The sequence below is a fragment of the Amaranthus tricolor genome, chromosome 2, assembly GCF_026212465.1.
Source record: "Amaranthus tricolor cultivar Red isolate AtriRed21 chromosome 2, ASM2621246v1, whole genome shotgun sequence".
In the NCBI taxonomy this organism is placed as follows: Eukaryota; Viridiplantae; Streptophyta; class Magnoliopsida; order Caryophyllales; family Amaranthaceae; genus Amaranthus; species Amaranthus tricolor.
The window spans coordinates 10,313,695-10,457,873 of record NC_080048.1 but is presented as its reverse complement, the minus strand read 5'-3'; positions in this window follow the sequence as shown (position 1 = coordinate 10,457,873).

The following is a 144,179-nucleotide window of genomic DNA, read 5'->3' as shown; positions in this document are numbered from 1 at the left end:
TCGGGTCTAGACCCTTAGGGTCCAAGACCCATGCCCATCCCTAGTTTTAATGCAGTCAAGTGACTTTCTTGGGGATCATGCATGTGAAGACATATTTGCTGAACTGCATATGAAATATCAGGACGGGTAAATGTGAGATACTGAAGAGCTCCAGCAAGACTGCGAAAAAGAGAAGGATCGGCAACTGGTGGACTATGATGAGCACTCAATTTGCTAGTAGTATCAATAGGAGTGGATATGGATTTGCAGAATGACATACCAGCTCGTTCAATTATATCTCTGCCATAAGTATGCTGAGACAAAAATAAGCTTTCAGGTTTCCAAGTTATAGGCAACAATGCCCAAAAAAATAATGAAGTAAATCCAAATCCTTCATAGCAAATGTAGGAAAATAATAAGTAGAATAAAAAAAGATATTATTTCAAAATATTATGTTTTAGGAAATTAAGATATTTTTAATATATAGGGTATTAAGGTTATTTTGTTTCCTATTATTTAGGTTTAGGTTAATATTTTGTTTCCTTATACTTAGTCCGAATCTCATGTATAAATAGAGGTCTTCCTCTTATTGATGAATTAATACAAACCAAGTATTCAAACCCCAAACACAAATCTCTATTTTATTATTTCCGCATTTTGATTTTCTACATGGTATCAGCGCCATAAGGTTTTCCTGGAGGGAAAAACTCTATCGGTATTTTACCATTGATCATAATCGACCAAAATTGATCAAAACAAAAACCAAATCAAAACAAATACCGATCAAATCAAACCAAATCAAAAATAAAAACCAAACCAAAACTATGATTTCTGTGGCTCAAATGGAACAACACTTGTTCTAACTTATCCAAAAATACAACAAAAACATTCATACTTGGCCAGAAATTTTTGAAAAATTAAATTTCAAAAATTACACCAAGTGGTGTAAAGAAATTCAAACTGAAATTGATGATCGGGGGCGACTCAATCATATCATTGTTGCCCCTCCTACCACCAAAAATCAACAATGGATCCAATGTGATAAATTGGTGATCTCTTGGATCCTTACAAGTCTTGAACCCACCATTATTGATTGTGTTCTTTACTATACTACTACTGCCCATGAATTGTGGACTTAGCTTCACACCTTTCTCGGACCAATTTCACTATCGCCCGTGAATGACCCCCTCCAGCATGACGTCGCGAGGAGGAGAAATATTGGAGACACCGACGACAAGATAAACTTGAGAATTTCTGGAGCAGCTCCGACTACCACTGCTGTAGTGGCCACCGGAGCTTACAATGGCAGTCCATTTATAATAATGGAGGAAAGTGAGATAAAGGCAATATGTCATAAAGAAGTTGCGAAGGCACCAGGTAACAAAGAAATTAAAACAACCGAGAAAAAAGAGAAAAAGGAGGCAGGAAAGAAAATTGGTGCATATGAAAAATACTTTCAGTATACCCCTTTTTCCAATAATCTTACCCAAATTCCTATCCAGCCCATTTCATTAAATCCATACACGTATCAGTTTTCTAACCTTCACCATAATAATAAAATAAACCAACTCCATTTGTTTCTTTACCTTTTTTCTAAACCCAAAAAGTTAAAAATCTATAATAAAAATTTTGCGGAACAGATTATCAAAATTTTCTTTGTTAAATCAAAAGATCAACTAGCGGACTTTCTATTAAAGGTGATTGGATTCGAAGAGTGAAAACTTATTGTGCAAGTTCGGTTTCGGTGATCCCGAGACCTAACTTCAGGGGGAGTGTAGGAAAATAGTAAGTAGAATAAAACAAAGATATTATTTTAGAATATTATGTTTTAGGAAATTAAGATATTTTTAATATTTAGAATACCAAGGTATTTTGTTTCCTATTATTTAGGTTTTGTAACAACCCGACTGTTATAGGTTTAGGTAAATATTTTGTTTCCTTATATTTAGTCCTAATCTCATGTATAAATAGAGGTCTTCCTGTTATTGATGAATTAATACAAACCAAGTATTCAAAACCCCAAACACAAATCTCTACTTTATTATTTTCGCATTATGATTTTCTACAGCAAATTCAGAAGATAAGAGAGAAGTAATTTGTTGGCGCAAGGAATCTGATGAGGTTGTTAGAACAATATCAATCAAATACAATAGAAGAAAAGCAATATTATCCTGACCACGACGATAAATGAACAAAGAATGATCACAATGACTATGAACAAACCCAATAGATTGTGCAAATCATCAATTTGCTAATACCAAGCCCATGGAGCTTGTTTTAACCCATACAAAGATTTCTTTAGTCTACACACATATTCATTTTTGATTGAATCCCGAAAGCCCATAAGTATACATATAGACAATCTTATGCAAATGACCATGTAAAAAAGCATTTTTAACATCTAATTGATGAATGTACTAGGAACGAGACAAAGCAATACTTTAAACAACCCGAATAGTAGCCGGTTTAATTACAGTGTCGAGACAGTCAACCTATACCTGCTGAGAACTACAATCACCAAGCAAGCGAGCTTTATATCGCTCAAAAGAGACTACTGTTATAATTCTTAATTTTGAACTTATTTTTTTTATAAGATTATTACTTTCATTTTACTAGAAATACTAATAAAAAGACATTTCTTCATATACAACTTTATTTTCATTGATTTGCATCAAAGAGAAATTGAGTAATTTTTAAGAAAGTGGGTGATAAATGAAGAAAGAGATTGAATTCCGTGGATGAAATTAAAAGAGAGTTAAAATATATGAATGAGATTAAAATAAATTGAAGGGACATTATCCAAAAATAGAAATGATGCAAAATAAGTGGGACGACCAAAATGAAAAATGCTACAAATTAAATGAAACAGAGGGAGTAAAATTTTAATTATAGTAGTAAGCTTAAAAATTGCAGTATAGTTTTTTTTAAATATTTTTGAAAGTTAAAACAATTGTAAGGAAAAATCTTACAAATAGAACTTTGCCGGACTTTGTGCAGAATTTTAATTATATTTTAAATCATTTCAAGTGTTTTTTTATTTAATTCTTGTACATATTTTGAATTTTGTAAACTTTTATATTTAAAATTTTCTGATAGATGCTTAGTGGATAATATAGTTAGTTAATTAAGTGATTATATTATCAACGTGATAGCCTAATATAAGTATTAAACTTTCGCATTAGTTATAATTAATCGTGATTAAGCAAATGTTTTGTTTCGGGCTGTTACAACTAATTTGGGAAATACTTTTTCAATGAATACAAAAGTGGGCATTTTCTATCTTTTCTAGCCCTATCTTAACAAATCATTTTTAAATTGGAGATACTTGAAAAAAATAATATATTTTGTAGTATGCGTTTTCTACCTATCAATACATTAAAGGTTTGTAATCAGATTATTTTTCTTTATCATTTATACTATGATATACTTGTGATCTTTTAGGTGTAAATTACAATCTAAAATTTTGTCTATTGCATCCGATAAAATCCTACCAAGATTAGGAAGAAAGTATATATATATATATATATATATATATATATATATATTTATATATATATATATATATATATATATATATATATATATATATATATATATATATATATATGTATTTATATATATATATATATGTATGTATATATATATATATATATATAGACACACACACACATATATATACACACACACACACACACATATATATATATATATATGTATATATATAAACACACACACACACACACACACACACATATATATATATATATATATATATATATATATATATATATATATATATATATATATATATATATATATATATATATATATATATATATATATATATATATATATATATATATATATATATATATATATATATATATATATATATATATATATATATACTGATGTAATGTTGTCCTTAATTATATCAATCGTAAACTGTATGAATTTTATGTCCATTAATTGTTAATTTTCTTGATTAATTTAATCAAACAAAGTAATCTGTTAATGACACATGTAATAAAAACAGATAGCGATATGAAAAAGAAAAGTAACTCTCTCTGTTTCTTTTCAAACGTCTAATTTGGTTTTTTTGGACACTCACTACAAATAACCATCGAATAAGCGACAACGCATTTCCTCGCCATTTTTTCAGAAACAGAGGGCGACCACGTTGCGACCAGACCCTCGTCGCCACAATGGCGACCAACATTCTCCTAGCCGTTTGGTCGCCTACACGGCGACCAACATTTTGTAGCTGTTTCGTCGCCAAGCTGGCGAGCACGTTTTCCTAGCTATTTGGTCGCCTCTTTTTTTAATTTATTAATTAATATATATATATATATATATATATATATATATATATATATATATATATATATATATATATATATATATATATATATATATATATATATATATATATTATATTTGTTGTAATATTAAGATAAATATAAATATACACATAAAACAAGTAAATAAAAATAAAGAGCTGGAATTATATATAAAATTAAAATTTATGTACAAAGTCACAAAAAGTACAAATATTTAATCATTCATTTGGAGGAGGGGCTTGATACAAATTGAGATGGGATTGAATGAATTTCAAAAAAAGAGTTCTCGTTCTCTTTGAATTTGTTCAGTCAGTCTTTGCTAAGTCTCATAGGCAGTCTGAACTTTTCCCATTTGCACCGCTTTCGATAATTGATTATTGAACTCTATTTGTCGTGCTTCTTGTAAATATTTCGTAGGCTGTGGCTCTTTGACCTGTCGATTGTTCTTGAAATATTAAAAAAAAAAACGATTCAAGAGAAAAAACTGGAAAATATTAGCATTAAACATGTTTCAAAAATGCAATTATTCGAAAACATAAAAAAAACATAAAAATATATCGAAAATAACATAAAACAAAATCTAGGCAAAAAAAAAAAACATCATGAAACAAAAACTAGGCAAAAAAAAATAACATTAAACAAAATAATAACATTACATCAATAATAAATTATAATAAACACTAACCTTTTAGTAACAAGGTTAGAATTTTAGAGTTGGAAAGAAAGATAAGAAAATAAATAGAGAATGAGATTAATGGATGAAAATAAAATTTAGAGTTGGAAAGATAATGAGGCGTATAAGGGTTGAAGAAGTATAAGGTAAATAAAGATAGAGTTGTAGGAAATGAGAAATGAGGGCAAAGCATGGGTTTTATAATCAGCAACGGCGACCGACTCGTGGTCACTGGTTGGTCGCCATCTGCAACGACATGACAGGAGGTTTGACTTTCTGGAGTTCGCGACCGACAAATTGGTCGCTGGTTGGTCGCTGATCCTCGAAAATGAAAAAAGTTTGCGTGCTGCAGTAAGGAAAAAATTGGCTGCAGTATGGTTTACTTGGCGACTACATGGCGACCACCATCACCCGTCGCCAGGTATTAAAAAATAAAAAAAAGTACTGTCTTCCCTAGCGACCATCACACAATAACCCACCATTCTTTTTTCACAAAACTTCTCTCAAACCCATTGAAAAAACTCGACTACAACGTATCGTTCTACATCTTCAGTACACAGCAAAATTTGTGATATTTGTTAAAAATGTGGTTTAGTGTTGTTAAAGATATCATTATTTGAATATATGTGTATATATATATAGATATATTTGTTAATTAAAGATATAAATTTAATATATTTAGTGTTGTTACTTAAAATTTAGTGTCTAAAATTTCCATACTTTATTGTTATTTAACTTGCATTAGAAAAAAAATTCACTTTTTAAGAAAATGTACAAATTTTAGATTTTTATTAGAAGTGATACAAATTTAATATTTACAAACAATGTAACTTAATGGTAACAAACTAACAATCAAATTCCCAAAGATACAAAAATATTCCTTACACGCATATATTATTAATTTTAGATTTTTATTAGTGATGATACAAATTCACTTTATATTCCTTACACGCATATATTATTAATCAATGCAAATAAGATACAAATATTTATCATATAATGTCTGTATAAATTCAATAAAATAATGATAAAAAACTAATGACAAATTTGTAAGTTTGTTAAATATTTGTGATATTTGTTAAAAATGTGGTTTGTTGTTAATTGTTATACTTATTAGAATTAGAAATAAGTATATATGTTTAAAAGTTGTGTATTAATTTGTGATATCACACTAATTAGGATGTCAAACGATTGTTCTTGGATGTATGGAAGCATTGAATCGTCGGAATTTATTGATGGCGTATTAGAATTTTGTAGTATTGCGGTTGAACATCAAGTTAGGACGGGGGGAGTTGGTTTTTGTTGCCCATGTGTCAGTTGTGGCAATGTATCAAAGGTAGATAGTGTTGATATCCTTAGGGAGCACATACTTTGACGTGGGTTTAGGCCTCAATATCATGTTTGGGTTTGGCATGGTGAGGAGGGAGTTTACAAAGAGAAAAGTGTTGTTGAGGACGTCAATAATGTGGCCGATGTCAATGAGGATGTAGTAGATCATGTTGATGGGTATGAGACAGATGAAGAGAATGTCGATGAGGATGTGGATCGTGTTGATGAGATGATGGAGGGAGTCGAGGATGAGTTAGGAAAACTTCCTCGTGTTTTTGACTTGTTGACAAAGGCTTCTCAAAAGCCTTTGTACCCTGGATGTACAAAGTTCACCAAACTAACAGCAGTGTTGACAATTTTTAACATTAAGTCAAAGTTCAATTGGAGTGACGCTAGTTTCACAATGTTATTAGAAGCGTTAGGTGAGATGCTTCTTGAGGGAAATGAACTTCCAAAGTCGATATATTATGCCAAAAAACTCATGTGTCCTTTCGGCTTAGAGTACTAGAAGATTCATGCGTGTCCGAATGATTGTGTGTTGTATCGGAATGAAAACGAGAACTTAGAAGAGTGTCCTAGGTGTGGGTTATCGCGCTACAAGCGTAAAGGGGCTCGGGATGCTAAAGGGCCCCCGACTAAGGTATTGTGGTATCTTCCAATAATACCTAGATTCAAGCGCTTGTTTTCTATAAAGAAAGATGCGTTAAATTTGAGGTGGCATGCAGATAGGGTGAAGAAAGGTCACTTGCTCACACATCCATCTGATTCTCCGGAGTGGAAGAGTATTGATAGGTTGTATAAGACTTTTGGGGATGAGGTTCGTAATTTAAGGCTCGGACTGTGTACGGATTGAATGAACCCATTCGGCAATCTTAGTTCTCAACATAGTACTTGGCCGGTACTTTTAGTGATCTATAATTTGCCACCTTGGTTGTGTATGAAGCGTAAGTACATAATGATTTCGCTTCTTATCTCGGGTCCTAAACAACCTGGCAATGACATAATCCAATTATTAAATTAATCTAAGCACGTATCTAGGCATGTATTTAACCACGTATTTAACCTACGAGTTCAAATACAAACCATTTAAATACTTACGATAAAACGTGTAACAAAAATACTTAAACTTTATTTCAAATAATATCAAAGCTAATTTTAATGAACCTTGACCTATTAAAATATTTCAAATATAATTTCAAGGACCATTGATTTGTAAAAATATTACAAATATAATTACGAAATCAACTTTAATTAAAAACGTTATTTTCTTCAAGACTTTAAAACGACCTTTCAGGACTTAAAATAATTTTAAGATAAACTTAAGTTAATAAAGCATATTCCAATATCTTCGAATTTAAACATATATATCAAATATCAAATATATCAAATATGATTTTGGACTATCTTAAACAACTAAATGTAATTACTAAATTTATTTGTTTAATTAATATGCGTTTTGAATTATCATCATTAAAGAGAATTAAGAGTTGAGTCTTCAATCTCCCCCTTGATGAAAGTCAAAACCATATTTTCTTAAATCATATTTCTAAGTTAATATAGATTGAGAATATATAAAAAAGTTTTTAAGATTTTAATATCAAATAAAATGTTCAACGAGATTTTGAAAATAGTTTCAAAACAGAACAATATAAAAACAGAATAGTATAAATCAGTGAATACTAGACTTTCTATTTATCATAATAATTATTCAAGCATGCAAACAAATATCCAATCATGTTACATGCAAATATAATAATCATTACTATAGTGTAACATCATATCAAAACTTTTTAGAACACAGTTATGATTATCAAGCATTATGATCATGAACAATAATCAATAATCAACAGTTTTAATATCTGTATCTTTACAAATTTTTCTAACATGTTTATATCATCCTTAAACATAAACATCATATACAACCAATGATTCAGCAATATATGAAAAACATATTATATCAGAACATCTAAACATAAGCAAGCAATCAAATTATCAAAAATCAGAACATGCAAATGCAAATGTAAAACAAATACTACATATACACATATCTTCCTAAGCATAAGCATATTTCAGAGCAAAGCATTGGCATAAATCAGTAATAAGCAAATCAAACATACATATATCTCCCAATTATGAATGCATTTAGCAGTAACTTATATTATATGCAAGAATGAAACCATAGCCATTCAACATAATCAAATATGCAAATAAACAGAACATGCAAAATAATATAACAAAATATACATCTCTCCCCCTTTTTGACTTTCATCAAAAAGTAAACAAGGAGATTCTTAAAATGTTGGGATTGTTATCAAAAAAATTGTTTGCAGAAAAAGAAAATATTGTTCATCAACACATAAAAGATTACTTCCTGGACCTTCTCTTCCTTTTCTTGGAAGGAGCCGGTTTTCCAAGGGTAGCTTGTTCATCATCATTAGGAGGAATTGTTTGAATTGGAGTAGTGTCAGGAACATTAACAGAAATATCATCCTTCTTCTCTTCTCCTCCTTCTTCTCCCTGCTCCTTTGCCTCCTCTATAACCTCATCCTCTTTTGGCATAGCAGCATCATCATCAGCAACCTCTTCCTCCACCACCACATCTTCTACTACCATGCCCTTCATTTCTTTCATAAAGGTGTCTAACATAGAAGTCAGAGTAGACACTTTATCATGTAATGTAAGTAGGGAAGATTTCATTTCACCAACCTCCAAGTCTAAAGACTGAAGTCGAGAAAGAGTGGTGTGTACTTGGATATGAGGTTCAAGACGTGTTAGCCGCTTACCATGGATCTTTTGAAGATCCTCTTTATCAGCAGAAGACAAATTAGAGTATAACTCATATTTGTCATTTACTTTAAAAATACCAAGAGGTGGAAGGATTTCACTAGACAAGGAAATAGGACCAGAACAATCCACTTCCTCTATTTTAGAGAGCAGATTGAAATGATCAAAGATCAATGTCAAAAGATTGGCATAAGGAAGAGCACAATTGCGAGTTTGTGAGCAACAAAACCGCATTGTTGAGAAGATGATTGAAGAGAAATCAACATTTTTCATAGTAGAAATTTTCCACATTAAAATCAGATGAGAATCAGTGACCAACTCACATGAAGTGTTTCGAGAGAAAACAGTTCTAACAAGAATGTAATGCAACAGTTTTCCATTAAGATTCAAAGCATTGTGGGTTAGTTGTTTTGTAGAAGAGAAATCAGAATAAGATTCTAGAATGAACATATCCTTAGCATCTTGTAATGCTAAAAGATTAGGTGTTTGATCATCCATTTTATGTGAAAATTTAAAAATATCATTCATTAGGGTTTTAGAAATTAAAACCTCCTGACCCTTAACAAAACTTCGTAAAACTTGTTCTCCATCTACAAAAATCATGGATAAGTTTGAGTAGAAGATTTTTACCAAACATGGATAAGTTGTAGAACCAGGGCTTAAGAGCATACCCGGAGTAGATTGTATAAAAGCAGAAATAATTTCAAGATCTTCAAATAGAAAGAAATTATAATCTAGAATATCAACATACAAAAGTGATTTTTGCCGAAATACATCAACCCATCTTCCATAAGCAGTATGATTCTCAAACCATTGCTTAGGAGCATCAAAAGTGTTTAATGGCGAATGAGCAACTGGGGTAATAGGTTCAGCCATTAGGATTTTGGATGATTCACCCTTCTCAGATTTTGATGAGGATTTACTCAAACGTCTTGTAGGTGCCATGAAAATGATTTTGAAAACTTGAAGAGGAAAGCGAAAGAGACGGTTTTGAGAAGAAAATCAGAAAAAGATTCTGTGAGTGAATGAGGAAACAAAGCGTTGTACTCTCCTTTAAAGACGTATAGTACAATGCATTTGTACTCCCAATTGATTGATTTGACAACTCAAAGAATGCAAAGGATGTGTGAAGCTTGACCGGTTTGTTCAACAATTATGAACAAGTGTTTAATTTTTTGCTTTTTGACGTAAACAAGTGGAAATGCAATTATGAGATTAAATTGATTTTAACCAAAATCATGAACAAGATTTCAATGTATTGTTGACGTCCAAAATTAGTTTAAACAATTTTTGTTTTATAATAATTAAATATCCTTTATTAATTAAAGGTATTTAACTATAAATCCCATTTTATGTAACAAATAATTTTTAAGAAAATGAAATTGATTTTTCAATTCTTAAACACATGCATAAACACACACATATATTGTCAATCAAACATGTAAACATAATGCTCCCCCTTAATACATACTTAGTATTAAGTAACAATTAACGTCTCAATCCTTTTATTTATATTCCATTATTCTTTTGGCATTACTCCCCCTTAATTCATGCAATATCATTTAGCATGCCAAGTTCCATACGTATACATGCAAAACGATCAACACTTAAAGGTTTTGTAAATATATCTGCTAACTGATTTTCAGTAGGTATAAAAGATAAGGAAATGTTACATTTTTCAACATGATCCCTTATAAAATGATGACGTACCTCAATGTGTTTTGTACGAGAATGTTGCACAGGATTCTTTGTAATACAAATAGCACTTGTATTATCACACTTTATTGGTATGCCTTTGAAATCAATTCCAAGATCTCTAAATTGTTGAGCAATCCATAGAATTTGAGAGCAACATGCACCGGCAGCAATGTATTCAGCTTCAGCTGTAGATAAAGCAACTGAATTTTGCTTTTTAGAATACCATGAGATCAATGAATTTCCCAAAAATTGACATGATCCGGATGTGCTTATTCTATCAACTTTGTATCCAGCATAATCAGCATCTGAAAAACCAATTAAACCAAAATTTCCAAAACTTGGGTACCATAGACCAAAGTCTTTAGTCCCATATTGAAGGAATGCTAATAGATGATCGAATGCAACGAGAGGGGGGGGGGGGGGGGGGGGGGGGGGGGGTGAATTGTTGTGTATTAGGTTTAAGATTTTTGCCTCTAATTTTTGCGGAATTGTATCAATTAAAGAACAAAACTTAAACTCAAAAACGAAAAGAAAAATAATAAAAGGAGACAAAGATTTTACCTGGAAACCTTCTTGGCCTAATAAGAAGGAAAAACCACGACCCCCCGGGATTTCAAAATTCTCACTATGTTTTAGGCAATTAATTACAATTACATAAAACAAATTTGCTTCACTCGAAGCTTCTCTACTCTAGGCCTAATTCTCTTTCTCTACTTTCTCCTTCTCTTTCTCTTCTCACGTTTTTCTTCTCTATTCCCATAGACTACTCATGAGTCTAATTACAAAAAATCACTCATTAACCCTTACAAGGCCAATTCTCAAGAGATTAAAAATTAAAATAATTACTTAAGAAAAATATAATAAATTAATTGGCATTTAAAAACAGAAAATATTTTTCTTAAAATGATCTCCCTTTTAATGGACACTCTTGGATCCTCTTGGATGGATTTCGGTTTGAGTAAAGTTCCTCCTATTTATAGTGGGAACAGACAGCAGTTACCTCAGACACACCTCCCACTATCATCCATGTTCTCAAAATAAAAGGATAGTGGAATTGCCAAAAGAATAAATGACCGGCTATCATTTGCTTAAAGATAAAATCAGTTTCCTTAAGCTAAAAAAATAGCATAGGAGTTAAAAAGAACAAGATCCTAAAAAATAGGAGATCTTAATCTTAAGAAGAAAAAGTCTTGGGCTATTTTTAGAAAACCTAAAAATAGATTTGCCAACCAATTTATTAATTAATTAAGCAATTAAATTAATTCTAAACCATTACATCAACTTAAAAACAGAAAATAATTAATTCGCAATTTTCCAGTCGATGTTATTCTCCAGACCTGCTACGTAGGAACAACGTACTGTCTCCAGTTTCAACTTCTGTTAGATTGTTCATTTTAGGAACAGTAGACCGTCTGTCTACCCTTAACTTCCTAAGCACTTATCTAACTTCTTGAATATTTTAAGACACGTACAACTTCCACGAACCAAGTCATAGGCTTCATCAACGATTCAAACTAAATCGGATATATACCTACAAAACAATCTCTAAAAATATGTTTGTTTATTTAAAAGTGATGTCATCATCAAAACCTTAAGAGGCCAACAAATTCCCCCTTTTTGATGAGGACAAACTTTATAAACAAACTTAAGTAAAATAGAGTAAAACAAAATTCTTAGAGCATACTAGAGATTAAAGCAACTTTAAATAACTTAGCAAATCAACTCGTTAAAATATAATTTACCAAGCATTCACAATAAAACAATTTACTCCATAATATCAAATATGTTTAAAAAAAAATTTTCAAAATTAATTAATCTAAAACTTAAATGAAATAAACTGAAATTAATTAAACTGACATTATAAAACTAACATAATAAAACTAACACAAATTATTAAGTATTTTCAACCAAAAACAACTTGAAAACAATTTTACAAAAACAAGTAAATATCCATCAACTTGAAAACACAGATGATCATTAAGCTAGCATAAACTCAACACATTATCATCAATAAGAAACAATATAAATCAACCAAGATATGTTATTGTGTATTCACTGCTCTTCTTAAGTTTGTGCATAATCTTCCCCCTTTTGTCATCAATCAAAAAGAATTGGAAGTATCAAACCTCAGCACAAACCATATAGATTTGTCAGTGATGAAAGCAAGAAACAATAATAAGAGTAAGTGCCATGAATAAAAATCAAACCTGCATATAGTTAGTTGTCACAGACCATTAATAAAAGCAAAGAAAAGTAGCAAATGTTCAACGTAACAACAACAATGTACCCCAGATGGTACAAAGTAAAAAGTGAAATTGTTTGTGAAATGCAACAGCCATTCAAATCTTAAAAAAAAAATATATAGGGAGAGGGTTCAAGGGGCAGTCTCTTCTTCATCCACATATTCGGTCTGCACTTCTACTGTATCCAACTTTGCACCAAGACGATTTTCCATCATGGTAAGTTGATCAACAATTGAAGCGAGTGAGACACGAACTTCATCTTGAAAAGCACTGAATTGAGACTATAGGTCAATGAGCTTGGAGAGAACAGAATGTGAGGAAGCTGTAGAGATAGGATCAGCACAACCAATACCAGGAGATGATGGAAATGGTGGTGGTGTAAAGTGAATAGGTGATGGAGGTGGTGATGAAGTTTGATTTGGTGGTGGAGTGGTTGGCTTGGGTGAGAGAGGTTCATTTGAAGTAGGCTCAGGAATAGTTTCAGAAGTGGTATCATCAACCATTGCAGCCTTTCGTTTTGAAGCAAGCCTCCTACTCTTCCTTTGAATAGCTTTACCCTTTCTCCTTAAGGCAATCACAACCTCTTCATCACTGGAATCATGACAGAGATCATGAGGCACTTCTTCTCCTAAAGCTTCTTCCTCTCCTTGTTCCCCCTCAGTTCTTGTCCCCTCCTCCTGTTCCCCTTCTTCTCCTTTTTTAGTGGGAACAGGCCCTTGTTCTTCCTCCTCTACTTCCTTTTCCTTTTCTTTTTCATTTTCTTTTTCATCTTCATTTTCTTTTTCTATTTTTTCTTCTTTTTCTGTTTCTTCTCCTTTTTCCCTTTTTATTTTTACTTCTTTTTCAATTTCTCCTTCTTCTTCATCCATTTCCTCCTCATTAGAACCTACATCAATTATTTCTTCTGATTCATTTATTAACATCCCTTCATCATTTAATTTGAGATGCAAATTTTTCAGACACCGTGCACCAATTTTCATATTGGGACCCATTGGGAACTCCAGCCCATCCAATGGTACCACAAACTTGCGAAAAATCCATGTCAACAGCCCACCATAGCCCACAACATTCTTCTTCTCAATGCAGTCAGATAAATGTGATATCATCAAAGATGAAAAATTTATTTTTATTTGATTGTCCATGCAATAAATCAAAGTTGCATCACGTAGACTCACCTCACTCCTCTTAGAGTTTCGGGGCAAGATGAATCTTCGTGCTACATTATAGAGTAATTTATGCAATGGAGACAAGACATTGTGACTGATTTTACCCCTTTTTTGTTCAACCCCTAAAAACTTAAAAATCGTTTTTTCATTTATTCCAGAAAAAACTATCTTAGTACCAACACAGTATGTATCAAAACCAACATTCGGAATATTGAACCATTCTGCCAACAAGGCGCTGTTAAACTCTAATTTCATGTTCCTAACCATACTAGAACACATTCCACATTCATTGGAGAAGTTTGAAATAAACTCTCGCATAATGTTTGGGAAAATGGGATTACAACTATACTCAGTCATCAAAACCTCCCATTCTTGAAATTTTAAAATAGTATGAAGTTGAGGAAAGTGTGTAGAGTCATACCAGTACTTATCTACCCCAAATCCGACAGACATTTCCTTTGCGATCTCTTCAGCACTATTAGGATCAACTTGCTTCGAACGTTTGACCGCTTTGGAGGATGATTCACTTTTTGGTGAGAATATTTTGCGTTTTGTTCCAACATTTTCAGTGGTTTCTTGGGATGGTGATGGTGCAGCGTTCAGTAATGGGGGTGGATGAACAATTTTTAAGGGTTTGGGCTGGATGTTTTGGTGAGATTTAGAGGCTTTCTTTCCTGATTTAGACGTTTTCTTGCTTGATTTTGGAGTTTTCATGTTTGAATTTTGAAAGGTTGAAAGAAGAAGGGGGACGGTTTCTTGAGACGGTTTTTGAAGAAGGCGTGTGAAGTGTGAAGTACGGGAAAGGTTAATAAAGTGGCGAAGTGACGGTTACCTCAAGTCCAATCCCTTTAATGTTCTAATCATTGCGTTTGATATGGAAGGATTTTGAAGAGATGGGATTGAAAACCGTTTCCCATTATTTTTAATTTAAGTTGGCCGTACATTCTTTTTAAAAAAATGTGAAATATGAATAAATTATGAAAACAAAAATAGAAAAATGATGAATTATGATATATATGTAAAAAAATTATAAAGAAAATAACGAACATATTGCTGTGGTCTGATCAAACTAACAACATGCAAACAAGAAAATATTCATAGTACAAACTTCATTACGTGTTTACCTGATCCATGCAATAATTGATTTTCAATCAAAATTTTGAGGTTGATTCCTGATCCTCTTTTTTCATGATGCTTCATTGGAAATTTTATGCAACCAACTTTAGTGGAGCTTGATCATACCAAGTTCCAATCTCATCTTTTCATATTGTTCTCTTGGAAGTGGTTTGGTCAGAATGTCTGCAACTTGTTCATTAGTATTAACATGCTTTAATACAATATTTTTGTGTTCTACGTTATCCTTAAGAAAATGATGTCTAATATGTATATGTTTAGCTCGTGAATGATGCACTAGATCTTTAGATATACATATGGCACTGGTATTATCACAATAAATAGGGACACATTCAAATTTAATACCAAAATCTCTTAGCTGCTGTTTTATCCAAAGCATTTGGGAACAGCAAGCTGCTGCTGCCACGTATTCAGCTTCGGCTGTGGATAATGCAACCGTGTTTTGTTTCTTGGAACTCCATGAAACTAAACAAGAGCCAAGAAATTGTACCATACCTGACGTGCTTTTTCTATTAACTAGATCACCTGCATAATCTGCATCACTAAAACCTTTTAAATCATAAACATCACTTTTTGGATAAAATAAGGACAAGTCGTCTGTTCCCTTCAAATATCTTAAAATTCGTTTGACTGCTGTGAGATGTGATTCTTTAGGATTTGATTGAAATCTAGCACACAAACCAACACTAAATGAAATATCGGGTCTACTTGCAGTTAGATATAATAACGAACCTATCATTCCTCGATACATTGTTTGATCTACGTTAGTTCCTTTTAGGTCTTCATCTAATCTAACATTTGTAGCCATGGGTGTATGGTTGGTTTTAGCGTTGTTTAGCCCATACTTCTTAAGAAGTTCTTTTATGTATTTTTGTTGATGAATAAAAATACCATTTTTAGTTTGTTTAATTTGCAAACCAAGGAAGAAATTTAATTCTCCCATCATGCTCATTTCAAATTCTGTGCCCATAAGGTTAGCAAATTCTTTACATAACAAATCATTGGTCGCACCAAAAATAATATCATCAACATAAATTTGAACAACCAAAATTTGAGAACCTTTATTCTTAAAGAACAAGGTTTTGTCGATTTTTCCTCTAACAAAGTTATTTTGAATCACAAACTTTGATAGTCTTTCATACCATTGCCTAGGAGCTTGTTTCAAGCCATAAAGAGCTTTATCAAGCTTGTAGACATGATCAGGACAAGAGGTATTCTCAAAACCTGGAGGTTGTTCAACAAACACTTCTTCATCAAGAAATCCATTTAAGAAAGCACATTTCACATCCATTTGATATAGTTTAAAATTCATAAATGCAGCAAAAGAAATTAAAATTCTAATGGCCTCTAACCTTGCTACCGGAGCAAATGTCTCGGTATAATCAATACCTTCTTGTTGATTGTACCCTTTGACCACGAGTCTTGCTTTGTTTCTTACAATTATTCCATGCTCATCTAGCTTATTCCGAAATACCCATTTCAAACCAATTACCTTCTTGCCTTTTGGTTTGGGTTCTAAGTGCCACACTTTATTTCTTTCAAATTCATTTAATTAATCTTGCATGGCTACTATCCATTCGGAATCCTTTAGAGCTTCTTCGTGATTTTTGGGTTCAAGTGATGATAGGAACGCAAAGTGTGCACAAAAGTTTCTCAGTTGAGATCTAGTTTGTGTTCCCTTATTCATATCACTTATAATCAGATCAAGAGGATGATAACTTTGGTACTTCCAAGGTTTAGGCACAAATTCTCTGGAGGGAACAGTAGCATGTTCTGATTCAGCATCTTGATTTGCATTTTGTTCAGCTACTGGATCATCTTGGTCATCTGTGGGAACAGCTGGATTGGGAACAGTCCGCTGGTTTTGTTGTGCTGGCAGTTCCTGGATTTGGTCAGTTTCTCCCGCCTCTTCTTGTATTGGCTGTTCACCTGCTGTTCCTAGATCTTGCATTTTAACTCCTTCATCATCATCTTCTAAATTTGCAAGACCTATTTTAATATTATTTGTTTCCTGTTCACTTGTTGAAAAGTTAGTTTCATCAAAAATTATGTGAATAGATTCCTCTACGCACATTGTTCTCTTATTGTAAACTCTGTAAGCTTTGCTATGTGATGAATAACCAAGAAATACTGCTTCATCACTTCTTTCATCAAATTTACCTATATTTCGTTTTCCATTCACATGAACAAAACATTTGCATCCAAACACACGAAAATAAGAAATATTGGGTTTGACACCTTTGAGCAATTCATAGGGTGTCTTAGAAGTGATTGGTCTTATTAACACACGATTCAAAATATAGCATGCAGTATTAACGGCTTCGACCCAAAAATTTCTAGGTAGACCACTAGCAATCAACATAGTTCTAGCCATTTCTTCTAGGGTTCTATTTTTCCTTTCTACCACTCCATTTTGTTGTGGTGTTCTAGGAGCGGAAAAATTGTGATTTATACCTTGTTCATTGCAATAATTCATAAAGTTTGAACTTTCAAATTCTTTGCCATGATCTGATCTTATGTGAACAATTAGATTGTTGGTAGATTTTTGAGTTTTGTTAGCATAAGAAACAAACTCATCAAAAGCTTCATCTTTGCTTGCTAAAAATAAGGTCCAAGTAAATCTACTAAAATCATCAACTATGAAAAACACATATCTTTTGCTACTACGACTTTGTGTTCTCATAGGTCCACATAGATCCATATGAATTAATTCTAATGGTCTAGAGGTAGTCACCAGAAACTTTGATTTAAAGGATGACCGCACTTGTTTTCCTTTAGCACAAGGATCACAAATTTCATTTTTGAGGAATTTTATTGCTGGTAATCCTCTTACTAGGTCTTTTGATCTTAAGGTGTTAATCAATGAATAGCTAGCATGACTTAGACACTTGTGCCAAAGAAGTGGGTTTTCTTCTATAACGCTTAAACACGTTAGACTGCTTCTGGGAACAGTGTCCAGGTCCACCACATAGGTGTTCCCTTTTCCGATTCCCTCTAGTACAGGGTCTCCTGTGTTGTTCCTAGAAATTATACATCGTTCAGAAGTAAACTTAACAGAGTTACCTTTGTCACAAAATTTAGAAATACTTAAAAGATTGTGTTTTAGATTCTCGACTAAAAATACATTGTCAATGGCATGGGAGCTTGATCTTCCAACTTTTCCTTTGGCGATTATTTCACCCTTCATATTATCACCGAAGGTTACAGTTCCCCCATCATACGCTTCAAGTGAGAGAAATCTTGATTTATCACCCGTCATGTGCTTGGAACACCCACTGTCGAGATACCATGAATTGTTCCCCCTCACTTGAGCCTGTAAAGCAAACTAATGGTTAGTTTTAGGAACCCAGTCAGCCTTGGGTTCCCTGTCGAATAAATTTGAATCATGTTTCTCAATCCATATGCATTCGACATAAGTTTTATTTGCTTTAGTGTGTTGTTCCCTTTTTACACATTGATATTTCAGGTGTCCAGTTTTGCCACAAAAGGAACAGATCTTACTACTAGGGAGATCAACATAGACCTTTTTCTTTTTATCGTTTTTAACATAACCTAAACCTTCTTTACCTTTCGGTTTAGCATTTAGAATCCATTTGGGAACTTCATTGATTTTCCCTTTTCCTTTTAAATTAAGTTGATCTTGTAGATACTTATTTTCTCTTTTACATGATTCTAATTTTAATTTTATTTATTGAAATTCCGTGCTAAACATGTGAGTGGATATATCGTTTACGTCTCTTCTTAATCCTAGCAATTTATATTGATTTATTTCAACGTTAAGAATAATGAATTCCTGCTTTATTTTCTCCAATTGCTCTTTTAAAATGATGTTCTTATCTAACAGCTCAAAAAATCTACTTTGCACATCGATTCTAAAAGTATTTAAGTATGAGATGTGATCTTTACTTAACATAAGGTCTTTCTCAATTTGGAGACACTTAGCTGTTTTTCCCTCCAACTTCTCTTGTGTTTCCAAAACTAACTTAATTAATTTATCCTTACTTAAACTGAATAGATTTTTAGGAGAAGAAGTAGAAGACATTACCTCTCTTTCTTTAGTCTCTTCTAAGATGCCATGAGACACAGATTTGCAGTTTCTTCCTCTTCATATTCAGTGATTGGTTTTGGAATTGATTCATTGTTGGAGTTGATGGTTGTCACCTCAAAATCTCCAATTTCAATGACTCTCCATACCTGGTAATTTTTGGCCTTTATAAAAATTTCCATCCTATTTTTCTAGTAGGTATAGAATTTCCCATCGAACATAGGTTGCCTTTGCGTAGAGTACCCTTCTTCCATGCGTTCGTTCATCTTCAACATCTTGCCAGGGAACAGGATACTACTCACAGGGTTTCCTGATTAAATGAGGAACAGAGCTCTGATACCAATTGTAGAAATGCTAATAGATGATTGAATGCAACAAGAGGGGGGGGGGGTGAATTGTTGTGTATTAGGTTTAAGATTTTTGCCTCTAATTTTTGCGGAATTGTATCAATTAAAGAACAAAACTTAAACTCAAAAACGAAAAGAAAAATAATAAAAGCAGACAAAGATTTTACGTGGAAACCTTCTTGGCCTAATAAGAAGGAAAAACCACGACCCCTCGGGATTTCAAAATTCTCACTATGTTTTAGGCAATTAATTACAATTACATAAAACAAATTTGCTTGACTCGAAGCTTCTCTACTCTAGGCCTAATTCTCTTTCTCTACTTTCTCCTTCTCTTTCTCTTCTCACGTTTCTCTTCTCTATTCCCATAGACTACTCATGAGTCTAATTACAACAAATCACTCATTAACCCTTACAAGGCCAATTCTCAAGAGATTAAAAATTAAAATAATTACTTAAGAAAAATATAATAAATTAATTGGCATTTAAAAACAGAAAATATTTTTCTTAAAATGATCTCCCTTTTAATGGACACTCTTGGATCCTCTTGGATGAATTTCGGTTTGAGCAAAGTTCCTCCTATTTATAGTGGGAACAGACAGCAGTTACCTCAGACACACCTCCCACTATCATCCACGTTCTCAAAATAAAAGGATAGTGGAATTGCCAAAAGAATAAATGACCGGCTGTCATTTGCTCAAAGATAAAATCAGTTTCCTTAAGCTAAAAATAGCATAGGAGTTAAAAAGAACAAGATCCTAAAAAATAGGAGATCTTAATCTTAAGAAGAAAAAGTCTTGGGCTATTTTTAGAAAACCTAAAAATAGATTTGCCAACCAATTTATTAATTAATTAAGCAATTAAATTAATTCTAAACCATTACATCAACTTAAAAACAGAAAATAATTAATTCGCAATTTTCCAGTCGATGTTATTCTCCAGACCTGCTACGTAGGAACAACGTACTGTCTCCAGTTTCAACTTCTGTTAGATTGTTCATTTTAGGAACAGTAGACCGTCTGTCTACCCTTAACTTCCTAAGCACTTATCTAACTTCTTGAATATTTTAAGACACGTACAACTTCCACGAACCAAGTCATAGGCTTCATCAACGATTCAAACTAAATCGGATATATACCTACAAAACAATCTCTAAAAATATGTTTGTTTATTTAAAAGTGAAGTCATCATCAAAACCTTAAGAGGCCAACACATATAAATATCTAAAGATTCTCTTAACTGCTGTTAAGTGAGATTCTTTTGGGTTAGCTTGAAAACGAGCACATAAGCAAACACTAAACATTATATCTGGACGACTAGCAGTTAAATACAATAAAGAACCAATCATACCTCTATAAGTCTTTTGATCAACACTCTTACCATTTATATCTTGGTCTAGACTTAGTGTTGCACTCATAGGCGTATTAACTTGTTTACATTGATCCATATTGTACTTCTTTAATAAATCTTTAACATATTTACTTTGACAAATAAATATGCCATCTTTCTTTTGCTTTATTTGTAGTCCAAGAAAGAATGTTAAGTCTCCCATCATGCTCATTTCGAATTCCTTGCACATAATCTCAGAAAATTCCTTGCACAAAGAATCATTAGTAGCACCAAACAATATATCATCAACATATACTTGAACAATTAGAATATCTTTTCCTTTAGTTTTAATGAAAAAAGTTTTATCAATTTTACCTCGTTGAAATTCATTTTCAAGTAGATGTGAGCTAAATCTGTCATACCAAGCTCTTGGAGCTTGTTTCAAGCCATATAACGCTTTATTTAGTTTGAATACATGATTAGGTAGATCAGAATTTTCAAAACCTGGTGGTTGTTTAACATATACTTCTTCTTGCAAGTATCCATTTAAGAATGCACATTTAACATCCATTTGATATAGTTTAATATTCATGTATGAAGCAAAAGCAAGCATAATACGGATAGATTCTAACCTTGCAACTGGTGCGAAAGTCTCATCATAATCTATACCTTCTTCTTGATTATAGCCTTGAGCTACCAGCCTTGCTTTATTTCTCACAATATCTCCATCCTCATTAAGTTTATTACGAAAGACCCATTTAGTTCCAATGATAGTACGATCTTGAGGTCTTTCAACTAGATCCCAAACTTTGTTTCTTTCGAATTCATTTAACTCATTTCGCATAGCAATAATCCACTCTGGTTCTTGTAGTGCTTCTTTAACATCCTTTGGTTCTATAAGAGAAACAAAAGCAGAAAATGCACATAGATTCTTAAGAGAGGATCGAGTTTGCGTACCTTTATTTGGATCACTTATAATGTTTTCTGGAGGATGTTGATATGATTTTCTGATTCTTCTTCGTAGTATGGATGGTGTATTTTCATTCAAAGAACTTGTACCAACTTCATTTGAAGTTTTTCTAATTGGTGTATTTAACACAGTATGTTCAGGAGTTATCTCAAGTTCTTGAGGTTGGGTCTCTAGATCAGACAGTGAGTCTTCAATGTTAACAACCTGTTTTCCTTCATCATCAATATTTTGTATGGTATCCTGCATGTTATTCCTTTTAGCTGCATTAACATTTTTTAATATCCAGTTCATCATCACTTAAGTCATCAAAGTGTTTATTAAGGTTTAACTCTTTAAATCCTTCATTTAACATTTCATTTTCAGATTCATCAAAAACAACATGTATACTTTCTTCAACTATACCTGTACGCTTGTTTAGCACTCTATAAGCTTTACTATTTAATGAATATCTAAGAAATATTCCTTCATCACTTCTAGCATCAAATTTACCTAAATTATCTTTACCATTATTATGAATAAAACATTTGCAACCAAATGGTCTAAAGTATGCTATATTCGGTTTTCTTCCTTTGAATAACTCATAGGGGGTTTTCTTAAGTATGGGTCTTATAAGGCATCTATTTAAAACATAATTAGCTGTGTTAACAGCCACAGCCTAATAGTGTTTAGCTAATCCATTTTCAATAAGCATTGTCCTAGCCATTTCTTCTAAGGTTCGATTTTTCCTTTCAACTACACCATTTTGTTGAGGTGTCCTTGGAGCTGAAAAGTTATGGGTTATTCCATATTTTTCACAAAAAGAGTCAAAGCCTAGCTGATCAAACTCTCTCCCATGGTCACTTCTAATTGAGACTATTGGAAGGTTCAGTTGAGTTTGCATCTCTTTACAACGTCTTGAGAACGGTTTCAAGGCTTCACTTTTATCCTTTAAAAAATCAACCCACGTAAATCTTGAATAATCATCAACAATAACTAAGATGTAAGATTTACCTCTTATGCTCCGTACACGCATTGGTCCACATAAATCAATATGTAAGAGTTCACATGGTCTTGATGTACTTACCATTTTCTTCGGTTTGAATGAACTTCTTACTTGTTTACCTTCAATGCATGCGTCACAAATAGGACTTTGTTTATAGTCAAGAGCTGGAAGTCCCTTAACTAGATCTTTGTTTACCAACTTCTGCATGGTGTGTGTATTGATATGACCAAGACGTCTATGCCATAGTTTTGGATTATCTGTAATAGCTTTCAAGCATTTGAAATTCTGAGCTGCAATTTCGTTAGTATGCAAAGCATAAACATTATCATTCCTAAGAGCAGTTATTAGAGTATCTCCGATTTTAGGATTTTTAACAACACATTTTTCTTTATCGAATATTACTTCATTATCTTTATCACAAAGTTGAGCACACTTAGCAAATTAAATTTTAAACCGTCAACTAAATAAACATTGTCAATAGTTTTAGATGGATTCTTACCAATTTTACCAACGCCTAAAATTTTACATTTACCTTTATCTCCTAGGGTGATTGAGCCATTGCATTTTTCTTTAATTTCAGAAAATAAGGAGATTTTACCACTCATATGCCTCGAGCAGCCACTATCTAAAATCCATTTTTGTTTAACCTAAAAAACAAAAAAATAACCTTTCTCAACCTTACTTGGCTATCCAAGTGACAAATTTGGAACCATATTCAGGATAGACCATGTTGGGTGGTCTTGTCCCTTTAGGAACCCATATTTGCTTTATCTGTCCTCGCAATTCAAGAGGAAAGGAATTCTTGATAATATGATTTTCTTTACGTCTGTAAGGACATGCAAATCTTATATGTCCTCCTTTGCAACAAAAGGTGCAAGTAGGTGTACGTTTATGTTTATATGCACTTTTCACAAATGTGGTTTTACTCTTATAGTTATGTGTAACATTATTATAACCAATACCACATTTATCACTAGTTGGTTTTTGTCGTGTAAGCATTTTAGTGAATTTAGAATCAGATTCGTTTAGCTTGGTTAATGCTTGTAGATTTTTCTCAGACTCATTTTTCAAGGTTTTGAGCCTTGCTTCAAGATCATTGTTCTCATTCTTAAGATCAATAAGCTGTTTAGTCTGGCTGAAATTCTGTTCTTTCAAGACCTTGACAGTCTTTTCAAGTTTAATTTTTTCAGCCTTTAGCAATTCATTTTTATCTAAGATTTCTTCACAACCTTTAGCATAATGATGTATTCTATCCTCTAAGGTATCTTTCTCTTCTTTTAAGATTTTTTCAATTTGAAACATATTGACGAGAGTTGTAACTAGTTCATCTTTTGAGCAAGTATTAAGAAAGTCACGTACCTCTTTATGATTTTGATCTAAGTCATCATCATTATCATTATTAGCCATAAGACATACATGGGCTTGTCCATCTTCAGTTTCAGATTCGGATGATCCTTCAGAATCACTCCAAGTTGCTACCATTGCTTGTTTCTTTTTGTTCTTTTTGTAGGATTCTTTTTTCTTCTTTGGACAATCCTTTACAAGGTGTTCTGTAGAACCACACTCAAAGCAAGCAAGTTTTTTAGTCTTAAAGTTTGATTTAGAGTTAGAAGACTTACCTTTACTTCTGGATTTAAATTTCTTAAATCTTTTTCGCATCTTCATAATTCCTTCAAGACCTTTAGAGATCAATGCAAATGGATCTTCTTCATCATCGCTTTCTTCATTTTCACTCGAAGATTCATGATGATTCTTTGCCTTTAGAGCAAGATTTTTCATGGAAGGTATTACATCATTTTCTCCATCATCATGTAGGGTAAGTTCATGAGTTGTGAGTTTTCCAAGGAGATCATCAAGTGATAGAACTCTCAAGTCTTGAGCTTCCTCAATGGCGGTGACCTTTGGACCCCATTTAGATCTTGGAAGACCTCTTAAGATCTTCTGAACTTTTTCAGCATTAGTAAAAGTTTTCCCAAAAGAATTCAAACTGTTAGTAATCAATGTAAAACGAGTAAACATTTCATTTATGTTCTCATCCTTTTTCATCTTGAACATTTCGTATTGATGCATAAGGATGTTGATCTTTGTTTCCTTCACTTGACTTGTTCCTTCGTACGTCACAACCAACTTGTCCCATATTTCTTTAGCACTTGTACATGCAGAAACTCGATTAAACTCAGTACCATTCAAAGCACAACACAATTGATTCATTGCCCTATAATTTTTGGAAACCCATTCCAAATCAGTTTGTGAATATTCAGATTCAGACTTTATAACATCATTTCCATGAACATCTTTTTTCATGGGGATCTTAGGTCCTTTAGTTATGATTTCCCAAAGTTCCATATCTTGATCTATCACAAACATTTTCATCAAGGTTTTCCAATGTGAGAAATTTGTACCGCAAAACAAAGGTGGTCTTGAACACGAACGTCCTTGAGCAAACAACCCTTCTCCTATTGGATCCATCACAAGATATTACTCTTTTTATGTGAAACTCAGCTCTGATACCAATTGAAGGTTAATAGGAGGTCGAAAACTCTCTAAAGGGGGGGGTGAATAGAGAGTTTGGGCTTTTAAAATTTTGTCCAGCAGTTTTTCTCAAGAGTTTGAGGAGTCTGTCAAAACTGTTTTCTGGAACAGTTTTGAGCCAATTTCGTAAACAATAACGTATGTGCGGAAAAATAAACTTTAAAGAATATAACACACGATATGTTAACGAGGTTCGGTTCTAACTGACGTACTCTCCGCCTATGGGTTCTCTTTCAACCCGTAGGATTTCAACGCCTTTTATTAATCCGACTTTAATACAAAGAAGATCTCACTATCTCCTCTCACCAAGTTCTTCCCCTTGAAGAACTGTATTACAAGTCCCTTTAATAAAAGCAAAATCCCAAATTAATCAAGTTGAATACTTTAAAAAGTATTCTCAATTTGGCGTATTAAACTTAATCTAACTCTTTTGAACTCTAAAGCCTATTACAAATGTAAGAGTTAGATGAACTAAGAATGAACAATTATGAATTACAACGCTTTCAATACTTAGAATTTCTAAATCTTAAATCAAGAGAGAAAGTTGTAAGAATAGGTGCAAAAGGTGTATCTTAGTTCTGAAATGAAGCCTCATATATATAGTGTTACGCCTCCACATAATTTGAAAAACAAAAGGCTCTTATCCGTTATTTTCTGTTGACCTGGTCATTCAGCGCCTGACTTCAAGATCTTGAGGTTATCTTCAAACTGATGTGTACTGACAGCTTAGAATAATTTCGTCATTGTGTTTATGATTGTCCAATGCTATGCTGCCACGTTAGTACTCATACAAGATATTGAATAATAAGCATAAACCAGATTCAACAATGTTCAAATTCAAATCTATTATTAGAATATATTTAGCTAGTCATTTACTATTTTTAGGATTAATTCAAATATTATCCTATTAATAGAAAACTCTATATTTAGCGTATCATCAAATATAGTCGTTCATTATTATTAACTAAATACGTGTACCTTATACTAATCCAATTCTTAAATTAATCTAAGCACGTATCTAGGCATGTGGTATTGTGGTATCTTCCAATAATACCTAGATTCAAGCGCTTGTTTTCTATAAAGAAAGATGCGTTAAATTTGAGGTGGCATGCAGATAGGGTGAAGAAAGGTCACTTGCTCACACATCCATCTGATTCTCCGGAGTGGAAGAGTATTGATAGGTTGTATAAGACTTTTGGGGATGAGGTTCGTAATTTAAGGCTCGGACTGTGTACGGATTGAATGAACCCATTCGGCAATCTTAGTTCTCAACATAGTACTTGGCCGGTACTTTTAGTGATCTATAATTTGCCACCTTGGTTGTGTATGAAGCGTAAGTACATAATGATTTCGCTTCTTATCTCGGGTCCTAAACAACCTGGCAATGACATAATCCAATTATTAAATTAATCTAAGCACGTATCTAGGCATGTATTTAACCAAGTATTTAACCTACGAGTTCAAATACAAACCATTTAAATACTTACGATAAAACGTGTAACAAAAATACTTAAACTTTATTTCAAATAATATCAAAGCTAATTTTAATGAACCTTGACCTATTAAAATATTTCAAATATAATTTCAAGTACCATTGATTTGTAAAAATATTACAAATATAATTACGAAATCAACTTTAATTAAAAACGTTATTTTCTTCAAGACTTTAAAACGACCTTTCAGGACTTAAAATAATTTTAAGATAAACTTAAGTTAATAAAGCATATTCCAATATCTTCGAATTTAAACATATATATCAAATATCAAATATATCAAATATGATTTTGGACTATCTTAAACAACTAAATGTAATTACTAAATTTATTTGTTTAATTAATATGCGTTTTGAATTATCATCATTAAAGAGAATTAAGAGTTGAGTCTTCATTTGGTAAAACGGGGCAAGTGCAAGGGGGTGAAGACTGATTATGGAAAAAAGAATCAATCTTTTGGAAGCTTTCATATTTGAGAGATCTACAAGTTAGGCATTGCCTTGACGTTATGCATATAGAGAAAAATGTATGCGATGCCATACTCGGGACTCTCATGAACATTCCGGGTAAGAAAAAAGATGTTAGGGCCGTGCGAGATTGGTTTGAATGTAAGGGTCTTCGTCCGGAGTTGTGGGCTCATGTTAAGGTCAGTAAGAAAATAAATAGAGATGATAAAGTTGGTGGCAGTAAGAAGAAGATCAGTAATGACAAAGTTTATTTGCCTCCAGCTTGCTACACATTGTCCAAAGCAGAGAAGCGGACATTTTGTGAGTGTTTGTACGGCATTAAGGTTTCGTCAGGGTACTCATCCAACATGAAGAGATTTGTGAGCCTAAATGCTGAGCTGATGTTGGGAAGCATGAAATCTCACGATTGCCATGTAATGATGCAAGTGTTCTTACCAATTGCAATCTGTGGAATACTGCCAAAACATGTGAGATATGCTATTACCGAGCTATGTTCGTTCTTCAACACAATTTGTAATAAAGTTCTTGATCCCTTTAAACTTGATGCACTTCAACTCGACATGATTGTAACTTTATGCAAGTTTGAGATGTATTTGCCACCTTCTTTCTTTGACATAATGGTTCATTTTATTGTCCATCTCGTTCATGAGATCAAGCTTTTGGGTCCAGTTTTTTTAAGGTGGTGTTATCCTTTTGAAAGACACATGGGTGTTTTACAAAACAAGGTGAGGAATCCAGCACAACCTGAGGGGAGTATGATTCAAGGCATTGTGAGCGATGAGATTAGTAACTTTATAGCCAAGTATTTGGCCATGGCAAAGCCTATAGGACTTCCAACCTCTAGACATGAAGGAAGGCTTGAGGGAAAAGGAACAATTGGCTCCAAATCGGTTACACCTCCTCGAGAAAGCCTTCTACAGGCACACTTGTATATGTTGCATCATATTCCGGAAGTTCATCCTTTTTTGAGTGAGCATTTTGATATATTGCGCGCAAAACATCCTTCTAAAGGGGATAGGGCATTGATGCAGTTGCATAACAAGACGTTTATTAATTGGTTTCATTATCGAGTAATATGCGAAGAACTCAAGGGTGTATCCGAAATTGTTAAGTGGTTAACTTTTGGTCCTCGTGATGATATCAACAAATATGAGGGTTACGATGTCAATGGCTTCACATTTTGGACTGAGGGTCAAGACAAGAAGTCATCGTATCTACAGAATAGTGGGGTTTCTATTTTGGCGTCATCTACATTTTACGCGAGTGCGAAGGATCAAGCACCGGTTGATGCTAAATTGGTATACTACGGGCGGGTACATGAAATATGGGAGCTTGACTACTCTACTTTCAATATTGGTCTTTTTAAATGTAAGTGGGTAGATAATAATCGACGATGCATTAAAAATGACGACCCTTGTGGATTTACTCTTGTAGACTTAGCTCGTTTGCGTGATAGTGAAGAGCCATTCATACTAGCTACACAAGCCAAGCAAGTATTCTACATTGTCGACCCGTCTGATAAAAAATAGTCTATTGTTGTACCGGGAAAAAGAAGTATCCTTGGTATAGGTGATGTTGAGGATGAGGAAGAATATGATGCTTTTGAAGACTCCCCTCCCTTTATCTATCCAAAATCAGTGGATCAAGATGATGTAGATGTTGGTTATATCCGTGTAGATCACACGGAAGGAATACATTTGAATTAAGTGATTCACAAGGTTTGAATCTAAAAATTTTTAAAGTTTTTTTGGCACTTGGTTTGTTTTGCATGAAACATTGCACATAACACTATTTGTTATATATTATTGTGTTGAACGTATTAGAATTGTTTGTCATATTCTTAATATTACTTAGCTTATGTTCTAATATATTTCTATTCATCCTCTTTCAGGTACTGATATACAATGCATTTATTCAGAGACGAAATTGTCCCCGAGATTGAGACTTCAGATAATGAGCATCGTAGTAATGACAGCGAAGAAGACCAAATTGTGAGATACGAGCGTATGGCTGAAGACGCTCCACCGATTGACAATGATTTTGAAACTGAAGACGCCGCACCAATGATGCTCTCAACACTACCAGTAAGAAAAGAAAAGGGCGAGGTCCTACAAAAAACCTCAAAGTCACAGAACCCATGCATTTGGAATACAATGCATTGGTTCAACCCTGCGGAAAATGGCGTAGGCAATATGGAAAACAAGTGGGTCTATGTATTCGCAAGCTTTCCATATTGCACGCATAGAACGAGTTTCCAGAGGGATTGAAGAACTCTCTATGGCATGATACTGTGGTAAGCAACTTTACTATTTTTACTCATTTATTTTCATTTTCAAACTAATTTGATTGATAGTACTAAATATAAATTTTTTTTGTAGAATCTTTTCCACATCGAGAGCGATGAGGACAAGAAGAATTTGTTTCTTTCAGCTGTTGCTGAAAGATTCAGAGATTTCAAATCCAAGCTAGTAACTGGCTGGATTACGAAGAGCCGTGCCCATACGACCAAAAAGGTCCAAACGGGAAACAAAGGTGGATAGCAAGCACCTTCGAAGATGCCCTACGAAATTTGGGGTCACATATCGAAGAGGGATTGGGAGGCCTTTGTTGCCAAAAGAACAACTCCCATAGAAGTTGTAAGTATTTCATATTATATTATAGTTAACCAATTTGAATTTACTTCTTTTGATTCAGTCATTAAACTAATACATGACATTCGATTTCTATTGATTAATTAGTAAAAATGTGGAAAAGCTTCTGATTCTGCAAGCAAAAGGAAGTTTTACCATCGCTTAGGCCAGAAAACGTACGATGAGGTTCGAAAAGAGTGGGTGGATGCAGGTTTATACCCCAATCAAAGTTCATCCACGCTCTCATCTACGACTGCCTCCGCATCCGTGAATACTCTTGCTGGAGATCGGGTGCGTGATTGGTAATGCGGGCTTCATTCCCGAGATGCAAGTGGTAAATTTACCATTAATGATCCGGAAAGGAAGAAGGTTGCTGATGCTGTGGTGAGTTTTCAAATTATTAAGTATATTCTTCATTTGTTTTGTATTCTTTGGCTTTGATGTACTTATACTAATTGCTATATATGTCAATTTTATTTGAACAGATGGGCTGGAAGGAAAAAGAAGCTACGGGGGAGTTCACCCCAAGAGGCAATGTTGACGCATTGTATATGGTCTTAGGGAAAGACCACAGTGGGCGGGTAGTCGGAAAAGGAAGCGTCCGCATGGGGTTATAGAAGGCATTCGGCAAAGAGTGTGTTGCTACTCAATCCCGAACGGCACTGCGGGAAGAAGCAGCAACCCTCCGAGCGGAGATTACGAAGGACGTTCTCCCCAAGCTGGCCGCCGTGTTGCAGAAGATAGGAGCACCCATTGTGGACTTGGCAAACCTGATTGTCGAGGATCAGGAAAGTCAACATGGGGATCCTAACGCTTTGGTCGAGCAAACACCCGAGCCCATTACCCCCGTAGCACCCCAACTCATTACTAATAATACCCTTGAAGGGGAAAACACCACATCGGAGAACATAAACTTCGTTGCTCAAAATCCGGAGCCAACTCCGGAGCCAGTGCTACAGGTACATAGTTTTTAAATATATAAGCACTTATTAATTTAAATTGCAACGCGTAATTAATATTTTATTATGATGCTTATTATACTAAACGACACAATTTTCAGGAGGCGACTCCTTGTTCTCTTTTGCTGCCTCAGTTAGGTGTTGCTAGTGATGGCGACTTAACTGAGGTTGCATATGGTGTGGCCCAGCTAAATTAAGAGGGACAAACAGTGTATTCAATGCCTGTTACAAGTGGCCACATCAGTGTGGCCGTGGAGACTATTCTAAAGGGGTTTGATGATTTTTCACTCCCAATTCCAATGCCAGCATGGAGCCTTGAGAAACTATCAGACGCCCTAGGTAGTTTTATCACATGGCCATATGCTTGGGTCCGATTCACTAACATGGTAAGAATCATTTGTACCTTATTTATTTTTATTTTTTTAATTGCATGCTCACACTAATTTAATTGTATAAATTAAAATAGCAAAAGAGTCCAAAGAGATCTTGGATAGAGGTCGGTTCCTCAGCAAAGGTGTCGACTGGGTCAAAGTCGATGCCAAGCACTCCAATTTTGACTGATGAGGAGCTAAAAGATCTCTCTCAAGATTGCAAATGGCTGCATCATTGTGCATCTCGCATAAGTGGGGAGGACCCAATCATTTTGACCCTGCTGAAGGAGCAATGCTGCTTTTTAGAGAGCCCGTTTGTAATTATTGGTCCTAGTGACATCGGGCAATTTTTGAGAGGAAAGATGCTGAACGTAGCTCTTTTCCATGTCTACATGAGGTGATGTTCATTATCTTACAAATTAGGCATTGTTGTTTAATTGTTTTAATGACCGAATTACTAACAAAATTCTCTTATTTTTGAGTTTAGTGCGGCTTACGAGGAGCTAAATTCTTGTGAACCTCCAATAAAAATTGGATGGTTTTGCCGGAGTCGATTTCGGGTAGTAAATGTAGAAATGATCCAGATCAGGTCAGAGCATACATTGAGACTGCTTTGACTAATTCCCTTGCATCTAAACACACATTCATTCTGGCTCCATATTGGGAAGAGTAAGTTTTATTTTTGAAATTGAACTTATCTTTTGATTTTTAAAGTCACCTAATCTCTAATTTGTTGATTTTAAATTTGTGTTTGTAGTTTGCATTGGATACTTTTGATCATATGTCCTTTAACGAACACTGTGCACGTCTTCGACTCATTACAAAAACCTCAAAGCCCACCTCGCAACACAAGATTCAAAGCGTTGTTGAATGCCTACGCAATATTAATTATTTTATAAATTTGATTTAATTAAGTATTATATATATATAAATAGTATTACTTTTCCCATGCGTTTCAGCGCAATGAAAAGAGTGCGTGGACAAATGGGATCTACATCCAGAGCCACATTTCCGAAATGGATAGCAAGAAAGGTACACAAATTCGATTTTATGCGTTTTTAAGCGTTTTTGTCAATTTCGCGCGTAAAGTAGGTCAAAATTGGTTTGTTATGCACGAAACTTGGCACACAAAACTATTTGGCATATATTATTGTGTTGAAATGGTTAGAATATAAAATAATAGCCATATGCTAGAAATTAGGTGTTAAGTTGCGATTTTAAAGGTTTTTAAGCGTTTTTTTCAATTTCGCGCGTAAAGTAGGTCAAACATGGTTTGTTATGCACGAAACTTAGCACACAACACTATTTGGCATATATTATTGTGTTGAAATAAATAGAATTAAAAATAATAGTCATATGCTAGAAATTAGAAGTTAATTTGCGATTTTAAGGGTTTTTAAGCGTTTTTGTCAATTTCGCGCGTAAAGAAGGTCAAACATGGATTGTTATGCACGAAACTTGGCACACAACACTATTTGGCATATATTCTTGTGTTGAAATGGTTAGAATTGAAAAAATAGCCATATGCTAGAAATTAGGTGTTAAGTTGCGATTTTAAGGGTTTTTGAGCGTTTTTTTCAATTTCGCGCGTAAAGTACTCAAACTTGGTTTTGATGCGAAACCGGGGCTGATTAAGGCCTTGGTTATGCAAGGATTAATGTTGTGCTTAAGCTTTGATTAATGACACAGTAAAAAACTACAAATGATCATGAAAAGAACACGAAACAACCACAAACACGTGAACAAAATTCTAATCTAGCAAACTGTCGAGCAGCCCTCCTTCAGCTCAGCTTCTAGGAGTCCACGGGGATTGTTAGAATGGTTTTAGAACCTTGATAGTTAGATCCAAGTACCAAGATTCCGTTTCCACTTTAGCCTGGGTCCTGGATGCATATGTTTGGTCTCCACGTGTCGTGCAAGGTGGTCTGGTCACTAGTTTGCTGCTGTTTCAATTTCGCACGTAAAGTAGGTCAAACATGGTTTGTTATGCACGAAACATGGCACACAACACTATTTGGCATATATTATTGTGTTGAAATGGTTAGAATTGAAAATAATAGCCATATGCTTGAAATTAGGTGTTAAGTTTCGATTTTAAGGGTTTTTAAGCGTTTTTTTCAATTTCGCGCGTAAAGTAGGTCAAACATGGTTTGTTATGCACGAAACTTGGCACACTACACTATTTGGCATATATTATTTTGTGGAAATGGTTAGAATTGAAAATAATAGTCATATGCTAGAAATTAGAAGTTAAGTTGCGATTTTAAGGGTTTTTAAGCGTTTTTGTCAATTTCGATCGTAAAGTAGGTTAAACATGGTAATTTATGCACGAAACTTGGCACACAACACTATTTGGCATATATTATTGTGTTGAAATGGTTAGAATTGAAAATAATAGTCATATGCTAGAAATTAGGTGTTAAGTTGCGATTTTAAGGGTTTTTAAGCGTTTTTGTCAATTTCGCACGTAAAGTAGCTCAAACTTTGTTTGTTTTGCACGGAACTTGGCACACAACACTATTTGGTATATATTATTGTATAGAAGTTGTTAGAATTGAAAATCATAGTCTTATTCTTGAATTTACGTGTTAAGTTGTGATTTTATGCGTTTTTAACTGTTTTTGACACTAACATCTATTTTCTCTTAGTGCTTTCAACAACCTTCTTCTTCCGTTGACTGCGGCTACTACGCGTTGAAGTTTATTGACGATATTATAAATTCCGTGAAGGACATTGGAGTCGAAAATATAGATGCCGTAAATATTTGTTACGTTCTTAAATAAATATATATAATATTGGTAAAATCTTATGTTTCTATATTAATCTTTTATTTTAATATTATATATAGGTTTTAAACGACATTCCGAGAGAAACACGCCCTTTGAGAAGTGAAGAGACGCGCGAATTAAAGGACAAGATTGCCGCGTATCTTGCTAATATTTGTCCTTGGTAAATTGTAATTAGTATAGATTATTTTTTATACTTTAATGTATATTATATATATATATATATATATATATATATATATATATATATATATATATATATATATATATATATATATATATATATATATATATATATATATATATATATATATATATACATATATATATATATACATATATACATATATATATATATACATATATATATATATATATATATATATATATATATATACATATATATATATATATATACATATATATATATATATACATATATATATATATATATATATATATACATATATATATATATATATATATATATATATATATATATATATATATATATATATATATATATATATATATATATATATATATATATATATATTATATATATATATATGTACGTACATAATATTATATTATATATACGAGCGAGAGTTTATTATTACAAAGAGATTATTGTTGATTATCTGTGATAATCACTGTTATTACATTGTATTATTATTGGATTATTATAAGGATAAAACGGAAAAAAGAAAAAAAAAATAGGAGTATTTGCTGCGGTGTTTGCCCATAACCGCAGCAAATAAGGAGTGTTATTTGCTGCGGTTTTGGCCCATGACCGCAGCAAATAATGCCCTTATTTGCTGCGGTTTTTAACCGCAGCATTTAAAGTAGGACATTTGCTGCTATCACTATTGCTGGGGGGCCAAAACCGCAGCAAATAATGGCAAAATAACCGCAACAAATGAGGTTTTTTCCACTAGTGTACACAGCAAAATTACGTTTAATTAAGCATCAAGATTTGTGTTCGTTTCTTGTGTTCATCTTTATCTTCTCCATACTTCAAACTTCTACTGTTCTTGTTCATCATCTTCTCCATTGAAAAAACGCTTCACAAACGTAACGTGTAACAGTTTCTTCAAAGTCGTTCTTCATCTTCATTTGCAAACTATCGAAAAACGCTGTAGTGTTAACAATTCTTCATCTTCTTGGTTCATAAACCGACAAAATTTAATACTTGGGTCTTGTTCATCTTCAAAACCCACGACATTAAGGTATTTTTTCTCTTTTTAATTTGTTAAGCATTTAAGTTTTGCAAGATATTCATGAATAAACTCGAAAATTATGGCAACCGTTTGTATACTAATTTTGTTTCTTTGTTTTTCTTTGTAGATAACATAAGCCACGTGAAATCAAGGTAATTATATTTATTTTACTAATTTGCATGTTCATATCTTTATTGTTGAAATAGTTACAATTGGTCATTCAAGATAAAGTCTTTTAATTTCTCTAAAAACCAAAATTACATGGCGATCCTCGAAAATAAAAAAAGTTTGCGTGTTGCAGTAAGGAAAAAATTGGCTGCAGTATGGTTTACTTGGCGACTACATGGCGACCACCATCACCCGTCGCCAGGTATTAGAAAATAAAAAAAGTACTGTCTTTCCTGGCGACCAGTTAGCGACCACTAACCTGGTCGCTAAATATTTTCAAAAAAAATTAAAGAAAAAACTTTTAGCGACCATTTAGCGACCACCATCCTAGTCGCTAAATATTTTAAAAAAAAATTTAAAAAATAAAAGCTTTTAGCGACGGCTTGGCGACCAACATACCTCGTCGCTATTTTTCCAATTCTATTCCGATAGTTATTTGTAGTGACTATTCATCATTCTCTCTTAATTTATATTTTATTCTTAATTTATAAGTTAAAACATTGTCAAATGAGATATATATTAAAAAAAGAGAAAAATAAGATGGAATATTTGTCGTATATATTAAAAAAAATTAAAAGAATTTATGAGTTCTATGATTCAATCTCACATTAACAGAAAAGTAGCTGCTAAGAAGAAGAAAACTAAACATTTCCCGAACAATGTTTATGTCGTCGTACGAAAATTGCAAATATGGTGCCCTATTTTCATATTTATGCAAACATTTTTCACAATTATGTCCTCTTTCATATATTTATGCAAACATTTTTCACTATTTTCATAAAAGTACAAACACTTTCCCTTCTCGATATGATTTCCATTACCTTCCCTTTGATTTTATGTACATGCACTAGTGGAAAAAATTGTATTTGCTGCTCATCATTTGCTGCGGTTTTTTTATATTCGCAGCAATAAAGAGTTAAATGAATAAGAAAAAAAAAACCTTTAATTGCTGCGGTTAACCAATGGACCGCAGCAAATATCCTTCAAAACACAATAATTGCTGCGGTTAAGGCTAAACCGCAGCAAATAGCTCTTCATAATTTCCTTAATTGCTCCGGTTTTTCATGAACCGCAGCAAATAAACCTTCAAAATTAAATAATTGCTCCGGTTTCCTTTGAACCGCAGCAAATAACCTTTGGAATTTAAAGAAAACCCGCCATCATCATCAGTTTCTTTTATTTCACAATAAACCCTCACAAAACGCTTCATACAAAACGATTAAACTGCCTTTGTTCTCTCAAACGTACCCATTGAAAACCAGAAACCCAGAACGTTTGCTTCTGCTGTTCTACTGCTGCTTTGTTCTCTCAATCAAACGTCTGCTTGTTCTACTTCAAAACCCGTTCTTGTTTGAAGCCAGAAACCAGAAACCCGTTGTTTGAAACCAAAGGCATTTGCTTGTTCATCTTCAAAACTCACGAATCAAGGTATTATTTCTCTTTTTAATTTCAATAAAAACTCGCGATGCATTAAAAATGACGACCCTTGTGGATTTACTCTTGTAGACTTAGCTCGTTTGCGTGATAGTGAGGAGCCATTCATACTAGCTACACAAGCCAAGCAAGTATTCTACATTGTCGACCCGTCTGATAAAAAATGGTCTATTGTTGTACCGGGAAAAAGAAGTATCCTTGGTATAGGTGATGTTGAGGATGAGGAAGAATATAATGCTTTTGAAGACTCCTCTCCCTTTATCTATCCAAAATAAGTGGATCAAGATGATGTAGATGATGTAGATGTTGGTTATATGCGTGTAGATCACACGGAAGGAATACATTTGAATTAAGTGATTCCCAAGGTATGAAAATATTTAAAGCTTTTTAAAGTTTTTTTGGCACTTGGTTTGTTTTGCATGAAACATTGCACATAACACTATTTGTTATATATTATTGTGTTGAACGTATTAGAATTGTTTGTCATATTCTTAATATTACTTAGCTTATGTTCTAATATATTTCTATTCATACTCTTTCAGGTACTGATATACAATGCATTTATTCAGAGATGAAATTGTCCCCGAGATTCAGACCTCGGATAATGAGCATCGTAGTAGTGACAGCGAAGAAGACCAAATTGTGAGGTACGAGCGTTTGGCTGAAGACGCTCCACCGATTGACAATGATTTTGAAACTGAAGACGCCCCACCAATGGATGCTCTCACCACTACCAGCAGTAAGAAAAGAAAAGGGCGAGGTCCTACAAAAAACCTCAAAGTCACAGAACCCATGCATTTGGAATACAATGCATTGGGTCAACCCTGCGGAAAATGGTGTAGGCAATATGGAAAACAATTGGGTCTATGTATCCGCAATCTTTCCATATTGCACGCATGGAACGAGGTTCCAGAGGGTTTGAAGAACTCTCTATGGCATGATACTGTGGTAAGCAACTTTACTATGTTTACTCATTTATTTTCATTTTAAAATTAATTAGATTGATAGTAATAAATATAATTTTTTTTTTTAGAATCTTTTCCACATCGAGAGCGATGAGGACAAGAAGAATGTGTTTCTTTCAGCTGTTGCTGAAAGATTCAGAGATTTCAAATCCAAGCTAGTAACTGGCTGGATTACGAAGAGCCGTGCCCGTACGACCAAAATGGTCAAAACGGCAAACGAAGGTGGAGAGCAAGCACCTTCGAAGATGCCCTACGAAATATGGGGTCACATAACGAAGAGGGATTGGGAGGCCTTTGTTGCCAAAAGAACAACTCCCATAGAAGTTGTAAGTATTTCATATTATATTATAGTTTACCAATTTGAATTTACTTCTTTTGATTCAGTCATTAAACTAATACATGACATTCGATTTCTATTGATTAATTAGGAAAAGCGTGGTAAAGCTTCTGATTCTGCACGCAAGAGGAAGTTTTACCCTTACTTAGGCCAGAAAACGTACGATGAGGTCCGAAAAGAGTGGGTGGATGCGGGTTTATACCCCAATCAAAGTTCATCCACGCCCTCATCTACGACTACCTCCGCATCCGTGAATCTTGCTGGAGATCGGGTGCGTGATTGGTATTGCGGGCTTCATTCCCGAGATGCAAGTGGTAAATTTACCATTAATGATTCGGGAACGAAGAAGGTTGCTGATGCTGTGGTGAGTTTTGAAATTATTAAGTATATTCTTCATTTGTTTTGTATTCTTTGGCTTTAATGTACTTATACTAATTGCTATATATGTCACTTTTTATTTGAACAGATGGGCTGGAAGGAAAAGGAAGCTACGGGGGAGTTCACCCCAAGAGGCAATGCTGACGCATTGCATATGGTCTTAGGGAAAGACCACAGTGGGCGGGTAGTCGGAAAAGGAGGCATCCGCGTGGGGTTACAGAAGGCATTCGGCAAAGAGTGTGTTGCTACTCAATCCCGAGCGGAGATTACGAAGGACGTTCTCGCCAAGCTGGCCGCCGTGTTGCAGAAGATGGGAGCACCCATTGTGGACTTGGCAAACCTGATTGTCGAGGATCAGGAAAGTGAACATGGGGATTCTAACGCTTTGGTCGCGCCAACACCCGAGCCCATTACCCCCGTAGCACCCCAGCTCATTATTAATACCCCTGAAGGGGAAAACACCACACCGGAGAACATAAACTTTGTTTCTCAAAATCCGGAGCCAACTCCGGAGCCAGTGCTATAGGTACATAGTTTTTAAATATATAAGCACTTGTTAATTTAAATTGCAACGCATAATTAATATTTTATTATGATTCTTATTATACTAAACGACACACTTTTAAGGAGGCAACTCCTTGTTCTCTTTTGCTGCCTCAGTTAGGTGTTGCTAGTGATGGCATCTTAACTGAGGTTGCATATGGTGTGGCCCAGCCAAATAAAGAGGGCCAAACAGTGCATTCAATGCCTGTTACAAGTGGCCACATTAGTGTGGCCGTGGAGACTATTGTAAAGGGGTTTGAAGATTTGTCACTCCCAATTCCAATGCCAGCATGGAGCCTTGAGAAACTATCAGACGCCCTAGGTAGTTTCGTCACATGGCCATATGCTTGGGTCCGATTCACTAACATGGTAAGAATCATTTTGTACCTTATTTATTTTTATTTTTTTAATTGCATGCTCACACTAATTTAATTGTATAAATTGAAATAGCAAAAGAGTCCAAAGAGATCTTTGAGAGAGGTCGGTTCCTCAGCAATGGTGTCGATTGGGTCAAAGTCGATGCCAAGGACTCCAATTTTGACTGATGAGGATCTAAAAGATCTCTCTTAAGATTGCAAATGGCTGCATTATTGTGCATCTCGCATAAGTGAGGAGGACCCAATCATTTTGCCCCTGCTGAAGCAGCAATACTGCTTTATAGAGAGCCCGTTTGTAATTATTGGTCCTAGTGACATCGGGCAATTTTTGAGAGGAGAGATGCGGAACGTAGCTCTTTTCCATGTCTACATGAGGTGATGTTCATTATCTTACAAGTTAGGCATTGTTGTTCGTTTAATTGTTTTAATGACCGAATTACTAACAAAATTCTCTTATTTGTGAGTTTAGTGCGGCTTACGAGGAGCTAAATTCTTGCGAACCTCCAATAAAAATTGGATGGTTTTGTCCGGAGTCGATTTCGGGTAGTAAATGTAGAAATGATGCAGATCAGGTCAGAGCATACATTGAGCCTGCTTTGACTAACTCCCTTGCATCTAAACACACATTCATTCTGGCTCCATATTGGGAAGAGTAAGTTTTATTATTGAAATTGAACTTAGCTTTTGATTTTTAAAGTCACCTAATATCTAATTTTTTGTTCATTTTAAATTTGTGTTTGTAGTTTGCATTGGATACTTTTGATCATTTGTCCTTTAACGAACACTGTGCACGTCTTCGATTCAATACAAAAAACTCAAAGCCCACGTCGCAACACAAGATTCAAATCGTTGTTGAATGCGTACGTAATATTAATTATTTTACCAATTTGATTTAATTAAGTGTTATATATATATATATATATATATATATATATATATATATATATATATATATATATATATATATATATATATATATATATATAAATATATATATATATATATATATATATATATATATATATATATATATATATATATATATATATAAATATATATATATATATATATATATATATATAAATATATATATATATATATATATATATATATATATATATATATATATATATATATATATATATATATATATATATATATATATATAAATAGTATTACTTTTCCCATGCGTTTCAGCGCAATGAAAAGAGTGCGTGGACAAATGGGATCTACATCTAGAGCCACATTTCCAAAATGGATAGCAAGAAAGGTACACAAATTCGATTTTAAGTTGCGATTTTAAGGGTTTTTAAGCATTTTTATCAATTTCGCGCGTAACGTAGGTCAAACATGGTTTGTTATGCACGAAACTTGGCACACAACACTATTTGGCATATATTATTTTGTTGAAATGGTTAGAATTGAAAATAATAGTCATATGCTAGAAATTAGAAGTTAAGTTGCGATTTTAAGTGTTTTTAAGCGTCTTTGTCAATTTCGCCCGTAAAGTAGGTCAAACATGGTTTGTTATGCACGAAAAATGGCACACAACACTATTTGGCATATATTATGGTTTTGAAATGGTTAGAATTGAAAATAATAGTCATATGCTAGAAATTAAGTGGTAAGTTGCGATTTTAAGTATTTTTAAGCGTTTTTGTCAATTTCGCGCGTAAAGTAGGTCAAACATGGTTTGTTATGCACGAAACTTGGCACACAACACTATTTGGCATATGTTATTGTTTTGAAATGGTTAGAATTTAAAATAATAGTCATATGCTAGAAATTAGAAGTTAAGTTGCGATTTTAAGGGTTTTTAAGCGTTTTTGTCATTTTCGCGCGTAAAGTACTCAAACTTGGTTTTGATGCAAAACCGGGGCTGATTAAGGCCTTGGTTATGCAAGGATTAATGTTGTGCGTAACCTTTGATTAATGACACAGTCAAAAACTACAAATGATCATGAAAAGAACACGAAACAACCACAAACACTTAAACAAAATTCTGATCTACCTTACTGTCGAGCAGCCCTCCTTCAGCTCAGCTTCTAGGAGTCCACGGGGATTGTTAAAATTGTTTTTGGACCTTGATAGCTAGATCCAAGTACCAAGATTCCATTTCCACTTTAGCCTAAGTCCTGGATGCATAGGTTTGGTCTCCACGTGTCGTGCAAGGTGGTCTAGTCACTAGTTTGCTGCTGTGTAAATTTCGCGCGTAAAGTAGGTCAAATATGGTTTGTTATGCACGAAACTTGGCACACAACTCAATTTGGCATATATTATTGTGTTGAAATGGTTAGAATTTAAAATAATAGTCATATGCTAGAAATTAGAAGTTAAGTTGCGATTTTAAGGGTTTTTAAGAGTTTTTGTCAATTTCGCGCGTAAAGTAGGTCAAACATGGTTTGTTATGCACGAAACTTGGCACACAACACTATTTGGCATATATTATTGTTTTGAAATGGTTAGAATTGAAAATAATATTCGTATGCTAGAAATTAGGTGTTAAGTTGCGATTTGAAGTATTTTTAAGCGTTTTTGTCAATTTCGCGCGTAAAGTAGGTCAAACATGGTTTGTTATGCACGAAACTTGGCACACAACACTATTTGGCATATATTATTGTTTTGAAATGGTTAGAATTGAAAATAATAGCCATATGCTAGAAATTAGGTGTTAAGTTGCGATTTTAAGGGTTTTTAAGCGTTTGTCAATTTCGCGCGTAAAGTAGGTCAAACATGGTTTGTTATGCACGAAACTTGGCACACAACACTATTTGGCATATCATATTGTTTTTAAATGGTTAGAATTGAAAAAAATAGTCATATGCTAAAAATTAGGTGTTAAGTTGCGATTTTAAGTATTTTTAAGCGTTTTTGTCAATTTCGCGCGTAACATAGGTCAAACATGGTTTGTTATGCACGAAACTTGGCACACAACACTATTTGGCATATATTATGCTTTTGAAATGGTTAGAATTTAAAATAATAGTCATATGCTAGAAATTAGAAGTTAAGTTGCGTATTTAAGGGTTTTTAAGCGTTTTTGTCATTTTCGCGCGTAAAGTACTAAAACTTGGTTTTGATGCGAAACCGGGGCTGACTAAGGCCTTGGTTATGCAAGGATTAATGTTGTGCGTAAGCTTTGATTAATGACACAGTCAAAAACTACAAATGATCATGAAAAGAACACGAAACAACCACAAACACTTAAACAAAATTCTGATCTACCTTACTGTCGAGCAGCCCTCCTTCAGCTCAGCTTCTAGGAGTCCACGGGGATTGTTAGAATGGTTTTAGGACCTTGATAGCTAGATCCAAGTACCAAGATTCCATTTCCACTTTAGCCTAGGTCCTGGATGCATAGGTTTGGTCTCCACGTGTCGTGCAAGGTGGTCTGGTCACTAGTTTGCTGCTGTGTCAATTTCGCGCGTAAAGTAGGTGAAACATGGTTTGTTATGCACGAAACTTGGCACACAACAATATTTGGAATATATTATTGTGTTGAAATGGTTAGAATTGAAAATAATAGTCATATGCTAGAAATTAGAAGTTAAGTTGCGATTTTAAGGGTTTTTAAGCGTTTTTGTCAATTTCACGCGTAAAGTAGGTCAAATATGGTTTGTTATGCACGAAACATGGCACACAACACTATTTGGAATATATTATTGTGTTGAAATGGTTATAATTGAAAATAATAGTCATATGCTAGAAATTAGAAGTTAAGTTGCGATTTTAAGGGTTTTTTAGCGTTTTTGTCAATTTCGCGCGTAAAGTAGGTCAAACATGGTTTTTTATGCACGAAACGTGGCACACAACACTATTTGGTATATATTATTTTGTAGAAGTTGTTAGAATTTAAAATCATAGTCATATTCTAGAATTTACGTGTTAAGTTGCGATTTTATGCGTTTTTAACCGTTTTTGACACTAACATCTATTTTCTCTTAGTGCTTTCAACAACCATCTTCTTCCGTTGACTGCGGCTACTACGCGCTGAAGTTTATGGACGATATTATAAATTCCGTGAAGGACTTTGGAGTCGAAAATATAGATGTCGTAAGTATTTGTTACGTTCTTAATTAAATATATTATTGGTAATAAAATCTAATAATGTTAATATTAATCTTTTATTTTAATATTATATATAGGTTTTAAACGACATTCCGAGGGAAACACGCCCTTTGAAAAGTGAAGAGATGCGCGAATTAAAAGACAAAATTGCCGTGCATCTTTCTAATATTTGTCCTTGATAAATTGTAATTAGTAGATTATTTTTTATATATACTTTAATGTATATATATATATATATATATATATATATATATATATATATATATATATATATATATATATATATATATATATATATATATATATATATATATATATATATATATATATATATATATATATGTACGTACATAATATTATATTATACATACGAGCGAGAGTTTATTATTACTATTGCATTATTATAATATAGATTAATGTTATTACATTGTATTATTATTGCATTATTATAAAGATAAAACAGAAAAAAAAAAAAAGGTATTTGCTGCGGTTCTTGACATTGACCGCAGCAAATAAGGAGTGTTATTTGCTGCGGTTATTGCCCTTGACCGCAGCAAATAACACTCCTTATTTGCTGTGGTTTTGCCCCATGACCGCAGCAAATAATGCCTTTTAAATTAGGACATTTGCTGCTATCACAATATTGCTGGGGGCCAAAACCGCAGCAAATAATGGAAAAAAAAACCGCAGCAAATGATGTTTTTTCCACTAGTGATGTGACATTAAATAATTAATACTTCTATATTTTAATGAATATTTACAATTTAATAATATTGTTATTATAACTAGAAGAAAAAATTTTGAAGTAACTATTATAAATTATTATTATTATTGGTGGATCCAAGATTCAGAGTTTTCTGGGGCACTAATGAATTGACGAAATTTTGTCAGTAGTTCGTTTGTAAAGTTAACAACTAAAATAGTTTTTATTTCGGCAAAGTAACTTGTAGAAACCCAATAATATCAAAACTAAGCAAAAGTAATATAATAGGTAACGAACGAACAAATTACAATTGTTCTCGCCTACTTTCACTACAAAAAAAAAAAAAAGCAAACTTCCGACTAGGCAAAACAGTCGTCATACGAAAGCTGCAGATATGGTGCCCTATTTTCATCAAAGTTAAAGTCTTTTAATTTCTCTAAAAACAAAAATTACAAAAGTTGAGGGAAGAAAATATTATTAGTCTTGAATGAAAATGCAAGTTAATGTTTTCTCTTGATCGAAATACGAAAGTTGAGATTTAGTGATATATTAATCTTACCATGTTAATCAATCGAAATACGAAAGTTGAGATTGAGAGAACCTATTTGATTCGATTTAATTTGATTATCATCCCCAAAAGAAGTAATTGAGTTTCATTGGTAAATCAATTCAACAAAATAAATTGCAATTCTTGTTGAAATAATCATATGCTATTAGTGGGGAATTCCATTGTCCTAGACTTTTATTATATTGATAGTGATATTTATTTCAATTTCCTTTTGCATTTAGAATTAGAAAAAACCAAATCAAAATATCTTGTTTCTTGAGTAGTTAATTGAACAAAACTAAATATTCACTAGTGGAAAAAAACGTATTTGCTGCTTATCATTTGCTGCGGTTTTTGTATATTCACAGCAATAAATAGGAAAAAAAAAGTTGCAAAAAAAAAAATTATTTATTGCTGCGGTTTTTTTGGCTTGACCGCAGCAAATACATTGAACCAACATTAATTGGTGCGGTTAAGCTTTGGACCGCAGCAAATAATCCTAAAACTGACTGTTTCACGGCAAAATTTTTTTAAAAAAATAAGCTATAATTGCTACGATTGGCTAGGGCCCGTAGCAAATAACCGTTGTAATATGTATACAGCACGCTTCATGTACATAATAACCCACCATTCTTTTTTCACAAAACTTCTCTCAAACCCATTGAAAAAACTCGACTACAACGTATCGTTCTACATCTTCAGTACACAGCAAAATTACGTTTAATTAAGCATCAAGATTTGTGTTCATTTCTTGTGTTCATCTTCATCTTCTCCATACTTCAAACTTCTACTGTTCTTGTTCATCATCTTCTCCATTGAAAAAACGCTTCACAAACGTAACGTGTAACAGTTTCTTCAAAGTCGTTCTTCATCTTCATTTGAAAACTATCGAAAAACGCTGTAGTGTTAACAGTTCTTCATCTTCTTGGTTCATAAACCCACGAAATTTAATACTTGGGTCTTGTTCATCTTCAAAACCCACGACATTAAGGTATTTTTTGTCCTTTTAATTTGTTAAGCATTTAAGTTTTGCAAGATATTCATGAAAAAACTCCAAAATTATGGCAACCGTTTGCATACTAATTTTGTTTCTTTGTTTTTCTTTGTAGATAACATTACCCACGCGAAATCAAGGTAAGTATATTTATTTTACTAATTTGCAAGTTCATATGTTTATTGTTGAAATAGTTACAATTGGTCATTCAAGTTAAAGTATTTTAATTTCTCTAAAAACCTAAATTACATGGCGATCCTCAAAAATGAAAATAGTTTGCGTGCTACAGTAAGAAAAAAATTGGCTGCAGTATGGTTTACTTGGCGACTACATGGCGACCAACATCACCCATCGCCAGGTATTAAAAAATAAAAAAAGTATTGTCTTCCCTGGCGACCAGTTAGCGACCACTAACCTGGTCGCTAAATATTTTAAAAAAAAATTTTAAAAATAAAAGATTTTAGCGACGGCTTTTCCAATTCTATTCCGATAGTTATTTGTAGTGACTATTCATCATTCTCTCTTAATTTATATTTTATTCTTAATCTATAAGTTAAAACATTGTCAAATGAGATATATATTAAAAAAAGAGAAAAATAAGATGGAATATTCGTTGTGTATATTAAAAAAAATTAAAAGAATTTATGAGTTCTACGATTCAATCTCACAATAACAGAAAAGTAGCTGCTAAGAAGAAGAAAACTAAACATTTTCCGAACAATGTTTATGTCGTCGTACGAAAACTGCAAATATGGTGCCCTATTTTCATATTTATGCAAACATTTTTCACAATTATGTCCTCTTTCATATATTTATGCAAACATTTTTCACTATTTTCATAAAAGTACAAACACTTTCCCTACTCGATATGATTTCCTTTAGCTTCCCATTGATTTTATGTACATGTGACATTAAAAAATTAATACTTCTTCTATATTTTAATGAATATTTACAATTTCATAATAATGTTATTATAACTAGAAGATAAAATTTTGAAGTAACTATTATAAATTATTATTATTATTGGCGGATCCAAGATTCAGAGTTTCCTGGGGCACTAATGAGTTGACGAAATTTTGTCAGTAGTTCGTTTGTAAAGCTAACAACTAAAATATTTTTGATTTCGGCAAAGTAACTTGTAGAAGCCCAATAATATCAAAACTAAGCAAAAGTAATATAATAGGTAACGAACGAACAAATTACCATTGTTCTCGCCTACTTTCACTACAAAAAAAAGAAGCAAACTTCCGATTAGACAAAACAGTCGTCATACGTAAGCTGCAGATATGGTGCCCTATTTTCATGCAAGTTAAAGTCTTTTAATTTCTCTAAAAACCAAAATTACAAAAGTTGAGGGAAGAAAATATTATTAGTCTTGAATGAAAATGCAAGTTAATGTTTTCTCTTGATCGAAATACGAAAGTTGAGATTTAGTGATATATTAATCTTGCCATGTTAATCAATTGAAATACAAAAGTTGAGATTGAGAGAACCTATTTGATTCGATTTAATTTGATTATCATCCCGAAAAGGAGTAATTGAGTTTCATTGGTAAATCAATTCAACAAAATAAATTGCAATTCTTATTGAAATAATCATATTATGCTATTAGTGGGGAATTCCATTGTCCTAGACTTTTATTATATTGATAGTGATATTTATTTCAATTTCCTTTTGCATTTAGAATTAGAAAAAACCAAATCAAAATATCTTGTTTCTTGAGTAGTTAATTGAACAAAACTAAATATTCACTAGTGAAAAAAAACGTATTTACTGCTTATCATTTGCTGCGGTTTTTGTATATTCGCAACAATAAATAAGAAAAAAATGTTGCAAAAAAAAAATATTAATTGCTGTGGCTTGACCGCAGCAAATACATTGCACAAACATTAATTGGTGCGGTTAAGCTTTGGACCGCAGCAAATAATCCTAAAAATGACCGTTTCACAGCAGATTTTTTTAAAAAAAAAAGCTATAATTGCTACGGTTGGCTAGGGTCCGCAGCAAATAACTGTTGTAATATGTATACAGCACGCTTCATGTACACAATAACCCACCATTCTTTTTTCCCAAAACTTCTCTTAAACCCATTGAAAAAACTCGACTACCACGTATCGTTCTACATCTTCAGTACACAGAAAAATTACGTTTAATTAAGCATCAAGATTTGTGTTCGTTTCTTGTGTTCATCTTCAACTTCTCCATACTTCAAACTTCTACTGTTCTTGTTCATCATCTTCTCCATTGAAAAAACGCTTCACAAACGTAACGTGTAACAGTTTCTTCAAAGTCGTTCTTCATCTTCATTTGCAATCTATCGAAAAACGCTGTAGTGTTAACAGTTCTTCATCTTCTTGGTTCATAAACCAAAGAAATTTAATACTTGGGGTCTTGTTCATCTTCAAAACCCATGTCATTAAGATACTTTTTCTCCTTTTAATTTGTTAAGCATTTAAGTTTTGCAAGATATTCATGAAAAAACTCGAAAATTATGGCAACCGTTTGTATAATAATTTTGTTTCTTTGTTTTTCTTTATTGATAACATAACCCACGCGAAATCAAGGTAATTATATTTATTTTACTAATTTGCAAGTTCATATCTTTATTGTTGAAATAGTTACAATTGGTCATTCAAGTTAAAGTCTTTTAATTTCTCTAAAAACCAAAATTACATGGCCATCCTCGAAAATGAAAAAAGTTTGCGTGCTGCAGTAAGGAAAAAATTGGCTGTAGTATGGTTTACTTGGCGGCTACATGGCGACCACCATCACCAGTCTCCAGGTATTAAAAAATAAAAAAAAAAGTATTGTCTTCCCTGGCGACCAGTTAGCGACCACTAACCTGGTCGCTAAATATTTTCAAAAAAAATTTAAAAACAAAAAACTTTTAGCGACCACAACTCCCCGTCACTAATTTGCTTTTTCATTTGGATGCTGATCGTCGCCAGATATTAAAAAATTAAAAAAAGTATTGTCTTCCATGGCGACCATTTAGCGCCACCATCCTGGTCGCTAAATATTTTTAAAAAAATTTAAAAAATAAAAGCTTTTAGCGACGGCTTGGCAACCAACATACCCCGTCGCTATTTTTCCAATTCTATTCCGATAGTTATTTGTAGTGACTATTCATCATTCTCTCTTAATTTATATTTTATTCTTAATCTATAAGTTAAAATATTGTCAAATGAGATATATATTAAAAAAAGAGAAAAATAAGATGGAATATTTGTCGTATATATTAAAAAAAATTAAAAGAATTTATGAGTTCTATGATTCAATCTCACATTAACAGAAAAGTAGCTGCTAAGAAGAAGAAAACAAAACATTTCCCGAACAATGTTTATGTCGTCGTACGAAAACTGCAAATATGGTGCCCTATTTTCATATTTATGTAAACATTTTTCACAATTATGTCCTCTTTCATATATTTATGCAAATATTTTTCACTATTTTCATAAAAGTGCAAACACTTTCCCTTCTCGATATGATTTCCTTTACCTTCCCTTTGATTTTATGTACATGTGACATTAAATAATTAATACTTCTTCTATATTTTAATGAATAATTACAATTTAATAGTAATGTTATTATAACTAGAAGATAAAATTTTGAAGTAACTATTATAAATTATTATTATTATTGGTGGATCCAAGATTCAGAGTTTTCTGGGGCACTAATGAATTGACGAGATTTTGTCTGTAGTTCGTTTGTAAAGTTAACAACTAAAATATTTTTGATTTCGGCAAAGTAACTTGTAGAAGCCCAATAATATCAAAACTAAGCAAAAGTAATATAATAGGTAACGAACGAACAAATTACCATTGTTCTCACCTACTTTCACTACAAAAAAAAAAGCAAACATCCGATTAGGCAAAACAGTCGTCATACGAAAGCTGCAGATATGGTGCCCTATTTTCATCCAAGTTAAAGTCTTTTAATTTCTCTAAAAACCAAAATTACTAAAGTTGAGGGAAAAAAAATATTATTAGTCTTGAATGAAAATGCAAGTTAATGTTTACTCTTGATCGAAATACGAAAGTTGAGATTTAGTGATATATTAATCTTGCCATGTTAATCAATCGAAATACAAAAGTTGAGATTGAGAGAACCTATTTGATTCGATTTAATTTGATTATCATCCCGAAAAGGAGTAATTGAGTTTCATTGGTAAATCAATTCAACAAAATAAATTGCATTTCTTATTGAAATAATCATATTATGCTATTAGTGGGGAATTCCATTGTCCTAGACTTTTGTTATATTGATAGTGATATTTATTTCAATTTCCTTTTGCATTTAGAATTAGAAAAAACCAAATCAAAATATCTTATTTCTTGAGTAGTTAATTGAACAAAACTAAATAATCACTAGTGGAAAAAAACGTATTTACTGCTTATCATTTGCTGCGGTTTTTGTATATTCGCAGCAATAAATAAGAAAAAAATGTTGCAAAAAAAAAATTACTAATTGCTGCGGTTTTTTTGGCTTGACCGCAGCAAATACATTGCACAAACATTAATTGGTGCGGTTAAGCTTTCGTCCGCAGCAAATAATCCTAAAAATGACCGTTTCACAGCAGAATTTTTTTTAAAAAAAGCTATAATTTCTACGGTTGGCTAGGGTCCGCAGCAAATAACTGTTGTAATATGTATACAGCACGCTTCATGTACACAATAACCCACCATTCTTTTTTCCCAAAACTTCTCTTAAACCCATTGAAAAAACTCGACTACCACGTATCGTTCTACATCTTCAGTACACAGAAAAATTACGTTTAATTAAGCATCAAGATTTGTGTTCGTTTCTTGTGTTCATCTTCATCTTCTCCATACTTCAAACTTCTACTGTTCTTGTTCATCATCTTCTCCATTGAAAAAACGCTTCACAAACGTAATGTGTAACAGTTTCTTCAAAGTCGTTCTTCATCTTCATTTGCAATCTATCGAAAAACGCTATAGTGTTAATAGTTCTTCATCTTCTTGGTGCATAAACCAAAGAAATTTAATACTTGGGTCTTGTTCATCTTTAAAACCCACGACATTAAGGTATTTTTTCTCCTTTTAATTTGTTAAGCATTTAAGTTTTGCAAGATATTCATGAAAAAACTCGAAAATTATGGCAACCGTTTGTATACTAATTTCGTTTCTTTATTTTTCTTTGTAGATAACATAACCCACGCGAAATCAAGGTAATTATATTTATTTTACTAATTTGCAAGTTCATATCTTTATTGTTGAAATAGTTACAATTTGTCATTTAAGTTAAAGTCTTTTAATTTCTCTAAAAACCAAAATTACATGGCCATCCTCGAAAATGAAAAAAGTTTGCGTGCTGCAGTAAGGAAAAAATTGGCTGCAGTATGGTTTACTTGGTGACTACATGGCGACCACCATCACCCGTCTCCAGGTATTAAAAAATCAAAAAAACTTACTGTCTTCCCTGGCGACCAATTAGCGACCACTAACCTGGTCGCTAAATATTTTCAAAAAAAATTTTAAAAAAAAAAAAATTTTAGCGACCACAACTCCCCGTTGCTAATTTGCTTTTTCATTTGGATGCTGATCGTCGCCAGGTATTAAAAAAATAAAAAAAAGTATTGTCTTCCATGGCGACCATTTAGCGACCACCATCTTGGTCGCTAAATATTATAAAAAAAAATTTAAAAAATAAAAGCTTTTAGCGACGACTTGGCGACCAACATACCCCGTCGCTATTTTTCCAATTCTATTCCGATAGTTATTTCTAGTGACTATTCATCATTCTCTCTTAATTTATATTTTATTCTTAATCTATAAGTTAAACTATTGTCAAATGAGATATATATTAAAAAAAGAGAAAAATACGATGGAATATTTTTCGTATATATTAAAAAAAAATTAAAAGAATTTATGAGTTCTATGATTCAATCTCACATTAACAGAAAAACAGCCGCTAAGAAGAAGAAAACTAAACATTTCCCGAACAATGTTTATGTCGTCGTACGAAAACTGCAAATATGGTGCCCTATTTTCATATTTATGCAAACATTTTTCACAATTATGTCCTCTTTCATATATTTATGCAAACATTTTTCACTATTTTCATAAAAGTGCAAACACTTTCCCTTCTCGATATGATTTCCTTTGCCTTCCCTTTGATTTGCAGTATGGTTTACTTGGCGACTATATGGCGATCACCATCACCCGTCGCCAGGTATTAACAAATAAAAAAAAAGTACTGTCTTCCCTGGCGACCCGTTAGCGACCACTAACCTGGTCGCTAAATATTTTCAAAAAAAAATTAAAAAAAAAACTTTTAGCGACCGCAACTCCCCGTCGCTAATTTGCTTTTTCATTTGGATGCTGATCGTCGCCAGGTATTAAAAAATTAAAAAAAGTATTGTCTTCCATGGCGACCATTTAGCGACCACCATCCTGGTCGCTAAATATTATAAAAAAAAAATTAAAAAATAAAAGCTTTTAGCGACGGCTTGGCGACCAACATACCCCGTCGCTATTTTTCCAATTCTATTCCGATAGTTATTTGTAGTGACTATTCATCATTCTCTCTTAATTTATATTTTATTCTTAATCTATAAGTTAAAATATTGTCAAATGAGATATATATTAAAAAAAGAGAAGAATAAGATGGAATATTTGTCGTATATATTAAAAAAAATTAAAAAAATTTATGAGTTCTATGATTCAATCTCAAATTAACAGAAAAGTAGCTGCTAAGAAGAAGAAAACTAAACATTTCTCGAACAATGTTTGTTGATTCAATTAGGAACGGGAACAACAACAAGAGGGGGGGGGGGGTGAATTGTTGTTGTTGCAAGTTTAAGCGATTGTGCCCTGTTTTTGCGGAATTATTCAAAATAAATAAAGCTTAAACTAAGAGCAAAATAATAAGAGAGACACACGATTTTACGTGGAAACCTTTTGGGCCTAAACAAAAGGAAAAACCACGACCACTTGGGATTTCTAACAACTTCACTATGTTTAAGGCAATTAGTTACAATTACAATAAACACCTTACTTCACTCGAAGCGTAACAACTAGGCCAACTCTTCACTCTCTAATTGCTTTACTCAAAGCAACAAACTTAGCTTTACAACAAGCTAATCCTCTCTAGCTTCACTAAAAGCTATCTAACTTCCCCCTTAGACTCACCCGAGTCTAATTACATAAACTCTCAAAATCCCTTACAAAAAGGATAGAAATTCTCTAAAATAAATCAAAGAGTTGCACAAGTAAATATTATGAATTAATTGGCAATTTAAAAACACAAAATATTACTTGTAGAATTTCAAAAATAAACGCTCAAGAATTATTTTTCTCTTAAAGCATGCGTTATATTCCCTCAATGAAAAACCGAGCTAGTTAGCTTATTTATAATAAAATAAATTTCTAAAAATAGAAAAATATTCCAACCCATTATCCTTAGTCATGGATCAATGAATGATGCTGAATGAATCACAAAACGGTTAATACTTCAGCCTTTGAATAAATCAAACAAACGGTTAAGGCAATCAGTAACCGCTATTCACTGATAACCGCTGTTCCCTGATAACCGCTGTTCCTTAATAACTGCTGTTCCTTAATAACCGCTGTTCCCCAAATTAATGGCTGGAACTTCATGCTATATTTAGAAAACGGTTGGGTAAAACGGTTATCTTTTGACTAATTCTAAAAACGGTTATCTTTTGACTAATTCTTAGAAAATGGTTATTTTTACTATTTTTAGGAAAATATTATTTTTTATTATTTTTCAGAAAATCTAAAAATAATTAAGACCTAACTGCTATTCCTACTTTTTAGTAGATCAAAGTTTATCTCCTAAAAATAAGGAATTAATCTTGAAACCAACACGTGAGGCATTTTTAGAAATTCTTTTTGCCAATTAACTTTAATAAACTAATGCAACTAATTAATTTAAATACATTAACTAAAAAATAAAAGATAGAATTTATTAGCTAACGTAAATTGACTTCAGTTTGGGAACACTGCGCTGTCTCCAAATTCCAACTTGCTAGAACATCAAACCTGGGAACAGTAGACTTCCTGTCTCCATTTTACATCCCACGTGATATACTCTTCTAACATCTCTTGAAACCTTTTGACATGTGTATTCCCATGAACTAAGCCATAGGTACTTATCAACGATCACAATTAATCGGATATCGACCTGCACAAAATCTCTAAACACATATTTGCTAAAGTGTAGACATCATCAAAACTCAAGAGGTCCAACAAATTCCCCCTTTTTGATGATGACAAACTTTCAAACAAACTTAAAAAAAAAATAGAGTAAACCAATGTTGAAGAGTATGTTAGAGATCAAAACAACTCTTCTTAACTAAATATCATGATACAAGTTACTCTAGAAATAATCAAAACAACAACTTTATATTATTTCAGCATAAAATCAAACAATGAAAAAATGTAGATTTAATCCATAATTATCCATAATCAGAGCTAAAAGAAATCAGCATAAACAAAAAAATAAAAAATTTCAGAAACAACTAAACAAAACCAGAAATCAGTATCTTAAACCTTAATGAAATGAGAAACCTAGTTTCAGTGTCAATGAGTAACAACAAACAACTAGCAACACAAACATCAGAAACAAAACCAGCACCTTAATCCATAAGCCCAACATAATAGATTTAACTATATCTCAAACATGCTCAAGCAGTATTTAAGTTTGTGCCAAATATTCCCCCTTTTGACATCATTCAAAAAGAAGATAAGCAATCAAACCACAGCACTAAACATATAGTTATAGTCAAGAAGAGAATAAGGATGCACAGATTAAAAGAACACAATGAATGCAAGCATGATAAGCAATGACTAATCAAACTTAACAGTTAGTAGCATATGTAAAAAGGTTCAACAAAGGTAACAATGTTTAGGATGTGTACCCCAGCTGGTACCAAAATGAAAAACATAAAGAGATTGTTTAAGAGTGATAGATGCAACAAATAAGAAGGAATGAAATAGGAGAAATTAAGTTGCAGGAGCTTCATCATCAACATATTCTGTCTCCACCTCTACTGTGTCCAGTTTGGCCCCCAAACGTGCTTCCATTTGGTCCATTTGAGCAGATAGTGAGGCTATAGAGACACGAATTTCATCTTTAAACACAAAGAAGCTTGACTGCAAATCATTGAGTTTCAGGAGAATGGAGGTTAGAGGATCAGTGGGAACAGTAGTATTACCTAAACCTTGATGTGGTGAAGAAGGTACAGGTGATGGTGATGGTAAAGGTGACTTTGGTGGTGAAGATGGTTGTATTGGTGATTGTGGTGGTGATGGTATATGAAATGATGGTGTGGCAGGTTTAGGAGAGGAAGGTTGGCTTGGTTGTGCTGTTGTGTAAGAGGTAGAGTCATCATCAATAACAACAACAGGTTTCTTTCCTTTAGAAGCGAGCCTACTACTCTTCCTAGGAGTTAAACCCGGTGAAGAACCCTCCTCAATTTTCTTTTCCTTTTCCTCCACAGCAACCTTCACCAGTTCCTTCACTACTTCCCCCTTACAAGAGTCTTCCTCCTGTTCCTCCTCCTCAGAATGCCCCTCTGCCTTCTTAGTGGCAGAGGGAACAGGCTCTTCCTGTTCCTCCTTGTTTACTTCCTCCTCCTCAACATTTTCTTCAACTTCTTCTTCTTCATTGGTGTCCTCTGATTGTTCAAAAATGTTCTCAAGGGTCCCATTTTCAGTTAATCTTAGGTGTAAAATTTTCAAACATTTTACACCCACTTTGTTGTTTGGACCCATGGGATAGTTTGGACCATCAAGAGGAACACCCAATTTCTTAAAGATCCAGGTCAACAGTCCACCGTACCCTAACACATTCTTTTTAAAAATACAATCATTTAAATGACAAATCATCAAAGAAGGAAAATTAATCTTGATGTGGTTCGCCAAACAATAAATCAGTGTAGCATCCCTCAAACTAACCTCACTTCTTTTGGATGTGCGAGGCAAAATGAATCTTCTTGCTATGTTGTACAACAGTTTGTGCATTGGTGATAGCACATTATGGCTAACTTTTCCCTTTTTCTCCTTCAACCCTAAAAACTTCCATACTAACTTCTCATTTATACCGGAAAAATTAATTTTTGACCCTACAACATATCTATCAAAACCAGTCGAGGGAACACCCAACCATCCTCCTAAAATCAGGTTATTAAATTCAATTTTGATCTCCTTTACTTCACTAGTGCAAACTCCATGATCAAAAGAAAAATTTAAAGCAAACTCACGCATTAAGTTGGGATACATTGGGTTACAGCAATAGTTTCCCATTAAAGATTCCCAAGCTTGATTTTGCAATATAGCGTGAAATTGAGGGAAGAAATTTGATTCATACCATTGTTTGTCCAATCCAAAGCCAACAATCATTTCTTTTGATATCTCTTCAGCAGATACCTTAACATTAACCTTTGCCCTCTTTGAGGATGATTTCCTCACTGTAGCATCTCTTTTGCGCTTCAAACTTTCATGCACTTCAGAAGGATTAGGTGTTTCCTGTTGCTTTCTTGATGAAGACTCAGTTTTAGGAGTGAGTGGTGTTGGATAGATGACTTGAAGCGGTGTGGGTTGTTTCATTTTTGGTGTTTGGTTCTTGGTTTTCATGGCGATTTTGAAGAATCAAGAGAAAGAAAAGCAAAGATGAAATGCAAATGAAAATTGTTTTGAAATGCAGTGAGTAAGGGACGGTTTGATGAGTGAAGATGAAGTGATGGATTTGACGTGAGAGAGTGGGTCTATTTATGTGAGAGGTGACGGTTACTTCTATAGGTTTTAAATGTTCCATTTTCCTTATTTATGCACTTTGACACAGAAACACGAAATGGAGACAGATGAATTTGATGATTCAACTCCTACTTAAAAAGAAATTGCTGGGAAAAAAAAATTTATTATTATTATTATTTTTTTTTTTTTTAATTTTTATTATTTATTTATAATAAGAAAATGATAATATTATGCTACTACTGTTTGATCAAAATAATCATGCAATCATAAGAACATCCAAAGTATATACCTTATAAAAAAATGCGTACCTGATCCTTTCGATAATTGATTTTTCAATCAAGTTTATTGTGGTTGATTGATCATTTTCAATTTTTATTTTGTCTCTAAGAATCATATATGACACTTCCTTTAATGCAGCTTGATCATGCCAAGTTCCAATCTCATTTTCTCATGCTGTTCCCTTGGAAGCGGTTTGGTCATGATATCTGCTATTTGCTCGTTAGTGTTTACATGCTTAACAATAATATTTTTATTTTCTACATTATCCTTAAGAAAATGATGCCTAATATGGATGTGCTTTACTCGTGAGTGATGCACTGGATCTTTGGATATGCATATGGCACTGGTATTATCGCAATAAATAGGAACACATGCATACTTAATACCAAAGTCTCTTAGCTGCTGCTTTATCCATATCATTTGGGAACAGCAAGCTGCTGCTGCTACGTACTCAGCTTCAGCAGTTGATAATGCAACAGTGTTTTGTTTCTTGGAACTCCACGAAACTAAACATGAGCCAAGAAATTGTACCATACCTGACGTGCTTTTTCTATTAACAAGATCTCCTGCATAATCTGCATCACTAAAGCCTTTCAAATCAAAGACATCACTTTTAGGATAAAATAATGATAAATCATCTGTTCCCTTTAGATATCTCAAAATACGTTTCACTGCAGTTAGATGTGATTCTTTAGGGTTAGATTGAAATCTCGCACATAAACCAACACTAAATGAAATATCGGGTCTACTAGCAGTTAGATATAATAAAGATCCAATCATGCCTCTATACATAGTTTGGTCAATATTTGTTCCATTTGTATCTTCATCTAATCTTACATTAGTAGCCATGGGTGTATGGTTGGTTTTAGCGTTATTCAATCCATATTTCTTAAGAAGTTCTTTTATATACTTTTGTTGATGAATAAAGATACCATTAGCAGTTTGTTTAATTTGCAAACCAAGAAAGAAATTTAATTCTCCCATCATGCTCATTTCAAATTCAGTGCTCATAAGGTTAGCAAATTCTTTACATAGCAATTCATTTGTGGCACCAAAAATAATATCATCAACATATATTTGAACAACTAATATATTGGAACCTTTATTCTTAAAGAATAAGGTTTTATCAATTTTACCTCTAACAAAGTCATTTTGAATCAAAAATTTTGATAGTCTTTCATACCATTGCCTAGGAGCTTGTTTCAACCCATAAAGAGCTTTATCAAGCTTATAGACATGGTCAAGACACGAGGTATTCTCAAAGCCAGGCGGTTGTTCAACAAAAACTTCTTCATCAAGAAAACCATTCAAGAAAGCACATTTCACATCCATTTGATATAATTTAAAGTTCATAAATGCAGCAAAAGAAATTAAAATTCTAATAGCTTCTAACCTTGCTACTGGAGCAAATGTCTCAGTATAATCAATACCTTCTTGTTGATTGTACCCTTTGACCACGAGCCTTGCTTTGTTTCTTACAATTATTCCATGCTCATCTAATTTGTTTCGAAATACCCATTTCAAACCAATTACCTTCTTGTGTTTCGGTTTGGGTTCTAAATGCCATACTTTGTTCCTTTCAAATTCGTTTAATTCATCTTGCATGGTTACGACCCATTCCGAATCCTTTAGAGCTTCTTCGTGATTTTTGGGTTCAAGTGATGATAGGAACGCAAAATGTGCACAAAAATTTCTCATTTGAGATCGAGTTTGTGTTCCTTTATCCAAATCACTTATAATCAAATCAAGAGGATGGTATTTTTGATATCTCCAAGGTTTTGGCACAAAATCTCTTGTGGGAACAGTAGCATGTTCTGGTTCATCAGCTTGATTAACATTCTGTTCAGCTACTGGATTGTTCTGCTCATCTGTGGGAACAGCTGGATTGGGAACAGTCTGCTGTTCCTGATGTTCTGGCAGTTCCTGAACTTGATCAGTACTTTCTGCTTCTGCTGGAACCGGCTGTTCACCAGCTGTTCCTTGATCTTGCACTTTCAATTCTTCATCCTCGTCCTCTAGATTTGCAAGACCTATCTTAAAATTATTTGTATCCTGTTCACTTGACAAAAAGTTAGTTTCATCGAAAATTATGTGAACGGATTCTTCCACACTCATTGTTCTTTTGTTATAGACTCTATATGCCTTACTTTGAGATGAGTAGCCAAGAAATACTGCTTCATCACTTCTTTCATCAAATTTACCTATATTCCGTTTTCCATTAACATGTACAAAACATTTGCATCCAAACACACGAAAATAGGAAATATTTGGTTTAACACCTTTAAGCAATTCATAAGGTGTCTTAGAAGTGATTGGTCTTATCAATACTCTATTTAAAATATAACATGCAGTATTAACAGCCTCGGCCCAAAAATTTCTAGGTAAACCACTAGCAATTAACATAGTTCTAGCCATTTCTTCTAAAGTTCTATTTTTCCTTTCTACTACACCATTTTGTTGTGGTGTTCTAGGAGCGGAAAAATTGTGATGTATACCATGTTCATTGCAATAACTCATAAAACTTGAATTTTCAAATTCTTTACCATGATCTGACCTTATGTGAATAATTTGATTATTAGTAGATTTTTGTAATTTGTTAGCGAAAGAAACAAACTCATTAAAAGCTTCATCTTTACTAACTAAAAATAAAGTCCATGTAAATCTACTTTAATCATCAACAATAACAAACACATATCTCTTGCCACTACGGCTTTGTATTCTCATAGGTCCACACAAATCCATATGTAATAATTCAAGCGTTTTTGAGGTGGTCACAACATTCTTTGGTTTAAAAGATGACCTTACTTGTTTTCCTTTGGCACAAGGATCACATATTTCATCCTTAAGGAATTTTATAGATGGTAGTCCTCTAACTAGGTCTTTAGATCTTAATGTATTAATCAATGAATAACTAGAATGACCTAGACGCTTATGCCAAAGAAGTGGGTCGTCTTCTATAACACTTAGACACGTTAGACTGTTTCTGGGAACAGTGTCCAGGTCCACCACATAGGTGTTCCCTTTTCTGATTCCCTCAAGAATGGTGTCTCCTGTGTCATTCCTAGAAATAATGCACTTTTCAGAAGTAAAGTTTACAGAGTTACCCTTATCACAAAATTGAGAAATGCTGAGTAAGTTGTGTTTCAAATTCTCGACTAAAAATACATTATCAATGGCGTGGGAACATGACCTTCCAACCTTTCCTTTGGCGATTATCTCACCCTTCATATTGTCACCGAAGGTTACTGTTCCCCCATCATAGGCTTCAAGTGAGAGAAATTTAGATTTGTCACCCGTCATATGCTTGGAACACCCACTGTCGAGATACCATGAGCTGTTCCCCCTCACTTGGACCTGTAAGATAATTAATTGTTAATTATAGGAACCCAGACTTTCTTGGGTTCCTTGTCTAACTTACATGAATCATATTTATCAATTTGAATATTATTGACATAATTTCTGTTAGAGACAGTATACTGTTCCCTTTTGGTGCACTGTTCCTTCAGATGGCCAGCTTTTCCACAGAAGGTACAGTACCTGTCTCTAGGAAGATCAACGTAAGCTTTCTTACTTTTGTTATTCTTAAAATATTTTAGGCCTTGTGATTTCTTACTTTTAGCATCTAGAATCCATTTAGGAGTTATTTTGATTTTCCCTTTTTCTCTTGAATTTAATTCAAGATTGTTATTGTTGTTGCGGTTGGATTCCGAATTCATTTTTAAATATTGAAAATCATTGCATAAATCTTTAGTAGATGCATCTATCAATTCCTCATTTAAGCCTAATAATTTGTATTGCGATAGCTCAATGTTAAGAATAACATTTTCCTTCTTAAGTCTCTCCATATTTTCCTTTAGGATTATATTTTGGTCCAACAAACCGAAAAATCTGTTTTGGACATCATGTCTAAAGGTGTTTATGTATGAGACATGGTCTTTGCTTACCTTAAGTTCCTTTTCTAACTTGAGACACTTATCATTGCAATTTTCAAGTTTAACATGTGTCTCTTTTAACAACTCTTTTAATTCATTTTTACTTAGATTGATGAATGGTCAGAAAATGAATTAGAAATATTTACCTGCTTCTCCTTGCCTTTATGCGTAGCCATGAGACATAGGTTAGCTGTCTCCTCTTCTTCGGGAACAATAGTTTCATTCTCACTTTCAGTTTCTCCCCATGCAGCAATCATGGCCTTACGAAAGTCAGTCTTGTTAAAATTCTCTTTGTTCAACGGTCTTCTTGAATCTCTTGTCTTTCCCTTGCCCTTTTCATTCTTCCATGTTGGGCAATCCTTGATGAAGTGTTCGGTACTTCCACATTTGTGGCATTCAAGATTCTTTGTTCTTCTTTCTTTGTTGTTTCTTTGATTTGCATACCTGCTGTTCCTGAAGAACTTCTTGAATTTTCGTACCAATAAAGCAGCCTCTTCTTCATCACATTCTGATTCGTCCTGTTCCCCCGCTGCCAGAGCCAGTCCCTTGTTCCTGGAACTGTCTGCTGTTCCCAAATGCAATTCATGTGTCATTAGGGAACCAGCCAGCTCCTCTAGATTAAACTTTGTAAAATCTTTGGACTCTTGTATAGCAGTAACCTTGGCCCTCCAGCGCTCATCTTGAGGAAGGCTCCTTAGAATCTTCCTTACTTGTTCATCAGTGGGAATTATTCTTCCAAGAGAAACAAGCTCATTTGTTATGTTAGTGAACCTAGTGAACATCTCTTGGATACTTTCTCTTGGCTCCATAACAAATCTCTCGTATTTAGACATTAACAAATCAATTTTGGACCGTTTGACTTCACTTGTTCCCTCATGGGTAACAGCAAGCAGGTCCCAAATTTGCTTAGCGGATTTGCACCCCATTATTCTATTATGCTCGTTTGGTCCAAGACCACAATGAAGTAATTTTATAGCAAGAGCATTTAATTCCATTTTCTGAAAATCTTCTTTTTCATATTCCGTTATTGGTTTGGGAACTACTTCATTGTTGGAGTTAGTAATGGTTACCTCAAAATCTCCGATTTCGATGACTCTCCACACTTGATAGTTCTCAGCCTTGATGAAGATTTCCATTCTATTTTTCCAGTATGTATAGAATTTTCCATCGAACATTGGCGGTCTTTGAGTTGAATATCCCTCTTCCATTCGCTCGTTCATAATTGACATTTTTCGGGAACACCAGAATCTGCCCTCAGGGTTTCCTGATCTTCTGGGAACAGGGCTCTGATACCAATTGTTGATTCAATTAGGAACGGGAACAGCAACAAGAGGGGGGGTGAATTGTTGTTGTTGCAAGTTTAAGCGATTGTGCCCTGTTTTTGCGGAATTATTCAAAATAAATAAAGCTTAAACTAAGAGCAAAATAATAAGAGAGACACACGATTTTACGTGGAAACCTTTTGGGCCTAAACAAAAGGAAAAACCACGACCACTTTGGATTTCTAACAACTTCACTATGTTTAAGGCAATTAGTTACAATTACAATAAACACCTTACTTCACTCGAAGCGTAACAACTAGGCCAACTCTTCACTCTCTAATTGCTTTACTCAAAGCAACAAACTTAGCTTTACAACAAGCTAATCCTCTCTAGCTTCACTAAAAGCTATCTAACTTCCCCCTTAGACTCACCCGAGTCTAATTACATAAACTCTCAAAATCCCTTACAAAAAGGATAGAAATTCTCTAAAATAAATCAAAGAGTTGCACAAGTAAATATTATGAATTAATTGGCAATTTAAAAACACAAAATATTACTTGTAGAATTTCAAAAATAAACGCTCAAGAATTATTTTTCTCTTAAAGCATGCGTTATATTCCCTCAATGAAAAACCGAGCTAGTTAGCTTATTTATAATAAAATAAATTTCTAAAAATAGAAAAATATTCCAACCCATTATCCTTAGTCATGGATCAATGAATGATGCTGAATGAATCACAAAACGGTTAATACTTCAGCCTTTGAATAAATCAAACAAACGGTTAAGGCAATCAGTAACCGCTATTCACTTATAACCGCTGTTCCCTGATAACCGCTGTTCCTTAATAACTGCTGTTCCTTAATAACCGCTGTTCCCCAAATTAATGGCTGGAACTTCATGCTATATTTAGAAAACGGTTGGGTAAAACGGTTATCTTTTGACTAATTCTAAAAACGGTTATCTTTTGACTAATTCTTAGAAAATGGTTATTTTTACTATTTTTAGGAAAATATTATTTTTTATTATTTTTCAGAAAATCTAAAAATAATTAAGACCTAACTGCTGTTCCTACTTTTTAGTAGATCAAAGTTCATCTCCTAAAAATAAGGAATTAATCTTGAAACCAACACGTGAGGAATTTTTAGAAATTCTTTTTGCCAATTAACTTTAATAAACTAATGCAACTAATTAATTTAAATACATTAACTAAAAAATAAAAGATAGAATTTATTAGCTAACGTAAATTGACTTCAGTTTGGGAACACTGCGCTGTCTCCAAATTCCAACTAGCTAGAACATCAAACCTGGGAACAGTAGACTTCCTGTCTCCATTTTACATCCCACGTGATATACTCTTCTAACATCTCTTGAAACATTTTGACATGTGTATTCCCATGAACTAAGCCATAGGTACTTCTCAACGATCACAATTAATCGGATATCGACCTGCACAAAATCTCTAAACACATATTTGCTAAAGTGTAGTCATCATCAAAACTCAAGAGGTCCAACAATGTTTATGTCGTCGTACGAAAACTGCAAATATGGTGCCCTATTTTCATATTTATGCAAACATTTTTCACAATTATGTCCTCTTTCATATATTTATGCAAACATTTTTCACTATTTTCATAAAAGTGCAAACACTTTCCCTTCTCGATATGATTTCCTTTACCTTCCCTTTGATTTGCAGTATGGTTACTTGGCGACTACATGGCGACCACCATCACTCGTCGCCAGGTATTAAAAAATAAAAAAAAGTACTGTCTTCCCTGGCGACCAGTTAGCGACCACTAACCTGGTCGCTAAATATTTTCAAAAGAAAATTTTAAAAACAACTCCCCGTCGCTAATTTGCTTTTTCATTTGGATGCTGATCGTCGCCAGGTATTAAAAAATTAAAAAAATTATTGTCTTCCATCGCGACCATTTAGCGACCACCATCCAGATCGCTAAATATTTTAAAAAAAAATTTAAAAAATAAAAGCTTTTAGCGACGGCTTGGCGACCAACATACCCCGTGGCTATTTTTCCGATTCTATTCCGATAGTTATTTGTAGTGGCTATTCATCATTCTCTCTTAATTTATATTTTATTCTTAATCTATAAGTTAAAATATTGTCAAATGAGATATATATTAAAAAAAGAGAAAAATAAGATGGAATATTTGTCGTATATATTAAAAAAAATTAAAAGAATTTATGAGTTCTATGATTCAATCTCACATTAACAGAAAAGTAGCTGCTAAGAAGAAGAAAACTAAACATTTCCCGAACAATGGTTATGTCGTCGTACGAAAACTGCAAATATGTTGCCCTATTTTAGTATTTATGCAAACATTTTTCACAATTATGTCCTCTTTCATAAATTTATGCAAACATTTTTCACTATTTTCATAAAAGTGCAAACACTTTCCCTTCTCGATATGATTTCCTTTGCCTTCCCTTTGATTTGCAGTATGGTTTACTTGGCGACTATATGGCGACCACCATCACCCGTCGCCAGGTATTAACAAATAAAAAAAAGTACTGTCTTCCCTGGCGACCCGTTAGCGACCACTAACCTGGTCGCTAAATATTTTCAAAAAAAAATTTTAAAAAAAAACTTTTAGCGACCGCAACTCCCCGTCGCTAATTTGCTTTTTCATTTGGATGCTGATCGTCGCCAGGTATTAAAAAATTAAAAAAAGTATTGTCTTCCATGGCGACCATTTAGCGACCACCATCCTGGTCGCTAAATATTATAAAAAAAAATTTAAAAAATAAAAGCTTTTAGCGACGGCTTGGCGACCAACATACCCCGTCGCTATTTTTCCAATTCTATTCCGATAGTTATTTGTAGTGACTATTCATCATTCTCTCTTAATTTATATTTTATTCTTAATCTATAAATTAAAATATTGTCAAATGAGATATATATTAAAAAAAGAGAAGAATAAGATGGAATATTTGTCGTATATATTAAAAAAAATTAAAAAAATTTATGAGTTCTATGATTCAATCTCAAATTAACAGAAAAGTAGCTGCTAAGAAGAAGAAAACTAAACATTTCCCGAACAATGTTTATGTCGTCGTACGAAAACTGCAAATATGGTGCCCTATTTTCATATTTATGCAAACATTTTTCACAATTATGTCCTCTTTCATATATTTATGCAAACATTTTTCACTATTTTCATAAAAGTGCAAACACTTTCCCTTCTCGATATGATTTCCTTTACCTTCCCTTTGATTTGCAGTATGGTTACTTGGCGACTACATGGCGACCACCATCACTCGTCGCCAGGTATTAAAAAATAAAAAAAAGTACTGTCTTCCCTGGCGACCAGTTAGCGACCACTAACCTGGTCGTTAAATATTTTCAAAAAAAATTTAAAAAAAAAAACTTTTAGCGACCACAACTCCCCGTCGCTAATTTGCTTTTTCATTTGGATGCTGATCGTCGCCAGGAATTAAAAAATTAAAAAAAGTATTGTCTTCCATGGCGACGATTTAGCGACCACCAACCTGGTTGCTAAATATTTAAAAAAAAATTAAAAAAATAAAAGCTTTTAGCGACGGCTTGGCGACCAACATACCCCGTCGCTATTTTTCCAATTCTATTTCGATAGTTATTTGTAGTGACTATTCATCATTCTCTCTTAATTTATATTTTATTCTTAATCTATAAGTTAAAATATTGTCAAATGAGATATATATTAAAAAAAGAGAAAAATAAGATGGAATATTTGTCGTATATATTAAAAAAAATTAAAAGAATTTATGAGTTCTATGATTCAATCTCACATTAACAGAAAAGTAGCTGCTAAGAAGAAGAAAACTAAACATTTCCCGAACAATGGTTATGTCGTCGTACGAAAACTGCAAATATGTTGCCCTATTTTAGTATTTATGCAAACATTTTTCACAATTATGTCCTCTTTCATAAATTTATGCAAACATTTTTCACTATTTTCATAAAAGTGCAAACACTTTCCCTTCTCGATATGATTTCCTTTGCCTTCCCTTTGATTTGCAGTATGGTTTACTTGGCGACTATATGGCGACCACCATCACCCGTCGCCAGGTATTAACAAATAAAAAAAAGTACTGTCTTCCCTGGCGACCCGTTAGCGACCACTAACCTGGTCGCTAAATATTTTCAAAAAAAAATTTAAAAAAAAAACTTTTAGCGACCGCAACTCCCCGTCGCTAATTTGCTTTTTCATTTGGATGCTGATCGTCGCCAGGTATTAAAAAATTAAAAAAAGTATTGTCTTCCATGGCGACCATTTAGCGACCACCATCCTGGTCGCTAAATATTATAAAAAAAAATTTAAAAAATAAAAGCTTTTAGCGACGGCTTGGCGACCAACATACCCCGTCGCTATTTTTCCAATTCTATTCCGATAGTTATTTGTAGTGACTATTCATCATTCTCTCTTAATTTATATTTTATTCTTAATCTATAAATTAAAATATTGTCAAATGAGATATATATTAAAAAAAGAGAAGAATAAGATGGAATATTTGTCGTATATATTAAAAAAAATTAAAAAAATTTATGAGTTCTATGATTCAATCTCAAATTAACAGAAAAGTAGCTGCTAAGAAGAAGAAAACTAAACATTTCCCGAACAATGTTTATGTCGTCGTACGAAAACTGCAAATATGGTGCCCTATTTTCATATTTATGCAAACATTTTTCACAATTATGTCCTCTTTCATATATTTATGCAAACATTTTTCACTATTTTCATAAAAGTGCAAACACTTTCCCTTCTCGATATGATTTCCTTTACCTTCCCTTTGATTTGCAGTATGGTTACTTGGCGACTACATGGCGACCACCATCACTCGTCGCCAGGTATTAAAAAATAAAAAAAAGTACTGTCTTCCCTGGCGACCAGTTAGCGACCACTAACCTGGTCGTTAAATATTTTCAAAAAAAATTTAAAAAAAAAAACTTTTAGCGACCACAACTCCCCGTCGCTAATTTGCTTTTTCATTTGGATGCTGATCGTCGCCAGGAATTAAAAAATTAAAAAAAGTATTGTCTTCCATGGCGACGATTTAGCGACCACCAACCTGGTTGCTAAATATTTAAAAAAAAATTAAAAAAATAAAAGCTTTTAGCGACGGCTTGGCGACCAACATACCCCGTCGCTATTTTTCCAATTCTATTTCGATAGTTATTTGTAGTGACTATTCATCATTCTCTCTTAATTTATATTTTATTCTTAATCTATAAGTTAAAATATTGTCAAATGAGATATATATTAAAAAAAGAGAAAAATAAGATGGAATATTTGTCGTATATATTAAAAAAAATTAAAAGAATTTATGAGTTTTATGATTCAATCTCACATTAACAGAAAAGTAGCTGCTAAGAAGAAGAAAACTAAACATTTCCCGAACAATGTTTATATCGTCGTACGAAAACTGCAAATATGTTGCCCTATTTTAATATTTATGCAAACATTTTTCACAATTATGTCCTCTTTCATATATTTATGCAAACATTTTTCACTATTTTCATAAAAGTGCAAACACTTTCCCTTCTCGATATGATTTCCTTTGCCTTCCCTTTGATTTGCAGTATGGTTTACTTGGCGACTATATGGCGACCACCATCACCCGTCGCCAGGTATTAACAAATAAAAAAAAAGTACTGTCTTCCCTGGCGACCCGTGAGCGACCACTAACCTGGTCGCTAAATATTTTCAAAAAAAATTTTAAAAAAAAAACTTTTAGCGACTACAACTCCCCGTCGCTAATTTGCTTTTTCATTTAGATGCTGATCGTCGCCAGGTATTAAAAAATTAAAAAAAGTATTGTCTTCCATGGCGACCATTTAGCGACCACCATCCTGGTCGCTACATATTATAAAAAAAAATTTAAAAAATAAAAGCTTTTAGCGACGGCTTAGCGACCAACATACCCCGTCGCTATTTTTTCAATTCTATTCCGATAGTTATTTGTAGTGACTATTCATCATTCTCTCTTAATTTATATTTTATTCTTAATCTATAAGTTAAAATATTGTCAAATGAGATATATATTAAAAAAAGAGAAGAATAAGATGGAATATTTGTCGTATATATTAAAAAAAATTAAAAAAATTTATGAGTTCTATGATTCAATCTCAAATTAACAGAAAAGTAGCTGCTAAGAAGAAGAAAACTAAACATTTCCCGAACAATGTTTATGTCGTCGTACGAAAACTGCAAATATGGTGCCCTATTTTCATATTTATGCAAACATTTTTCACAATTATGTCCTCTTTCATATATTTATGCAAACATTTTTCACTATTTTCAAAAAAGTGCAAACACTTTCCCTTCTCGATATGATTTCCTTTACCTTCCCTTTGATTTGCAGTATGGTTACTTGGCGACTACATGGCGACCACCATCACTCGTCGCCAGGTATTAAAAAATAAAAAAAAGTACTGTCTTCCCTGGCGACCAGTTAGCGACCACTAACCTGGTCGTTAAATATTTTCAAAAAAAATTTTAAAAAAAAAACTTTTAGCGACCACAACTCCCCGTCGCTAATTTGCTTTTTCATTTGGATGCTGATCGTCGCCAGGAATTAAAAAATTAAAAAAATATTGTCTTCCATGGCGACCATTTAGCGACCACCATCCTGGTTGCTAAATATTTTAAAAAAAAATTAAAAAAATAAAAGCTTTTAGCGACGGCTTGGCGACCAACATACCCCGTCGCTATTTTTCCAATTCTATTCCGATAGTTATTTGTAGTGACTATTCATCATTCTCTCTTAATTTATATTTTATTCTTAATCTATAAGTTAAAATATTGTCAAATGAGATATATATTAAAAAACGAGAAAAATAAGATGGAATATTTGTCGTATATATTAAAAAAAATTAAAAGAATTTATGAGTTCTATGATTCAATCTCACATTAACAGAAAAGTAGCTGCTAAGAAGAAGAAAACTAAACATTTCCCGAACAATGTTTATGTCGTCGTACGAAAATTGCAAATATTTTGCCCTATTTTAATACTTATGCAAACATTTTTCACAATTATGTCCTCTTTCATATATTTATGCAAACATTTTTCACTATTTTCATAAAAGTGCAAACACTTTCCCTTCTCGATATGATTTCCTTTGCATTCCCTTTGATTTGCAGTATGGTTTACTTGGCGACTATATGGCGACCACCATCACCCGTCGCCAGGTATTAACAAATAAAAAAAAAGTACTGTCTTCCCTTGCGACCCGTTAGCGACCACTAGCCTGGTCGCTAAATATTTTCAAAAAAAATTTTAAAAAAAAAACTTTTAGCGACCACAACTCCCCGTCGCTAATTTGCTTTTTCATTTGGATGCTGATCGTCGCCAGGTATTAAAAAATTAAAAAAGTATTGTCTTCCATGGCGACCATTTAGCGACCACCATCCTGGTTGCTAAATATTTTAAAAAAAAATTAAAAAAATAAAAGCTTTTAGCGACGGCTTGGCGACCAACATACCCCGTCGCTATTTTTCCAATTCTATTCCGATAGTTATTTGTAGTGACTATTCATCATTCTCTCTTAATTTATATTTTATTCTTAATCTATAAGTTAAAATATTGTCAAATGAGATATATATTAAAAAAAGTGAAAAATAAGATGGAATATTTGTCGTTTATATTAAAAAAATTAAAAGAATTTATGAGTTCTATGATTCAATCTTACATTAATAGAAAAGTAGCTGCTAAGAAGAAGAAAACTAAACATTTCGCGAACAATGTTTATGTCGTCGTACGAAAACTGCAAAATATGTTGCCCTATTTCAATTTTTATGCAAACATTTTTCACAATTATGTCCTCTTTCATATATTTATGCAAACATTTTTCACTATTTTCATAAAAGTGCAAACACTTTCCCTTCTCGATATGATTTCCTTTACCTTCCCTTTGATTTGCAGTATGGTTTACTTGGCGACTATATGGCGACCAACATCACCCGTCGCCAGGTATTAACAAATAAAAAAAAAGTACTGTCTTCCCTGGCGACCAGTTGGCGACCACTAAGCTGGTCGCTAAATATTTTCAAATAAAATTAAAAAAAAAAACTTTTAGCGACCACAACTCCCCGTCGCTAATTTACTTTTTCATTTGGATGCTGATCATCGCCAGGTTTTAAAAAATTAAAACAAGTATTGTCTTCCATGGCGACCATTTAGCGACCACCATGCTGGTCGCTAAATATTATAAAAAAAAAAATTTTAAAAATAAAAGCTTTTAGCGACGGCTTGGCGACCAACATAACCCGTTTCTATTTTTCCAATTCTATTCCGATAGTTATTTGTAGTGACTATTCATCATTCTCTCTTAATTTATATTTTATTCTTAATCTATAAGTTAAAATATTGTCAAATGAGATATATATTAAAAAAAGAGAAGAATAAGATGGAATATTTGTCGTATATATTAAAAAAAATTAAAAAAATTTATGAGTTCTATGATTCAATCTCAAATTAACAGAAAAGTAGCTGCTAAGAAGAAGAAAACTAAACATTTCCCGAACAATGTTTATGTCGTCGTACGAAAACTGCAAATATGGTGCCCTATTTTCATATTTATGCAAACATTTTTCACAATTATGTCCTCTTTCATATATTTATGCAAACATTTTTCACTATTTTCATAAAAGTGCAAACACTTTCCCTTCTCGATATGATTTCCTTTACCTTCCCTTTGATTTGCAGTATGGTTACTTGGCGACTACATGGCGACCACCATCACTCGTCGCCAGGTATTAAAAAATAAAAAAAAGTACTGTCTTCCCTGGCGACCAGTTAGCGACCACTAACCTGGTCGTTAAATATTTTCAAAAAAAATTAAAAAAAAAAAACTTTTAGCGACCACAACTCCCCGTCGCTAATTTGCTTTTTCATTTGGATGCTGATCGTCGCCAGGAATTAAAAAATTAAAAAAAGTATTGTCTTCCATGGCGACGATTTAGCGACCACCAACCTGGTTGCTAAATATTTAAAAAAAAAATTAAAAAAATAAAAGCTTTTAGCGACGGCTTGGCGACCAACATACCCCGTCGCTATTTTTCCAATTCTATTTCGATAGTTATTTGTAGTGACTATTCATCATTCTCTCTTAATTTATATTTTATTCTTAATCTATAAGTTAAAATATTGTCAAATGAGATATATATTAAAAAAAGAGAAAAATAAGATGGAATATTTGTCGTATATATTAAAAAAAATTAAAAGAATTTATGAGTTTTATGATTCAATCTCACATTAACAGAAAAGTAGCTGCTAAGAAGAAGAAAACTAAACATTTCCCGAACAATGTTTATGTCGTCGTACGAAAACTGCAAATATGTTGCCCTATTTTAATATTTATGCAAACATTTTTCACAATTATGTCCTCTTTCATATATTTATGCAAACATTTTTCACTATTTTCATAAAAGTGCAAACACTTTCCCTTCTCGATATGATTTCCTTTGCCTTCCCTTTGATTTGCAGTATGGTTTACTTGGCGACTATATGGCGACCACCATCACCCGTCGCCAGGTATTAACAAATAAAAAAAAAGTACTGTCTTCCCTGGCGACCCGTTAGCGACCACTAACCTGGTCGCTAAATATTTTCAAAAAAAATTTTAAAAAAAAAACTTTTAGCGACCACAACTCCCCGTCGCTAATTTACTTTTTCATTTGGATGCTGATCATCGCCAGGTTTTAAAAAATTAAAACAAGTATTGTCTTCCATGGCGACCATTTAGCGACCACCATGCTGGTCGCTAAATATTATAAAAAAAAAATTTAAAAAATAAAAGCTTTTAGCGACGGCTTGGCGACCAACATAACCCGTTTCTATTTTTCCAATTCTATTCCGATAGTTATTTGTAGTGACTATTCATCATTCTCTCTTAATTTATATTTTATTCTTAATCTATAAGTTAAAATATTGTCAAATGAGATATATATTAAAAAAAGAGAAGAATAAGATGGAATATTTGTCGTATATATTAAAAAAAATTAAAAAAATTTATGAGTTCTATGATTCAATCTCAAATTAACAGAAAAGTAGCTGCTAAGAAGAAGAAAACTAAACATTTCTCGAACAATGTTTATGTCGTCGTACGAAAACTGCAAATATGGTGCCCTATTTTCATATTTATGCAAACATTTTTCACAATTATGTCCTCTTTCATATATTTATGCAAACATTTTTCACTATTTTCATAAAAGTGCAAACACTTTCCCTTCTCGATATGATTTCCTTTACCTTCCCTTTGATTTGCAGTATGGTTACTTGGCGACTACATGGCGACCACCATCACTCGTCGCCAGGTATTAAAAAATAAAAAAAAGTATTGTCTTCCCTGGCGACCAGTTAGCGACCACTAACCTGGTCGCTAAATATTTTCAAAAAAAAATTAAAAAAAAAAACTTTTAGCGACCGCAACTCCCCGTCGCTAATTTGCTTTTTCATTTGGATGCTGATCGTCGCCAGGTATTAAAAAATTAAAAAAAGTATTGTCTTCCATGGCGACCATTTAGCGACCACCATCCAGATCGCTAAATATTTTTAAAAAAAATTTAAAAAATAAAAGCTTTTAGCGACGGCTTGGCGACCAACATACCCCGTGGCTATTTTTCCGATTCTATTCCGATAGTTATTTGTAGTGGCTATTCATCATTCTCTCTTAATTTATATTTTATTCTTAATCTATAAGTTAAAATATTGTCAAATGAGATATATATTAAAAAAAGAGAAAAATAAGATGGAATATTTGTCGTATATATTAAAAAAAATTAAAAGAATTTATGAGTTCTATGATTCAATCTCACATTAACAGAAAAGTAGCTGCTAAGAAGAAGAAAACTAAACATTTCCCGAACAATGTTTATGTCGTCGTACGAAAACTGCAAATATGTTGCCCTATTTTAGTATTTATGCAAACATTTTTCACAATTATGTCCTCTTTCATAAATTTATGCAAACATTTTTCACTATTTTCATAAAAGTGCAAACACTTTCCCTTCTCGATATGATTTCCTTTGCCTTCCCTTTGATTTGCAGTATGGTTTACTTGGCGACTATATGGCGACCACCATCACCCGTCGCCAGGTATTAACAAATAAAAAAAAAGTACTGTCTTCCCTGGCGACCCGTTAGCGACCACTAACCTGGTCGCTAAATATTTTCAAAAAAAAATTTAAAAAAAAAACTTTTAGCGACCGCAACTCCCCGTCGCTAATTTGCTTTTTCATTTGGATGCTGATCGTCGCCAGGTATTAAAAAATTAAAAATAGTATTGTCTTCCATGGCGACCATTTAGCGACCACCATCCTGGTCGCTAAATATTATAAAAAAAAATTAAAAAAATAAAAGCTTTTAGCGACGGCTTGGCGACCAACATACCCTGTCGCTATTTTTCCAATTCTATTCCGATAGTTATTTGTAGTGACTATTCATCATTCTCTCTTAATTTATATTTTATTCTTAATCTATAAGTTAAAATATTGTCAAATGAGATATATATTAAAAAAAGAGAAGAATAAGATGGAATATTTGTCGTATATATTAAAAAAAATTAAAAAAATTTATGAGTTATATGATTCAATCTCAAATTAACAGAAAAGTAGCTGCTAAGAAGAAGAAAACTAAACATTTCCCGAACAATGTTTATGTCGTCGTACGAAAACTGCAAATATGGTGCCCTATTTTCATATTTATGCAAACATTTTTCACAATTATTTCCTCTTTCATATATTTATGCAAACATTTTTCACTATTTTCATAAAAGTGCAAACACTTTCCCTTCTCGATATGATTTCCTTTACCTTCCCTTTGATTTGCAGTATGGTTACTTGGCGACTACATGGCGACCACCATCACTCGTCGCCAGGTATTAAAAAATAAAAAAAAGTACTGTCTTCCCTGGCGACCAGTTAGCGACCACTAACCTGGTCGCTAAATATTTTCAAAAAAAATTTTAAAAAAAAAACTTTTAGCGACCACAGCTCCCCGTCGCTAATTTGCTTTTTCATTTGGATGCTGATCGTCGCCAGGAATTAAAAAATTAAAAAAAGCATTGTCTTCCATGGCAACAATTTAGCGACCACCATCCTGGTTGCTAAATATTTTAAAAAAAATTAAAAAAATAAAATCTTTTAGCGACGGCTTGGCGACCAACATACCCCGTCGCTATGTTTCCAATTCTATTCCGATAGTTATTTGTAGTGACTATTCATCATTCTCTCTTAATTTATATTTTATTCTTAATCTATAAGTTAAAATATTGTCAAATGAGATATATATTAAAAAAAGAGAAGAATAAGATGGAATATTTGTCGTATATATTAAAAAAAATTAAAAGAATTTATGAGTTCTATGATTCAATCTCACATTAACAGAAAAGTAGCTGCTAAGAAGAAGAAAACTAAACATTTCCCAAACAATGTTTATGTCGTCGTACGAAAATTGCAAATATGTTGCCCTATTTTAATATTTATGCAAACATTTTTCACAATTATGTCCTCTTTCATATATTTATGCAAACATTTTTCACTATTTTCATAAAAGTGCAAACATTTTCCCTTCTCGATATGATTTCCTTTACCTTCCCTTTGATTTGCAGTATGGTTTACTTGGCGACTATATGGCGACCACCATCACCCGTCGCCAGGTATTAACAAATAAAAAAAAAGTACTGTCTTCCCTGGCGACCCGTTAGCGACCACTAACCTGGTCGCTAAATATTTTCAAAAAAAATTTTAAAAAAAAAACTTTTAGCGACCACAACTCCCCGTCGCTAATTTGCTTTTTCATTTAGATGCTGATCGTCGCCAGGTATTAAAAAATTAAAAAAAGTATTGTCTTCCATGGCGACCATTTAGCGACCACCATCCTGGTCGCTAAATATTATAAAAAAAATTTAAAAAATAAAAGCTTTTAGCGACGGCTTAGCGACCAACATACCCCGTCGCTATTTTTTCAATTCTATTCCGATAGTTATTTGTAGTGACTATTCATCATTCTCTCTTAATTTATATTTTATTCTTAATCTATAAGTTAAAATATTGTCAAATGAGATATATATTAAAAAAAGAGAAGAATAAGATGGAATATTTGTCGTATATATTAAAAAAAATTAAAAAAATTTATGAGTTCTATGATTCAATCTCAAATTAACAGAAAAGTAGCTGCTAAGAAGAAGAAAACTAAACATTTCCCGAACAATGTTTATGTCGTCGTACGAAAACTGCAAATATGGTGCCCTATTTTCATATTTATGCAAACATTTTTCACAATTATGTCCTCTATCATATATTTATGCAAACATTTTTCACTATTTTCATAAAAGTGCAAACACTTTCCCTTCTCGATATGATTTCCTTTACCTTCCCTTTGATTTGCAGTATGGTTACTTGGCGACTACATGGCGACCACCATCACTCGTCGCCAGGTATTAAAAAATAAAAAAAAGTACTGTCTTCCCTGGCGACCAGTTAGCGACCACTAACCTGGTCGCTAAATATTTTCAAAAAAAATTTTAAAAAAAAAAATTTTAGTGACCACAACTCCCCGTCGCTAATTTGCTTTTTCATTTGGATGCTGATCGTCGCCAGGAATTAAAAAATTAAAAAAAGTATTTTCTCCCATGGCGACAATTTAGCGACCACCATCCTGGTTGCTAAATATTTTTAAAAAAAATTAAAAAAATAAAATCTTTTAGCGACGGCTTGGCGACCAACATACCCCGTCGCTATTTTTCCAATTCTATTCCGATAGTTATTTGTAGTGACTATTCATCATTCTCTCTTAATTTATATTTTATTCTTAATCTATAAGTTAAAATATTGTCAAATGAGATATATATTAAAAAAAGAGAAAAATAAGATGGAATATTTGTCGTATATATTAAAAAAAATTAAAAGAATTTATGAGTTCTATGATTCAATCTCACATTAACAGAAAAGTAGCTGCTAAGAAGAAGAAAACTAAACATTTCCCGAACAATGTTTATGTCGTCGTACGAAAACTGCAAATATGTTGCCCTATTTTAATATTTATGCAAACATTTTTCACAATTATGTCCTCTTTCATATATTTATGCAAACATTTTTCACTATTTTCATAAAAGTGCAAACACTTTCCCTTCTCGATATGATTTCCTTTACCTTCGCTTTGAATTGCAGTATGGTTACTTGGCGACTACATGGCGACCACCATCACTCGTCGCCAGGTATAAAAAAATAAAAAAAAGTACTGTCTTCCCTGGCGACCAGTTAGCGACCACTAACCTGGTCGCTAAATATTTTTAAAAAAAATTAAAAAAAAAAACTTTTAGCGACCACAACTCCCCGTCGCTAATTTGCTTTTTCATTTGGATGCTGATCGTCGCCAGGAATTAAAAAATTAAAAAAAGTATTGTCTTCCATGGCGACAATTTAGCGACCACCATCCTGGTTGCTAAATATTTTAAAAAAAAATTAAAAAAATAAAATCTTTTAGCGACGGCTTGGCGACCAACATACCCCGTCGCTATTTTTTCAATTCTATTCCGATAGTTATTTGTAGTGACTATTCATCATTCTCTCTTAATTTATATTTTATTCTTAATCTATAAGTTAAAATATTGTCAAATGAGATATATATTAAAAAAAGAGAAGAATAAGATGGAATATTTGTCGTATATATTAAAAAAAATTAAAAAAATTTATGAGTTCTATGATTCAATCTCAAATTAACAGAAAAGTAGCTGCTAAGAAGAAGAAAACTAAACATTTCCCGAACAATGTTTATGTCGTCGTACGAAAACTGCAAATATGGTGCCCTATTTTCATATTTATGCAAACATTTTTCACAATTATGTCCTCTATCATATATTTATGCAAACATTTTTCACTATTTTCATAAAAGTGCAAACACTTTCCCTTCTCGATATGATTTCCTTTACCTTCCCTTTGATTTGCAGTATGGTTACTTGGCGACTACATGGCGACCACCATCACTCGTCGCCAGGTATTAAAAAATAAAAAAAAGTACTGTCTTCCCTGGCGACCAGTTAGCGACCACTAACCTGGTCGCTAAATATTTTCAAAAAAAATTTAAAAAAAAAAACTTTTAGCGACCACAACTCCCCGTCGCTAATTTGCTTTTTCATTTGGATGCTGATCGTCGCCAGGAATTAAAAAATTAAAAAAAGTATTGTCTTCCATGGCGACAATTTAGCGACCACCATCCTGGTTGCTAAATATTTTAAAAAAAAATTAAAAAAATAAAATCTTTTAGCGACGGCTTGGCGACCAACATACCCCGTCGCTATTTTTCCAATTCTATTCCGATAGTTATTTGTAGTGACTATTCATCATTCTCTCTTAATTTATATTTTATTCTTAATCTATAAGTTAAAATATTGTCAAATGAGATATATATTAAAAAAAGAGAAAAATAAGATGGAATATTTGTCGTATATATTAAAAAAAATTAAAAGAATTTATGAGTTCTATGATTCAATCTCACATTAACAGAAAAGTAGCTGCTAAGAAGAAGAAAACTAAACATTTCCCGAACAATGTTTATGTCGTCGTACGAAAACTGCAAATATGTTGCCCTATTTTAATATTTATGCAAACATTTTTCACAATTATGTCCTCTTTCATATATTTATGCAAACATTTTTCACTATTTTCATAAAAGTGCAAACACTTTCCCTTCTCGATATGATTTCCTTTACCTTCCCTTTGAATTGCAGTATGGTTACTTGGCGACTACATGGCGACCACCATCACTCGTCGCCAGGTATAAAAAAATAAAAAAAAGTACTGTCTTCCCTGGCGACCAGTTAGCGACCACTAACCTGGTCGCTAAATATTTTTAAAAAAAATTAAAAAAAAAAACTTTTAGCGACCACAACTCCCCGTCGCTAATTTGCTTTTTCATTTGGATGCTGATCGTCGCCAGGAATTAAAAAATTAAAAAAAGTATTGTCTTCCATGGCGACAATTTAGCGACCACCATCCTGGTTGCTAAATATTTTAAAAAAAAATTAAAAAAATAAAATCTTTTAGCGACGGCTTGGCGACCAACATACCCCGTCGCTATTTTTCCAATTCTATTCCGATAGTTATTTGTAGTGACTATTCATCATTCTCTCTTAATTTATATTTTATTCTTAATCTATAAGTTAAAATATTCTCAAATGAGATATACATTAAAAAAAGAGAAAAATAAGATGGAATATTTGTCGTATATATTAAAAAAAATTAAAAGAATTTATGAGTTCTATGATTCAATCTCACATTAACAGAAAAGTAGCTGCTAAGAAGAAGAAAACTAAACATTTCCCGAACAATGTTTATGTCGTCGTACGAAAACTGCAAATATGTTGCCCTATTTTAATATTTATGCAAACATTTTTCACAATTATGTCCTCTTTCATATAATTATGCAAACATTTTTCACTATTTTCATAAAAGTGCAAACACTTTCCCTTCTCGATATGATTTCCTTTACCTTCCCTTTGATTTGCAGTATGGTTTACTTGGCGACTATATGGCGACCACCATCACCCGTCGCCAGGTATTAACAAATAAAAAAAAAGTACTGTCTTCCCTGGCGACCCGTTAGCGACCACTAACCTGGTCGCTAAATATTTTCAAAAAAAATTTTTAAAAAAAAACTTTTAGCGACCACAACTCCCCGTCGCTAATTTGCTTTTTCATTTAGATGCTGATCATCGCCAGGTATTAAAAAATTAAAAAAAGTATTGTCTTCCATGGCGACCATTTAGCGACCACCATCCTGGTCGCTAAATATTATAAAAAAAATTTAAAAAATAAAAGCTTTTAGCGACGGCTTAGCGACCAACATACCCCGTCGCTATTTTTTCAATTCTATTCCGATAGTTATTTGTAGTGACTATTCATCATTCTCTCTTAATTTATATTTTATTCTTAATCTATAAGTTAAAATATTGTCAAATGAGATATATATTAAAAAAAGAGAAGAATAAGATGGAATATTTGTCGTATATATTAAAAAAAATTAAAAAAATTTATGAGTTCTATGATTCAATCTCAAATTAACAGAAAAGTAGCTGCTAAGAAGAAGAAAACTAAACATTTCCCGAACAATGTTTATGTCGTCGTACGAAAACTGCAAATATGGTGCCCTATTTTCATATTTATGCAAACATTTTTCACAATTATTTCTTCTTTCATATATTTATGCAAACATTTTTCACTATTTTCATAAAAGTGCAAACACTTTCCCTTCTCAATATGATTTTCTTTACCTTCCCTTTGATTTGCAGTATGGTTACTTGGCGACTACATGGCGACCACCATCACTCGTCGCCAGGTATTAAAAAATAAAAAAAAGTAATGTCTTCCCTGGCGACCAGTTAGCGACCACTAACCTGGTCGCTAAATATTTTCAAAAAAAATTTTAAAAAAAAAAACTTTTTGCGACCACAACTCCCCGTCGCTAATTTGCTTTTTCATTTGGATGCTTATCGTCGCCAGGAATTAAAAAATTAAAAAAAGTATTGTCTTCCATGGCGACCATTTAGCGACCACCATCCTGGTTGCTAAATATTTTTAAAAAAATTAAAAAAATAAAAGCTTTTAGCGACGGCTTGGCGACCAACATACCCCGTCGCTATTTTTCCAATTCTATTCCGATAGTTATTTGTAGTGACTATTCATCATTCTCTCTTAATTTATATTTTATTCTTAATCTATAAGTTAAAATATTGTCAAATGAGATATATATTAAAAAAAGAGAAAAATAAGATGGAATATTTGTCGTATATATTAAAAAAAATTAAAAGAATTTATGAGTTCTATGATTCAATCTCACATTAACAGAAAAGTAGCTGCAAAGAAGAAGAAAACTAAACATTTCCCGAACAATGTTTATGTCGTCGTACGAAAATTGCAAATATGTTGCCCTATTTTAATATTTATGCAAACATTTTTCACAATTATGTCCTCTTTCATATATTTATGCAAACATTTTTCACTATTTTCATAAAAGTGCAAACACTTTCCCTTCTCGATATGATTTCCTTTGCCTTCCCTTTGATTTGCAGTATGGTTTACTTAGCGACTATATGGCGACTACCATCACCCGTCGCCAGGTATTAACAAATAAAAAAAAAGTACTGTCTTCCCTGGCGACCCGTTAGCGACCACTAACCTGGTCGCTAAATATTTTCAAAAAAAAATTTAAAAAAAAAACTTTTAGCGACCACAATTCCCCGTCGCTAATTTGCTTTTTCATTTGGATGCTGATCGTCGCCAGGTATTAAAAAATTAAAAAAAGTATTGTCTTCCATGGCGACCATTTAGCGACCACCATCCTGGTTGCTAAATATTTTATAAAATAATTAAAAAAATAAAAGCTTTTAGTGACGGCTTGGCGACCAACATAACCCGTCGCTATTTTTCCAATTCTATTCCGATAGTTATTTGTAGTGACTATTCATCATTCTCTCTTAATTTATATTTTATTCTTAATCTATAAGTTAAAATATTTTTAAATGAGATATATATTAAAAAAAGAGAAAAATAAGATGGAATATTTGTCGTTTATATTAAAAAAAATTAAAAGAATTTATGAGTTCTATGATTCAATCTTACATTAACAGAAAAGTAGCTGCTAAGAAGAAGAAAACTAAACATTTCGCGAACAATGTTTATGTCGTCGTACGAAAACTGCAAATATGTTGCCCTATTTCAATATTTATGCAAACATTTTTCACAATTATGTCCTCTTTCATATATTTATGCAAACATTTTTCACTATTTTCATAAAAGTGCAAACACTTTCCCTTCTCGATATGATTTCCTTTACCTTCCCTTTGATTTGCAGTATGGTTTACTTGGCGACTATATGGCGACCACCATCACCCGTCGCCAGGTATTAACAAATAAAAAAAAAGTACTGTCTTCCCTGGCGACCAGTTAGCGACCACTAACCTGGTCGCTAAATATTTTCAAAAAAAATTAAAAAAAAAAACTTTTAGCGACCACAACTCCCCGTCGCTAATTTACTTTTTCATTTGGATGCTGATCATCGCCAGGTTTTAAAAAATTAAAAAAAGTATTGTCTTCCATGGCGACCATTTAGCGACCACCATCCTGGTCGCTAAATATTATAAAAAAAAAATTTAAAAAATAAAAGCTTTTAGCGACAGCTTGGCGACCAACATAACCCGTTTCTATTTTTCCAATTCTATTCCGATAGTTATTTGTAGTGACTCTTCATCATTCTCTCTTAATTTATATTTTATTCTTAATCTATAAGTTAAAATATTGTCAAATGAGATATATATTAAAAAAAGAGAAGAATAAGATGGAATATTTGTCGTATATATTAAAAAAAATTAAAAGAATTTATGAGTTCTATGATTCAATCTCACATTAACAGAAAAGTAGCTGCTAAGAAGAAGAAAACTAAACATTTCCCGAACAATGTTTATGTCGTCGTACGAAAACTGCATATATGGTGCCCTATTTTCATATTTTTGCAAACATTTTTCACATTTATGTCCTCTTTCATATATTTATGCAAACATTTTTCACTATTTTCATAAAAGTGCAAACACTTTCCCTTCTCGATATGATTTCCTTTACCTTCCCTTTGATTTGCAGTATGGTTTACTTGGCGACTACATGGCGACCACCATCACCCGTCGCCAGGTATTAAAAAATAAAAAAAAGTACTGTCTTTCATGGCGACCAGTTAGCGACCACTAACATGGTCGCTAAATATTTTCAAAAAAAAAATTTTTGAAAAAACTTTTAGCGACCACAACTCCCCGTCGCTAATGAGCTTTTTAATTTGGATGCTGATCGTCGCCAGGTATTAAAAATTAAAAAAAGTATTGTCTTCCATGGCGACCATTTAGCGACCACCATCCTGGTCGCTAAATATTTTAAAAAAAAATTAAAAAAATAAAAGCTTTTAGCGACGGCTTGGCGACCAAATTACCCCGTCGCTATTTTTCCAATTCTATTCCGATAGTTATTTGTAGTGACTATTCATCAATCTCTCTTAATTTATATTTTATTCTTAATCTATAAGTTAAAATATTGTCAAATGAGATATATATTAAAAAAAGAGAAAAATAAGATGGAATATTTGTCATATATATTAAAAAAAATTAAAAGAATTTATGAGTTCTATGATTCAATCTCACATTAACAGAAAAGTAGCTGCTAAGAAGAAGAAAACTAAACATTTCCTGAACAATGTTTATGTCGTCGTACGAAAACTGCAAATATGTTGCCCTATTTTAATATTTATGCAAACATTTTTCACAATTATGTCCTCTATCATATATTTATGCAAACATTTTTCACTATTTTCATAAAAGTGCAAACACTTTCCCTTCTCGATATGATTTCCTTTACCTTCCCTTTGATTTGCAATATGGTTTACTTGGCGAGTATATGGCGACCACCATCACCCGTCGCCAGGTATTAACAAATAAAAAAAAAGTACTGTCTTCCCTGGCGACCAGTTAGCGACCACTAACGTGGTCGCTAAATATTTGCAAAAAGAATTTAAAAAAAAAAACTTTTAGCGAACACAACTCCCCGTCGCTAATTTGCTTTTTCATTTTGATGCTGATCGTCGCCAGGTATTAAAAAATTAAAAAAAGTATTGTCTTCCATGGCGACCATTTAGCGACCACCATCCTGGTCGCTAAATATTTTAAAAAAAAATTTAAAAATTAAAAGCTTTTAGCGACGGCTTGGCGACCAACATACCCCGTCGCTATTTTTCCAATTCTATTCCGATAGTTATTTGTAGTGACTATTCATCGTTCTCTTTTAATTTATGTTTTATTCTTAATCTATAAGTTAAAATATTGTCCAATGAGATATATATTAAAAAAAGATAAAAATAAGATGGAATATTTGTCGTATATATTGAAAAAAATTAAAAGAATTTATGAGTTCTATGATTCAATCTCACATTAACAGAAAAGTAGTTGCTAAGAAGAAGAAAACTAAACAATTCCCGAACAATGTTTATGTCGTCGTACGAAAACTGCAAATATGTTGCCCTATTTTAATATTTATGCAAACATTTTTCACAATTATGTCCTCTTTCATATATTTATGCAAACATTTTTCACTATTTTCATAAAAGTGCAAACACTTTCCCTTCTCGATATGATTTCCTTTACCTTTCCTTTGATTTGCAGTATGGTTTACTTGGCGACTATATGGCGACCACCATCACCCTTCGCCAGGTATTAACAAATAAAAAAAAAAGTACTGTCTTCCCTGGCGACCAGTTAGCGACCACTAACCTGGTCGCTAAATATTTTCAAAAAAAAGTTTTAAAAAAAAACTTTTAGCGACCACAACTCCCCGTCGCTAATTTGCTTTTTCATTTGGATGCTGATCGTCGCCAGGTATTAAAAAATTAAAAAAAGTATTGTCTTCCATGGCGACCATTTAGCGACCACCATCCTGGTCGCTAAATATTTTAAAAAAAAATTTAAAAAATAAAAGCTTTTAGCGACGGCTTGGCGACCAACATACCCCGTCGCTATTTTTCCAATTCTATTCCGATAGTTATTTGTAATGACTATTCACCGTTCTCTCTTTATTTATGTTTTATTATTAATCTATAAGTTAAAATATGGTCAAATGAGATATATATTAAAAAAATAGAAAAATAAGATGGAATATTTGTCGTATATATTAAAAAAAATTAAAAGAATTTATGAGTTCTATGATTCAATCTCACATTAACAGAAAAGTAGCTGCTAAGAAGAAGAAAACTAAACAATTCTCGAAAATTGTTTATGTCGTCGTACGAAAACTGCAAATATGTTGCCCTATTTTAATATTTATGCAAACATTTTTCACAATTATGTCCTCTATCATATATTTATGCAAACATTTTTCACTATTTTCATAAAAGTGCAAACACTTTCCCTTCTCGATATGATTTCCTTTACCTTCCCTTTGATTTGCAGTATGGTTTACTTGGCGAGTATATGGCGACCACCATCACCCGTCGCCAGGTATTAACAAATAAAAAAAAAGTACTGTCTTCCCTGGCGACCAGTTAGCGACCACTAACGTGGTCGCTAAATATTTGCAAAAAAAATTTAAAAAAAAAAAACTTTTAGCGAACACAACTCCCCGTCGCTAATTTGCTTTTTCATTTTGATGCTGATCGTCGCCAGGTATTAAAAAATTAAAAAAAGTATTGTCTTCCATGGCGACCATTTAGCGACCACCATCCTGGTCGCTAAATATTTTAAAAAAAAATTTAAAAATTAAAAGCTTTTAGCGACGGCTTGGCGACCAACATACCCCGTCGCTATTTTTCCAATTCTATTCCGATAGTTATTTGTAGTGACTATTAATCGTTCTCTCTTAATTTATGTTTTATTCTTAATCTATAAGTTAAAATATTGTCCAATGAGATTTATATTAAAAAAAGATAAAAATAAGATGGAATATTTGTCGTATATATTGAAAAAAATTAAAAGAATTTATGAGTTCTATGATTCAATCTCACATTAACAGAAAAGTAGTTGCTAAGAAGAAGAAAACTAAACAATTCCCGAACAATGTTTATGTCGTCGTACGAAAACTGCAAATTTGTTGCCCTATTTTAATATTTATGGAAACATTTTTCACAATTATGTCCTCTTTCATATATTTATGCAAACATTTTTCACTATTTTCATAAAAGTGCAAACACTTTCCCTTCTCGATATGATTTCCTTTACCTTTCCTTTGATTTGCAGTATGGTTTACTTGGCGACTATATGGCGACCACCATCACCCTTCGCCAGGAATTAACAAATAAAAAAAAAGTACTGTCTTCCCTGGCGACCAGTTAGCGACCACTAACCTGGTCGCTAAATATTTTCAAAAAAAAGTTTTAAAAAAAAACTTTTAGCGACCACAACTCCCCGTCGCTAATTTGCTTTTTCATTTGGATGCTGATCGTCGCCAGGTATTAAAAAATTAAAAAAAGTATTGTCTTCCATGGCGACCATTTAGCGACCACCATCTTGGTCGCTAAATATTATAAAAAAAAATTTAAAAAATAAAAGCTTTTAGCGACGACTTGGCGACCAACATACCCCGTCGCTATTTTTCCAATTCTATTCGGATAGTTATTTCTTGTGACTATTCATCATTCTCTCTTAATTTATATTTTATTCTTAATCTATAAGTTAAAATATTGTCAAATGAGATATATATTAAAAAAATAGAAAAATAAGATGGAATATTTGTCGTATATATTAAAAAAAATTAAAAGAATTTATGAGTTCTATGATTCAATCTCACATTAACAGAAAAGTAGCTGCTAAGAAGAAGAAAACTAAACATTTCCCGAACAATGTTTATGTCGTCGTACGAAAACTGCAAATATGTTGCCCTATTTTAATATTTATGCAAACATTTTTCACAATTATGTCCTCTATCATATATTTATGCAAACATTTTTCACTATTTTCATAAAAGTGCAAACACTTTCCCTTCTTCATATGTTTTCCTTTATACCTTCCCTTTGATTTGCAGTATGGTTTACTTGGCGACTATATGGCGACCACCATCACCCGTCGCCAGTTATTAAAAAATAAAAAAAAAGTATTGTCTTCCCTGGCGACCAGTTAGCGACCACTAACCTGGTCGCTAAATATTTTCAAAAAAAATTTCTAAAAAAGAACTTTTAGCGACCACAACTCCCCATCGCTAATTTGCTTTTTAATTTGGATGCTGATCGTCGCTAGGTATTAAAAAATTAAAAAAAGTATTGTCTTCCATGGCGACCATTTAGCGACCACCATCCAGGTCTCTAAATATTTTCAAAAAAAATTTAAAAAAAAAAGCTTTTAGCGACCGCTTGGCGACCAACATGCCCCGTCGCTATTTTTCCAATTCTATTCCGATAGTTATTTGTAGTGACTATTCATCATTCTATCTTAATTTATTTTTTATTCTTAATCTATAAGTTAAAATATTGTGAAATGAGATATATATTAAAAAAAGAGAAAAATAAGATGGAATATTTGTCGTATATTTTAAAAAAAATTAAAAGAATTTATGAGTTCTATGATTCAATCTCACATTAACAGAAAAGTAGCTGCTGAGAAGAAGAAAACTAAACATTTCCCGAACAGTGTTTATGTCGTCGTACGAAAACTGCAAATATGGTGCCCTATTTTCATATTTATGCAAACATTTTTCACAATTATGTCCTCTTTCATATATTTATGCAAACATTTTTCACTATTTTCATAAAAGTGCAAACACTTTCCCTTCTCGATATGATTTCCTTTACCTTCCCTTTGATTTGCAGTATGGTTTACTTGGCGACTACATGGCGCCCACCATCACCCGTCGCCCGGTATTAAAAAATAAAAATAAAAAGTACTGTCTTCCCTAGCGACCAGTTAGCGACCACTAACCTTGTCGCTAAATATTTTCAAAAAAAATTTCTAAAAAAAAACTTTTAGCGACAACAACTCCCCGTCGCTAATTTGCTTTTTCATTTGGATGCTGATCATCGCCAGTTATTAAAAAATTAAAAAAAGTATTGTCTTCCATGGCGACCATTTAGAGACCACCATCCTGGACGCTAAATATTTTCAAAAAAAATTTAATAAATAACAGCTTTTAGCGACGGCTTGGCGACCAACATGCCCCGTCGCTATTTTTCCAATTCTATTCCGATAGTTATTTGTAGTGACTATTCATCATTCTCTCTTAACTTATATTTTATTCTTAATCTATAAGTTAAAATATTGTGAAATGAGATATATATTAAAAAAGAGAAAAATAAGGTGGAATATTTGTCGTCTATTTTAAAAAAAAATAAAAGAATTTATGAGTTCTAGGATTCAATCTCACATTAACAGAAAAGTAGCTGTTGAGAAGAAGAAAACTAAACATTTCCCGAACAGTGTTTATGTCGTCGTACGAAAACTGCAAATATGGTGCCCTATTTTCATATTTATGCAAACATTTTTCACAATTATGTCCTCTTTCATATACTTATGCAAACATTTTTCACTATTTTCATAAAAGTGCAAACACTTTCCCTTCTCGATATGATTTCCTTTACCTTCCCTTTGATTTGCAGTATGGTTTACTTGGCGACTACATGGCGACCACCATCACCCGTCGCCAGTTATTAAAAAATAAAAAAAAAGTATTGTCTTCCCTGGCGACCAGTTAGCGACCACTAACCTGGTCGCTAAATATTTTCAAAAAAAAATTTTTTTAAAAACTTTTAGCGACCACAACTCCCCGTCGCTAATTTGCTTTTTCATTTGGATGCTGATCGTCGCCAGGTATTAAAAAATTAAAAAAAGTATTGCTTCCATGGCGACCATTTAGCGACCACCATCCAGGTCTCTAAATATTTTCAAAAAAAATTTTAAAAAAAAAGCTTTTAGCGACGGCTTGGCGACCAACATGCCCCGTCGCTATTTTTCCAATTCTATTCCGATAGTTATTTGTAGTGACTATTCATCATTCTCTCTTAATTTATATTTTATTCTTAATCTATAAGTTAAAATATTGTCAAATGAGATATATATTAAAAAAGAGAAAAATAAGGTGGAATATTTGTCGTCTATTTTAAAAAAAATTAAAAGAATTTATGAGTTCTATGATTCAATCTCACATTAACAGAAAAGTAGCTGCTAAGAAGAAGAAAACTAAACATTTCCCGAACAATGTTTATGTCGTCGTACGAAAACTACAAATATGGTGCCCTATTTTCATATTTATGCAAACATTTTTCACAATTATGTCCACTTTCACATATTTATGCAAACATTTTTCACTATTTTCATAAAAGTGCAAACATTTTCCCTTCTTCATATGTTTTCCTTTATACCTTCCCTTTGATTTGCAGTATGGTTTACTTGGCGACTATATGGCGACCACCATCACCCGTCGCCAGTTATTAAAAAATAAAAGAAAAGTACTGTCTTCCCTGGCGACCAGTTAGCGACCACTAACCTGGTCGCTAAATATTTTCAAAAAAAAATTTTTAAAAAAGACTTTTAGCGACAACAACTCCCCGTCGCTAATTTGCTTTTTCATTTGGATGCTGATCGTTGCTAGGTATTAAAAAATTTAAAAAAAGTATTGTCTTCCATGGCGACCATTTAGCGACCACCATCCTGGTCGCTAAATATTTTCAAAAAATTAAAAAATAAAAGCTTTTAGCGACGGCTTGGCGACCAACATGCCCCGTCGCTATTTTTCCAATTCTATTCCGATAGTTATTTGTAGTGACTATTCATCATTCTCTCTTAATTTATATTTTATTCTTAATCAATAAGTTAAAATATTGTCAAATGAGATATATATTAAAAAAAGAGAAAAATAAGATGGAATATTTATTGTATATATTAAAAAAAATTAATAGAATTTATGAGTTCTATGATTCAGTCTCACATTAACAGAAAGGTAGCTGCTAAGAAGAAGAAAACTAAACATTTCGCGAACAATGTTTATGTCGTCGTACGAAAACTGCAAATATGGTGCCCTATTTTCATATTTATGCAAACATTTTTCACTATTTTAATAAAAGTGCAAACACTTTCCCTTCTCGATATGATTTCCTTTACCTTCCCTTTGATTTGCAGTATGGTTTACTTGGCGACTACATGGCGACCACCATCACCCGTCGCCAGTTATTAAAAAAAAAAAAAAAAAAAAGTACTGTCTTCCCTGGCGACCAGTTAGCGACCACTAATCTGGTCGCTAAATATTTTCAAAAAAAATTTATAAAAAAAAACTTTTAGCGACCACAACTTCCCGTCGCTAATTTGCTTTTTCATTTGGATGCTGATCGTCGCCAGGTATTAAAAAATTAAAAAAAGTATTGTCTTCCATGGCGACCATTTAGGGACCACCATCCTGGTCGCTAAATATTTTCAAAAAATATTTAAAAAATAAAAGCTTTTAGCGACGGCTTGGCGACCAACATGCCCCGTCGCTATTTTTCCAATTCTATTCCGATAGTTATTTGTAGTGACTATTCATCATTCTCTCTTAATTTATATTTTATTCTTAATCTATAAGTTAAAATATTGTCAAATGAGATATATATATTAAAAAAAGAGAAAAATAAGATGGAATATTTGTCGTATATATTAAAAAACATTAAAAGAATTTATGAGTTCTATGATTCAGTCTCACATTAACAGAAAAGTAGCTGCTAAGAAGAAGAAAACTAAACATTTCGCGAAAAATGTTTATGTCGTCGTACGAAAACTGCAAATATGGTGCCCTATTTTCATATTTATGCAAACATTTTTCACAATTATGTCCTCTTTCATATATTTATGCAAACATTTTTCACTATTTTCATAAAAGTGCAAACACTTTCCCTTCTCGATATGATTTCCTTTACCTTCCCTTTGATTTGCAGTATGGTTTACTTGGCGACTACATGGCGACCACCATCACCCGTCGCCAGTTATTAAAAAAAAAAAAAAAAAAGTACTGTCTTCCCTGGCGACCAGTTAGCGACCACTAACCTGGTCGCTAAATATTTTCAAAACAAATTTATAAAAAAAAACTTTTAGCGACCACAACTCCCCGTCGCTAATTTGCTTTTTCATTTGGATGCTGATCGTCGCCAGGTATTAAAAAATTAAAAAAAGTATTGTCTTCCATGGCGACCATTTAGGGACCACCATCCTGGTCGCTAAGTATTTTCAAAAAAAATTTAAAAAATAAAAGCTTTTAGCGACGGCTTGGCGACCAACATGCCCCGTCGCTATTTTTCCAATTCTATTCCGATAGTTATTTGTAGTGACTATTCATCATTCTCTCTTAATTTATATTTTATTCTTAATCTATAAGTTAAAATATTGTCAAATGAGATATATATATTAAAAAAAGAGAAAATTAAGATGGAATATTTGTCGTATATATTAAAAAACATTAAAAGAATTTATGAGTTCTATGATTAAATCTCACATTAACAGAAAAGTAGCTGCTAAGAAGAAGAAAACTAAACATTTCCCGAACAGTGTTTATGTCGTCGTACGAAAACTGCAAATATGGTGCCCTATTTTCATATTTATGCAAACATTTTTCACAATTATGTCCTCTTTCATATATTTATGCAAACATTTTTCACTATTTTCATAAAAGTGCAAACACTTTCCCTTCTCGATATGATTTCCTTTACCTTCCCTTTGATTTGCAGTATGGTTTACTTGGCGACTACATGGCGACCACCATCACCCGTCGCCAGGTATTAAAAAATAAAAAAACAAAGTACTGTCTTCCCTGGCAACCAGTTAGCGACCACTAACCTGGTCGCTAAATATTATAAAAAAAAATTTATAAAAAAAAAATTTTAGCGACCTCAACTCCCCGTCGCTAATTTGCTTTTTCATTTGGATGCTGATCGTCGCCAGGTATTAAAAAATTAAAAAAAGTATTGTCTTCCATGGCGACCATTTAGGGACCACCATCCTGGTCCCTAATATTTTCAAAAAAAATTTAAAAAATAAAAGCTTTTAGCGACGGCTTGGCGACCAACATGCCCCGTCGCTATTTTTCCAATTCTATTCCGATAGTTATTTGTAGTGACTATTCATCATTCTTTCTTAATTTATATTTTATTCTTAATCTATAAGTTAAAATATTGTCAAATGAGATATATATATTAAAAAAAGAGAAAAATAAGATGGAATATTTGTCGTATATATTAAAAAAAATTAAAAGAATTTATGATTTCCATGATTCAATCTCACATTAACAGAAAAGTAGCTGCTAAGAAGAAGAAAACTAAACATTTCCCGAACAGTGTTTATGTCGTCGTACGAAAACTGCAAATATGGTGCCCTATTTTCATATTTATGCAAACATTTTTCACCATTATGTCCTCTTTCATATATTTATGCAAACATTTTTCACTATTTTCATAAAAGTGCAAACACTTTCCCTTCTCGATATGATTTCCTTTACCTTGCCTTTGATTTGCAGTATGGTTTACTTGGCGACTACATGGCGACCACCATCACCCGTCGCCAGCTATTAAAAAAAAAAAAAAAAAGTACTGTCTTCCCTGGCGACCAGTTAGCGACCACTAACCTGGTCGCTAAATATTTTCAAAAAAAATTTATAAAAAAAAACTTTTAGCGACCACAACTCCCCGTCGCTAATTTGCTTTTTCATTTGGATGCTGATCGTCGCCAGGTATTAAAAAATTAAAAAAAGTATTGTCTTCCATGGCGACCATTTAGGGACCACCATCCTGGTCGCTAAATATTTTCAAAAAAAATTTAAAAAATAAAAGCTTTTAGCGACGGCTTGGCGACCAACATGCCCCGTCGCTATTTTTCCAATTCTATTCCGATAGTTATTTGTAGAGACTATTCATCATTCTCTCTTAATTTATATTTTATTCTTAATCTATAAGTTAAAATATTGTCAAATGAGATATATATATTAAAAAAAGAGAAAAATAAGATGGAATATTTGTCGTATATATTAAAAAACATTAAAAGAATTTATGAGTTCTATGATTCAATCTCACATTAACAGAAAAGTAGCTGCTAAGAAGAAGAAAACTAAACATTTCCCGAACAGTGTTTATGTCGTCGTACGAAAACTGTAAATATGGTGCCCTATTTTCATATTTATGCAAACATTTTTCACAATTATGTCCTCTTTCATATATTTATGCAAACATTTTTCACTATTTTCATAAAAGTGCAAACACTTTCCCTTCTCGATATGATTTCCTTGACCTTCCCTTTGATTTGCAGTATGGTTTACTTGGCGACTACATGTCGACCACCATCACCCGTCGCCAGTTATTAAAATAAAAAAAAAAAAAAGTACTGTCTTCCCTGGCGACCAGTTAGCGACCACTAACCTAGTCGCTAAATATTTTCAAAACAAATTTATAAAAAAAAACTTTTAGCGACCACAACTCCCCGTCGCTAATTTGCTTTTTCATTTGGATGCTGATCGTCGCCAGGTATTAAAAAATTAAAAAAAGTATTGTCTTCCATGGCGACCATTTAGGGACCACCATCCTGGTCGCTAAGTATTTTCAAAAAAAATTTAAAAAATAAAAGCTTTTAGCGACGGCTTGGCGACCAACATGCCCCGTCGCTATTTTTCCAATTCTATTCCGATAGTTATTTGTAGTGACTATTCATCATTCTCTCTTAATTTATATTTTATTCTTAATCTATAAGTTAAAATATTGTCAAATGAGATATATATATTAAAAAAAGAGAAAATTAAGATCGAATATTTGTCGTATATATTAAAAAACATTAAAAGAATTTATGAGTTCTATGATTAAATCTCACATTAACAGAAAAGTAGCTGCTAAGAAGAAGAAAACTAAACATTTCCCGAACAGTGTTTATGTCGTCGTACGAAAACTGCAAATATGGTGCCCTATTTTCATATTTATGCAAACATTTTTCACAATTATGTCCTCTTTCATATATTTATGCAAACATTTTTCACTATTTTCATAAAAGTGCAAACACTTTCCCTTCTCGATATGATTTCATTTACCTTCCCTTTGATTTGCAGTATGGTTTACTTGGCGACTACATGGCGACCACCATCACCCGTCGCCAGTTATTAAAAAATAAAAAAACAAAGTATTGTCTTCCCTGGCAACCAGTTAGCGACCACTAACCTGGTCGCTAAATATTTTAAAAAAAAATTTATAAAAAAAAAATTTTAGCGACCACAACTCCCCGTCGCTAATTTGCTTTTTCATTTGGATGCTGATCGTCGCCAGGTATTAAAAAATTAAAAAAAGTATTGTCTTCCATGGCGACCATTTAGGGACCACCATCCTGGTCACTAAATATTTTCAAAAAAAATTTAAAAAATAAAAGCTTTTAGCGACGGCTTGGCGACCAACATGCCCCGTCGCTATTTTTCCAATTCTATTCCGATAGTTATTTGTAGTGACTATTCATCATTCTCTCTTAATTTATATTTTATTCTTAATCTATAAGTTAAAATATTGTCAAATGAGATATATATATTAAAAAAAGAGAAAATTAAGATGGAATATTTGTCGTATATATTAAAAAACATTAAAAGAATTTATGAGTTCTATGATTAAATCTCACATTAACAGAAAAGTAGCTGCTAAGAAGAAGAAAACTAAACATTTCCCGAACAGTGTTTATGTCGTCGTACGAAAACTGCAAATATGGTGCCCTATTTTCATATTTATGCAAACATTTTTCACAATTATGTCCTCTTTCATATATTTATGCAAACATTTTTCACTATTTTCATAAAAGTGCAAACACTTTCCCTTCTCGATATGATTTCCTTTACCTTCCCTTTGATTTGCAGTATGGTTTACTTGGCGACTACATGGCGACCACCATCACCCGTCGCCAGTTATTAAAAAATAAAAAAACAAAGTATTGTCTTCCCTTGCAACCAGTTAGCGACCACTAACCTGGTCGCTAAATATTTTAAAAAAAAATTTATATAAAAAAAATTTTAGCGACCACAACTCCCCGTCGCTAATTTGCTTTTTCATTTGGATGCTGATCGTCGCCAGGTATTGAAAAATTAAAAAAAGTATTGTCTTCCATGGCGACCATTTAGGGACCACCATCCTGGTCACTAAATATTTTCAAAAAAAATTTAAAAAATAAAAGCTTTTAGCGACGGCTTGGCGACCAACATGCCCTGTCGCTATTTTTCCAATTCTATTCCGATAGTTATTTGTAGTGACTATTCATCATTCTTTCTTAATTTATATTTTATTCTTAATCTATAAGTTAAAATATTGTCAAATGAGATATATATATTTAAAAAAGAGAAAAATAAGATGGAATATTTGTCGTATATATTAAAAAAAATTAAAAGAATTTATGATTTCCATGATTCAATCTCACATTAACAGAAAAGTAGCTGCTAAGAAGAAGAAAACTAAACATTTCCCGAACAGTGTTTATGTCGTCGTACGAAAACTGCAAATATGGTGCCCTATTTTCATATTTATGCAAACATTTTTCACCATTATGTCCTCTTTCATATATTTATGCAAACATTTTTCACTATTTTCATAAAAGTGCAAACACTTTCCCTTCTCGATATGATTTCCTTTACCTTCCCTTTGATTTGCAGTATGGTTTACTTGGCGACTACATGGCGACCACCATCACCCGTCGCCAGGTATTAAAAAATAAAAGAAAAGTACTGTCTTCCCTGGCGACCAGTTAGCGACCACTAACCTGGTCGCGAAATATTTTCAAAAAAAAATTTTTAAAAAAGACTTTTAGCGACAACAACTCCCCGTCGCTAATTTGCTTTTTCATTTGGATGCTGATCGTCGCTAGGTATTAAAAAATTAAAAAAAAGTATTGTCTTCCATGGCGACCATTTAGCGACCACCATCCTGGTCGCTAGATATTTTCAAAAAAAATTGAAAAAATAAAAGCTTTTAGCGACGGCTTGGCGACCAACATGCCCCGTCGCTATTTTTCCAATTCTATTCCGATAGTTATTTGTAGTGACTATTCATCATTCTCTCTTAATTTATATTTTATTCTTAATCTATAAGTTAAAATATTGTCAAATGAGATATATATTAAAAAAAGAGAAAAATAAGATGGAATATTTGTTGTATATATTAAAAAAAATTAATAGAATTTATGAGTTCTATGATTCAGTCTCACATTAACAGAAAAGTAGCTGCTAAGAAGAAGAAAACTAAACATTTCGCGAACAATGTTTATGTCGTCGTACGAAAACTGCAAATATGGTGCCCTATTTTCATATTTATGCAAACATTTTTCACAATTATGTCCTCTTTCATATATTTATGCAAACATTTTTCACTATTTTCATAAAAGTGCAAACACTTTCCCTTCTCGATATGATTTCCTTTACCTTCCCTTTGATTTGCAGTATGGTTTACTTGGCGACTACATGGCGACCACCATCACCCGTCGCCAGCTATTAAAAAAAAAAAAAAAAGTACTGTCTTCCCTGGCGACCAGTTAGCGACCACTAACCTGGTCGCTAAATATTTTCAAAAAAAATTTATAAAAAAAAACTTTTAGCGACCACAACTCCCCGTCGCTAATTTGCTTTTTCATTTGGATGCTGATCGTCGCCAGGTATTAAAAAATTAAAAAAAGTATTGTCTTCCATGGCGACCATTTAGGGACCACCATCCTGGTCGCTAAATATTTTCAAAAAAAATTTAAAAAATAAAAGCTTTTAGCGACGGATTGGCGACCAACATGCCCCGTCGCTATTTTTCCAATTCTATTCCGATAGTTATTTGTAGTGACTATTCATCATTCTCTCTTAATTTATATATTATTGTTAATCTATAAGTTAAAATATTGTCAAATGAGATATATATATTAAAAAAAGAGAAAAATAAGATGGAATATTTGTCGTATATTTTAAAAAAAATTAATAGAATTTATGAGTTCTATGATTCAGTCTCACATTAACAGAAAAGTAGCTGCTAAGAAGAAGAAAACTAAACATTTTCCGAACAGTGTTTATGTCGTCGTACGAAAACTGCAAATATGGTGCCCTATTTTCATATTTATGCAAACATTTTTCACAATTATGTCCTCTTTCATATATTTATGCAAACATTTTTCACTATTTTCATAAAAGTGCAAACACTTTCCCTTCTCGATATGATTTCCTTTACCTTCCCTTTGATTTGCAGTATGGTTTACTTGGCGACTACATGGCGACCACCATCACCCGTCGCCAGGTATTAAAAAATAAAAGAAAAGTACTGTCGTCCCTGGCAACCAGTTAGCGACCACTGACCTGGTCGCTAAATATTTTCAAAAAAAAAAATTTTAAAAAGACTTTTAGCGACAACAACTCCCCGTCGCTGATTCGCTTTTTCATTTGGATGCTGATCGTCGCCAGGTATTAAAAAATTAAAAAAAAGTATTGTCTTCCATGGCGACCATTTAGCGACCACCATCCTGGTCGCTAAATATTTTCAAAAAAAATTTAAAAAATAAAAGCTTTTAGCGACGACTTGGCGACCAACATGCCCCGTCGCTATTTTTCCAATTCTATTCCGATAGTTATTTGTAGTGACTATTCATCATTCTCTCTTAATTTATATTTTATTCTTAATCTATAAGTTAAAATATTGTCAAATGAGATATATATTAAAAAAAGAGAAAAATATTTGTTGTATATATTAAAAAAACATTAATAGAATTTATGAGTTCTATGATTCAGTCTCACATTAACAGAAAAGTAGCTGCTAAGAAGAAGAAAACTAAACATTTCGCGAACAATGTTTATGTCGTCGTACGAAAACTGCAAATATGGTGCCCTATTTTCATATTTATGCAAACATTTTTCACAATTATGTCCTCTTTCATATATTTATGCAAACATTTTTCACTATTTTCATAAAAGTGCAAACACTTTCCCTTCTCGATATGATTTCCTTTACCTTCCCTTTGATTTGAAGTATGGTTTACTTGGCGACTACATGGCGACCACCATCACCCGTCGCCAGGTATTAAAAAATAAAAGAAAAGTACTGTCTTCCCTGGCGACCAGTTAGCGACCACTAACCTGGTCGCTAAATATTTTCAAAAAAAATTTATAAAAAAAAACTTTTAGCGACCACAACTCCCCGTCGTTAATTTGCTTTTTCATTTGGATGCTGATCGTCGCCAGGTCTTAAAAAATTAAAAAAAGTATTGTCTTCCATGGCGACCATTTAGGGACCACTATCCTGGTCGCTAAATATTTTCAAAAAAAATTTAAAAAATAAAAGCTTTTAGCGACGGCTTGGCGACCAACATGCCCCGTCGCTATTTTTCCAATTCTATTCCGATAGTTACTTGTAGTGACTATTCATCATTCTCTCTTAATTTATATTTTATTCTTAATCTATAAGTTAAAATATTGTCAAATGAGATATATATATTAAAAAAAGAGAAAAATAAGATGGAATATTTGTCGTACGTATTAAAAAACATTAAAAGAATTTATGAGTTCTATGATTCAATCTCACATTAACAGAAAAGTAGCTGCTAAGAAGAAGAAAACTAAACATTTCCCGAACAGTGTTTATGTCGTCGTACGAAAACTGCAAATATGGTGCCCTATTTTCATATTTATGCAAACATTTTTCACAATTATGTCCTCTTTCATATATTTATGCAAACATTTTTCACTATTTTCATAAAAGTGCAAACACTTTCCCTTCTCGATATGATTTCCTTTACCTTCCCTTTGATTTGCAGTATGGTTTACTTGGCGACTACATGGCGACCACCATCACCCGTCGCCAGGTATTAAAAAATAAAAGAAAAATACTGTCTTCCTTGGCGACCAGTTAGCGACCACTAACCTGGTCGCTAAATATTTTCAAAAAAAAATTTTTTAAAAAGACTTTTAGCGACAACAACACCCGGTCGCTAATTTGCTTTTTCATTTGGATGCTGATCGTCGCCAAGTATTAAAAAATTAAAAAAAAGTATTGTCTTCCATGGCGACCATTTTGCGACCACCAACCTGGTCGCTAAATATTTTCAAAAAAAATTTAAAAAATAAATCTTTTAGCGACGGCTTGGCGACCAACATGCCCCGTCGCTATTTTTCCAATTCTATTCCGATAGTTATTTCTAGTGACTATTCATTATTCTCTCTTAATTTATATTTTATTCTTAATATATAAGTTAAAATATTGTCAAATGAGATATATATTAAAAAAAGAGAAAAATAAGATGGAATATTTGTTGTATATATTAAAAAAACATTAATAGAATTTATGAGTTCTATGATTCAATCTCACATTAACAGAAAAGTAGCTGCTAAGAAGAAGAAAACTAAACATTTCCCGAACAATGTTTATGTCGTCGTACGAAATCTGGAAATATGGTGCCCTATTTTCATATTTATGCAAACATTTTTCACAATTATGTCCTCTTTCATATATTTATGCAAACATTTTTCCCTATTTTCATAAAAGTGCAAACACTTTCCCTTCTCGATATGATTTCCTTTACCTTCCCTTTGATTTGCAGTATGATTTACTTGGCGACTACATGGCGACCACCGTCAACCGTCGCCAGGTATTAAAAAATTAAAAAAAAGTACTGTCTTCCCTAGCGACCAGTTAGCGACCACTAACCTGGTCGCTAAATATTTTAAAAAAAAAATTTTTTAAAAAAAACTTTTAGCGACAACAACTCCCCATCGCTAATTTGCTTTTTCATTTGGATGCTGATCGTCGCCAGGTATTAAAAAATTATAAAAAGTATTGTCTTCCATGGCGACCATTTAGCGACCACCATCCTGGTCGCTAAATATTTTCAAAAAAAATTTAAAAAATAAAAGCTTTTAGCGACGGCTTGGCGACCAACATGCCCCGTCGCTATTTTTCCAATTCTATTCCGATAGTTATTTGTAGGAACTATTCATCATTCTCTCTTAATTTATATTTTATTCTTAATCTATAAGTTAAAATATTGTCAAATGAGATATATATTAAAATAAGAGAAAAATAAGATGGAATATTTGTCGTATATATTAAAAACAATTAAAAGAATTTATGAGTTCTATGACTCAATCTCACATTAACAGAAAAGTAGCTGCTAAGAAGAAGAAAACTAAACATTTCCCGAACCATGTTTATCTCGTCGTACGAAAACTGCAAATATGGTGCCCTATTTTCATATTTATGTAAACATTTTTCACATTATGTCCTCTTTCATATATTTATGCAAACATTTTTCACTATTTTCATAAAAGTGCAAACACTTTCCCTTCTCGATATGATTTCCTTTACCTTCCCTTTGATTTGCAGTATGGTTTACTTGGCGACTATATGGCGACCACCATCACCCGTCGCCAGGTATTAAAAAAAAAAAAAAAAAAAGTACTGTCTTCCCTGGCCAAAAGTTAGCGACCACTAACCTGGTCGCTAAATATTTTCAAAAAAAATTTTTAAAAAAAAAACCTTTTAGCGACAACAACTCCCAGTCGCTAATTTGCTTTTTCGTTTGGATGCTGATCGTCGCCAGGTATTAAAAAATTAAAAAATGTATTGTCTTCCATGGCGACCATTTAGCGACCACCATCCTGGTCGCTAAATATTTTAAAAAACAAATTAAAAAATAAAAGCTTTTAGCGACGGCTTGACGACCAACATGCCCCGTCGCTATTTTTCCAATTCTATTCCGATAGTTATTTGTAGTGACTATTCATAATTCTCTCTTAATTTATATTTTATTCTTAATCTATAAGTTAAAATATTGTCAAATGAGATATATATTAAAATAAGAGAAAAATAAGATGGAATATTTGTCGTATATATTAAAAACAATTAAAAGAATTTATGAGTTCTATGATTCAATCTCACATTAACAGAAAAGTAGCTGCTAAGAAGAAGAAAACTAAACATTTCCCGAACCATGTTTATCTCGTCGTACGAAAACTGCAAATATGGTGCCCTATTTTCATATTTATGTAAACATTTTTCACATTATGTCCTCTTTCATATATTTATGCAAACATTTTTCACTATTTTCATAAAAGTGCAAACACTTTCCCTTCTCGATATGATTTCCTTTACCATCCCTTTGATTTGCAGTATGGTTTACTTGGCGACTATATGGCGACCACCATCACCCGTCGCCAGGTATTAAAAAATAAAAAAAAAAAAGTACTGTCTTCCCTGGCCAAAAGTTAGCGACCACTAACCTGGTCGCTAAATATTTTCAAAAAAAATTTTTAAAAAAAAAACCTTTTAGCGACAACAACTCCCAGTCGCTAATTTGCTTTTTCGTTTGGATGCTGATCGTCGCCAGGTATTAAAAAATTAAAAAATGTATTGTCTTCCATGGCGACCATTTAGCGACCACCATCCTGGTCGCTAAATATTTTAAAAAACAAATTAAAAAATAAAAGCTTTTAGCGACGGCTTGACGACCAACATGCCCCGTCGCTATTTTTCCAATTCTATTCCGATAGTTATTTGTAGTGACTATTCATAATTCTCTCTTAATTTATATTTTATTCTTAATCTATAAGTTAAAATATTGTCAAATGAGATATATATTAAAATAAGAGAAAAAAAAGGTGGAATATTTGTCGTATATTTTAAAAACAATTAAAAGAATTTATGAGTTCTATGATTCAATCTCACATTAACAGAAAAGTAGCTGCTAAGAAGAAGAAAACTAAACATTTCCCGAACAATGTTTATGTCGTCGTACGAAAACTGCAAATATGGTGCCCTTTTTTCATATTTATGTAAACATTTTTCACAATTATGTCCTTTTTCATATATTTATGCAAACATTTTTCACTATTTTAATAAAAGTGCAAACACTTTCCCTTCTCGATATGATTTCCTTTACCTTCCCTTTGATTTGCAGTATGGTTTACTTGGCGACTACATGGCGACCACCATCACCCGTCGCCAGGTATTAAAAAATAAAAAAAAAGTACCGTCTTACCTGGCAACCAGTTAGCGACCACTAACCTGGTCGCTAAATATTTTCAAAAAACATTTCTAAAAAAAAACTTTTAGCGACCACAACTCCCCGTCGCTAATTTGCTTTTTCATTTGGATTCTGATAGTCGCGAGTTATTAAAAAATTAAAAAAAGTATTGTCTTCCATGGCGACCATTTAGCGACCACCATCCTGGTCGCTAAATATTTTCAAAAAAAATTTAAAAAATAAAAGCTTTTAGGGACGGCTTGGCGACCAACATGCCCCGTCGCTATTTTTCCAATTCTATTCCGATAGTTATTTGTAGTGACTATTCATCATTCTCTCTTAATTTATATTTTATTCTTAATCTATAAGTTAAAATATTGTCAAATGAGATATATATTAAAAAAAGAGAAAAATAAGGTGGAATATTTGCGTATATTTTAAAAAAAATTAAAAGAATTTATGAGTTCTATCATTCAATCTCACATTAACAGAAAAGTAGCTGCTAAGAAGAAGAAAACTAAACTTTTCCCGAACAATGTTTATGTCGTCGTACGAAAACTGCAAATATGGTGCCCTATTTTCATATTTATGCAAACATTTTTCACAATTATGTCCTTTTTCATATATTTATGCAAACATTTTTCACTATTTTCATAAAAGTGCAAACACTTTCCCTTCTCGATATGATTTCCTTTACCTTCCCTTTGATTTGCAGTATGGTTTACTTGGCGACTACATGGCGACCACCATCACCCGTCGCCAGGTATTAAAAAATAAAAAAAAATTACTGTCTTCCCTGGCAACCAGTTAGCGACCACTAACCTGGTCGCGAAATATTTTCAAAAAAAATTTCTAAAAAAAAACTTTTAGCGACCACAACTCCCCGTCGCTAATTTGCTTTTTCATTTGGATGCTGATCGTCGCGAGTTATTAAAAAATTAAAAAAAGTATTGTCTTCCATGGCGACCATTTAGCGACCACCATCCTGGTCGCTAAATATTTTCAAAAAAAATTTAAAAAATAAAAGCTTTTAGGGACGGCTTGGCGACCAACATGCCCCGTCGCTATTTTTCCAATTCTATTCCGATAGTTATTTGTAGTGACTATTCATCATTCTCTCTTAATTTATATTTTATTCTTAATTTATAAGTTAAAATATTGTCAAATGAGATATATATTAAAAAAAGAGAAAAATAAGGTGGAATATTTGCGTATATTTTAAAAAAAATTAAAAGAATTTATGAGTTCTATCATTCAATCTCACATTAACAGAAAAGTAGCTGCTAAGAAGAAGAAAACTAAACTTTTCCCGAACAATGTATATGTCGTCGTACGAAAACTGCAAATATGGTGCCCTATTTTCATATTTATGCAAACATTTTTCACAATTATGTCCTTTTTCATATATTTATGCAAACATTTTTCACTATTTTCATAAAAGTGCAAACACTTTCCCTTCTCGATATGATTTCCTTTACCTTCCCTTTGATTTGCAGTATGGTTTACTTGGCGACTACATGGCGACCACCATCACCCGTCGCCAGGTATTAAAAAATAAAAAAAAAAGTACTGTCTTCCCTGGCAACCAGATAGCGACCACTAACCTGGTCGCTAAATATTTTCAAAAAAAATTTCTAAAAAAAAACTTTTAGCTACCACAACTCCCCGTCGCTAATTTGCTTTTTCATTTGGATGCTGATCGTCGCGAGTTATTAAATTATTAAAAAAAGTATTGTCTTCCATGGCGACCATTTAGCGACCACCATCCTGGTCGCTAAATATTTTCAAAAAAAATTTAACAAATAAAAGCTTTTAGGGACGGCTTGGCGACCAACATGCCCCGTCGCTATTTTTCCAATTCTATTCCGATAGTTATTTGTAGTGACTATTCATCATTCTCTCTTAATTTATATTTTATTCTTAATCTATAAGTTAAAATATTGTCAAATGAGATATATATTAAAAAAAGAGAAAAATAAGGTGGAATATTTGCGTATATTTTAAAAAAAATTAAAAGAATTTATGAGTTCTATCATTCAATCTCACATTAACAGAAAAGTAGCTGCTAAGAAGAAGAAAACTAAACTTTTCCCGAACAATGTTTATGTCGTCGTACGAAAACTGCAAATATGGTGCCCTATTTTCATATTTATGCAAACATTTTTCACAATTATGTCCTTTTTCATATATTTATGCAAACATTTTTCACTATTTTCATAAAAGTGCAAACACTTTCCCTTCTCGATATGATTTCCTTTACCTTCCCTTTGATTTGCAGTATGGTTTACTTGTCGACTACATGGCGACCACCATCACCCGTCGCCAGGTATTAAAAAATAAAAAAAAAAAGTACTGTCTTCCCTGGCAACCAGTTAGCGACCACTAACTTGGTCGCTAAATATTTTCAAAAAAAATTTCTAAAAAAAAACTTTTAGCGACCACAACTCCCCGTCGCTAATTTGCTTTTTCATTTGGATGCTGATCGTCGCGAGTTATTAAAAAATTAAAAAAAGTATTGTCTTCCATGGCGACCATTTAGCGACCACCATCCTGGTCGCTAAATATTTTCAAAAAAAATTTAAAAAATAAAAGCTTTTAGGGACGGCTTGGCGACCAACATGCCCCGTCGCTATTTTTCCAATTCTATTCCGATAGTTATTTGTAGTGACTATTCATCATTCTCTCTTAATTTATATTTTATTCTTAATCTATAAGTTAAAATATTGTCAAATGAGATAGATATTAAAAAAAGAGAAAAATAAGGTGGAATATTTGCGTATATTTTAAAAAAAATTAAAAGAATTTATGAGTTCTATCATTCAATCTCACATTAACAGAAAAGTAGCTGCTAAGAAGAAGAAAACTAAACTTTTCCCGAACAATGTTTATGTCGTCGTACGAAAACTGCAAATATGGTGCCCTATTTTCATATTTATGCAAACATTTTTCACAATTATGTCCTTTTTCATATATTTATGCAAACATTTTTCACTATTTTCATAAAAGTGCAAACACTTTCCCTTCTCGATATGATTTCCTTTACCTTCCCTTTGATTTGCAGTATGGTTTACTTGGCGACTACATGGCGACCACCATCACCCGTCGCCAGGTATTAAAAAATAAAAAAAAAGTACTGTCTTCCCTGGCGACCAGTTAGCGACCACTAACCTGGTCGCTAAATATTTTCAAAAAAAAATTTTTTAAAAAAACTTTTAGCGACAACAACTCCCCGTCGCTAATTTGCTTTTTCATTTTGATGCTGATCGTCGCCAGGTATTAAAAAAATTAAAAAAAGTATTGTCTTCCATGGCGACCATTTAGCTACCACCATCCTGGTCGCTAAATATTTTCAAAAAAAATTTAAAAAATAAAAGCTTTTAGCGACGGCTTGGCGACCAACATGCCCCGTCGCTATTTTTCCAATTCTATTACGATAGTTATTTGTAGTGACTATTCATCATTCTCTCTTAATTTATATTTTATTCTTAATCTATAAGTTAAAATATTGTCAAATGAGATATATATTAAAAAAAGAGAAAAATAAGATGGAATATTTGTTGTATATATTAAAAAATATTAATAGAATTTATGAGTTCTATGATTCAGTCTCACATTAACAGAAAAGTAGCTGCTAAGAAGAAGAAAACTAAACATTTCGCGAACAATTTTTATGTCGTCGTACGAAAACTGCAAATATGGTGCCCTATTTTCATATTTATGCAAACATTTTTCACAATTATGTCCTCTTTCATATATTTATGCAAACATTTTTCACTATTTTCATAAAAGTGCAAACACTTTCCCTTCTCGAAATGATATCCTTTACCTTCCTTTTGATTTGCAGTATGGTTTACTTGGCGACTACATGGCGACCACCATCACCCGTCGCCAGCTATTAAAAAAAAAAAAAAGTATTGTCTTCCCTGGCGACCAGTTAGCGACCACTAACCTGGTCGCTAAATATTTTCAAAAAAAATTTATAAAAAAAAACTTTTAGCGACCACAACTCCCCGTCGCTAATTTGCTTTTTCATTTGGATGCTGATCGTCGCCAGGTATTAAAAAATTAAAAAAAGTATTGTCTTCCATGGCGACCATTTAGGGACCACCATCCTGGTCGCTAAATATTTTCAAAAAAAATTTAAAAAATAAAAGCTTTTAGCGACGGCTTGGCGACCAACATGCCCCGTCGCTATTTTTCCAATTCTATTCCGATAGTTATTTGTAGTGACTATTCATCATTCTCTCTTAATTTATATTTTATTCTTAATCTATAAGTTAAAATATTGTCAAATGAGATATATATTAAAAAAAGAGAAAAATAAGGTGGAATATTTGCGTATATTTTAAAAAAAATTAAAAGAATTTATGAGTTCTATCATTCAATCTCACATTAACAGAAAAGTAGCTGCTAAGAAGAAGAAAACTAAACTTTTCCCGAACAATGTTTATGTCGTCGTACGAAAACTGCAAATATGGTGCCCTATTTTCATATTTATGCAAACATTTTTCACAATTATGTCCTTTTTCATATATTTATGCAAACATTTTTCACTATTTTCATAAAAGTGCAAACACTTTCCCTTCTCGATATGATTTCCTTTACCTTCCCTTTGATTTGCAGTATGGTTTACTTGGCGACTACATGGCGACCACCATCACCCGTCGCCAGGTATTAAAAAATCAAAAAAAAGTACTGTCTTCCCTGGCGACCAGTTAGCGACCACTAACCTGGTCGCTAAATATTTTCAAAAAAAAATTTTTAAAAAAAACTTTTAGCGACAACAACTCCCCGTCGCTAATTTGCTTTTTCATTTTGATGCTGATCGTCGCCAGGTATTAAAAAATTAAAAAAAGTATTGTCTTCCATGGCGACCATTTAGCTACCACCATCCTGGTCGCTAAATATTTTCAAAAAAAAATTTTAAAAATAAAAGCTTTTAGCGACGGCTTGGCGACCAACATGCCCCGTCGCTATTTTTCCAATTCTATTCCGATAGTTATTTGTAGTGACTATTCATCATTCTCTCTTAATTTATATTTTATTCTGAATCTATAAGTTAAAATATTGTCAAATGAGATATATATTAAAAAAAGAGAGAAAAATAAGATGGAATATTTGTTGTATATATTAAAAAAAATTAATAGAATTTATGAGTTCTATGATTCAGTCTCACATTAACAGAAAAGTAGCTGCTAAGAAGAAGAAAACTAAACATTTCGCGAACAATTTTTATGTCGTCGTACGAAAACTGCAAATATGGTGCCCTATTTTCATATTTATGCAAACATTTTTCACAATTATGTCCTCTTTCATATATTTATGCAAACATTTTTCACTATTTTCATAAAAGTGCAAACACTTTCCCTTCTCGATATGATTTCCTTTACCTTCCTTTTGATTTGCAGTATGGTTTACTTGGCGACTACATGGCGACCACCATCACCCGTCGCCAGCTATTAAAAAAAAAAAAAAAGTACTGTCTTCCCTGGCGACCAGTTAGCGACCACTAACCTGGTCGCTAAATATTTTCAAAAAAAATTTATAAAAAAAAACTTTTAGCGACCACAACTCCCCGTCGCTAATTTGCTTTTTCATTTGGATGCTGATCGTCGCCAGGTATTAAAAAATTAAAAAAAGTATTGTCTTCCATGGCGACCATTTAGGGACCACCATCCTGGTCGCTAAATATTTTCAAAAAAAATTTAAAAAATAAAAGCTTTTAGCGACGGCTTGGCGACCAACATGCCCCGTCGCTATTTTTCCAATTCTATTCCGATAGTTATTTGTAATGACTATTCATCATTCTCTCTTAATTTATATTTTATTCTTAATCTATAAGTTAAAATATTGTCAAATGAGATATATATTAAAAAAAGAGAAAAATAAGGTGGAATATTTGCGTATATTTTAAAAAAAATTAAAAGAATTTATGAGTTCTATCATTCAATCTCACATTAACAGAAAAGTAGCTGCAAAGAAGAAGAAAACTAAACTTTTCCCGAACAATGTTTATGTCGTCGTACGAAAACTGCAAATATGGTGCCCTATTTTCATATTTATGCAAACATTTTTCACAATTATGTCCTTTTTCATATATTTATGCAAACATTTTTCACTATTTTCATAAAAGTGCAAACACTTTCCCTTCTCGATATGATTTCCTTTACTTTCCCTTTTATTTGTAGTATGGTTTACTTGGCGACTACATGGCGACCACCATCACCCGTCGCCAGGTATTAAAAAATAAAAAAAAAGTACTGTCTTCCCTGGCAACCAGTTAGCGACCACTAACCTGGTCGCTAAATATTTTCAAAAAAAATTTCTAAAAAAAAACTTTTAGCGACCACAACTCCCCGTCGCTAATTTGCTTTTTCATTTGGATGCTGATCGTCGCGAGTTATTAAAAAATTACAAAAAGTATTGTCTTCCATGGCGACCATTTAGGGACCACCATCCTGGTCGCTAAATATTTTCAAAAAAAATTTAAAAAATAAAAGCTTTTAGCGACGGCTTGGCGACCAACATGCCCCGTCGCTATTTTTCCAATTCTATTCCGATAGTTATTTGTAATGACTATTCATCATTCTCTCTTAATTTATATTTTATTCTTAATCTATAAGTTAAAATATTGTCAAATGAGATATATATTAAAAAAAGAGAAAAATAAGGTGGAATATTTGCGTATATTTTAAAAAAAATTAAAAGAATTTATGAGTTCTATCATTCAATCTCACATTAACAGAAAAGTAGCTGCAAAGAAGAAGAAAACTAAACTTTTCCCGAACAATGTTTATGTCGTCGTACGAAAACTGCAAATATGGTGCCCTATTTTCATATTTATGCAAACATTTTTCACAATTATGTCCTTTTTCATATATTTATGCAAACATTTTTCACTATTTTCATAAAAGTGCAAACACTTTCCCTTCTCGATATGATTTCCTTTACCTTCCCTTTGATTTGCAGTATGGTTTACTTGGCGACTACATGGCGACCACCATCACCCGTCGCCAGGTATTAAAAAATAAAAAAAAAGTACTGTCTTCCCTGGCAACCAGTTAGCGACCACTAACCTGGTCGCTAAATATTTTCAAAAAAAATTTCTAAAAAAAAACTTTTAGCGACCACAACTCCCCGTCGCTAATTTGCTTTTTCATTTGGATGCTGATCGTCGCGAGTTATTAAAAAATTACAAAAAGTATTGTCTTCCATGGCGACCATTTAGCGACCACCATCCTGGTCGCTAAATATTTTCAAAAAAAATTTAAAAAATAAAAGCTTTTAGGGACGGCTTGGCGACCAACATGCCCCGTCGCTATTTTTCCAATTCTATTCCGATAGTTATTTGTAGTAACTATTCATCATTCTCTCTTAATTTATATTTTATTCTTAATCTATAAGTTAAAATATTGTCAAATGAGATATATATTAAAAAAAGAGAAAAATAAGGTGGAATATTTGCGTATATTTTAAAAAAAATTAAAAGAATTTATGAGTTCTATCATTCAATCTCACATTAACAGAAAAGTAGCTGCAAAGAAGAAGAAAACTAAACTTTTCCCGAACAATGTTTATGTCGTCGTACGAAAACTGCAAATATGGTGCCCTATTTTCATATTTATGCAAACATTTTTCACAATTATGTCCTTTTTCATATATTTATGCAAACATTTTTCACTATTTTCATAAAAGTGCAAACACTTTCCTTTCTCGATATGATTTCCTTTACCTTCCCTTTGATTTGCAGTATGGTTTACTTGTCGACTACATGGCGACCACCATCACCCGTCGCCAGGTATTAAAAAATAAAAAAAAAGTACTGTCTTCCCTGGCAACCAGTTAGCGACCACTAACTTGGTCGCTAAATATTTTCAAAAAAAATTTCTAAAAAAAAACTTTTAGCGACCACAACTCCCCGTCGCTAATTTGCTTTTTCATTTGGATGCTGATCGTCACGAGTTATTAAAAAATTAAAAAAAGTATTGTCTTCCATGGCGACCATTTAGCGACCAGCATCCTGGTCGCTAAATATTTTCAAAAAAAATTTTAAAAATAAAAGCTTTTAGCGACGGCTTGGCGACCAACATGCCCCGTCGCTATTTTTCCAATTCTATTCCGATAGTTGTTTGTAGTGACTATTCATCATTCTCTCTTAATTTATATTTTATTCTTAATCTATAAGTTAAAATATTGTCAAATGAGATATATATTAAAAAAAGAGAAAAATAAGGTGGAATATTTGCGTATATTTTAAAAAAAATTAAAAGAATTTATGAGTTCTATCATTCAATCTCACATTAACAGAAAAGTAGCTGCTAAGAAGAAGAAAACTAAACTTTTCCCGAACAATGTTTATGTCGTCGTAAGAAAACTGCAAATATGGTGCCCTATTTTCATATTTATGCAAACATTTTTCACAATTATGTCCTTTTTCATATATTTATGCAAACATTTTTCACTATTTTCATAAAAGTGCAAACACTTTCCCTTCTCGATATGATTTCCTTTACCTTCCCTTTGATTTGCAGTATGGTTTACTTGGCGACTACATGGCGACCACCATCACCCGTCGCCAGGTATTAAAAAATAAAAAAAAAGTACTGTCTTCCCTGGCGACCAGTTAGCGACCACTAACCTGGTCGCTAAATATTTTCAAAAAAAAATTTTTAAAAAAAACTTTTAGCGACAACAACTCCCCGTCGCTAATTTGCTTTTTCATTTTGATGCTGATCGTCGCCAGGTATTAAAAAATTAAAAAAAGTATTGTCTTCCATGGCGACCATTTAGCTACCACCATCCTGGTCGCTAAATATTTTCAAAAAAAATTTAAAAAATAAAAGCTTTTAGCGACGGCTTGGCGACCAACATGCCCCGTCGCTATTTTTCCAATTCTATTCCGATAGTTATTTGTAGTGACTATTCATCATTCTCTCTTAATTTATATTTTATTCTTAATCTATAAGTTAAAATATTGTCAAATGAGATATATATTAAAAAAAGAGAAAAATTAGGTGGAATATTTGCGTATATTTTAAAAAAAATTAAAAGAATTTATGAGTTCTATCATTCAATCTCACATTAACAGAAAAGTAGCTGCTAAGAAGAAGAAAACTAAACTTTTCCCGAACAATGTTTATGTCGTCGTAAGAAAACTGCAAATATGGTGCCCTATTTTCATATTTATGCAAACATTTTTCACAATTATGTCCTTTTTCATATATTTATGCAAACATTTTTCACTATTTTCATAAAAGTGCAAACACTTTCCCTTCTCGATATGATTTCCTTTACCTTCCCTTTGATTTGCAGTATGGTTTACTTGGCGACTACATGGCGACCACCATCACCCGTCGCCAGGTATTAAAAAATAAAAAAAAAAGTACTGTCTTCCCTGGCGACCAGTTAGCGACCACTAACCTGGTCGCTAAATATTTTCAAAAAAAAATTTTTTAAAAAAACTTTTAGCGACAACAACTCCCCGTCGCTAATTTGCTTTTTCATTTTGATGCTGATCGTCGCCAGGTATTAAAAAATTAAAAAAAGTATTGTCTTCCATGGCGACCATTTAGCTACCACCATCCTGGTCGCTAAATATTTTCAAAAAAAATTTAAAAAATAAAAGCTTTTAGCGACGGCTTGGCGACCAACATGCCCCGTCGCTATTTTTCCAATTCTATTCCGATAGTTATTTGTAGTGACTATTCATCATTCTCTCTTAATTTATATTTTATTCTTAATCTATAAGTTAAAATATTGTCAAATGAGATATATATTAAAAAAAGAGAAAAATAAGGTGGAATATTTGCGTATATTTTAAAAAAATTTAAAAGAATTTATGAGTTCTATCATTCAATCTCACATTAACAGAAAAGTAGCTGCTAAGAAGAAGAAAACTAAACTTTTCCCGAACAATGTTTATGTCGTCGTACGAAAACTGCAAATATGGTGCCCTATTTTCATATTTATGCAAACATTTTTCACAATTATGTCCTTTTTCATATATTTATGCAAACATTTTTCACTATTTTCATAAAAGTGCAAACACTTTCCCTTCTCGATATGATTTCCTTTACCTTCCCTTTGATTTGCAGTATGGTTTACTTGGCGACTACATGGCGACCACCATCACCCGTCGCCAGGTATTAAAAAATAAAAAAAAAAGTACTGTCTTCCCTGGCGACCAGTTAGCGACCACTAACCTGGTCGCTAAATATTTTCAAAAAAAAATTTTTAAAAAAAACTTTTAGCGACAACAACTCCCCGTCGCTAATTTGCTTTTTCATTTTGATGCTGATCGTCGCCAGGTATTAAAAAATTAAAAAAAGTATTGTCTTCCATGGCGACCATTTAGCTACCACCATCCTGGTCGCTAAATATTTTCAAAAAAAAATTTTAAAAATAAAAGCTTTTAGCGACGGCTTGGCGACCAACATGCCCCGTCGCTATTTTTCCAATTCTATTCCGATAGTTATTTGTAGTGACTATTCATCATTCTCTCTTAATTTATATTTTATTCTGAATCTATAAGTTAAAATATTGTCAAATGAGATATATATTAAAAAAAGAGAGAAAAATAAGATGGAATATTTGTTGTATATATTAAAAAAAATTAATAGAATTTATGAGTTCTATGATTCAGTCTCACATTAACAGAAAAGTAGCTGCTAAGAAGAAGAAAACTAAACATTTCGCGAACAATTTTTATGTCGTCGTACGAAAACTGCAAATATGGTGCCCTATTTTCATATTTATGCAAACATTTTTCACAATTATGTCCTCTTTCATATATTTATGCAAACATTTTTCACTATTTTCATAAAAGTGCAAACACTTTCCCTTCTCGATATGATTTCCTTTACCTTCCTTTTGATTTGCAGTATGGTTTACTTGGCGACTACATGGCGACCACCATCACCCGTCGCCAGCTATTAAAAAAAAAAAAAAAGTACTGTCTTCCCTGGCGACCAGTTAGCGACCACTAACCTGGTCGCTAAATATTTTCAAAAAAAATTTATAAAAAAAAACTTTTAGCGACCACAACTCCCCGTCGCTAATTTGCTTTTTCATTTGGATGCTGATCGTCGCCAGGTATTAAAAAATTAAAAAAAGTATTGTCTTCCATGGCGACCATTTAGGGACCACCATCCTGGTCGCTAAATATTTTCAAAAAAAATTTAAAAAATAAAAGCTTTTAGCGACGGCTTGGCGACCAACATGCCCCGTCGCTATTTTTCCAATTCTATTCCGATAGTTATTTGTAATGACTATTCATCATTCTCTCTTAATTTATATTTTATTCTTAATCTATAAGTTAAAATATTGTCAAATGAGATATATATTAAAAAAAGAGAAAAATAAGGTGGAATATTTGCGTATATTTTAAAAAAAATTAAAAGAATTTATGAGTTCTATCATTCAATCTCACATTAACAGAAAAGTAGCTGCAAAGAAGAAGAAAACTAAACTTTTCCCGAACAATGTTTATGTCGTCGTACGAAAACTGCAAATATGGTGCCCTATTTTCATATTTATGCAAACATTTTTCACAATTATGTCCTTTTTCATATATTTATGCAAACATTTTTCACTATTTTCATAAAAGTGCAAACACTTTCCCTTCTCGATATGATTTCCTTTACTTTCCCTTTTATTTGCAGTATGGTTTACTTGGCGACTACATGGCGACCACCATCACCCGTCGCCAGGTATTAAAAAATAAAAAAAAAGTACTGTCTTCCCTGGCAACCAGTTAGCGACCACTAACCTGGTCGCTAAATATTTTCAAAAAAAATTTCTAAAAAAAAACTTTTAGCGACCACAACTCCCCGTCGCTAATTTGCTTTTTCATTTGGATGCTGATCGTCGCGAGTTATTAAAAAATTACAAAAAGTATTGTCTTCCATGGCGACCATTTAGGGACCACCATCCTGGTCGCTAAATATTTTCAAAAAAAATTTAAAAAATAAAAGCTTTTAGCGACGGCTTGGCGACCAACATGCCCCGTCGCTATTTTTCCAATTCTATTCCGATAGTTATTTGTAATGACTATTCATCATTCTCTCTTAATTTATATTTTATTCTTAATCTATAAGTTAAAATATTGTCAAATGAGATATATATTAAAAAAAGAGAAAAATAAGGTGGAATATTTGCGTATATTTTAAAAAAAATTAAAAGAATTTATGAGTTCTATCATTCAATCTCACATTAACAGAAAAGTAGCTGCAAAGAAGAAGAAAACTAAACTTTTCCCGAACAATGTTTATGTCGTCGTACGAAAACTGCAAATATGGTGCCCTATTTTCATATTTATGCAAACATTTTTCACAATTATGTCCTTTTTCATATATTTATGCAAACATTTTTCACTATTTTCATAAAAGTGCAAACACTTTCCCTTCTCGATATGATTTCCTTTACCTTCCCTTTGATTTGCAGTATGGTTTACTTGGCGACTACATGGCGACCACCATCACCCGTCGCCAGGTATTAAAAAATAAAAAAAAAGTACTGTCTTCCCTGGCAACCAGTTAGCGACCACTAACCTGGTCGCTAAATATTTTCAAAAAAAATTTCTAAAAAAAAACTTTTAGCGACCACAACTCCCCGTCGCTAATTTGCTTTTTCATTTGGATGCTGATCGTCGCGAGTTATTAAAAAATTACAAAAAGTATTGTCTTCCATGGCGACCATTTAGCGACCACCATCCTGGTCGCTAAATATTTTCAAAAAAAATTTAAAAAATAAAAGCTTTTAGGGACGGCTTGGCGACCAACATGCCCCGTCGCTATTTTTCCAATTCTATTCCGATAGTTATTTGTAGTAACTATTCATCATTCTCTCTTAATTTATATTTTATTCTTAATCTATAAGTTAAAATATTGTCAAATGAGATATATATTAAAAAAAGAGAAAAATAAGGTGGAATATTTGCGTATATTTTAAAAAAAATTAAAAGAATTTATGAGTTCTATCATTCAATCTCACATTAACAGAAAAGTAGCTGCAAAGAAGAAGAAAACTAAACTTTTCCCGAACAATGTTTATGTCGTCGTACGAAAACTGCAAATATGGTGCCCTATTTTCATATTTATGCAAACATTTTTCACAATTATGTCCTTTTTCATATATTTATGCAAACATTTTTCACTATTTTCATAAAAGTGCAAACACTTTCCTTTCTCGATATGATTTCCTTTACCTTCCCTTTGATTTGCAGTATGGTTTACTTGTCGACTACATGGCGACCACCATCACCCGTCGCCAGGTATTAAAAAATAAAAAAAAAGTACTGTCTTCCCTGGCAACCAGTTAGCGACCACTAACTTGGTCGCTAAATATTTTCAAAAAAAATTTCTAAAAAAAAACTTTTAGCGACCACAACTCCCCGTCGCTAATTTGCTTTTTCATTTGGATGCTGATCGTCACGAGTTATTAAAAAATTAAAAAAAGTATTGTCTTCCATGGCGACCATTTAGCGACCAGCATCCTGGTCGCTAAATATTTTCAAAAAAAATTTTAAAAATAAAAGCTTTTAGCGACGGCTTGGCGACCAACATGCCCCGTCGCTATTTTTCCAATTCTATTCCGATAGTTGTTTGTAGTGACTATTCATCATTCTCTCTTAATTTATATTTTATTCTTAATCTATAAGTTAAAATATTGTCAAATGAGATATATATTAAAAAAAGAGAAAAATAAGGTGGAATATTTGCGTATATTTTAAAAAAAATTAAAAGAATTTATGAGTTCTATCATTCAATCTCACATTAACAGAAAAGTAGCTGCTAAGAAGAAGAAAACTAAACTTTTCCCGAACAATGTTTATGTCGTCGTAAGAAAACTGCAAATATGGTGCCCTATTTTCATATTTATGCAAACATTTTTCACAATTATGTCCTTTTTCATATATTTATGCAAACATTTTTCACTATTTTCATAAAAGTGCAAACACTTTCCCTTCTCGATATGATTTCCTTTACCTTCCCTTTGATTTGCAGTATGGTTTACTTGGCGACTACATGGCGACCACCATCACCCGTCGCCAGGTATTAAAAAATAAAAAAAAAGTACTGTCTTCCCTGGCGACCAGTTAGCGACCACTAACCTGGTCGCTAAATATTTTCAAAAAAAAATTTTTAAAAAAAACTTTTAGCGACAACAACTCCCCGTCGCTAATTTGCTTTTTCATTTTGATGCTGATCGTCGCCAGGTATTAAAAAATTAAAAAAAGTATTGTCTTCCATGGCGACCATTTAGCTACCACCATCCTGGTCGCTAAATATTTTCAAAAAAAATTTAAAAAATAAAAGCTTTTAGCGACGGCTTGGCGACCAACATGCCCCGTCGCTATTTTTCCAATTCTATTCCGATAGTTATTTGTAGTGACTATTCATCATTCTCTCTTAATTTATATTTTATTCTTAATCTATAAGTTAAAATATTGTCAAATGAGATATATATTAAAAAAAGAGAAAAATTAGGTGGAATATTTGCGTATATTTTAAAAAAAATTAAAAGAATTTATGAGTTCTATCATTCAATCTCACATTAACAGAAAAGTAGCTGCTAAGAAGAAGAAAACTAAACTTTTCCCGAACAATGTTTATGTCGTCGTAAGAAAACTGCAAATATGGTGCCCTATTTTCATATTTATGCAAACATTTTTCACAATTATGTCCTTTTTCATATATTTATGCAAACATTTTTCACTATTTTCATAAAAGTGCAAACACTTTCCCTTCTCGATATGATTTCCTTTACCTTCCCTTTGATTTGCAGTATGGTTTACTTGGCGACTACATGGCGACCACCATCACCCGTCGCCAGGTATTAAAAAATAAAAAAAAAAGTACTGTCTTCCCTGGCGACCAGTTAGCGACCACTAACCTGGTCGCTAAATATTTTCAAAAAAAAATTTTTAAAAAAAACTTTTAGCGACAACAACTCCCCGTCGCTAATTTGCTTTTTCATTTTGATGCTGATCGTCGCCAGGTATTAAAAAATTAAAAAAAGTATTGTCTTCCATGGCGACCATTTAGCTACCACCATCCTGGTCGCTAAATATTTTCAAAAAAAATTTAAAAAATAAAAGCTTTTAGCGACGGCTTGGCGACCAACATGCCCCGTCGCTATTTTTCCAATTCTATTCCGATAGTTATTTGTAGTGACTATTCATCATTCTCTCTTAATTTATATTTTATTCTTAATCTATAAGTTAAAATATTGTCAAATGAGATATATATTAAAAAAAGAGAAAAATAAGGTGGAATATTTGCGTATATTTTAAAAAAATTTAAAAGAATTTATGAGTTCTATCATTCAATCTCACATTAACAGAAAAGTAGCTGCTAAGAAGAAGAAAACTAAACTTTTCCCGAACAATGTTTATGTCGTCGTACGAAAACTGCAAATATGGTGCCCTATTTTCATATTTATGCAAACATTTTTCACAATTATGTCCTTTTTCATATATTTATGCAAACATTTTTCACTATTTTCATAAAAGTGCAAACACTTTCCCTTCTCGATATGATTTCCTTTACCTTCCCTTTGATTTGCAGTATGGTTTACTTGGCGACTACATGGCGACCACCATCACCCGTCGCCAGGTATTAAAAAATAAAAAAAAAAGTACTGTCTTCCCTGGCGACCAGTTAGCGACCACTAACCTGGTCGCTAAATATTTTCAAAAAAAAATTTTTAAAAAAAACTTTTAGCGACAACAACTCCCCGTCGCTAATTTGCTTTTTCATTTTGATGCTGATCGTCGCCAGGTATTAAAAAATTAAAAAAAGTATTGTCTTCCATGGCGACCATTTAGCTACCACCATCCTGGTCGCTAAATATTTTCAAAAAAAATTTAAAAAATAAAAGCTTTTAGCGACGGCTTGGCGACCAACATGCCCCGTCGCTATTTTTCCAATTCTATTCCGATAGTTATTTGTAGTGACTATTCATCATTCTCTCTTAATTTATATTTTATTCTTAATCTATAAGTTAAAATATTGTCAAATGAGATATATATTAAAAAAAGAGAAAAATAAGGTGGAATATTTGCGTATATTTTAAAAAAATTTAAAAGAATTTATGAGTTCTATCATTCAATCTCACATTAACAGAAAAGTAGCTGCTAAGAAGAAGAAAACTAAACTTTTCCCGAACAATGTTTATGTCGTCGTACGAAAACTGCAAATATGGTGCCCTATTTTCATATTTATGCAAACATTTTTCACAATTATGTCCTTTTTCATATATTTATGCAAACATTTTTCACTATTTTCATAAAAGTGCAAACACTTTCCCTTCTCGATATGATTTCCTTTACCTTCCCTTTGATTTGCAGTATGGTTTACTTGGCGACTACATGGCGACCACCATCACCCGTCGCCAGGTATTAAAAAATAAAAAAAAAGTAATGTCTTCCCTGGCAACCAGTTAGCGACCACTAACCTGGTCGCTAAATATTTTCAAAAAAAATTTCTAAAAAAAAACTTTTAGCGACCACAATTCCCCGTCGCTAATTTGCTTTTTCATTTGGATGCTGATCGTCGCGAGTTATTAAAAAATTAAAAAAAGTATTGTCTTCCATGGCGACCATTTAGCGACCACCATCCTGGTCGCTAAATATTTTCAAAAAAAATTTAAAAAATAAAAGCTTTTAGGGACGGCTTCGCGACCAACATGCCCCGTCGCTATTTTTCCAATTCTATTCCGATAGTTATTTGTAGTGACTATTCATCATTCTCTCTTAATTTATATTTTATTCTTAATCTATAAGTTAAAATATTGTCAAATGAGATATATATTAAAAAAAGAGAAAAATAAGGTGGAATATTTGCGTATATTTTAAAAAAAATTAAAAGAATTTATGAGTTCTATCATTCAATCTCACATTAACAGAAAAGTAGCTGCTAAGAAGAAGAAAACTAAACTTTTCCCGAACAATGTTTATGTCGTCGTACGAAAACTGCAAATATGGTGCCCTATTTTCATATTTATGCAAACATTTTTCACAATTATGTCCTTTTTCATATATTTATGCAAACATTTTTCACTATTTTCATAAAAGTGCAAACACTTTCCCTTCTCGATATGATTTCCTTTACCTTCCCTTTGATTTGCAGTATCGTTTACTTGGCGACTACATGGCGACCACCATCACCCGTCGCCAGGTATTAAAAAATAAAAACAAAGTACTGTCTTCCCTGGCAACCAGTTAGCGACCACTAACCTGGTCGCTAAATATTTTCAAAAAAAATTTCTAAAAAAAAACTTTTAGCGACCACAACTCCCCGTCGCTAATTTGCTTTTTCATTTGGATGCTGATCGTCGCGAGTTATTAAATTATTAAAAAAAGTATTGTCATCCATGGCGACCATTTAGCGACCACCATCCTGGTCGCTAAATATTTTCAAAAAAAATTTAAAAAATAAAAGCTTTTAGGGACGGCTTGGCGACCAACATGCCCCGTCGCTATTTTTCCAATTCTATTCCGATAGTTATTTGTAGTGACTATTCATCATTCTCTCTTAATTTATATTTTATTCTTAATCTATAAGTTAAAATATTGTCAAATGAGATATATATTAAAAAAAGAGAAAAATAAGGTGGAATATTTGCGTATATTTTAAAAAAAATTAAAAGAATTTATGAGTTCTATCATTCAATCTCACATTAACAGAAAAGTAGCTGCTAAGAAGAAGAAAACTAAACTTTTCCCGAACAATGTTTATGTCGTCGTACGAAAACTGCAAATATGGTGCCCTATTTTCATATTTATGCAAACATTTTTCACAATTATGTCCTTTTTCATATATTTATGCAAACATTTTTCACTATTTTCATAAAAGTGCAAACACTTTCCCTTCTCGATATGATTTCCTTTACCTTCCCTTTGATTTGCAGTATGGTTTACTTGTCGACTACATGGCGACCACCATCACCCGTCGCCAGGTATTAAAAAATAAAAACAAAGTACTGTCTTCCCTGGCAACCAGTTAGCGACCACTAACTTGGTCGCTAAATATTTTCAAAAAAAATTTCTAAAAAAAAACTTTTAGCGACCACAACTCCCCGTCGCTAATTTGCTTTTTCATTTGGATGCTGATCGTCGCGAGTTATTAAAAAATTAAAAAAAGTATTGTCTTCCATGGCGACCATTTAGCGACCACCATCCTGGTCGCTAAATATTTTCAAAAAAAATTTAAAAAATAAAAGCTTTTAGGGACGGCTTGGCGACCAACATGCCCCGTCGCTATTTTTCCAATTCTATTCCGATAGTTATTTGTAGTGACTATTCATCATTCTCTCTTAATTTATATTTTATTCTTAATCTATAAGTTAAAATATTGTCAAATGAGATATATATTAAAAAAAGAGAAAAATAAGGTGGAATATTTGCGTATATTTTAAAAAAAATTAAAAGAATTTATGAGTTCTATCATTCAATCTCACATTAACAGAAAAGTAGCTGCTAAGAAGAAGAAAACTAAACTTTTCCCGAACAATGTTTATGTCGTCGTACGAAAACTGCAAATATGGTGCCCTATTTTCATATTTATGCAAACACTTTTCACAATTATGTCCTTTTTCATATATTTATGCAAACATTTTTCACTATTTTCATAAAAGTGCAAACACTTTCCCTTCTCGATATGATTTCCTTTACCTTCCCTTTGATTTGCAGTATGGTTTACTTGGCGACTACATGGCGACCACCATCACCCGTCGCCAGGTATTAAAAAATAAAAAAAAAGTACTGTCTTCCCTGGCGACCAGTTAGCGACCACTAACCTGGTCGCTAAATATTTTCAAAAAAAAATTTTTAAAAAAAACTTTTAGCGACAACAACTCCCCGTCGCTAATTTGCTTTTTCATTTTGATGCTAATCGTCGCCGGGTATTAAAAAATTAAAAAAAGTATTGTCTTCCATGGCGACCATTTAGCTACCACCATCCTGGTCGCTAAATATTTTCAAAAAAAATTTAAAAAATAAAAGCTTTTAGCGACGGCTTGGCGACCAACATGCCTCGTCGCTATTTTTCCAATTCTATTCCGATAGTTATTTGTAGTGACTATTCATCATTCTCTCTTAATTTATATTTTATTCTTAATCTATAAGTTAAAATATTGTCAAATGTGATATATATTAAAAAAAGAGAAAAATAAGATGGAATATTTGTCATATATATTAAAGAAAATTAAAAGAATTTATGAGTTCTATGATTCAATCTCACATTAAAAGAAAAGTAGCTACTAAGAAGAAGAAAACTAAACATTTCCCGAACAATGTTTATGTCGTCGTACGAAAACTGCAAATATGGTGCCCTATTTTCATATTTATGCAAACATTTTTCACAATTATGTCCTCTTTCATATATTTATGCAAACATTTTTCACTATTTTCATAAAAGTGCAAACACTTTCCCTTCTCGATATGATATCCTTTACCTTCCCTTTGATTTGCAGTATGGTTTATTGGCGACTACATGGCGACCACCATCACCCGTCGCCAGTTAGTAAAAAAAAAAAAAAAAGTACTGTCTTCCCTGGCAACCAGTTAGCGACCACTAACCTGGTCGCTAAATATTTTCAAAAAAAATTTCTAAAAAAAAACTTTAAGCGACCACAACTCCCCGTCGCTAATTTGCTTTTTCATTTGGATGCTGATCGTCGCGAGTTATTAAAAAATTAAAAAAAGTATTGTCTTCCATGGCGACCATTTAGCGACCACCATCCTGGTCGCTAAATATTTTCAAAAAAAATTTAAAAAATAACAGCTTTTAGGGACGGCTTGGCGACCAACATGCCACGTCGCTATTTTTCCAATTCTATTCCGATAGTTATTTGTAGTGACTATTCATCATTCTCTCTTAATTTATATTTTATTCTTAATCTATAAGTTAAAATATTGTCAAATGAGATATATATTAAAAAAAGAGAAAAATAAGGTGGAATATTTGTCGTATATTTTAAAAAAAATTAACAGAATTTATGAGTTCTATCATTCAATCTCACATTAACAGAAAAGTAGCTGCTAAGAAGAAGTAAACTAAACATTTCCCGAACAATGTTTATGTCGTCGTACGAAAACTGCAAATATGGTGCCCTATTTTCATATTTATGCAAACATTTTTCACAATTATGTCCTCTTTCATATATTTATGCAAACATTTTTCACTATTTTCATAAAAGTGCAAACACTTTCCCTTCTCGATATGATTTCCTTTACCTTCCCTTTGATTTGCAGTATGGTTTACTTGGCGACTATATGGCGACCACCATCACCCGTCGCCAGGTATTAAAAAATAAAAAAAAAAGTACTGTCTTCCCTGGCCAAAAGTTAGCGACCACTAACCTGGTCGCTAAATATTTTCAAAAAAAATTTAAAAAAAAAAAACACTTTTAGCGACTACAATTTCCCGTCGCTAATTTGCTTTTTCATTTGGATGCTGATCGTCGCCAGGTATTAAAAAAATAAAAAAAGTATTGTCTTCCATGGCGACCATTCAGCGACCATCATCCTGGTCGCTAAATATTTTAAAAAACAAATTAAAAAATAAAAGCTTTTAGCGACGGCTTGACGACCAACATGCCCCGTCGCTATTTTTCCAATTCTATTCCGATAGTTATTTGTAGTGACTATTCATCATTCTCTCTTAATTTATATTTTATTCTTAATCTATAAGTTAAAATATTGTCAAATGAGATATATATTAAAAAAAGAGAAAAATAAGGTGGAATATTTGTCGTATATTTTAAAAAAAATTAAAAGAATTTATGAGTGCTATGATTCAATCTCACATTAACAGAAAAGTAGCTGCTAAGAAGAAGAAAACTAAACATTTCCCGAACAATGTTTATGTCGTCGTATGAAAACTGCAAATATGGTGCCCTATTTTCATATTTATGCAAACATTTTTCACAATTATGTCCTCTTTCATATATTTATACAAACATTTTTCACTATTTTCATATAAGTGTAAACACTTTACCTTCTCGATATGATTTCCTTTACCTTCTTTGATTTGCAGTATGGTTTACTTGGCGACTACATGGCGACCACCATCACCCGTCGCCAGGTATTAAAAAATTAAAAAAAAAAAAAGTATTGTCTTCCTTGGCGACCAGTTAGCGACCACTAACCTGGTCGCTAAATATTTTCAAAAAAAATTTAAAAAATAAAAGCTTTTAGCGACGGCTTGGCGACCAACATACCCCGTCGCTATTTTTCCAATTCTATTCCGATAGTTATTTGTAGTGACTAGTCATCATTCTCTCTTAATTTATAATTTATTCTTAATCTATAAGTTAAAATATTGTCAAAGGAGATATATATTAAAAAAAGAGAAAAATAAGATGGAATATTTGTCTTATATATTAAAAAAATTAAAAGAATTTATGAGTTCTATGATTCAATCTCACATTAACAGAAAAGTAGCTGCTAAGAAGAAGAAAACTAAACATTTCCCGAACAATGTTTATGTCGTCGTACGAAAACTGCAAATATGGTGCCCTATTTTCATATTTATGCAAACATTTTTCACAATTATGTCCTCCTTCATATATTTATGCAAACATTTTTCACTATTTTCATAAAAGTGCAAACACTTTCCCTTCTCGATATGATTTCCTTTACCTTCCCTTTGATTTGCAGTATGGTTTATTGGCGACTATATGGCGACCACCATCACCCGTCGCCAGTTATTAAAAAATAAAAAAAAAAAGTACTGTCTTCCCTGGCAACCAGTTAGCGACCACTAACCTGGTCGCTAAATATTTTCAAAAAAAATTTCTAAAAAAAAACTTTTAGCGACCACAACTCCCCGTCGCTAATTTGCTTTTTCATTTGGATGCTGATCGTCGCGAGTTATTAAAAATTTAAAAAAAGTATTGTCTTCCATGGCGACCATTTAGCGACCACCATCCTGGTCGCTAAATATTTTCAAAAAAAAATTTAAAAAATAAAAGCTTTTAGGGACGGCTTGGCGACCAACATGCCCCATCGCTATTTTTCCAATTCTATTCCGATAGTTATTTGTAGTGACTATTCATCATTCTCTCTTAATTTATATTTTATTCTTAATCTATAAGTTAAAATATTGTCAAATGAGATATATATTAAAAAAAGAAAAAAATAAGGTGGAATATTTGTCGTATATTTTAAAAAAAATTAAAAGAATTTATGAGTTCTATCATTCAATCTCACATTAGCAGAAAAGTAGCTGCTAAGAAGAAGAAAACTAAACTTTTCCCGAACAATGTTTATGTCGTCGTACGAAAACTGCAAATATCGTGCCCTATTTTCATATTTATGCAAACATTTTTCACAATTATGTCCTCTTTCATATATTTATACAAACATTTTTCACTATTTTCATAAAAGTGCAAACACTTTCCCTTCTCGATATGATTTCCTTTACCTTCCCTTTGATTTGCAGTATGATTTACTTGGCGACTACATGGCGACCACCATCTCCCGTCGCCAGGTATTAAAAAATAAAAAAAAAGTACTGTCTTCCCTGGCGACCAGTTAGCGACCACTAACCTGGTCGCTAAATATTTTCAAAAAAAAATTTTTTAAAAAAAATATTAGCGACAACAATTCCCCATCGCTAATTTGCTTTTTCATTTTGATGCTGATCGTCGCCAGGTATTAAAAAATTAAAAAAAGTATTGTCTTCCATGGCGACTATTTAGCTACCACCATCCTGGTCGCTAAATATTTTCAAAAAAACTTTAAAAAATAAAAGCTTTTAGCGACGGCTTGGCAACCAACATGCCCCGTCGCTATTTTTCCAATTCTATTCCGATAGTTATTTGTAGTGACTATGCATCATTCTCTCTTAATTTATATTTTATTCTTAATCTATAAGTTAAAATATTTTCAAATGAGATATATATTAAAAAAAAGAGAAAAATAAGATGGAATATTTGTCGTATATATTAAAAAAATTAAAAGAATTTATGAGTTCTATGATTCAATCTCACATTAACAGAAAAGTAGCTGCTAAGAAGAAGAAAACTAAACATTTCCCGAACAATGTTTATGTCGTCGTACGAAAACTGCATATATGGTGCCCTATTTTCATATTTATACAAACATTTTTCACAATTATGTCTTCTTTCATATATTTATGCAAACATTTTTCACTATTTTCATAAAAGTGCAAACACAATCCCTTCTCGATATGATTTCCTTTACCTTCCCTTTGATTTGCAGTATGGTTTACTTGGCGACTACATGGCGACCACCATCACCCGTCGCCAGGTATTAAAAAATAAAAAAAAGTACTGTCTTCCCTGGCGACCATTTAGCGACCACTAACCTGGTCGCTAAATATTTTCAAAAAAGATTTAAAAAAAAAACCTTTTAGCGACCACAACTCCCCGTCGCTAATTTGCTTTTTCATTTGGATGCTGATCGTCGCCAGGTATTAAAAAATTTAAAAAAGTATTGTCTTCCATGGCGACCATTTAGCGACCACCATCCTGGTCACTAAATATTTTTAAAAAAAATTAAAAAATAAAAGCTTTTAGCGACGGCTTGGCGACCAACATACCCCGTCGCTATTTTTCCAATTCTCTTCCGATAGTTATTTGTAGTGACTATTCATCATTCTCTCTTAATTTATATTTTATTCTTAATCTATAAGTTAAAACATTGTCAAATTAGATATATATTAAAAAAAGAGAAAAATAATATGGAATATTTGTCGTATATATTAAAAAAAATTAAAAGAATTTATGAGTTCTATGATTCAATCTCACATTAACAGAAAAGTAGCTGCTAAAAAGAAGAAAACTAAACATTTCCCAAACAATGTTTATGTCGTCGTACGAAAACTGCAAATATGGTGCCCTTTTTTCATATTTATGCAAACATTTTTCATAATTATGTCCTCTTTCATATATTTATGCAAACATTTTTCACTATTTTCATAAAAGTACAAACACTTTCCCTTCTCGATATGATTTCCTTTACCTTCCCTTTGATTTTATGTACATGTGACATTAAATAATTAATACTTATTCTATATTTTAATTAATATTTACAATTTAATAATGTTGGACCTCTTGAGTTTTGATGATGACTACATTTTATTTAAGCAAATATGTTTTTAGAGATTGTGTGCAGGTCGATATCCGGTCGTGATAATGATCGTTGATTGTACCTATGACTTAGCTTATGGAAACGTACATGTCAAAAGGTTTCAAAAGAGCTTAGGAGAAGCATATCGCTTGGGATGTAAAATGGAGACAGCAGATCTACTGTTCCCAAGTTGGAAGTTCTAGCTAAACTGAAGTCTGGAGACAGCGCACTGTTCCTAAGCTGAAGGTTGACTACGTTGACTGAAAATTCTGGTTATTATATTTTAATTATTATTTTTAGTTAATGTATTTAATAAAATTAATTTGTTGCAGTAGTAATTTATTAAATTAATTGGCAAATCGTTTTTCTTAAATAAAATGAATTAACGTCCTTATTTTCTTAGATCCTTTATTTTAGGATCTATTTTTAGTAAATATTGGATTTACTAAAAATAGAATTAGTTGTTGTTGAATGGGTCTTAGCTATCATTCTTAACCGTCTTTATACCTACAAGTTAGCAAGTAACCATTCTTAATAAGCATAACCGTTTCTATTTATAGCAAACACGTTCCAGCAATTAGTACTGGAACAGGAACAGCTATTGAAAAAACTGTTGCTTGAAGGGAACAGAAGCTATTTTAGGCAAATGGGAACAGCGGTTATTTCTGTATGATTTGACTTAATCAAATAACCGTATGTTTGGTTAATCCACATTACTCCCATGATCTTTTTGATAATGGAATAATGGATTGGAATATTCCTTTTTCTTAGGGATTTTAGCTCTATAAATAGTGGACTCGGTTATTCTTCAAAACTTGCCTTAGTATGAGCCATTAAATCATACGTAATTTTGGGAGAATTTTTACAAGAAAAATTTGTTTTAAAAATGCCAATTAAGTTATAATATTTTCTTATGCAACTTATTGATTTTATTTTAGAGAATTATTATTCTTTTTGTAAGGGTTTTTGAGAGAATTTGTAATTAGACTCGAGTGAGTCTAAGGGGAAATTAGATAGCTTTGAGTGAAGCTATTGTGGAGTTTAGTTTTTAGTGAAGCTAAGTTTGTTGCTTTGAGTAAAGCAATTTGAGAGAGAAGAGTTGGCCTAGTTGTTTCGCATCGAGTGAAGTAAGGTGTTTATTGTAATTGTAACTAATTGCCGTAAACATAGTGGAGTTTTTAGAAATCCCAAGGGGTCGTGGTTTTTCCTTCTGTTTAGGCCCAGAAGGTTTCCACGTAAAAATCTCGTTGTCTCTTTCATTTATTTTGCTCTAAGTTTAAGCTTTATTTATTTTATTCAATTCCGCAAAAACAGGCTTAAACTAGTAACAAAAACAATTCACCCCCCCTCTTGTTGCTGTTCCCGTTCCTAATTGAGTCTACAATTAATAATGTTATTATAACTAGAAGAGAAAATTTTGAAGTAACTATTATAAATTATTATTATTATTGGTGGATCTAAGATTCAGAGTTTTCTGGGGCACTAATGAATTGACGAAATTTTGTCAGTAGTTCGTTTGTAAAGTTAACAACTAAAATATTTTTTATTTCGGCAAAGTAACTTGTAGAAGCCCAATAATATCAAAACTAAGCAAAACTAATATAATAGGTAACGAACGAACAAATTACAATTGTTCTCGCCTACTTTCACTACAAAAAAAAAAAAAAAGCAAACTTCCGACTAGACAAAACAGTCGTCATACGAAAGCTGCAGATATGGTGCCCTATTTTCATCCAAGTTAATGTCTTTTAATTTCTCTAAAAACCAAAATTACAAAAGTTGAGGGAAGCAAATATTATTAGTCTTGAATGAAAATGCAAGTTAATGTTTTCTCTTGATCGAATTACGAAAGTTGAGATTTAGTGATATATTAATCTTGCCATGTTAATCAATCGAAATACGAAAGTGGAGATTGAGAGTACCTATTTGATTCGATTTAATTTGATTATCATCCCGAAAAGGAGGAATTGAGTTTCATTGGTAAATCAATTCAACAAAATAAATTGCAATTCTTGTTGAAATAATCATATGCTATTAGTGAGGAATTCCATTATCCTAGACTTTTATTATATTGATAAGGATATTTATTTCAATTTCCTTTTGCATTTAGAATTAGAAAAAACCAAATCAAAATATCTTGTTTCTTGAGTAGTTAATTGAACAAAACTAAATATTCACTAGTGGAAACAAACGTATTTGCTGTTTATCACTTGCTGCGGTTTTTGTATATTTGCAGCAATAAATAGGACAAAAAAGTTGCAAAAAAAAAAATATTAATTGCTGCGGTTTTTTTGGCTTGACCGCAGCAAATACATTGCACAAACATTAATTAGTGCGGTTAAGCTTTGGACCGCAGCAAATAATCTTTAAAATGACCATTTTACAGCAATGTTTTTTTTTAAAAAAAGCTATAATTGCTACGGTTGGCTAGGGCCCGCAGCAAATAACCGTTGTAATATGTATACAGCACGCTTCATGTACACAATAACCCACCATTCTGTTTTCACAAAACTTCTCTCAAACCCATTGAAAAAACTCGACTACAACGTATCGTTCTACATCTTCAGTACACCGCAAAATTACGTTTAATTAAGCATCAAGATTTGTGTTCGTTTCTTGTGTTCATCTTCATCTTCTCCATACTTCAAACTTCTACTGTTCTTGTTCATCATCTTCTCCATTGAAAAAACGCTTCACAAATGTAACGTGTAATAGTTTCTTCAAAGTCGTTCTTCATCTTCATTTGCAAACTATCGAAAAACGCTGTAGTGTTAACAGTTCTTCATCTTCTTGGTTCATAAACCCATGAAATTTAATACTTGGGTCTTGTTCATCTTCAAAACCCACGAAATTAAGGTATTTTTTCTCTTTTTAATTTGTTAAGCATTTAAGTTTTGCAAGATATTTATGAAAAAACTCGAAAATTATGTCAACCGTTTGTATACTAATTTTGTTTCTTTGTTTTTCTTTGTAGATAAAATAACCCACGCGAAATCAAGTTGATTATATTTATTTTACTAATTTGCACGTTCATATCTTTATTGTTGAAATAGTTACAATTGGTCATTCAAGTTAAAGTCTTTTAATTTCTCTAAAAACAAAAATTACATGGCAATCCTTGAAAATGAAAAAAGTTTGCGTGCTGCAGTAAGGAAAAAATTGGCTGCAGTATGGTTTACATGGCGACCACCATTACCCGTCTCCAGGTATTAAAAAATAAAAAAAGTATTGTCTTCCCTGGCGACCAGTTAGCGACCACTAACCTGGTCGCTAAATATTTTCAACAAAAATTTTTAAAAAAAAATTTTAGCGACCATTTAGCGACCACAACTCCCCGACGCTAATTTGCTTTTTCATTTGGATGCTGATCGTCGCTAGGTATTAAAAAATTAAAAAAAGTATTGTCTTCCCTGGCGACCATTTAGCGACCACCATCCTGGTCGCTAAATACTTTTTAAAAAAAATTTAAAAAATAAAAGCTTTTAGCGACGGCTTGGCGACCAACATACCCCGTCGCTATTTTTCCAATTCTCTTCCGATAGTTATTTGTAGTGACTATTCCTCATTCTCTCTTAATTTATATTTTATTCTTAATCTATAAGTTAAAACATTGTCAAATTAGATATATATTAAAAAAAGAAAAAAAAAGATGGAATATTTGTCGTATATATAAAAAAAATTAAAAGAATTTATGAGTTCTATGATTCAATCTCACATTAACAGAAAAGTAGCTACTAAGAAGAAGAAAACTAAACATTTCCCGAACAATGTTTATGTCGTCGTACGAAAACTGCAAATATGGTGCCCTATTTTCATATTTATGCAAACATTTTTCATAATTATGTCCTCTTTCATATATTTATTCAAACATTTTTCACTATTTTCATAAAAGTACAAACACTTTCCCTTCTCGATATGATTTCCTTTACCTTCCCTTTGATTTTATGCACATGTGACATTACATTATTTAAAACTTCTTCTATATTTTAATGAAGATTTACAATTTAATAATAATGTTATTATAACTAGAATATTAAATTTTGAAGTAACTATTATAAATTATTATTATTATTGGCGGATCCAAGATAAAATTAAGAGTTTTCTGGGGCACTAATGAATTGACGAAATTTTGTCAGTAGTTCGTTTGTAAAATTAACAACTAAAATATTTTTTATTTCGGCAAACTGACTTGTGGAAGCCCAATAATATCAAAACTAAGCAAAAGTAATATAATAGGTAACGAACGAACAAATTACAATTGTTCTCGCCTACTTTCACTACAAAAAAAAAAAAGCAATCTTCCGACTAGACAAAACAGTCGTCATACGAAAGCTGCAGATATGGTGCCCTATTTTCATTCAAGTTAAAGTCTTTTAATTTCTTTAAAAACCAAAATGACAAAAGTTGAGGGAAGAAAATATTATTAGTCTTGAATGAAAATGCAAGTTAATGTTTTCTCTTGATCGAAATACGAAAGTTGAGATTTAGTGATATATTAATCTTACCATGTTAATCAATCGAAATACGAAAGTTGAGATTGAGAGAACCTATTTAATTCGATTTAATTTGATTATCATCCCGAAAAGGAGTAATTGAGTTTTATTGGTAAATCAATTCAACAAAATAAATTGCAATTCTTGTTGAAATAATCATATGCTATTAGTGGGGAATTCCATTGTCCTAGACTTTTATTATATTGATAGTGATATTTATTTCAATTTCCTTTTGCATTTAGAATTAGAAAAAACCAAATCAAAATATCTTGTTTCTTGAGTAGTTAATTGAACAAAACTAAATATTCACTAGTGGAAAAAATCGTATTTGCTGCTTATCACCTGCTGCGATTTTTGTATATTCGCAGCAATAAATAGGAAAAAAAAGTTGCAAAAAAATATATTAATTGCTGCGGTTTTTTTGGCTTGACCGCAGCAAATACATTGCACCAACATTAATTGGTGCGGTTAAGCTTTGGACCGCAGCAAATAATCTTAAAAAAGACCGTTTCACAGCAAAGTTTTTTTAAAAAAAAAGCTATAATTGCTACGATTGACTAGGGCCCGCATCAAATAACCGTTGTAATATGTATACAGCGAGCTTCATGTACACAATAACCCACCATTCTGTTTTCACAAAACTTCTCTCAAACCCATTGAAAAAACTCGACTACAACGTATCGTTCTACATCTTCAGTACACAACAAAATTACGTTTAATAAAGCATCAAGATTTGTGTTCGTTTCTTGTGTTCATCTTCATCTTCTCCATACTTCAAACTTCTACTGTTCTTGTTCAACATCTTCTCCATTGAAAAAACGCTTCACAAACTTAACGTGTAACAGTTTCTTCAAAGTCGTTCTGCATCTTCACTTGCAAACTATCGAAAATGTGGTAGTGTTAACAGTTCTTCATCTTCTTGGTTCATAAACCCACGAAATTTAATACTTGGGTCTTGTTCATCTTCAAAACCCACAACATTAAGGTATTTTTTCTCCTTTTAATTTGTTAAGCATTTAAGTTTTGTAAGATATTCATGAAAAAACTCGAAAATTATGGCAACCGTTTTTATACTAATTTTTTATCTTTGTTTTTCTTTGTAGATAACATAACCCACGCGAAATCAAGGTAATTATATTTATTTAACTAATTTGCAAGTTCATATCATTATTGTTGAAATAGTTACAATTGGTCATTCAAGTTAAAGTCTTTTAATTTCTCTAAAAACCAAAATTACATGGCGATCCTCGAAAATGAAAAAAGTTTGCGTGCTGCAGTAAGGAAAAAATTAGCTGCAGTATGGTTTACTTGGCGACTACATGGCGACCACCATTACCCGTCGCCAGGTATTAAAAAATAAAAAAAAGTATTGTCTTCCCTGGCGACCAGTTAGCGACCACTAACCTGGTCGCTAAATATATTCAACAAAAATTTTTAAAAAAAAAAACTTTTAGCGACCACAAGTCCCCGTCGCTAATTTGCTTTTTCATTTGGATGCTGATTGTCGCTAGGTATTAAAAAATTAAAAAAAGTATTGTCTTCCCTGGCGACCATTTAGCGACCACCATCCTAGTCGCTAAATAATTTTAAAAAAAGTTTAAAAAATAAAAGCTTTTAGCGACGACTTGGCGACCAACATACCCCGTCGCTATTTTTCCAATTCTCTTCCGATAGTTACTTGTAGTGACTATTCATCATTCTCTCTTAATTTATATTTTATTCTTAATCTATAAGTTATAACATTGTCAAATTAGATATATATTAAAAAAAGAGAAAAATAAGATGGAATATTTGTCGTATATATTAAAAAAAATTAATAGAATTTATGAGTTCTATGATTCAATCTCACATTAACAAAAAAGTAGCTTCTAAGAAGAAGAAAACTAAACATTTCCCGAACAATGTTTATGTCGTCGTACGAAAACTGCAAATATGGTGCCCTATTTTCATATTTATGCAAACATTTTTCATAATTATATCCTCTTTCATATATTTATGCAAACATTTTTCACTATTTTCATAAAAGTACAAACACTTTCCCTTCTCGATATGATTTCCTTTACCTTCCCTTTGATTTTATGTACATGTGACATTAAATAATTAATACTTCTTCTATATTTTAATGAATATTTACAATTTAATAATAATGTTATTATAACTAGAAGATAAAATTTTGAAGTAACTATTATAAATTATTATTATTATTGGTGGATCCAAGATTCAGAGTTTTCTTGGGCACTAATGAATTGACGAAATTTTGTCAATAGTTCGTTTGTAAAGTTAACAACTAAAGTATTTTTTACTTCGCCAAAGTAACTTGAAGAAGCCCAATAATATCAAAACTAAGCAAAAGTAATATAATAGGTAACAAACGAACAAATTATAATTGTTCTCGCCTACTTTCACTACAAAAAAAAAAAGCAAACTTCCGACTAGACAAAACAGTCGTCATACGAAAGCTGCAGATATGGTGCCCTATTTACATCCAAGTTAAAGTCTTTTAATTTCTCTAAAAACAAAAATTACAAAAGTTGAGGGAAGAAAATATTATTAGTCTTCAATGAAAATGCAAGTTATTATTTTCTCTTGATCGAAATACGAAAGTTGAGATTTAGTTATATTTTAATCTTGCCATGTTAATCAATCAAAATACGAAAGTTGAGATTGAGAGAACCTATTTGATTCGATTTAATTTGATTATCATCCCGAAAAGGAGTAATTGAGTTTCATTGGTAAATCAATTCAACAAAATAAATTGCAATTCTTGTTGAAATAATCATATGCTATTAGTAGGGAATTCCATTGTCCTAGACTTTTATTATATTGATAGTGATATTTATTTCAATTTCCTTTTACATTTAGAATTAGAAAAAACCAAATCAAAATATCTTGTTTCTTGAGTAGTTAATTGAACAAAACTAAATATTCACTAGTGGAAAAAAACGTATTTGCTGCTTATCACTTGCTGCGGTTTTTGTATATTCGCAGCAATAAATAGGAAAAAAAGTTGCAAAAAAAAAATATTAATTGCTGCAGTTTTTTTGGCTTGACCGCAGCAAATACATTGCACCAACATTAATTGGTGCGTTTAAGCTTTGGACCGCCGCAAATTATCTTGAAAATGACCGTTTCACAGCAAAGTTTTTTTAAAAAAAAAGCTATAATTGCTACGGTTGGCTAGGGCCCGCAGTAAATAACCGTTGTAATATGTATACTGCACGCTTCATGTACACAATAACCCACCATTCTGTTTTCACAAAACTTCTCTCAAACCCATTGAAAAAACTCGACTACAACGTATCGTTCTACATCTTCAGTACACAGCAAAATTACGTTTAATTAAGCATCAAGATTTGTGTTCGTTTCTTGTGTTCAACTTCATCTTCTCCATACTTCAAACTTCTACTGTTCTTGTTCAACATCTTCTTCATTGAAAAAACGCTTCACAAACTTAACGTGTAACAGTTTCTTCAAAGTCGTTCTTCATCTTCATTTCAAACTATCGAAAAACGTTGTAGTGTTAACAGTTCTTCATCTTCTTGGTTCATAAACCCACGAAATTTAATACTTGGGTCTTGTTCATCTTCAAAACCCACGACATTAAGGTATTTTTTCTCCTTTTAATTTGTTAGGCATTTAAGTTTTGCAAGATATTCATTAAAAAACTCGAAAATTATGGCAACCGTTTGTATACTAATTTTGTTTCTTTGTTTTTCTTTGTAGATAACATAACCCACGCGAAATCAAGGTAATTATATTTATTTTACTAATTTGCAAGTTCATATCTTTATTGTTGAAATAGTTACAATTGGTCATTCAAGTTAAAGTCTTTTAAGTTCTCTAAAAACAAAAATTACATGGCGATCCTCGAAAATGACAAAAGATTGCGTGCTGTAGTAAGGAAAAAATTGGCAGCAGTATGGTTTACTTGGCGACTACATGGCGACCACCATCACCCGTCGCCAAGTATTAAAAAATAAAAAAAAGTACTATCTTCCCTAGCGACCAGTTAGCGACCACTAACCTGGTCGCTAAATATTTTCAAAAAAAATTAAAAAAAAACTTTTAGCGACCACAACTCCCTGTCGCTAATTTTCTTTTTCATTTGGATGCTGATCGTCGCTAGGTATTAAAAAATTAAAAAAAGTATTGTCTTCCCTGGCGACCATTTACCGACCACCATCCTGGTCGCTAAATATTTTTTAAAAAAATTTAAAAAATAAAAAATTTTAGCGACGGCTTGGCGACCAACATACCCCGTCGCTATTTTTCGAATTCTATTCCGATAGTTATTTGTAGTGACTATTCATCATTCTCTCTTAATTTATTTTTTATTCTTAATCTATAAGTTAAAACATTGTCAAATGAGATATATATTAAAAAAAGAGAAAAATAAGATGGAATATTTGTCGTATATATTAAAAAAAATTATAAGAATTTATGAGTTCTATGATTCAATCTCACATTAACAGAAAAGTAGCTGCTAAGAAGTAGAAAACTAAACATGATGCCCTATTTTCATATTTATGCAAACATTTTTCATAATTATGTCCTCTTTCATATATTTATGCAAACATTTTTCACTATTTTCATAAAAGTTCAAAACACTTTCCCTTCTCGATATGATTTCCTTTACCTTCCCTTTGATTTTATGTACATGTGACATTAAATAATTAATACTTCTTCTATATTTTAATGAATATTTACAATTTAATAATAATGTTATTATAACTAGAATATTAAATTTTGAAGTAACTATTAAAAATTATTATTATTATTGGTGGATCTAAGATTCAGAGTTTTCTGGGGCACTAATGAATTGACGAAATTTTGTCAGTAGTTCGTTTGTAAAGTTAACAACTAAAGTATTTTTTATTTCGGCAAAGTAACTTGTAGAAGCTCAATAATATCAAAACTAAGCAAAAGTAATATAATAGGTAATGAACGAACAAATTACAATTGTTCTCGCCTACTTTCACTAGAAAAAAAAAAGAAGCAAACTTTCGACTAAACAAAACAGTCGTCATACGAAAGCTGCAGATATGGTGCCCTATTTTCATCCAAGTTAAAGTCTTTTAATTTCTCTAAAAACAAAAATTACAAAAGTTGAGGGAAGAAAATATTATTAGTCTTGAATGAAAATGCAAGTTAATGTTTTCTCTTGATCGAAATACGAAAGTTGAAATTTAGTGATATATTAATCTTGCCATGTTAATCAATCGAAATACGAAAGTTGAGATTGAGAGAACCTATTTGATTCGATTTAATTTGATTAACATCCCGAAAAGAAGTAATTGAGTTTCAATGGTAAATCAATTCAACAAAATAAATTGCAATTCTTGTTGAAATAATCATATGCTATTAGTGGGGAATTCCATTGTCCTAGACTTTTATTATATTGATAGTGATATTTATTTAAATTTCCTTTTGCATTTAGAATAAGAAAAAATCAAATCAAAATATCTTGTTTCTTGAGTAGTTAATTGAACAAAACTAAATATTCACTAGTGGAAAAAAACGTATTTGTTGCTTATCATTTGCTGCGGTTTTTGTATATTCGCAGCAATAAATAAGAAAAAAAAGTTGCAATAAAAAATATTAATTGCTGCGGTTTTTTTGGCTTGACCGCAGCAAATACATTGCACCAACATTAATTGGTGCGTTTAAGCTTTGGATCGTAGCAAATAATCCTAAAAATGACCGTTTCACAGCAAAATTTTTTTAAAAAAAAAGCTATAATTGCTACGGTTGGCTAGGGCCCGCAGCAAATAACCGTTGTAATATGTATACAGCACGCTTCATGTACACAATAACCCACCATTCTTTTTTCACAAAACTTCTCTCAAACCCATTGATAAAACTTGACTACAACGTATCGTTCTAAATCTTCAGTACACAGCAAAATTACGTTTAATTAAGCATCAAGATTTATGTTCGTTTCTTGTGTTCATCTTCATCTTCTCCATACTTCAAACTTCTACTGTTCTTGTTCATCATCTTCTCCATTGAAAAAACGCTTCACAAACGTAACGTGTAACAGTTTCTTCAAAGTCGTTCTTCATCTTCATTTGCAAACTATCGAAAAACGCTGTAGTGTTAACAGTCATCTTCTTGGTTCATAAACCCACGAAATTTAATACTTGGGTCTTGTTCATCTTCAAAACCCACGACATTAAGGTATTTTTTCTCCTTTTAATTTGTTAAGCATTTAAGTTTTGCAAGATATTCATGAAAAAACTCGAAAATTATGGCAACCGTTTGTATACTAATTTTGTTTCTTTGTTTTTCTTTGTAGATAACATAACCCACGCGAAATCAAGGTAATTATATTTATTTTACTAATTTGCAAGTTCATATCTTTATTGTTGAAATAGTTACAATTTGTCATTCAAGTTAAAGTTTTTTAATTTCTCTAAAAACCAAAATTACATGGCGATCCTCGAAAATGAGAAAAGTTTGCGTGCTGTAGTAAGGAAAAAATTGGCTGCAGTATGGTTTACTTGGCGACCACCATCACCCGTCGCCAGGTATTAAATAATAAAAAAAAAGTATTATCTTCCCTGGCGACCAGTTAGCGACCACTACCCTGGTCGCTAAATATTTTCAAAAAAAATTTTAAAAATAACTTTTAGCGACCACAACTCCCCGTCAATAATTTTTCTTTTTCATTTGGATGCTGATTGTCGCCAGGTATTAAAAAATTAAAAAAAGTCTTGTCTTCCCTGGCGACCATTTAGCGACCACCAACTTGGTCGCTAAATATTTTTAAAAAACATTTTAAAAATAAAAGCTTTTAGCGACGGCTTGGCGACTAACATACCTCGTCGATATTTTTCCAATTCTATACCGATAGTTATTTGTAGTGACTATTCATCATTCTCTCTTAATTTATATTTTATTCTTAATCTATAAGTTAAAACATTGTCAAATGAGATATATATTAAAAAAAGAGAAAAATAAGATGGAATATTTGTCGTATATATTAAAAAAAAAATTAAAAGAATTTATGAGTTCTATGATTCAATCTCACATTAACAGAAAAGTAGCTGCTAAGAAGAAGAAAACTAAACATTTCCCGAACAATGTTTATGTCGTCGTACGAAAACTGCAAATATGATGCCCTATTTTCATATTTATACAAATATTTTTCACAATTATGTCCTCTTTCATATATTTATGAAAACATTTTTCACTATTTTCATAAAAGTACAAACACTTTCCCTTCTCGATATGATTTCCTTTACCTTCCCTTTGATTTTATGTACATGTGACATTAAATAATTAATACTTCTTCTATATTTTAATGAATATTTACAATTTAATAATAATGTTATTATAACTAGAAGATAAAATTTTGAAGTAACTATTATAAATTATTATTATTATTGGTGGATCCAAGATTCAGAGTTTTCTGAGGCATTAATGAATTGACGAAATTTTGTCAGTAGTTCGTTTGTAAAGTTAACAACTAAAATATTTTTTATGTCAGCAAAGTAACTTGTAGAAGCCCAATAATATCAAAACTAAGCAAAAGTAATATAATAGGTAACGAACGAACAAATTACAATTGTTCTCGCCTACTTTCACTACAAAAAAAAAAAAAAAAGCAAACTTCCGACTAGACAAAACAGTCGTCATACGAAAGCTGCAGATATGGTGCCCTATTTTCATCCAAGTTAAAGTCTTTTAATTTCTCTAAAAACCAAAATTACAAAAGTTGAGGGAAGAAAATATTATTAGTCTTGAATGAAAATGCAAGTTAATGTTTTCTCTTGATCGAAATACAAAAGTTGAGATTTAGTGATATATTAATCTTGCCATGTTAATCAATCGAAATACGAAAGTTGAGATTGAAAGAACCTATTTGATTCGATTTAATTTGATTATCATCCCGAAAAGGAGTAATTGAGTTTCATTGGTAAATCAATTCAACAAAATAAATTTCAATTCTTGCTGAAATAATCATATGCTATTAGTGGGGAATTCCATTGTCCTAGACTTTTATTATATTGATAGTGATATTTATTTCAATTTCCTTTTACATTTAGAATTAGAAAAAACCAAATCAAAATATATTGTTTCTTGAGTTGTTAATTGAACAAAACATAATATTCACTAGTGGAAAAAAACGTATTTGCTGCTTATCCTTTGCTGCGGTTTTTGTATATTCGCAGCAATAAATAGGAAAAAAAAATTGCAAAAAAAAATATTAATTGCTGCGGTTTTTTTGGCTTGACCGCAGCAAATACATTGCACCAACATTAAATGGAGCGGTTAAGTTTTGGACCGCAGCAAATAATCCTAAAAATGACCGTTTCACAGCAAAACTTTTTTTAAAAAAAAGCTATAATTGCTACGGTTGGCTAGGGCCCGCAGCAAATAACCGTTGTAATATGTATACAGCACGCTTCATGTACACAATAACCCACCATTCTTTTTTCACAAAACTTCTCTCAAACCCATTGAAAAAACTCGACTACAACGTATCATTCTACATCTTCAGTACACAGCAAAATTACGTTTAATTAAGCATCAAGATTTGTGTTCGTTTCTTGTGTTCATCTTCATCTTCTCCATACTTCAAACTTCTACTGTTCTTGTTCATCATCTTCTCCATTGAAAAAACGCTTCACAAACGTAACGTGTAACAGTTTCTTCAAAGTCGTTCTTCATCTTCATTTGCAAACTATCGAAAAACGTTGTAGTGTTAAAAGTTCTTCATCTTCTTGGTTCATAAACCTACGAAATTTAATACTTGGGTCTTGTTCATCTTCAAAACCTACGACATTAAGGTATTTTTTTCTCCTTTTAATTTGTTAAGAATTTAAATTTCGCAAGATATTCATAAAAAACTCAAAAATTATGGCAACCGTTTGTATACTAATTTTGTTTATTTGTTTTTCTTTGTAGATAACATAACCCACGCGAAATCAAGGTAATTATATTTATTTTACTAATTTGCAAGTTCATATCATTATTGTTGAAATAGTTACAATTGGTCATTCAAATTAAAATCTTTTAATTTCTCTAAAAACAAAAATTAAATGGCGATCCTCGAAAATGAAAAAAGTTTGCGTGCTGCAGTAAGGAAAAAATTGGCTGCAGTATGGTTTACTTGGCGACTACATGGCGACCACCATCACCCGTCGCCAGGTATTAAAAAATAAAAAAAGTATTGTCTTCCCTGGCGACCAATTAGCGACCACTAACCTGGTCGCTAAATATTTTCAAAAAAAATTTAAAAAAAAAACTTTTAGCGACCACAACTCACCGTCGCTAATTTTCTTTTTCATTTGGATGCTGATCGTCGCTAGGTATTAAAAAATTAAAAAAAGTATTGGCTTCCATGGCGACCATTTAGCGACCACCATCCAGGTCGCTAAATATTTTTAAAAAAAATTTAAAAAATAAAAGCTTTTAGCGACGGCTTGGCGACTAACATACCTCGTCGCTATTTTTCCAATTCTATTCCGATAGTTATTTGTAGTGACTATTCATCATTCTCTCTTAATTTATATTTTATTCTTAATCTATAAGTTAAAACATTGTCAAATGAGATATATATTAAAAAAAAGAGAGAAAAATAAGATGGAATATTTGTCGTATATATTAAAAAAAATTAAAAGAATTTATGAGTTCTATGATTCAATCTCACATTAACAGAAAAGTAGTTGCTAAGAAGAAGAAAACTAAACATTTCCCGAACAATGTTTATGTAGTATTATCAACAAAACTCTTTGTTTTATTCTTCAGAATAGTAAGAGAAATTAATTCAGATTTGAAATTATGTACGCTCTAATTTTTTTGAAAACAAATCAATAAGTAATTTGGGAAAACATGATTACTGATTTTGTAAAATGGTACTCCCTCTTCTAAACCTCATTTACCATTTTGGATTGTTCAAGAATATAAGCAACTATGCATTGCGAAACTTTATCGGTATTATTTAAAAAATTAAAAACATGGAGGTTGTTGCTCATTTCTTTTCATCTAGCAAAGGATATTCTAGTTGAAAATACTTCTATTAGGTTTTTATTTGCCTTTCATCTTCAATTTTTTTCCTCTTAAAAGACTAATACAAATATTAGGGTACTATACTTCAATGTATTTTGGAACTTAATCAGTATTTATGGATGGTTGTTCATTGCTTATCTTATCTCATATGGCAAAGGATATTCTTGTTGAAAATATTAGGTTTTTATTTGCCTATCATACTTTTTGATTTAGTGACTTACTGTCGCTATTATTATGTGAGAATTGAGGACTTGTGTTGTTGATTTTGTTCTCTTACCCTCTTACATATATCAATTGAAAGATAGAAAAAAAAATATAAATAAAATTCTATTTTCGAACTTTTTCACCAAGTCATTGTATCCAAACAAGTTGTCAAACAATAATGTATGTATCATGTACTGCAGATTATTCGCAAAGTATTGCTAGCAGAGCTTGGGGTTACAAGGTTATTTATCCGCAAGGTTATTTCCTGAGATTTTGAGCATGTTAGGATTAAAACCAAATTTGTAATCTTAATGATCTTAATGGTCAAATTCTACTACTTTTTTAACTGCTTATCAGACATGTTCTTGCACTTCACTATTTAGGGAACTGAATGTAGTTTGTATTCTCTTAATTTTACCGTTTTTCTGGGTTGTTTGAGTTGTATATTACCTTTTGATTTTCTCATCTAGTTTTTTATCATCATTGATTTTTAGTTTCATATTATCTAATTTTTTTTAGTTTTGAGTTATTGAGCTATAATTGTACAGAATTATCCTCTCTATATTTTACGTGGAAGCGTGAAACTTGCTCTTTCTAATTGAAATCTGTAGGGAGTTTGTTCTTGGTGGTTTATTTAGGAGGAAGAGAAATGGAAGGAAAGTTATTTCGGAGGGAATGGTCATCTTCCCATTTCTTCTTGAGTCGCCATACTTGCCATTTTGTATAAGCGGGTCCCATTCTCGCCATTCTTGACATTCTTTAACTCAGGTAAAGATGAAATGGTGTGCTTAGACATTCTCGCCATTCTCTGTCAGCAGGTGCCAGTCTCACCTTTGGTAAGAGCTGCAATCCTTCCATCTATCACTTGGCCAAGGCCTCAAGAAAAATTGAAATCAATTCCTTGGTACGTCACTGTTTGTTCATTTGTTATGTTTTTAATCAATTATCTAGCCAAAATAGGCTCGACAAATGTGCAAGAACTTGTTAAGCTCTTTCTGTAGACGGTCTTTGCTTAAGCTTTTTCATTAAGGCTGTTGTGAATCAAGGGAACTTGTTACTCGTCCCACGTTGATTGTCATCATCGATATTTTTGTGAGAGATTTTAATTTCAATTGTGGCAATCATTCTGGGACATAGGAGTAGTTTGTTGACCAAATATGCAGGAACTAGGAACCGGGTTTTTTTGGCCAAAATGGAAAATTGAATAAAATAAATTTAATTCTTTTAAAAATTAAAATGAAAATTTTATCTTCTAGTTATAATAACATATTTATTGTAAATATTCATTAAAATATAGAAGAAGTATTAATTATTTAATGTCACATGTACATAAAATCAAAGGGAAGGAAAAGGAAATCATACCGAGAAGGGAAAGTGTTTGTACTTTTATGAAAATAGTGAAAAATGTTTGCATAAATATATGAAAGAGGACATAATTGTGAAAAATGTTTGCATAAATATGACAAATATCTGCAGCTTTTATACGACGACACACCATTGTTCGGGAAATGTCTAGTTTTCTTCCTGTCATTTTGATCTTCTTCTTAGTAGCTGCTTTTCTGTTAATGTGAGATTGAATCATACAACTCATAAATTCTTTTAATATGTTCGGACGAACCAAATAAAATCTCATTTGACTATGTTTTAACATATAGATTAAGAAGAAAATATAAATTAAGAGTGAATGATGAATAGTGTCCAAAAAAACCAAATTAGACGTTTAAAAAGAAACAGAGGGAGTATTACTTTTCTTCCTAATCTTGGTAGGATTTTATCGGATGCAATAGACAAAATTTTAGATTGTAATTATTTTGCACCTAAAAGATCACAAGTATATGATAGTATAAACAATAAAGAAAAATAATCTGATTACAAACCTTTAATTTATTGATAGGTAGAAAATGCATACTTAAAAATAATATTATTTTTTTCAAGTATTACCAATTTAAAAATGAATTGTTAAGATGGGGCTAGAAAAGATAGAAAATGCCCACTTTTGTATTCATTGAAAAAGTATTTCCCAAATTAGTTGTAACAGCCCGAAACAAAACATTTGCTTAATCACGATTAATTATAACTAATGCGAAAGCTTAATACTTATATTAGGCTATTACGTTGATAATATAATCACTTAAATAACTGACTATATTATCCACTAAGCATCTATCAGAAAATTTTAAATATAAAAGTTTACAAAATTCAAAATATGTACAAGAATTACATAAAAAACACTTGAAATGATTTAAAATATAATTATTCTGCAGAAAATCATCTATTTGTAAAATTTTTCCTTACAATTGTTTTAACTTTCAAAAATACTTAAAAAAAACTATACTGCAATTTTTAAGCTTACTACTCTAATTAAAATTTTACTCCCTCTGTTTTATTTAATTTGCAGCATTTTTCATTTTGGTCGTTCCACTTAATTTGTATCATTTCGATTTTTGGATAATGTCCCTTCAATTTATTTTAATCTCATTCATATATTTTACTCTCTTTTAATTTCATCCACGTAATTCAATCTCTTTCTTCTTTTATCATCCACTTTCTTAAAAATAACTCAATTTCTCTTTGATGCAAATCAAAGAAAATAAAGCAGTATATGAAGAAATGTCTTTTTATTAGTATTTCTACTAAAATGAAAGTAATAATCTTATAAAAAAAAATTATTTCAAAATTAAGAATTATAACAGTGGTCTCTTTTGAGCGATATAAAGCTCGCTTGGTTGGTGACGGTAGTTCTCAGCAGGTAGGGGTTGACTGTCTCGACACTTTTAGTTCTGTAATTAAACCGTCTACTATTCGGGTTGTTCTAAGTATTGCTTTGTCTCGTTCCTAGTCCATTCATCAATTAGATGTTAAAAATGCTTTTTTACATGGCCATTTGCATAAGATTGTCTATATGTATACTTATGGACTTTCGGGATTCAATCAAAAATGAATATGTGTGTAGACTAAAGAAATCTTTGTATGGGTTAAAACAAGCTCCATGGGCTTGGTATTAGCAAATTGATGATTTGCACAATCTATTGGGTTTGTTCATAGTCATTGTGATCTTTCTTTGTTCATTTATCATCGTGGTCAGGATATTGGTTTTCTTCTATTGTATTTGATTGATATTGTTCTAACAATCTCATCAGATTCCTTGCGCCAACAAATTACTTCTCTCTTATCTTCTGAATTTGCTGTAGAAAATCATAATGCGAAAATAATAAAGTAGAGATTTGTGTTGGGGTTTTGAATATTTGGTTTGTATTAATTCATCAATAAGAGGAAGACTTCTATTTATACATGAGATTAGTACTAAATATAAGGAAACAAAATATTTACCTAAACCTATAACAGTCGGGTTGTTACAAAATATAAATAATAGGAAACAAAATAACCTTAATATTCTAAATATTAAAAACATCTTAATTTCCTAAAACATAATATTCTGAAATAATATCTTTGTTTTATTCTACTAACTATTTTGCTACACTCCCCCTCAAGTTAGGTCTCAGGATCACCGAAACCGAACTTGCACAATAAGTTTTAACTCTTCGAATCCAATCGCCTTTAATAGAAAGTCCGCTAGTTGATCTTTTGATTTAACAAAGAAAATTTTGATAATCTGTTCTGCAAAATTTTTATTATTGATTTTTAACTTTTTGGGTTTAGATAAAAGGTAAAGAAACAAATGGAGTTGATTTATTTTATTATTTGGGTGAAGGTTAGAAAACTGATACGGGTATGGATTAAATGAAATGGGTTGGATAGGAATTTGGGTAAGATTATTGAAAAAAGGGGTATACAGAAAGTGTTTTTCATATGCACCAATTTTCTTTCCTGCCTACTTTTTCTCTTTTTTCTCGGTTGTTTTAATTTCTTTGTTACCTGGTGCCTTCTCAACTTCTTTATGACATATTGCCTTTATCTCACTTTCCTCCAATATTTTAAATGGACTGCCATTGTAAGCTCCGGTGACCACTACAGCGGTGGTAGTCGGAGCTGCTCCAGAAATTCTCAAGTTTATCTTGTCGTCGGTGTCTCCTATATTTCTCCTCCTCGCGACCTCATGCTGGATGGGGTCATTCACGGGAGATAGCAAAATTGGCCCGATAAAGGTGTGAAGCTAAGTCCACAATTCATGGGCAGTAGTAGTATAGTCAAGAACACAATCAATAATGGTGGGTTCAAGACTTGCAAGGATCCAAGAGATCACTAATTTATCACATTGGATCCATTGTTGATCTTTGTTGGTAGGAGGGGCAACAATGATATGATTGAGTCGCCCCCGATCATCAATTTCAGTTTGAATTTCTTTACACCACTTGGTGTAATTTTTGAAATCTAATTTTTCAGAAATTTCTATCCAAGTATATATGAATGTTTTTGTTGTATTTTTGGATAAGTTGGAACAAAGTGTTGTTCCATTTGAGCCACAGAATTCATAGTTCTGGTTTGGTTTTTGTTTTTGATTTGGTTTGATTTGATCGATATTTGTTTTTATTTGGTTTTTGTTTTTGATTTGGTTTGATTTGATCGATATTTGTTTTTATTTGGTTTTTGTTTTGATCAATTTTGGTCGATTATGATCAATGGTAAAATGCCGATAGAGTTTTTCCCTCCAGGAAAACCTTATGGCGATGATACCATGTAGAAAATCATAATGCGGAAATAATAAAGTGGAGATTTGTGTTTGGGGTTTAAATACTTGGTTTGTATTAGTTCAT